This window comes from Megalops cyprinoides, chromosome 16 (assembly GCF_013368585.1).
Source record: "Megalops cyprinoides isolate fMegCyp1 chromosome 16, fMegCyp1.pri, whole genome shotgun sequence".
Lineage (NCBI taxonomy): Eukaryota > Metazoa > Chordata > Actinopteri > Elopiformes > Megalopidae > Megalops > Megalops cyprinoides.
In genome coordinates, this window is record NC_050598.1 from 5,243,543 (window position 1) to 5,364,897 (window position 121,355).

General features: G+C 46.1%; 5 protein-coding genes across 16 annotated transcripts; 4 read left to right on the forward strand and 1 right to left on the reverse strand.

Annotated features, from left to right (window-relative positions):
• Nucleotides 1-3,672: 3,672 nt before the first annotated feature.
• LOC118791208 (phospholipase D2-like) lies at nt 3,673-33,185 on the forward strand. 6 transcript variants are annotated; one of them, XM_036548502.1, is made up of 24 exons: nt 3,673-3,769; nt 10,546-10,699; nt 12,598-12,725; nt 14,094-14,236; nt 14,695-14,788; nt 15,067-15,132; nt 16,064-16,122; nt 16,618-16,863; nt 17,598-17,741; nt 18,062-18,145; nt 19,533-19,611; nt 19,840-19,950; nt 21,261-21,458; nt 21,848-22,013; nt 22,384-22,502; nt 23,586-23,699; nt 24,280-24,384; nt 25,023-25,111; nt 27,655-27,768; nt 28,064-28,113; nt 28,974-29,108; nt 30,060-30,213; nt 30,639-30,756; nt 31,142-33,185. In XM_036548502.1, the coding sequence occupies exons 2-24, from the start codon at nt 10,576-10,578 to the stop codon at nt 31,364-31,366; spliced, it is 2,865 nt and encodes a 954-aa protein (XP_036404395.1). In that variant the 5' UTR covers nt 3,673-3,769; nt 10,546-10,575; the 3' UTR covers nt 31,367-33,185. The 6 variants fall into 6 exon arrangements, with proteins under 6 accessions (XP_036404395.1, XP_036404394.1, XP_036404396.1 ...); XM_036548501.1 differs by lacking the exon at nt 3,673-3,769 and adding an exon at nt 3,805-4,007; XM_036548503.1 differs by lacking the exon at nt 3,673-3,769 and adding an exon at nt 4,352-4,493.
• Nucleotides 33,186-35,943: 2,758 nt separating this feature from the next.
• On the forward strand, nt 35,944-79,790 carry LOC118790835 (misshapen-like kinase 1). 5 transcript variants are annotated; one of them, XR_005005529.1, is made up of 33 exons: nt 35,944-37,462; nt 51,840-51,905; nt 53,045-53,227; nt 53,646-53,756; nt 54,084-54,174; nt 54,499-54,629; nt 55,373-55,427; nt 57,570-57,648; nt 58,183-58,358; nt 58,657-58,726; nt 59,044-59,254; nt 60,433-60,540; nt 61,053-61,139; nt 63,195-63,380; nt 63,819-63,989; nt 64,594-64,863; nt 65,146-65,225; nt 65,789-65,892; nt 66,121-66,215; nt 67,077-67,100; nt 67,848-67,999; nt 68,297-68,414; nt 68,798-68,914; nt 69,224-69,335; nt 70,023-70,178; nt 70,585-70,728; nt 71,246-71,380; nt 71,528-71,628; nt 71,779-71,928; nt 73,843-74,002; nt 74,114-74,253; nt 74,880-76,745; nt 76,796-79,790. XR_005005529.1 is itself a non-coding variant. In XM_036547912.1 (32 exons), the coding sequence occupies exons 1-32, from the start codon at nt 37,406-37,408 to the stop codon at nt 74,961-74,963; spliced, it is 3,924 nt and encodes a 1,307-aa protein (XP_036403805.1). In that variant the 5' UTR covers nt 35,944-37,405; the 3' UTR covers nt 74,964-79,790. The 5 variants fall into 5 exon arrangements, 4 of the variants coding, with proteins under 4 accessions (XP_036403805.1, XP_036403806.1, XP_036403808.1 ...); XM_036547912.1 differs by having other exon boundaries at nt 74,880-79,790; XM_036547913.1 differs by lacking the exon at nt 67,077-67,100 and having other exon boundaries at nt 74,880-79,790.
• Nucleotides 79,791-82,246: 2,456 nt separating this feature from the next.
• Nucleotides 82,247-103,450, reverse strand: LOC118790843 (guanine nucleotide-binding protein G(I)/G(S)/G(T) subunit beta-2). 3 transcript variants are annotated; one of them, XM_036547934.1, is made up of 10 exons: nt 103,300-103,450; nt 89,191-89,300; nt 89,020-89,058; nt 88,299-88,405; nt 87,911-87,974; nt 87,480-87,642; nt 85,914-85,980; nt 85,273-85,474; nt 84,117-84,333; nt 82,247-83,298 (listed from the first exon to the last, which is right to left on the reverse strand). In XM_036547934.1, exons 2-10 carry the CDS (start codon nt 89,245-89,247, stop codon nt 83,192-83,194), a joined length of 1,023 nt encoding a protein of 340 aa, XP_036403827.1. In that variant the 5' UTR covers nt 89,248-89,300; nt 103,300-103,450; the 3' UTR covers nt 82,247-83,191. The 3 variants fall into 3 exon arrangements, with proteins under 3 accessions (XP_036403827.1, XP_036403826.1, XP_036403828.1); XM_036547933.1 differs by lacking the exon at nt 103,300-103,450 and adding an exon at nt 99,800-100,703; XM_036547935.1 differs by lacking the exon at nt 103,300-103,450 and adding an exon at nt 98,900-98,991.
• A 1,015-nt stretch (nt 103,451-104,465) lies between these two features.
• actl6b (actin-like 6B) lies at nt 104,466-114,587 on the forward strand. Its single transcript, XM_036548307.1, has 14 exons — nt 104,466-104,741; nt 105,579-105,655; nt 106,226-106,391; nt 106,754-106,854; nt 107,338-107,435; nt 107,994-108,088; nt 108,345-108,451; nt 109,206-109,295; nt 110,040-110,101; nt 110,318-110,432; nt 110,741-110,821; nt 111,182-111,277; nt 111,971-112,057; nt 114,095-114,587. Exons 1-14 carry the CDS (start codon nt 104,717-104,719, stop codon nt 114,173-114,175), a joined length of 1,281 nt encoding a protein of 426 aa, XP_036404200.1. The 5' UTR covers nt 104,466-104,716; the 3' UTR covers nt 114,176-114,587.
• Nucleotides 114,588-117,031: 2,444 nt separating this feature from the next.
• LOC118791152 (SPRY domain-containing SOCS box protein 2) lies at nt 117,032-118,336 on the forward strand. Its single transcript, XM_036548430.1, has 2 exons — nt 117,032-117,746; nt 118,203-118,336. The coding sequence occupies exons 1-2, from the start codon at nt 117,032-117,034 to the stop codon at nt 118,334-118,336; spliced, it is 849 nt and encodes a 282-aa protein (XP_036404323.1).
• Nucleotides 118,337-121,355: the final 3,019 nt, after the last annotated feature.

Sequence of the window (121,355 nt, forward strand, 5' to 3'; positions counted from 1 at the left end):
AGGGTCTCCACCAGGCTGGTCATATGATCTTTTATTTTCTAAAGGTGATGTCACAAGGGTCACTTTTGTCAAAAGTGATCTGATTTGCAAACCTGACTGCAAATGTAACATTTCAGATGGATTTGAACTGTTTTTTTCCCCATAGACATGGATCATTACAGTGAATCCTTTGTGTCAGTGTGTGGTAAGCAAAGGACACTGTATCTTGGGATATGTACACACATGCTGGTAGTCATAAATATCAACCCCGATTTAAGCAGGTTTGAACGAGGCCACCATAAATCAAATATGAAACTACAAGAGAAGAGATTTCCACTGGCAAAAAAAATCAATTAGGAAAAAACAAAATAAATATTAAAATAATACATATTTTGACACAGCTGTAAATGTTTTTGTATTGGCTCAATGGTGATTGAATATGAATGTGGTCATGTGATACTCCCTTAACTTTAAAACTCTTCAGTGAGGCAGAGAAAAAATGAATATCAAAATATAAATTTATTTTTTAGGTTGATAGAAAGCCAGTTGTTGTCAGACAAATGTACCTGTGGTAAACACACTGTGTTTTTTTCACTCAGCTGGATTTAGCTGGTCTAATCAGTGTTGTCTCTCCCTGATGGGAAATCCATTCAGGTGAGCCCTTGACTGGGTCTGGCTGGCTTTCTGCTTCATAAAAACCATAAATGTACATAGCACACAAAAGCATTCAAAGGATAACAAATGAAAGCCAAACAGAACTGTAACCACACATATTCTGTTTATGACCAGATTTTCCACCCTGTGTGCTTCACATTGAAAGTCATGCCTCTGCCATTGTTTTTTAATGCTTCTTCCCTTTAATGCAGCTCTGTTTTGAATTGCCAATTGTACATTAGGCCCATCTCACCATGAAAATCTCTGCATTCGTGCAAGACTGCTGGGGCAAGACAAATGTAGTCCAACACTTGTGTTACACAATGTGTAACACTCACATGAGCCATTATTTAAGCAACTCACAGACACCTGACAAATTTCAGGGTGCCTGAGAGGAATGAGATGAACCCTGGCTGATCCAATCACTTCTTTCCTCAGCACTGGTAGGCAGTGAGGTGGACCTGGACTTGGAAGTGGAAACATTCTCACTGGTGGCGAATATGGGAGGGGCTGACCGCAGAGGGGGTGGGAATGCTGAGGTTTGTGACGACAAGGTGCAGCTTGGGTCCAGCCCTGGAGCCCATCCCTAAAGGCACACAGAGCAATGCTGCAAGGCTAAACTGCCACTGATATTCTGGGGGATGCAAAACTCCATAACTGCCACTGATTACATCTCAGAGAAACTTCCACAAAATGACTCAGCAATGTAGGCCCCACTGAAGTCCTTCCAGGACCAGGTTACCGTTGAAATATAAGTTAAAAACAGAGTTAAGGTCAAGCTGCCTCAGTCTCTGGTCTCAATAACATACACAACAGTTAGTGTGACACATCCACACATTTGAATCAAGGTCCAGTCCCACTCTTGTTTCATGGTCAATTACACTCACATTGAGGTTTCCTTAAACACACAAGAAGGGCAGTAAAATATACAAGGCTGCAGTGGCTTTTTAAAAGAAAATGAATTGACTGAATTCAGCATGAAAAATTCTGAGCTGGTAAGGGATACGTTTTCTGTTTTATATTCATTTTGTGTCCTGCTGTGTTAAATATTGTTTATAATGCTGCATATTCCTTTCCCTGTGGTTCCCTTCCCTTTAGTGACAAAACAGCAATTTTCTTTCATCTCTTTTCATTGCCGTGTGTAATTGTATGGTACATAAAGTATAATTGGCTCCTGTGAGAAGCTACTGCCATCTGCTGGACAAAAATCCACATTGCCGATGAAACAAGTAAAAAAAATGGTACGTGTACAAGCACGATTTCAGTCATTTCCACGGGTTTACATCGGTTAGGCATATACTAGTTGTTTGTAGGTTGATCTTTCATGAAGATATGGTTTAATGTTGTGATAATTTTATTTGCAGAAGCATGGACATCATGGCCAGTCCATGTGTTTTCTTTCAGTTATATTTATGGAATTTGGCACAGAGCTGTGGCATGTTGCTGCTGTATGGCAAGCTCCCCTTTTTCTCATCTCTCTCTTATTCTCTCTCCTCCTCTGTCCAACCTCTCCCTATGTCCCTCTCTCTCTGCCCCTGTTTCTCTCTGGCACCTCCACCCTTTTTAATCCCTAAACCCTCTTTGTTTTCAGGCCAGTCCTGAGCCCTTTCCTGCTTCCCTCCTGCCACACCCACACATAAATATTCATGCTTTTGAGAACAGGGCAAGCACGCTCTTGCTTTTCAGCACTTGAAGGTAATTGCGTGTTCTCAGCCAGAGGCTACTCTTACAGAGTCAGAGTGTTTCCTGGATTCTCTCTCTTGGTTAACAGACTCTCTGCCCTTCCACCATTAGAGACAGCATCTGAACAGCACTGGTGCAAACTCCTCAGTCGATGACACTTAAAGACCTTACCTCCCTGTCTGCAGCCACTACTGAACCAGGTTCTTTTCTGTTCCATGTCTCCTCAACAGTTCAGCCAATAGTAGTCCTTGGTCTGGGTGTAAGTAACCCTGACAGAACTCTAAACATCAACTGACAATTTCACTCAATTTTTATACTCCATTTAGCCTACCGCAGTATGCTACAATTCTTCGGCTCTGGCAGAGACACATTTGGTGCAGGGACAGTTTCTTTTAATGTTTTAGCCTATGCCATTTTATCTCTCTGATATGGTATACAATGTACAACTATTGAGTTATTTCACGTGGTATTTTGCTCCATTTTAATTTGAAAACAACAAGGAAACAATGTAGGAAAGACGGAAAATAAAAATAAAGACAAACCTATCTTATTATTAATGATGTTCTACTATAAATTCAGTCTGACAACAGTTTCACCTTGTTTGCAGTGATAACTGCGGTCTGCCTTGATAGCAAACCGCTGTCAAATGCGTGCTTGTAGTTATCACAACAATAACCACGATGAACACTGTTAGGGCAATGCTTTGTGGGACTTCGCCGCTTCAGACATTAGGTTGCTGTCTCTAATTATTGATTTTTTAATTCGACAAACCCGCTTCCATTCTCTGCACCGTAGTGAATCTGGAGGTTTTCCTGTGTCGCAAGATTTTTCGGACTTCCTGCGGAATTTTGTTTTTCAGCGGCCCATTCATTTTGGACAATACCAAAAGATACGAATGCAAGTCCAAGACTTTGTTATTTGTTTGTTATATAGACTTAGTGGAGCTCTAAAAAAAAAATCTCATTTTAGTTTCCCATCTGAATTCCTGCCGTACGTGGGCACTTGTTGCTTTATTATCTTTGCATATCTTTTCACACGATTCCTCTGTTTACTGACTTTTTCCTCTTAATATCGATTACATATAGTGCGATGGGGGGTGACCACATAGTTTTTTGTTTTGTTTTCCTTTGAAAGAATATTTGATAATTGCTTGCGTGTGGTGTGGTTTGTCCAGCGTTGTTACGAAATTGCAGTGATTGCGCGTTCATTGGATAAATTAATCTCAGGTCTATCACGTTAAAGGTTTCCTGAGCGCAAGCATTGTATGTCTACTTCTTTAAGCTTCGATGAAGGCGCTCCCCATGTCTTTGCGTGTTCACAGGCACCGCGCAGAAAGCTCTTGAGAACAAAACAGCGAAGTAGGCGAAGGGCGGAGTGTCTACTTCAATAGACTCACAAGCCCGGAGCAATCTGGCTCGAACGAAGGCAAGGCGAGCGCAGCTTGGAGAGGCGGGTATGTTGAACGCTTGTGGGCACCCAGGAGACGTGGCGTTTTATATAGTCGACAGTGCTAGATGTTTTTGGCTGAAAACATTCTCTTGCCCTTGTGGGAATAAAAACTCAAAGAAAGCTTAAAGGCTCCCGAAAGCAAGGTTATTTCTTTACTTTCAGAAATACCTCCGACTCCGCTCATACTTTCACAAGGCGGGGCGTCGAAAGGCATCCGTAAACTCTCGGTCGTCCGTCTGAAGGTAAAATGCGATACTTGGTACAAATGTAGACTGACACTGACACTTTAATCGTGGAAACAGCCATTGAGTCTGGTTTTACCAATAATACACTCAGTGTGAATTCCTTCAGATTATTGCAGGGTACCTGCAGGCGTCAGCCGTATTGTACAGGAGTGTAATTCTCGCACAGCTAATTCTCAACAAATATGTGTGTTCACAGTTGCACGTGTAATGGGGTGTGGGTTTGTGTGACATCATTCTTTAAGTGTGCAGGAAATTTGACTGTAGTCGTGCGAAACTAACATGCCTTCAATTGCATTTATTATGTAATGATACTACCTAACATACCGTAAGGGAGATTGCCGCAATGGTTGGTATGGGTCCTAATGCATCACTCGCGTTGGCAGACAACTTTTAACATTGCTGAACGTGCGGGAGCATGCAACACTGAAGCATTTAGCACATTTCAGGCTGGGACTGAGTTTGGATCGCGAGCTGTAATTTCATGTGAGTACCTTTTCGGAGAGGTACGGTAAACTGGGCTATTGCGGGATGCATTGCGATTTAAAGGTTTCCTCTTGAAACTTGTAGCTATGTGGAAGGAGGTTAAATAGGAAGAGAAGACAACAAGAAAGAACTTGCTGTGGCACGGATATCCATTACGCGAAAGGATTTCGATTTGTCTTCTTTATACGGATTTAGCTTTCATAACAATTACCTAAAGACGTCCAACAAAGTAAGTAGCTTAATTCAGTTGCAACTCTTTTCCCTCCACTCCAATTTACGTTGTCGTGCTTTCTCATGTAGAGGTAGTAAGCTCACCCACGAACAACTGTCGATGCGGACTTTGAAACTCCAAATCTTAACTTTTTAACCCCTTCCTCTAATATATCCCAGTCCATTCCTGTCTTTCTCCCAGCTTCACTGAGAATTCGCCATTAGGATAGTTGGTTGAGCTAGTATCATTACGTTCGGTGAGATGGAGATGGAGGAGCTAGATTAATGTACCTCTGTTAAATTTGCGAATGGAGGGAAGGTAGCCTTCATTTTCAACGCTGGCCATACTCTTCGTCATATTCGCTTTTGTCTGCTGTCAGGGGCTTTTCATCCTATTATTGGTCTGGCAAGAACAGCCCGATCAGGTTTCTCGTATGTTGGCGCAAAGGCAAACGCAGTGGCTAGAAAAAGTTGTAAATTAGCTCGCAAGATGGTATTTATCGTGGGGTAGGATGCTGACCATTTTAGCGCCGCTGTTGACACTGATCATATATGACCCACACGAACATAAAACAGTCAAAATCATGGTATCGGAGCAACTAAATTAATAGTTTGCTGTACCTCGCCTACACAATATGGTACAATGCACAGTATACAATACAAAAATTCTCTTCCAGAATTTAGACATGGCGAGTAATGCCTAGGTCGAATAATAGGGATTAGATTATAGCGTTGAGGTCAGTAGAAGAATTTGTGGTTTTTGGTCATGAGCTGTCTGACCTGTCAGAAGCCTAAGTGTTTGGCAGAACCCAATTTGACTCTGTGGAAAGTATACACATGTTTGTTGTTGTGGACAGCCGTAAATGGCGCGCCTCTCGTATCACTCGGAACAATCTAAACAAATAAATAAGCACTATCGCATGATGAATCTTCTGTAAAGGTACCGGAATTTTCCGTTTTTATCTGATAACTGGGCCCGTATGACTCAAGAAACCGTGGCGAATGAACGAGGAAGAAAGTTTTCAAACAGTACATTGTGTCACTACAAATAGGAGTATCGGTGTGTCTTTAAACGAGGGCGGTATAGCATTGGGTCTCTGTCGCTATAGTTAGGCGTCGAGATGATGCCAAGATGATTCAGAGAAGTGTACGGACTCACGGGCTGGAACGTGAATGGTTAATAAAACTTGAGCCTCTCTCTCTCTGGCCGTCGAGGTAATGTTACACCTGGAATCTGGAAGTCATGGTAACGGCAGACATAGCCAGTCAGCTTCCCGCCCCGTTTCACCCACACGCGGGCCTTGCTGTAGCCCGTCACCATCTCAACTACATTTACCTGCGCTTCACACCTAGCCGCAGTACCTGTGATGTTTCTAGGTTCCAGCGCGTCTGTCGCGTATCTGTCATATCTGTCACGATATTATGCTTTAGCATTTTAATCACAATTTAAGTGCCTGTGGGTTCCCACACCTTGTTTCTCATAATCTCGTCTTTGAATTCCCCTCCTTTTCCATTCCATACTGCATTGAGCTGGTTCCTTGTTTGTTTAACAGTCCAGTGCACTCCTGTTGGCATCTTTGCTTGTGCTTGTTTAAACTCACAACACCCAGAGGATTTGAGATGGGAAATCATGTCTGTGTGTATCAGTCCCTCACTGAGGAAGAGGCTGGCCTTATTAAAGTTTGGATGTGTTGTGCATTGTACTGGAGGTGTAGTCTTGGTAATGTGTGCTGTCCTGAATTGCAATGTGCATCAGGAAGTCATGAGGGACTAATAAAGGTCTGAGGCTGATTACAGATTAGGCGCCAAACACTACTTATCTTCTTCACAATGCAAGAGTTGACTCCTTCATCTGTGGGGGGGGGGGGGGGGGGGGGGGGGGGGGGGGATTACTCATTTGAGGCACAGTTAAATAAGTTAGGGAGCCTGGAGGAAATTGGATTTGCTGTTCAATTATTACCAGGCTCTTTACCAACATCTAGCAATTGTGCTGCTTGGTCACTTCCTCCCCCCTGCTCCCAAAATTCAAATTCAAATTCAAAGTGTGCTTAATTGGTATGACTTCACAAGATGTAGCTTTACCGAAGAAGGTTAGAAATGTGTCATGTGATACAATACAAACAGCAATAGAGGTGAAAACAGTGTGCAAATTTTAGTGGAAAAATAGTACGTTTGAGTGCGCTCTCTCTCTTTCTCATGTTTGTGCACACACACACTCTCTCTCTCCTTGTCTTCTGTGAAGCGTGTGAGTTGACGTATGACCCAGTTTGAATGTAGTTAACTGCCCTTTTCTGCTCCTCCTCCCACTCCCTCTCCCTCTCCCTCGTATTCCCCTGTTAAGGCACCCTGATGTTTTGGGAAACACACTGAAGTGGGTTGCAGGGTCAAACAGGAGCCAGTTGTGCGTTTATTGTCTGTTTGTGAGTCATTCCACAGCATTCTGTCATCCCACTTCTTGGATTGGGCCTCCCTTTGAGTAGGAAATTCATGCTTTCATTGTGGGGTTTTGTAAGGCACAAAAAGGAAGTTCCTGTTTGTTTTAAAATGTTTGCAAAGTTCTCAGATTTAAAAGTCAAAGCCAAAGCCCGGAGCAGGAGAACCTCATTCCGTCCAGGTTATGAGTGTGCATAACACTCATAACTCATTTTACACCTTACTTCACCAGCCCCTTTCCACACACTTAGAATGCTTCACAACAGTACACACAAGGCAAAAAAGAACTGGAAAAAAACCAAATGAAATGTAATACACAAAAACATTTTAGAATAGTAATATAGAGTATAGAATATAGAATAGTAAAACGTACTCTGCACAATGACAATAGAGTTGAATCTAAATTAATATAGTCTAATCTAAAACAATAACATCTGAAGTGAAAATCACAATAGTGGAGAGAGGGAGTGAAATGTGTCACAGGGGAAGGATGAAAGCAAATCTTCAAAAAATGAAGTATGAAGGGAAACTATTGCAGGTGGTGCTGGGAAACTCCTCAGAATCTCTGACAGCAGTAGGTAATGCCTTCCAGAGCCATGGGGGAGTGGGGGGGGGGGGGGGGGGGGGGGGGCTCTTTGGCCAGGGGGCTTCGGTTTTGCCGGTGGAGGCAGCAGACAGGTGAACTTAGAAGGACGCAGAATGCAGGCAGAGGTGTCAATATAGAGCAGGGGACCAAGTGTGTCAGAGCAGAGGGCCTGACAGGTGAAGGGATGCATCTTAACATCAACCCATTGCTGACATTAGTGGGTGCTCTCACCCAGGGCATAGTAGATAGCTGGATACTCACTCTGACAACTTGGATCACATAACTCGCTCAAGGGTACAACAGTAGTGCTTTGCCTGGTTCACGAGACCTGCTCTTTACTGCCATGCTCATACACCGCTTTGAGCATACACTGCTGCTCTTGTATGCTCAATGCAGCCTGTTTAACATTTTAGAAAGAGATAGCAGTTAAAAGCATGTTACAGTCATATAGTTTGCTAGTTATTAAAGTTTATAAAAGTGATAAAAATGCACACATTTTTCAGTATCTGATAGGAATAACATGGATCATATCACACAGTGTAGCATAGGTGGAAAAAGACCTACCACTTGGAACACCTTATGTAATCATTGTGTTGTAATATCTTATATGTAATGCGAAGTACTCTATGCATCAGTAGTGCTTTGTGTGAAACAAAATAATTCCTAGCGTCATTGTGAAAATTACATCACTTATGTAACTTATGTCGACATATGCTTGTTGGTAAACCTTGGTATGAAATAGGAGTAACACATTCACAGGGATGTATAAGAAGATTAAGTGGCTTAAGGGTCTCTTGATAACGTACATGTTTGAAACTCAGCACTACTTGTGTTTCCTTTCTCTGTACCTTTTTCAAGAACAACATCCTAATGTGGTCTGAACAATTTGTATTACAATGCCACTATTACTTCCTCCCCTTGATTTCTAAACAATTATTGTTTTTATATATCACAGCTTTCTTTCTGTTTTTTACTCCTTTCTGGTCTACATAACATCTAAGTATCATTCGCATTTTCACCCTCTAATTAAGCATCCCCATAAAATAATCCTGCCTTAAAGTGTTATTGCCCCTATGTAGAAATTTGCCTGAAGCAAATGTCATTTCCCACATCTTGCCCAGCTCTGGACTGTGTTTAAAGGTTCTTGAATTATTTTAGCAGCTTCCAAACTGTTCTCACCCTCTTGACACCCAGTCTGATAATCCCTTTTTGGAACTATGCGGTTATTAAACGATGATGTTTCCCTTTCACTTTTTTGCCAAGGCTTGGGAGAGCAGTCACGTTGTGGACCTTCTCAGAAAGGGGCCACATGAGAAGCATTGTGGAGAAAAGGAAGTGAGAGGCCGGTTTATGAAGTAAAACCTATGAGGGGGGAGAGAATGAAAACCCTCAAGTGCCGCATTTAGAGTTGATGGATGCTCTTGTCCAAAGGCCGCTTCCTGGGCCGCGGGGGCTTGCGGCCTTGTGGTTTTCGCGGATCGGCTGGTGGCGCAGAGGAGAGGGTTTAGCGGAGGATAGCGGGGCAAGGGTGGACGTTGCCACTGAGAGTTGGGGCAACTCGGAGAGCACCTGGAAAAGTACGCCAGTCTTCGCCAGAGCATTTTAGTGAACGCTTAGAGCTTGTCTGGGGATGGCATCGCAGAGCTGAAATTGAACAGAAACGGAAGAAATGCTAGAAAGGGAAATTGGGCACCTGAGTATTACAGCTTCGGCGGAAGAGCTAGACAACCTTGGCTTTTGAGACAGTGAGAGGAGACGAACCGATTACTCGGGGGAGGAGACTTTAAATGCCCAGGCACGCAGAGTTCTGCAAGTGTTTCGGAACTCTTTGACTGTGGAAGGAGTGTGAGAGGAGGTGGGGTCAGAATACTGACTTTTAGTCGTGCCGTGTTTGTGTGCATGTATGTGCATGTCCTCCGCTGCCTGCTGTATTAGAAATATCACTGATCTGGCACACTGATGGTAACTCTTTTAACTTCTTTATTGTGGTACCATAAACACAGCTTCACTGCCAACTGAAATGTTAACGCAGCCGTGTTCTTTGCCAGTGTTTTATGCAGAAAATCAAGTTGGAGAAAGGCAGGAATTCCGTTGAAATCTGTGCGTGACGATATTTACAGATTTTATCACGCTGAAATTTCTGCCAAGTTCAATTGTGAGAACATTCTGTCATGTTGTCAGCTGTAGTTTTGCTTTCACCCACCACAGTAGGATGTTTCTGGTTATGCGTAGGAACACGGAAGGTTCTGTCCCTGCCCTGATATGCCATGTCACACTCTGTGGTGTCAGATGAAGCGAGCGTGCAGTCACTTACCTCAGTGCTGGCTGGAGGAAGAGTACAAGGTTGAAACGCTTTGCGTAGCTCAGGGTCAAGGGATTCAGCCCATTTCTGGTCTAGTTTTGCTCTGTCATCACCTGCATTTGGGCAGTCATCTGCAGTGCAATTCAGTGCACCGTATTCATCGTAATGAACAATGCACTGTCCAATCGCCAGTCGCGATCCAGTTTTATGAAGCGCAAAAAAGTGCTGTGGGAGCACATCAAAGGATGAGAGAAACTCCAAAAGGAGCTCCTGAATACAGAGAGTCACAAACAGAAAACAAAAGGGATCAAAGATTGCAAAAGGAGTGATGTCACATATGGCACGAAAGATCCCAAAAAAAGACAATACCCATCACCGCCTCACCAGGCCCCAATTTTGATTTTTCAGGTCTGCTGTTAACTACTTTTGTCTCAGATTTCTGTGGTAACGCCAAGACCCCTATGTGCCTATGCCCCTGTGTGTGCTTACTGTATGTGTGTGTATGCATGTGTGTGTTTCAGCAGGGCGAGGCGGGCGGGGGCTGCAGTACCATGGCGTGTCCAGAGGAGGGTGAGGTGGAGGTGACCCGGGTCGCGGGGCTGATGCGGCGGCTCCATTCCCACGACGACGCCCCCCTGTCCCAGGATGAGCTGGACTCCCTCAAACAGAACAGCGGTGAGGCACCTGCTCTGCCGCTCTGCCTGAGCTCACTATTAAAAATGATAACCTGTGGCACCTATTGGGAGGAGAGAGTGCGGTGCAGTGGTAAGGAGCAGGGCTTGTAACACAGTGCTTGCTAGTTCGATTCCCAGGTGTAGTGCTGCTGTTGTGCCCTTGGGCAAGGTGAATTGTCTCAATAAATATCTCGCTGAATAAATAGATAACATGTAGAAGTTGTAAGCTACATAAGTAGCTCTGGATAAGAGTGTCTGATAAACTAATGTAATGTGTATATAATATGCACCAAGTACGTGCCCAGCATGGTCCATTATAGGGCTGAATGACACAAGCTTTGCACGTCCAGCCAAACATGTTCCCCTAGATGAATTTTGATTTGGTGAAACAACTGCTACTGTTCTATCAGTGTTATGACCACGCTGTTCCCCTTGAGGGAAACACTACACATCCCTTCCACGGGCGAAAGAACCAGCATCTGTGGAAAAAGAGGCAGGGTCGATTTCCTCTGCCTGTGGAGCTGGCGAGACGTGAGACATTGTTTGCCGGCGCCCAATGTGCCAATTCACAAACCCACGTGTACTAATGGCCGTGCAGCAGAGCGGTGAGGTCTGAGTGGGCGGTTCCCATGTTGCAGCCACCTTTCCCTTTGCTCCAATTAAATGCACCATGGAGTGTGGCCTTGTGCGGTTTACTGGGTATCACTTAGGTCAAATATATTCTATAAAGGTTTGGATAGTGGTGTCAAAGCAGAAGTATTGGCTCCTGATATTGAGGAGTTGGAGGCAGATTCTCCCATCATCTCTGTCTTTCCCAAAAGTTTCAGTTACTAACATATGGGAGTACTCCGGCTAATTTAAAGTTGGTTTTTCTTCTCTATCGACAATTAACAGTGGGTTATTTAAATGCAGAGGGAGACCATTGTTACGCGAGATTGGTGATAGAGCAGACAGCTCCACAGAGACTATACAATGTGACTACCTAAGCAGGGATACAAAGGCAGAAAAGTAATTAAATCACACACAATATTGACAAAAGAAGTCTGTAGTCAATAGATAGCATGTCAGACTTCATTTCAGCAGTTGGATTTCCTGGTGGTTTTTTGGGAAATGTTTATTTTGGGCTTTGAAGCTGTCTCATTGGGTTTCATCCAGTCTTCTGCTGTATTTCTGTGTGGTTTTATGGGCTAGTGAGGCAGACACTTCTACATTATGTTCCGTCACTGACCAGACCTTCATATATATGACCTGAGGTATTGCTCCCTTCCAGACACTTTTTGTCCCATTCAGCCTGGATACCCACTGGTCTCTGATCAGTTGTCAGAGATTATCTGGGGCAGAGAGATGAAGAAAAAAGGGTAGTATTGAATACAGTTTGTCTATTTTATACATCATTCTGGGTTTCTATCCCTGTAGCCTATGTTATTTGCTCTATATGGAATGTATCCTGTTAACCTAACAGTAGTCAGAGAAGTCAGAAGGAGGCCAGCTGATGATGTTGTACTCAGTGTTTTATAATGCCACAAAAGAAGATATGGGAGAATTTTGCCCTAAATCTGACCTTATTGTGGGTTTAGATACTGTTTTTGAATGCGGTGACGATGACTGCATATGCATGGACATGGGAAAGCACTGTATGGACAATAGTAAATGTTTTGGTGTTGTTATAGTGAACTCATTGCCAGCAGACTTCTTATTGGAGTACTTCTGCTTTAAATTACCGGTGTTAGCATATCTTAGCATGTAAGGCATTGGTCAGGTTTTCCATGAAGGAAATCTATCACAGCTTGAAGCAGGCAGGTGCCCTGCAGAGTCCAAGCATGAAAGGAGCCTGAACCTCTAGCCCGTGTTTTGACGGTCAGCGTCGGTGACCCGAATCTGTTTGCTTCCCCTTCCCAGAGGAGCGCCCCTTCCTGGTGATCCACCACCTGCACGCCGTGAGGGAGGGGGGCGTGCCGCTGCTCCTGCAGGGGGCGCCCATCACCTGCCGGGTGAACAGCACGGAGAGATACACCACGCGCTCCAAGGTGCGGTATGCATGGCTCCGGGGAAAGGGTGTGGGGTTGTGGAGGGTCAGGGTATCGGAGGTATTAAGGAGGTGTGGGGTAGGGGTTAAGGAGTTGGACTAATAACCTAAAAACTGAAGGTTCAGTTCCCAGGTGTGGAGTCATTGTTGTGCAAGGTACTTAAACCGAATTAGCGCAAGTGTCCGGGTGTGTAACTGGTTAACATGTAAAAAAATGTAATTTATGTGTGTTGCTTTGGAAGACAGTGTCTGCAATGCAAATAGGTAATGTAAAATATGTAATTTGACAGTGGGGTTTGAGGTTGTGGGGTCTGGGATCTGGGATTGCTGTGTGTGTGTGTGTGTGTGTATGTGTGTGTGGGGGGGAGTAATTGGTGTATGTAACTGGTGTAGAATTTAGTCAGCATATATTTACTGCAGTGTTGTGGATTCATCAATGAGCAGTTTGATGTAGTGTTAAGAAGCAGGGCTCATAACCTAAAGGTTGCCTGTTCAATTCCCCACGAGGGCACTGCAGCTGTACTCTTGGGCAAGGTACTTAACCCACAATTGCTTCAGTAAATATCCAGCTCTATAAATGGATAAAATTGTAACCTATTGTATGTAAGCCCCTCTGGATGAGAACATCTGCTAAATGACAATAATGTAATAATCATTGTTTGCCATAACACAGACAGGTCACATGAGAACTAAACAGAAAGATTCAAATATCAGGCTAACAGAGATCCACTAACTACGTCTACTCTACGTCATTCTAAGTCTGAGTTTAGTGGATCAGTCTGAAACAGCTGCAATTAGCAGCTAGAATTGAATATCAACAGTTAACCAAATTTCCAGTATACTATTCCTTCTGAATTATGTTGTTATTGTTGTGTGGGATGAAAAATTGGATACACAGTATGACTATTAAAAAGATGTCTTTGTGGTTTTCAGTGATATTTGGGCCTTCCATGATATCATGAGAGATATCTTGCTTTGTGATGCAGGCTGACCAATGTGAAACCAGTGATGCTATAAACCACCACATTACACGTAATGAGGCTAACCGATACCAAACCCACAATGCCAAATGACCCAGGCCTCACACAGGACAGAGCAGGGACTGTTGCTAATTTTGCAAGCTGGGATTGCACCCTGTGTAACAGGGTTATTGGAAATGAGTCCCGCTGTGTTGCAATCTAATTTCTGGAGTGCGCAACATCCTCCCCTCTACCTCATCCGCGCCACCTGTAACAAGCAAGCATGTGCTGGCGTGAGTGCATGTCTGTGTGTGTTTTTTTTTTCTCCACGTCTCTCTCTCTGTCTCTCACTTCCTTCCTCTTCATGTCTCTCTCTCTCACCCCTCTCCCTGTCTCTCCCTCTCTCCCAGGTGCGTGTCTGTACTCTCTACACGGTCCGTCTCGTACACGGCCAGTTCTGCTGGACGGTGAAGAGGAAGTACAAGCACTTCCAGGAGCTGCACCGTGACCTGTACAAGCACAAGATCCTGCTGAACTTCCTGCCCCTGGGGAGGTCAGACACACCCCCCCCCCGCCCCCCCCATCGGCCCAGGCCCTCGTCAGTCTCGCTGCCATTGCAAAAGCCACTTCTGCTATCGCTGCGGTTTCTGCTTGTATTAGCGCCTACGCGAGTTCACTTTCACTTCTGCTGTCGTAGCAGCGGACGATGGCAGCAGCTTAGGGCTTGTCTCACCAAGTAGCCTGCATTAAAAGGCATTTGCCCCCCCCCCCCCGCCCCCCGGCCCCTGCTGTCTGGTCCACTCCCTCCCCCTCCCTGCTTTACCTTCTCCCTCTGACTTCTCACCATTGTGTTCTGCATTCCTCCACCACCCCCCTCTCTCTCTCTCCTTCCCGCCCCTTCGCCTCCGTCTCTCTCCTCACTCCCTCTCCATTCCCCATCCTCTCCCCCTCTCTCTCTTTCTATATCCCCCTCTCTCCCTCTTTCATCCCTCTCTCTCTGCCTTGTTGCAGATATGCTCTCCAGAGGCAGCAGCTGGGTGCGATGACAGAGGAGATGCCCTCTCTGCACGGAGCTGAAAGAGTCAGAAGGGCATCCAGCAAGCCGGTACTATACATGAACACACACGCATGCACACACACGTGTAAACACACACACACACACACTTGCATATGCACGCTGACACACTCCCACATACTCACATGCCTACACATATAATTATCTCCTTGTGATTCTTTTTCATCAGACTGTCAGGGGTGTGTTTGATTGTTCTGTCTGTATGGATGTGTGTGTGTGTGTGTGTGTGTGTGTGTGTGTGTGTGTGTTTGTTTGTGTTCCTGAGGCTCAGATGCTGTGGTCTCATCTGCGTCTTTGATGTGCTGCAGAAATACCTGGAGGATTATCTTAATGGGCTGCTAGAAAACGACTTCTGCAGGAGCTACCATGGAATGGTGAGTGTGCCATCTTTTCCCGCTGCACTGCAGACTCAGAGCTACCCACATGTCCTCTGAAGCCTGCGGGAAAATCCACTAATAACCGCGTGAATGCTTTGATTAAGAGTGTTATTATTGGCACCTGAGATACATGAAATGCCATTACAGCACAGACACACTAGGGGTGGTCTTGAGTATAGGTTGTTTAGGTCATCCTTGTTTGTTTCATGCCTCAAGGCTAACAGAGGCATTAAACTGGTGGAACGGGAATGTGTGCTTGCCAAAGGGCCATTTCACCCTCTTCCTTTCATGTTAAGTTTAGAATAAACCAGATTTCACATACAGACAAATGCATGTATGTATCATAAGGTAAAGGACTTGCTCAGCTAAGGGAGGTAATCGGGAGCCTCAGAAACAGGGTAATCTTCCAAAAAGGCAGGTATTTATTAACATCAGGTGTAGTGGAACTGTAGAGGTGAGAAAATGGGTACAGTGACATAAACAACAACACATAAACAACAAAAGAAAACGCAAAATTAAGTTGCAAAATTAATACTCAGAATGCAGATAAAATCACTAGAGCAGTGTCAAAATACTAGCTAACATTACAAATACTCAGTTGTTCACAAGGGCAAATCTCGCAGCAAAACTGCTCTCAGTCACACTGTCAGGGTGCTGGTGCTAAGCTGCATCATCACTGGATGAATATTAAAATGCGACAGCTATAAGTGTAATATGTGAATTGGGTATTATAGTTTTACTTTGACTCTGAGAAATTTCGGCTCCTGATCACTCACTCTGGTTGTACCAATGTTGCCAGGTTCTCTTTTCCAGACTTTCACACACTCTCTCTCCCTCTGTCTTACACACACACACACACACACACACACACACACACACACACACACACACACTAGCACACTCACACACATCTGTGCTCTGATTGCAGCTGGAGTTTCTGGATGTCAGTCTGCTGTCCTTTGTCAAAGACCTGGGGCCCAAAGGCTTGTAAGTGGGCGTGTGTGTGTGTGTGTGTGTGTGTGTGTGTGTGTGTGTGTGTGCGTGTGTGTCTGTATGTATACTTATATGTATGTGTGTGTTTGTACGTGTGTGTGTTTACAGTGACTTATGCACAGGCATGTTGCTATGTGTGCTTGCTATGTGTGCTTGTGTGTGTGTCTAAAGTACCAGTGTGTATGTGTTTTTTTTTCCATGTTTTTGTGTGCGTGTATGCACATGTGAGACTGTGTGAGCGTGGGTCTGTGCATTTGTTTGTGTACTTGTGTATGTGCACATGCATGTGTGTACTTTTGTGTGTATGTGTGCATTGTGTGTATGTGTGTGTATGTATACATGCATGCATGTGTGTATGGGTGTGTACATGTGCCCATGTGTATGCTTTCATGCATGTGCGTGTATGTGCATGCGTGTGCTTGCATGCATATGTGTGCACGCCTGCATGCGTGTGTGTATGAGTGCAGTAGCAGTGTGTGCCTGTTTTAGGGAGGGCTACATTCTGAAGAGGTCAGGAGGGCATCGCATCCTGGGCCTGAACTGCATCGGTCACCACCAGTTCTGCTTCCGCTGGTCGCGCCGCTGGCTGGTGGTCAAAGACTCCTTCCTGCTCTACATGAAGAGGGAGGCGGGAGTCATCTCCTTTGTGCTGCTCTTCGACCCCGAGTTCAAGGTCCTGGTGGGCCGCTGCTACACCGACACCAAGTATGGAGTTTGTATCCAGAACTTCACAAGGTGGGCCCACCGACAGACACTGCACTGATGGACCTGTGCACAGAATGAATTATGCCTATACACTGCTATAAATGCTTTCTGTGCATGTTTGTGTCTGTTCCTGTGTGTGTGGGTGTGTGTATTCCTGCTTGTGCATGTGGGTATGTGTGCGCATGTGTCTCTGTACATGTACGTGTCTCTGTGTGTATGCGCATGTGTATGTGCGTATGCGTGTGTCTCTGTGTGTATGCGCACGTGTATGTGCGTATGCGCGTGTCTCTGTGTGTATGCGCATGTGTATGTGCGTATGCGTGTGTCTCTGTGTGCGTGCACATGTGTATGTGCGTATGCGTGTGTCTGTGTGTGTGTGCGCATGTGTATATGCGTATGCGTGTGTCTCTGTGTGTATGCGCGTATGTGTCTCTGTGTGTATGCGCATGTGTACGTGCGTATGCATGTGTCTCTGTGTGTATGCGCGTGTGTATGTGCGTATGCGTGTGTCTCTGTGTGCGTGCACATGTGTATGTGCGTATGCATGTGTCTGTGTGTGTGTGCGCATGTGTATGTGCGTATGCGTGTGTCTCTGTGTGTGTGCGCATGTCTCTGTGTGTATGCGCATGTGTACGTGCGTATGCATGTGTCTGTGTGTGTGTGTGCATGTCTCTGTGTGTATGCGCATGTGTACGTGCGTATGCATGTGTCTCTGTGTGTGTGCGCGTATGTATGTGCGTATGCGTGTGTCTCTCTGTCTGCAGGACCCTCATCATTAAGTGCAGCAGTTACAGACAGGCTCAGTGGTGGAGCCATGAGATCAACAGACTGGCAGAGCCATGTGACTTCCTCAAGACGCACCGGTTCGAGGGCTTTGCCCCGCCCCGGGAGGACACTCTCACCAAGTGGTGAGGATCGAGGGCGGGCATAAGGGGGGTTACGGAGGGAGACATCACTTCCTGTTTTCAGAGAGGAGGGGATATAGGGATGAAGAAAGGCTTAGAGGGAAAAGTGGAATTGGAAGATTTAAGAAATTCTGAGAAAAATGGACCTCCGATGTGTTTAGTGAGCATAAATACCATTCCATGTAACCACTAGCTCCATTGTGCCATTTTTTAAGTTTTGCCTGTTGAACTCACGCCAGGTATGGATCTGTTGGTTAGGTGATTTACAGGACTGTATGGGTTGACTTGCATGTTGATTGACAGATATTTGTGTTGACTGACAGGTATGTGAATGGCAGTGGCTACTTTGCAGACTTAGCTGATGCTCTGGAGCAGGCCAAGGAGGAGATCTTCATCACAGACTGGTGGTAAGTCCCATATTCTCACTGCCTGACAACAGAATCCACACCCGTAATGCACATATTGTACCTTGTGTGTTAAACACATTTTCCATTGTACTACATTGTTAAAGGCCATTAACTTAGAGGGACTAAGTTAGGGAAGACAAAGGGACATCCAAAAGTCTAAGAAGATATCTTAGCACAGTGTGCTTTAATCAAGGGAATATGGGGTTGCTGAGAATATTAACCCCAAGGAATGTCTGAGGTTGTACAGACATAAATCAGTCAGGGGCTGTCCACATGGTTTGGGTCAACACTGGAAGGTTAACCTTTCTGAAAATCTCAACGGCAATCTCAAATGTAATCTCTTGTTCTGTACCCAGCAGTAAGGTTAGTAGGTAGACGTGTGGAGGTGTAATTGAAGCTGTGTGCCTTTGCAAAGCACAAGTAAGAAAGAGTATGCCACAGGTCATGTTTTTTAGTCTTCACACAAGCTGTCACTGCATGCAGAGGTGTAAAGCCATTCACTTTTTAATTGAACTGTTGATGCTCCTTTGGTTTTTGGTGTTGAAATTGAGTGTACATCATTTCATTATTCTCCTTTTTCAGCCTCCAGTTCTCAGTATCCGTTGTGAGGCTGGTCACACACACGTGCGCACACACACACACACACACACACACACGCATAGGTATATGTATGTGTATACATGTATGTATTACATATAAGACATGGGCCAGAAAAGTAGTCTATAGCAAAGAATAGACTATATCTATAGCAAAGAATAGACTATATAGCTCTGTGTATAGCTGTTGTATAGCTGTATTTTGTTGTACAGCTTACTCTGTCATAAAGTGATCAAGATCATATTATGGAAAGAGTGATGATAATGTGATTTGCAAATGCAGTTTGCTGCAGTCTGCGGTAAGAAAGTGAGTCAGAGCAATGCATCCTGGGTTTTAGACAGTGAGCCTGGCACAGGTTACAAAACCACAAATTTGCTCATGCTCTCAAGTTAGCAAAAACTAATGAAGAATCTCTCAGTGAGACCTATTGTAAAAATGGTGAAGAACTGTTAAAATGTTAAAATATTATTTTTCTATGTTGAAATCTTTAGTTAATGAGTTATCCAGTTTGTTGATGAATTACCTCATTAGCTTATTACTATCTTACGAGAAGACAGTGTAACAAAATGTGGGCTGCTTTTCGGAGAAGCGGCCAAGGTGCATGTGTCCTTGGCAAGCCTCTTGTTTTTGGCTGATTATTAAAAGTCAATCTGACAGTTTTGTTTGTGAGGCCAGACAGGAGCACCGGACTCGAAATTTAGCACGTCACATGGTTCTGGTCTGGTATCACGTGGCTGCAGGTCTGTGTCAGCATGTTTCAGTGTCATGACCTGTTCTCTCTCCCCTAAAGGCTCAGTCCTGAGATTTTCCTGAAGAGGCCGGCCACAGACAGCTACTGGCGCCTGGACCAAATCCTCAAACGCAAAGCAGTAGGAACCATTTGCTTTGTCCTTGTCCTCCCTTCAGGTTTTTTAGCTTCCCTGTCTTCTCTTTTTTTAACTCTGAAATGATCTCTGCCTGGCCCTCTCTCTCTTTCATCCTCTTGCTTTCTGTCTCCACCTCTCTTTCCTTTGATATGTAAAGATATTAATCCTGTCCCCCTCCACACCTCCTCACTGCGTCCTCTGCCGTTCCCGCCCCTCTGCTGCCCCCTGCAGGAGCAGGGAGTGAAGGTCTGCGTGCTGCTGTACAAGGAGGTGGGGGTGGCCCTCGGCATCAACAGCGACTACAGCAAGAGGGCCCTCATGAACCTGCATCCCAACATCAAGGTCAGATATCCCACAATGCACTGCCAATCCACGTAACAAACAAAGGTTGCCCCTCACCAGGGGGTCGGGAGTCGTTCCCAAAAACCTCTTCTTAAAAACACATTCATGTGTCCTGCCAGTGGTGGTTATTTATTCAGTAAGAAACCTGCACCCACTCTGTCTGGAAGTACATTGCATAAGTATGGTCCTGAGGCAGCCAGGGCTTTGGTCAGCAAATCCCAAGACAGGTTTTTATCATTGTCAGCTGTGTGACGTACCTTCCTCTAAATGCATTCAAACAAAATATATACACAGCACATTGTGTCAAAATGTGTGTGACTCGGTCTGTCTTTTCATTAATAAATTCATGTTTGTCTACTACATTACTGAGCAGACTCCTTTATAATGCCCATGGAGAGGCTGGCTGACAGTTCTCACAAAAAAGAGCAAATGTTCAAAAAGCAATAATTTATTTTTTAAAAACCAGCAAAGAAAAAGAACCAGGCTGAGCGCACAACCAGCTGAAACAAAGTGAGCTTCCTGCATTCCAGCCATGCACCTGTATATAATATACCTTTAATTAGGCAGGTGTTGCTTATTAACCGATGGCTGGTTGTCTACATGCATAATAATGACAATTACAATTAAACAATTAACCTGTTTGGGATGAAGCTGATGGTATGAGATCTGGCTATTGCAAATGTAGTACACTGAAAAACAAAGCATCCTTAACATAAAATTCAGACTTTAAACAATAAGAAAACAAGATCAACACCTCATTAACAAATTTCAGCAGTTTTTGAGACAGCTGAAGGGTACTCCTTTACAATGCCTGGTGATTTATAATGCATTCAACTCAGCATATACTGTAACCCTTTTTTCACAACTGGATTTGAACAAATTAAAGGTAAAATACTTTATTCAGGGGAGACATAGCAGTGTGTCACCTGAGAGAAGGTCATGAGCGCAGTGCCCATATCAAGCACTGTTCTGCACTGTCCTTGGTTACACTGTATTTTTGTTCCAAGTGTTGCAAGTGAAATTCACTGTACACACACATGATTAGAGCAAAGGAGGGTCACCTGTGTTTTGGACAGCCTCACAAAGTTTGAAAATCATCTGTCAGTTGTTGAAATGGCTATGTTCTGTGAGATAGGAGTCAATGCAGAGTGAGAATTGGTCATGGTAAGCTTTCCCTTAAAACAAGCTATGATTGATTGTTTTAATCTCCCCCCCCCCCTTTCATTCATCTCTACACCATCTTGTTCCCCGCCTATCCTCTCTCCCTCCCTACTTTCCGCCATCCTTGCTCTCTGCTCTCCTTTTCCCAGGTGATGCGACACCCCGACCATGTAGCCTCCGTCGTCTTATTGTGGGCGCACCACGAGAAGATGGTGGCCATCGACCAATCGGTGGCCTTCGTGGGCGGGCTCGACCTGGCCTATGGGAGGTGGGACGACAGCCACTACAGGCTCACTGACCTGGGAGCCCCACAGACGCCCAATCATGATAAAGAGGCGGGGCCAGATGTAAGCGCTGATGAGTATCAAAGGGAACAAAATGATCGTGTGTTTCTTCCCGGTCAAGCTACAAAAATTCTCTAATTTAAATCATTTAAAGAGGAAACAAAATGCTCATACATGCTGTATTGATTTGTTAGATGATGTTCCGTTTTCTACAGCATTACAGGTCATTGATTGGAAGCTCCCTCAGACTATTATTTTCCTTTTCAGTTCCTCTTTAAAAAATCCTGTGTGCAGCCATTGCTGTGAACAGTGCGTGTGATTTGCTCAGTCATGCATTTCCCTGGGTATATGTACAGATATATAAAAATACAGTTATATATATGTACGTATATGTATGTACATGCATCGTGCAATAGTATAAGCAAACATTGTGTATTTTCGGTCTCCTCCAGGATGGTGGTGACACTGTAGACAGTGGAGCAGGCTATCAGCCTCTTGCAACAGAACCAGAGCCAATTGACCCGGAGGACCTGAAGGGCAACACTCGCTTTTGGCTGGGCAAAGACTACAGCAACTTCATCAATAAGGACTGGGTTCAGTTAGACCATCCTTTTGAAGGTACGCATTCACACATGCAGGCACTCTCATCTGTGAATGTTGACTCAATGTCAGAAATCACCTTGATGAAGACTTTCATATCACCACAGCAACCCAAGTTAGCCCCCCCCCCCCCCCCCCCCCCCTTGCCCTCTCCTTTACTGTGGCTTATGTGCTGTGGCCTATTTGGCAAAGACCAGCTTGGTTCATGTATAGTAGCATCATGCTTGGTAGCACCATGACCCACACCAATAGGCATAATAGTCTAATCAAAAGTATACCTAAGGTGAATTTTTTTGAGTGATTGTGATTGGTTTCTTTGTTAAGTTGTTTGATTAATAGTTGTATGACTGTTTACACAGTACATTTTGGGTTTTTTTGTCCCCCTCAGACTACATCGACCGCTCTCAGGTGCCCCGCATGCCCTGGCGGGACCTGTCCACAGCACTCCATGGGAAGGCAGCCAGAGATGTTGCCCGACACTTCGTCCAACGCTGGAACTTCACCAAGGTCAGGGGGTTAAAGTTTATCAGTCCAATGTACCTCGCCACAAATTCGTGGTTGAGGCACTTAAAGAGAGGATGACCAGGAAATAAGACACACAAACTCCACAGCCGGTCTCAGAGAGGGTTTTATCTCACCTTCAATGCTGTAGAAACAAAATATTACATTATTTATTTCCTTACTTTATCCTGAAGATGTAAATTATTAAAATAGTGTCGATTTTTAGGAGTTTAATATTTTACTGGGATACAACAGCCTTCCGCCTATTAGGATTCTATTCAGACACCTTTGAGTGAAAGCTCCAGCTCCCACCCTGGCCACCAGCATGAGAAGTTGTGTTCTATAAAGTAAGACTGAAATGCACCTTTATACATGAAGAGATACCCATTTTGTACATGGGTGTAGAGGGTCTAGAATATCATAAAACTGAAGTTTTTCCTGCTCGTGTGAAGTTCTGTATAACTGCAGCACAAACATTTGATTTCTTCCACAGTACTTGCATTGTTTAGAGTCTGGTACTTTTAAAAAGCTGGTGAGGAAGAAGGCTGCTTTTATTTGTCATATCCTGCAGGCAGATATATGAAGGTGTAAGATAGTGTGACCGTCCTTTAGCACCCCTCCCCACCCTCCAAACACAGAAACTCAGGTTCCAACCAACAGAAGTAATATACAAGATATAACATTTTACAACACTTGCACTGTGTAGCTGTAACACTTGCATACTTTATGTTTACTCTACAGGGTAATATGGCACTTTGACATTAAAATGTTCTGTTGTAACATGTAGTAATGTAATGTACTGTCTGTACTCTTGTTCATATGGCCTTATTGTAATTCTTATTCTGTAGTCACTGGTTATTATCGTACTTGCATGGGTTGACAAACTGTATGTTCAGATGTGGTCTGTCCTTGCATGTACTGTTGTTCATATGGCCTGCTTGTATGCACTATTGTACATGGCTCTGGATGCATATGAATGTACCGGTCCCTCTCTCTGCCTCTCGCTGCTCTTGCATTCTCTGTTGCACTTACTGACTTACTGACTCACTCACTCACTCACTCATTCTGTTACGCATGTCATTCTGGCAGATCTTTAAGAACAAGTACAAGGACGACTTCTACCCCTGCCTGCTTCCCAAATCCCACAGCACAGCAGACCAGTTGCCCTTCACCATCCCAGGGTCCCAGAAGGCCTCAGTACAGGTAAGGGAGCCCAGCAGACATACTGTAAATGATCATGAATAAATGAAATTTGTGTAAACTGTACAAAACTGGTACAACAGCAGTGTTAGACCTGAGAGTGGAGCACACTGCTCCAACCCGCTGGGAACATACACACTGCCCTGGACAAAACAGTAAATCTCTGTGCACCAAAGTGCGGTATTTGCACATACGGTGTTATGTGATATGCATTTGTGCATGTGGTGAGTTATGTAAAGATTTGTGAGCTGCGAGAAGATTTTTGTCATAGCACTCAAATCCTGTTACAGTGCATTTTAGCGTTGTGGTTCCACAAAGCAATTGACATTATCCGCTGTAGATGTTTCCCGCTGGTGTGTAAGAATGTAGCTGATGTTTCAACACCATATTCAAAACCATAGTCCTTGTAAAAAAGCCTCCTCAGCCACCCCTAACCCCTCCTTGATGCTGCTGTTGTACATTCTTACACTCGCATACCTGGCATTGCTGGCAGGGGCCCATCGGGGATCGCAACACACTGACACATTCTCTTCGCGTATGCCCCCCTACTCCCTCCCTCCTCCTCTCCCCCTCCCTCCCTCAGGTGCTGCGGTCCGTCGATCGCTGGTCGGCTGGGACGTGCGAGAGTTCCATCCACAATGCCTACATCCACACCATCGAGAACAGCGAGCACTACATCTACATAGAGGTGCGGACACAGCCACCACCGGGATGCTGTAACAAGCTAAAAAACTGACACACAGACACAGAATTACAGTATCTGACTGAAACGCTGACTCAGTGAGGGGCACACACTACAGAACCTGACTGAAACACTGACTCAGTGAGGCACAGACACAAAAGCACCAGATTGAGACGTGACTGTACTCTCCCTGACTCTCAACGTCTGTCAGTCTGTCCTACTAGGGTACAAAATCCAACTGACCATATGGACTAACCCACCAGCCCATGCTGAAATGACTTGCATTTACTGCTGTGGACATACGATGTGAAAATCTGTGTCAGAGGAACTGTTTTGAGCCCTGTTACACAGAGACATTACTGCACCAGAATGAAACCGTGGTACTTTGTCACTACAACACACTCAACACATACAGTACACTGGCTGGCCCTCACTGACACACGGCCACTGTGACCCAAACACAAACCGATTACTCTGCGATGCGCAAACTGGCGGGCGACTGTCATTGCGCTGTCTTGCCTTTGCCAGTATGCAGCACATTTCATTTTGGAAGTTATTATTTTGTCCAAAATTTGACAGTCATGGAGTTGGAAGGGGGTCACTGATAGTGGAGTGACCCCTGCTGTCTGTCGCTGTGCCTGCAGAACCAGTTCTTCATCAGCTGTGCAGACGGGAAGACTGTCCACAACAAGATCGGGGATGCCATTGTGAACAGGATTCTGCGGGCCCACAGGTCTGTCCGTCTGTCCGTCTGTCCGAATGACTGTCTCTGTCATCACCGCATTGTTTTCCTTACGCACTCACGCATTGCTTGTTCAGCTCGGCGCAGTGTACATTTAGATTAGAGAGGTGGCTGTCAGCAGGTTTACCCGTGTGGGTCACATGTGCATCCCTGAGTGCGTAATGTGGGAGGAGTCCACACGCTTCCATTCTGTAACAATGCTTAGTCGCTTTTGTTGTGATGCAGCACAGAATAGGTACAGAAGGTATAATGGCTAGTAGAATATACAGTACCAGCTCTCCTGTGGTAGGCCGCCATTGGCCTCTCTCTGCAGCATGCCGCATGGGTTGCAGCTTGCTGCAGAGTAGGGCTGGGCGATATGGACCCAAAATCATATCTCGGTATTTTTAGGCTGAATGACAATACACGATATATATCTCGGTATTTTCTATGAAGTGGCCTAAATGTTCAGTTGTAAGTAAAAGCCACATGTGAGATGTCACAAGCACTTTTATTAAAACAGACTGTGATCAAAATAAAATGCAAAGACAGGGTTTCCTTATACAGCTGCAAAACATATAAATGAAAAATCATGTAAAATAAATAGCCTATATTAAATAAAAATAGGCTTATCTCTGAGAATGCTCCTTCAGTTGTTTTCAACAACAATAACAGACTGATTAAAATAGAGTACAATTACAGAATAGTAAACAGAACAAAAATAACAGGCCTACCCTGTTTGAAAATATACAGCTGCTCAATATATCAACATGTACATGAAAAAATATATAATAAATAAATAAATAAATAAATAAATAAATAGCCTGTATTAAATAAAATAGTGTGTGTTGGTAGCACTTTCTGATAAGGTAATTCAGACTATCAGAACATTCTATAGTTACATCCTGGTAGTCTTTCCTGATAAGGTTTAGAATATCAAAATATGCTACTTAAAGTTTTACATTGGTATTGATTAGAGTGTGTTGATGGACAAACTAGACTACTGTGATGGATAAATTGTAAGTAGGGTATGCCTATTATTAAAATTTACTTGACAGCATTTTCAAAATTGCTGTTGGATGAATTAATGAAAACAATAATGTAATTAGCTTCGAACCACCAAGGTAAAAAAGAATTACTGACCTTGTTTGGCTTCTAAGGTAGCACAACCTACTTGCGGTAGTATTTTGTGATAGGGTAGCAAAGATCGATAGATATGATGTTCTGCCAATTTTTGCATCCTCATCAGATTTTGCTACCGGTCGCAGGAATTTATAGCGTAGTCTATAAACTATTCCTACCTTGTCAAAAAATGCTACCGAAAGGCAGTAACTTTCACATGATTTTGACGTGTTATAGAAACAGTGACATTAGTGATAGGAAGCACATGTTGATAAGTCACACGTTAGTAAAGTCAGTGTAAGATAACTAAATTGTGTAAATTGTGTCAAAGTAACTGTATTTGCCTATTTGTAAATCCACCCTCCCCAAAAAAAGAGAAGGCTTGGTAACGATCGGTAGGACCATTTCATAACTTTGGTTTGATTTTCATAAATAATTTTGGGTGTTCTGTCATTTTGTCCTACCTTGTTGAAATGTCCTATCTGCAGCCATCGATCTTTGCTACCCTAACTTGAAATACTACCACAGGTAGCCTACCCTAGGTTGCGTACCATTTTTAATAGGCAACAAATGGATCTTGTCAGAAAATGCTACCAACAAGATATTATACTTATCATATTTAAAATATCTAAAATGACAAAAATAGTCTAAAATGACCTTAGAAGAAAATTATACCATCATACAACGACTGGTAGTATATTTCGATAGTGTAGACACACTAGTGTAGAAAATGCAACCAGTGTGACCACACAGTCACATAAACGTAAATATTGCATAATATGTCAAAATGTGTAGACATATGACGGAGAAACATTAGATAGCTAGATAGATAGTAAAGTAGTAACTAGCTATCTAACAAACCATTGTTTAAAAATAGCAAATGAGTGAGTGGGCTACATTTCCAAAAACGTACCTACATTTCTAAAGACCATCTCTACCGTCAGAGGAAGCAAAAAATTATGGGCGGGCATTTGGTACTGTCAGCTGTACCGTATTTGCATGCCTACACATGCACACTACCTGCTGGTTGCACGTTCTGATGTGTTGCAAAAAGTGATAGGACACCTGGTTTGCGCGCAGAGGCAGAGGGAGAGTGGGGGCGGGGGTTGTGCGGAGAGTGTGAGAGAGGAGAGATGCAAACACTGGCACGGCTTTATGGGAGAAACGGGTTATGTAACGCAACATCAAACTATATTGATATAAACGGTATTGTCTCATCCTATATTGCGTTTGAAAATATATCGATATACCTTAAAAAGTCGATATACCGGCCAGCCCTACTGCAGAGTATCCAAGAACCAGAGATATGGGGCAGGGTTTAGACTGAAGCTCTTGGTCTCCCTGTTGTCTTGTCTCCCTCATCTGAGATTGCATCTCTCTTCCCCTCTCTCTTTCCCTGTCTTCTCTTCTCCCTCTCTCATACGTACACACAGTGAACAGAAGAAGTACCGCGTTTTTGTGGTGGTCCCCCTACTTCCTGGGTTTGAGGGTGACATCAACTCAGGGGGTGGAAATTCCATCCAGGCCATCCTCCACTTCACCTACAGGTGAGAGTCTGGCCAAAAATACCACAAAGAAATATTATATTAGAATGTATTGTCAAGAATAAAGTATTACATTTGTTTAAGGGAAGCAGATAAAAAAACGCTCCAACTTATAGTAAGGAGCAGGACTAGCAACCTAAAGGTTGACGGTTCGGTTCCCAAGTGAGGCACTGTTGTTGTACACTTGAGCAAGGCACATAACCCATATTGCTTTAGCAAATATACAGCTGTGTAAGTGGATGATACGTATTGTGTGTTGGGCTGGATGATGTTGTTACGGATCTTGTGTGTGTTTCAGAACCATGTGCCGAGGGGAGTTCTCCATACTTGCCAGACTAAAGGAGCAAAGTGAGTATATGCTTGTGCTCCTGCTGTTTCAGTCTTAGACTAACCTGCTGCCTGCCTGTTTGTCTGTCTGTGTCTGTGGGCTTCGCTCAACCTGAGGAGTTTCCATCTGTCTATGCCTGCCTCCGCTTTTCCCTCTTAGTGTTTTATTGTTGTGTATCTTCTCTGTGTGTGTTTCAATGGATGTCTCACATACAAAAGATTCTACACCAACTGGATCTCTAGACATGATGATTTTGTTCTCGGAGCCAAGGAATTTGCACAGATCTATATGCCAAAAAAGCATATAGAATGAAATTGCTTCACCTCTAATGAACGTGAAACTGATCTATCTGATGAGTAACTTGTAAACACACCTGATATGGTCACTGTGAATGAGAGCCAAGAGGAAGTGTATGTGAGTGAGAGTAGCTTTTTGTTTGATTTGTATGTGGAGCCAACATTTGTTTAAAAATTTGAAAAGTATCAGTCTTTGGGACACAATAGCAGGACGGTGAAGTTGCCAGTTATTCATTTTAATAATTGGTACTTTGGGCCATTTCCACAGGAAGCCTGACCACATGGAAGAGATGGTGCAATATGTACTACTTAGCACAGGATAAATAATAAATAATACATAAAGTGTCATTTACTTGCTAACAGACACAGGAAAACAGGATGTCAGCTTCTATGCATCCTATATTTGAGTCCATCTCCTGAACTTGTATGTTGTATGAATCCGAATCATTGTGGGCTCGGATAAAGCGCTCAAATGTACTGTCTCAGCTTGCATTGTTGGTGAAGTCCCCCCTCTGTGTTGTTCTCATTGGCTGTACCTGTCTGTCAGTCACTGTGTGATGCCAGGATGTCTGTCCCTCTCCCAGTACAGGACCAGTGGAGTGATTACATCTCCCTGTGCGGCCTGCGCACCCACTCCCAACTGTCCCGTTCCCTGGTCACCGAGCTCATCTACGTCCACAGCAAGACCCTCATAGCCGACGACCGCCGCTACATCATCGGTGAGGCGTGGCTATCATACTTTTAGTCACTGGTGAGGGGTGAAAACTGATCACAGCCATCAATTTAACATTATTATCCCACCCACAGTCATCAATCTGGGATGAACAATCACCAGTGAGGATAATGAATTGTTGAGTTTGCCTGTTGCTTGCTCATAAGCATCCATTACCCTGACTGAATCAATACAATTCACATTTTAAAAGCACACATTTATAGTACCTCTCTTGGATAGTACTTTTAATATTGAAAAAAACATTTAGGGTCTAATGATTATACGGGAGATGTTTAAAGTGCATCCCCCCTACAGTCTGTCTCTGGAACTGCACTTGTATTTTCCTTGAATGCTGTAAGATCGTTGCAATTTACAAGAATTTGGGGAGGTTCTGGGAAAACATCCATTTTTTCCTGCCTACATTGTATCACTTACCAACAGTTTTACACTGTTGCACAGGATTAGGTGGAGCATGCTCTGCAAAGGATTTATTCCATTGCCTTCTGTTAACCAGATGGTATTATCCAACAAGAAATCCTGCATATAATTTTTCATTTTTCACAGTCTGTAATCCATTCATATTATAATGGTGCACCTGAGGTGATGTTTTCTGCTTGGGGGAACAACAGGATTATTACTCTTCCATGTTTCTAACCAGCGGGTTTAGCGTCCTAAGAACCACTCCAGACTACTACATCTAACCCCTACTCTCTGCCCTTAGTCTGACCTTAATCCAATTACAGGCCCTTATCTGGAGTGTCTGCGTCCAGCGTTAGGATGAGGTCAAAAGTTTAACTCACCCTGTCCATGTCTCCTTTCCTTCCCGTCCAACCCTCACCTTTTTCCTGTTCTGCTCTGGCCATAATGCTGCGTACCCATATTTCCTGACTATTCGCCAAACCCGCCTATCCCCCCCCGGACTGCCTGCCCCTGTGCCCCCCGCCCCTCCCTCCCCCAGGCTCGGCGAACATCAACGACCGCAGCATGTTGGGGCAGAGGGACAGTGAGCTGGCGGTGTTGGTGGAGGACACGGAGAGGGTGGAGTCCCGCATGGGGGGTGAGGAGTACCAGGCGGGGCCTCTGACGCTCGCCCTGCGCAAGGAGTGCTTCAGGTCAGGGGTCATATGGACGCACGCTTGCACACGAAGCAGTCTCATGCCACCACACTTACACGCGTGCATACAGTTGCAGGCATGCACACACTTGCAGATGCACACACGCACACGGTATGCACACACGATCGCCTGCTATTCTGAAAGAATTAAAACATTCTGCCATTCTTAAAAGAGCTATCTTCCACTGTGGCAACTTGTACATCATATAATAGCAATACTTGCAATAATTCCATATATAATTTTTTATATATATTTTATCATATTTTCTGAATTTTTTGAAGTGTAATAATATATACAATGTTATGCTGAAACAACAATAATGATACTACGCTATACTAGTGTACAGTTGTTTCACTAGCCTGAGCAACTGGTGTGTTATAACTCCCATTAAGATTATGTACATGTTCTTTTTTTCCCCACAGAGTGCTCTTGGGGGCAGATTCTGAACCCTGCATCAACATCCAGGACCCAATCAGTGATGAGTTCTTCCAGGAGGTGTGGAACAAGACGGCAAAATCAAATGCCAATATTTATGACACGGTGAGAATGGAGCTCTCTTATGAGAGAGATGGGCGCACGCACACACACACACACACACACACACACACACACACAATAGTGTGTATTATTAACACATCCTAGCACCCCCTTCTACTCTAAAGCTTTTACCAACTCTTCCATCAACCCCTACCTTCTCCTCTACTCCTCCCTACTTCCCTGCCTCTCTGCTCTTCTATACTCATCTTTCCTCTCTCTCTTCCCTCTCTCTACTCCACCAGTTGAGTTTAATTCAAATGGCTTGTTATGGTGTGACAGACACGATGTCTGCAGTACCACAGCATTTCCGGTGCATTGATCGCCACTGGAGAAGCGAGGAAAAATGGCAAAGATTGTCACCATCCCCTTTTTTTGCGTGTGGCCCCAGGTGTTCCACTGCCTGCCCACGGACTCCGTGCACAGCCTGCGCGCTCTGAAGGAGCTCTCTGAGACGGCGCGCCTGTGTGAGACCGACCCTGAGCGCGCCCGAGAGGAGCTGCGCGCCGTCCGGGGCCTCCTGGTCCACTTCCCCCTCCACTTCCTGTCCGAGGAGAACCTGCTCCCGCCGCTCAACAGCAAGGAAGGGATGGTTCCCATAGAGACCTGGACCTAACCGGGAGGGGGGGAAGGAGCAACGAGGCTGAGCCGCTTCAGTGCCTGCTGGGAGGGGGCGGCGGTCCCAGCAGCTGCGGAGGATCGGTTGGCCTTACATAAGAGATATCAGGTTTACCTTGCCTTGTCCTGAGGGCCAGAAGTGACAGTCGAGTGTTGGAAGTTGTAGACATGACATTCAAATGTCCATGCCCATGGAGGCAGGCACGGCGGAACTGCACATGTTTCAGGCCAGCGCAAAGAAAGGGGCTTTTGTGCCGATTGACAAACCTATCCCTAAAGCCGCATTTGCATGGGGCCACGCCCCCAGTTACCCTTTTTTGTGCTAATTGGAAACCTGTTTCACAATGAACTGAAACCACATTTTGGCCTTATACAGCATTTGTACAGAGGGAAAAACTCCTCAAAGGATTGATCAATCAAAGATAAGACACTTGAACCCGATGGGAATTCTGAGGAATGTTCTTAATTCTCTTTCAGGAAAATTAATGTAGGCAACAAAGTATTTTCTGTGCACCATGGACTTGATTTGAAAATGTGGCTATATTACTTTTTCCTTATTGAAATTCAGTGGTACTTATTAGTTGGTAACTAATTCCAGGTTACAGCTTGATACAATACGGATTAACATGTCAACTAGTGGAGTAATCAGAGAGAGGACTACTAATAATGATATAAAATACAATATAGGTTAGAATAATTTTAATTTATCATTGTTTACAGTAGGCTAATTATTTTTGACAATGCATTAATGAACTGGAAAAAGCTTGTTATATTGCGATAGACACTATGGTTATTGATGCATCTCCAGCAATATTGTACATGGGGTGACCTCGCCTTTTCCGTACTGTACAGCTGTTCAAAACATTCGTGCGTGTGCTCTGAATGTCACACGATGCTCCAAACATTCAGATGAAATGCCCTACACACCCACACGCGTACACATGCAAGCGTGCACACTTAAGAATGGAATATTTGTTCGGGCAAGTTGGTCCAATAAGACCGTCGGTCTCATAATTCAGTTATTTACTCATGATTCAATTTACTGACGAGTCACAAGCAGGACCAACCAAGACCAGAGTACGTGGGGAGGGGAGGGGGCCGGGGCTGGGGCTGATCTTTGCTGCTGATTTAAAGCTGAATGGATCTCAAACCTGTGGCGCGTGTTCCCTGTTTCTGATACCTCCCTCTGTGCTATCTCATTCAGAGCAGTCCCGAAAAACCTGAGAATCTGCTAGCCCAAGATGACCCCGTCCACACCCTCTCTGAGAGCGACTGCCTATTTCAGAGGGGTCTGCAGCTCAAACATGTCACTTCTCTGTAACTACAGATGGGAGAGCATACCTTAAACTTGTAACAGCATTTTTCTTATTTTTGTTTTAATTTTTCTAACCTGGTGCAGTGCTTTGTATTACTAAAATGGCTGTATATGGTGTTTATTGGACTCATTCACAGAAAACAGAATGACATCCAAACATCTCTGAAAAATAATAGTGCAGAACAGTGTCCCCCATCACTCCAGCTCTCTGGCTAAATGGTGATGTGCTATGGCCGTCACTCAGGCAAAAGGCTACCATGTATGAGCTGGCTGTGGCACACACCGCCACGCCTATCCTCTGTATATTGCTAGGTAACTGTAGTTTCGGTGCCTTCACCCGTCGCTGTTTGCCAGCGTGTTTTCCATGCCAGCCCCTTCTCGAGACCGGAGTCTGCCATGGCTCATGCCAGATGGCAGCCATTGCACCACATGCTGGACTGGAATGAGAGAGAGGGAGCAGAGAATGAGTGAATCAGGAGAGAGAGAGAGAAAAAAGGGAGGAATGGAGCATATTACTGCTGTTGGGAGGGGGGTGGAGAGGTTTGGCTTTCTCTCTCCTTCTGTATCCTTCAATGCCTCTGCCAGTGTATCTGTCGGAACACTTGTAGTGGTTGTTATGGAGACGGATATAAAAAGCAGAGGAGGGGATAAGGAGGGAATGATGTTGGGATGGGTAGTGGCCAGGTGAGACCCCAGCAGATAATGTGGGGGGGGGGGGGGGGGGCAGGAGCAGGGAGAGAGGGGGGGAAAGGAAGGAAGGAAAGAGGGAGGGAGAATTGGTGTGGAAGGAGACAGAGGGGCTGGGGATGTGATAGGAAGTGTGGGGAGGAAATGGGGAAGAGGTGGGAGAGAGGGTGCGCGACAGAGATATCGGAAAATGGGGGGAAGGACACCGAAATTGGCAGCGGGGCAGGACCAGGGGAGCATCACCGGGCAGCCACTGTTGCCTTGTACGGGCTGTCACCATAGCAACAAAGTGTTTTACTATAAACGTAGCACTCTTCTTGGTCCAGAATTTTCATCGCTGTGTTCAGAGGGAGAGAGGGAAAGGGGTGTGTAAATATGTGTTGTTGCAGAAGGAGGTGAACATGGTGACAGTCACCACAGTTTTGAATGGGAGGGGGTTAGAAATATCTTAACGCCCTTGTGCTAAAAATTAGATTTTTTGGTGAGGATAATGGACAAGGCTTGTATATGTGTTTGTTACAGCTGACAGGGTAAAGGTTTGAGTCAGAGGTGTAAAAAACTGCATCTCACTGTAAATTCACTTCAGTTCAGTTGTATTCAATATGTTTTACTGGTCCATAAAGCAGGTGCCAGTACCAAGCACTTATAAAGTAACATCATACACATTCATTGAAACTTTATGCTACTTAATGTGGAGCAAAATGGGGCAAAGTATATCAGGCGGAGATATAGTAAGAGCACCACACCCATCATTCAGGCTCACAGATCCAGCCTGAAGTGACACGGCCTCTGCTGAACTCAGGCTGGAATCAATGCAAACACACTGCGTCTGACATATGAGCACAGCAGAAGACAGATGAATGAACAATGAGGGGAAAAAATTACCACAGCTGATCAGTGTTTGCTGCACATTTTTATCAACCCCGGCAACCGTTGCTTGGGTAGCACCCTCACCTAGGTATTCCTCTTTGTAGTTTAAAAGGGGAGTCTCCTGCACACCTGAGTCTCTTCTTTTCCCTGGTGGCGCCACTGTAGAAGGTGCCAGAGCAAACGTTGCCCGTCAGTAATCCTCATGGGCTTCAGTGGAGCTGTTTCCAGAGTGTGCGGAAATTCCAGGGGTGCAGGTCCATGTTAACCGAGTCGCTCAAAAACAGAACGCTTCAGAACCCTTCCCAGCATTCCATTTGCACGTGTATGGCGATTGTGCTGTGCAAACTGCCACAAGGATACAAAGGGAACATACACTGTGCATCACAGTGCCACAGTCCTGTAGACATTATGACGGGTTATGGTCCTGTTATGCAGGGAGAAGAGACGTCCATGTATTTCCCTGAGGACCATTGTAAGTGCATTCTAGAGTATCTGGATACGATTGCTGTAATGAATGGTGTGCTGTTTATTCACTCTGGCTTGATGTGTGAATTAATTCACCGCGGTTCACTAGATTGTGCTGACGTTTTTATGTCCCTGTTAAATTTTTTAAATATTGTTGTCAGTTTATACCCTCCTGAAACAGGTGATCACTGTTGTTTGATTCGTTGAGCAATTCACTCATTTTTGGATGGTCTGGTGCTTTTGAAATACAAGAACACTACAGAGGGGTTAACCCCTGACTGATGGGAATACGTGGCATGTTATCTCATAAACCAGTAATCCTGTTGGATTTCAAACTGTGGGGTAGGGCTTAAAAACTAATTACTCTCAATGTTGTATCTCATTCTCAATGCAGTGACTTCACACTAATTATAACAAACGGGTGTTTTAATAAACAGGCTCTCTTATTTATGTAATTAGATGAAAGTTATTGCCATGAACTGAGTAACATTACAATAACGTTATTTTAAATGAAGGATGTGCACACACTGTTGGACACCACTTTATTCAGATTGAAATATATACTGGGAGTGGGGTGGGGATGGGGGCTTTTGAATCATTCAGTAGGTGTCCTCAATTCAGTGTGTACACCATATGGAAAGATGGAGAGAACATATACTTGTCAGGGCCTTGCTGTTTTTAGGGGTTGAAACTGGAGAAATCGTATGCTTATCCATTTCTTATGACTTATTTCTGAGAAATTAGATTTTCAAAAGTGTAGATCAGTTCTTTTCATGCATAAAATGCAAGGATGCTATACAGAATAATGAGGGGTGAATTTTATTTTCCAAAAAATGGATGAACAAAATAAATTTTTAATAATTTTTTAAGTGTACGGAGTGATCATTTCAAACGTGTTGCCTGGCGTATGTTTCGCAATGCTCTACTATAAATATAAAGTGTAGGTCAGAACGGCTGTGCTGTTGCTATCAACTTTTCACCAGTATTTCTGTGCAGTTCAGGCAAACATTACTGGACCAATAATACTTATTAAGTTCTTAACATCAGATGTACTCGCAAAGTTTTGTCGTAGAACTGTATTTAGCCCTGACGTTTACACACAGAATAGCATGTCTGTGTCCATCCTGTTCTGGCAACTGAATGATGCATCTCAATTTGAATAACCTTTCTACCACTTCCGATGCGGTCCTCTTAGTAACCCGACAACGTACTTTAGCTGCACTTGGGCGACACCTGAATCGAGCAGAGAGAGGTGGAGAGCACCTCGGATACGGGCCCGTTAGCTCGCTAAGTAGCTGATTTGTCCCCGATGGATCACCGTAGTCTTCTCATTCCAGGAAGAACGGAGCAGAAAGAGTGAAGGCGAGAGTGGAGAGGAAGAAAAAATAACTTGTGTGCGCGCCTGCCTGCGGATGAGAAACGTCATAACGCGACCGCACACAAGAAGAAAGGAGTAACCAAAACAAGGCGAAATAAGTTAGATAGCTAGCTACAACAGACCCGTCGGGAATAATCTTAGAGTGGTCGCCAGTGCTGCATCTGATCACCAGACGAACCAATGTAAAGTCTAAGGAGCGTCGGGACGTTTTTAAGCTTGCCGACGTTTCTGCGTTTGTGGCTTGGTTTGCTTAATAGCGAGCTTGCCAGCAATATTTTGATTTTCCCTCGAAGGACTAAGGACCGTGCCTACACGCAGCAAATACTGGGGAGTGGAAATTAAGTACACCATACCTGAGCAATAGTAGATGTATAAAAAACTGAAATAATCTGACAGTAAGCTCGGGACGTAGCCGATTGACCTACCAAGCTATCTGGGAAAGCCATGTAGACAGCTAGCCAGCTACAAACGGCAAAAGTACACCCGATTGATTACAGTACGATATTTAATACATCGGGAATGACGAAAATATGCTAATCTAGCTAGTTTTCTGTTGTAATTGGTGCATTTTGTAGAAAAAACTGGCTAAATATTTTGTAACGTTAATACATGCGTGGGTAGGGTTCTGATTATGAACTAATAATAAACCTGTCTAACCACGATAATTCCTCGGAGTTATTTTTACCCACTCGTGTCTGTCTTCTCAAGGAGCAACGCACTGTAACGCTACAGCAGCGGCTAATCATTGGATTGACTGGGACCGTTTTCCATTTTTTCCTTGTCTGTTGGGTGTGATCTGTTCAGTTTAGCAAAGCGCACATACGCAGCGTTGCCGAAATGATCACGGAGTGGGAGCGCAGCGTCCGTGTTATGGCATCACCACCATCCCCGTCTCACTGTACCCGGTGGAGTGGCACTTACGCAGCCATGCAACTTTGAAGATTTAAATCCTTATTGATCGGCAAAGACGCCAGCGCTGGATCTAGCTAGTTTATTCGTTTTTTACGCAGTGAGACGAGAAAACACTAGTACACGTATAGCTGGCTAGCTAATAGTTTGTTATTGTTTTGCTTTCAGTCCGTATGCCCTCGCTATGTTTAGATTGGTATGTACTAGGTAGCTACTAGCTAGCTATGTGTTAGTTTGCCAACTTTACGCAGACGGTTTCTATTCGGGACCCAGACTAGCTAGCTAACTTTAGTTAGCCAGCTACATGAGTGCTGTCTCGGAATAATACATTCCCCCCAACCGAAGCGGACTGTGCGTTGTTTTTCGATACTTCTTTATTTTACGTTTAAGTTTAAACGACAGTTCGGAGGAAAATGTCTGAAAATGCACCAACGAGAAGCTTGGATGACATCGATCTGGCGGCACTGCGGGTAAGTGTAATTAGGAACTTACTTAACCAAGGTGTCTGGCTGTCTAGCTGGTTTAGTTAAAGTGAAACCCAGTTGTGGAGTCATATCACTGAAGCGAGTTAACTCTATTTAGCTCATATTTCACTAATCATATCTCATATTTCGGAGCTCGCTTTTCACAAATACTCCGTTAGTGCATAGCTACACCAGGAAGAACAGCTGCAAGTATCAAAGTTGGCTATTAAGCCAAACACGGCGTAGCTAAATTAGCAGGCTAGCTACAAGTGCAGTGTACTCTTTAAAACTCACTGCATATCATGTGTCTGCGTAGTAGCAAAATATTTAGCTGACGTTCGCTGTCTAGTAGCTAATACTTTCAAGGAACTGGCGAACTTGGAAGGAAGTGAAATTACCCCACTAGCTAAGTTAGGGAATGGCTATGTAAAGCATTTAACGCTGGCGCTTGGGCTAAACTTAATCTCATTTTGTTAGATGGCTGAGATAGCTCGCTGTTGATTATCCAGATCGCTACTGCCGGTCAGAGCTCGACTGGGACTAGTTAGCTAGCGAGCTACGTGTGTGGGGACATTTACAGCGCGACCGATTATCTAGCCAGCTACGTTTGTGATAAATACCTTTTAAAGTTTTCTCCTCGCTTAACGTTGAAAAAATGCTTGCCAGTCCGAGGATAGGTCACGTCTCGGCCTATATGCAACTTTCTGTTTGTGTAAATTGGTGTGGCCGGGCCTGTTATGTGCGCTCCATTTGACAGCAGGTAGCTGGCTAGCTGGGTAGCTACTGTATGCTGTCAGCTAAACTTAAAATTTACATTAATTTAAAGTGATTCATCATCAGCTAGCTAGGTATCTGAATATTCTGCTCGACAATCTGTGCGTATGTACAGTAGGTCATGTATATGAAGGAAGCAACTTTACAGAGTTGGTGACTAGCCAGCTAATTGAGAGTGCACAGCTAGCTGGCCATAGTACTCCATTTTGAAAGACAGGTGTCGGACCTGGGTTTCCTCGCGCCTAGCACGTTACACCTGGATATTTTTTTGTTTCTGATTTGGTAATAATCATAATAACGATGATAACCATAATGATAATTTCAGGAAGTTTTAAAGTTGTCCGCAAAAGTATTTGTTGCTTGAGTGAAATTTGTTTTGGATCAAATAGTCATTTGCATAGTCATAGTAAGCATGGCGGTGGACATGTCACAGGCGCATTGAAAAATTATCTGACACCGTCTTATTCAGTGAATGCCACCAAATATTACACGAAATATTTTTCTTTGCCACATAAAAGTTTGATGACCTAACCTTATCAAATCCGCAAATATTGTGATAGCAGGTGCGTCACTGGGCAAGTTACAGGTTGACGGGGCGTAGCCCATACCTGTGTAATACAGAGCAGTATAGAGTACGCTTTATGGGACATCCCACAGAAAGAATCACAGTGAGCCTAACATCATCTGAATGCAGAAATCAGAGACAACTGCATACCACTACACAATAAATGATCCTTTTTGTATTTTCCTTTTTGTCCTCTTTTGCATCTGCTTAATTTTTCTACCTCATTACATGATTAGACATTCTCCAGTACCTCCAGGAATACCATTGGTTGGTCTGGAGAGCATATTTCATCGTATTCAGCCTGTAGGCTACATCTATTCAATGCAGCCAGTTGCAAAGCATTATGGGTACTGCCAATTACAGGTGCATCAAATGGCTCCTAATAAATTAGAGGTTTCTTAATGCCTTGATGAGAAGTTATGTATAAATGAATGTAACACTGCTTACTATTTAACCTGTTTGAATAGCCAAGTCTACATTTCCCCATCTGCAGCTAATTGCAATTCTTTGTCCTTGCAAGGCATAAGCAGCATTTTTAGTGGGCTACTCACAGTTGGATACTCACAGACATAAACAATATGTCCTCTGTATGTCAAAAATGGCTCTCATTCAAAGTATTGACGACAATGTTATGCCAACTTTCAACTAACAATTTCCTGACATTACTTATACTAATAGACCTTATTTGGGTCCAATGCTACCAGATTTTTCCTCTGTTCATACATGTATGTGTGAATTGGCCCTGTATCTTTTTGCCTTCCCACATTGATAGAATGTGTCAACACTGTGGTGTGACAGGAAACTGAAACCTTGTGAAGTAAGCTGAAGGCAGTTTTGTTAGAGATAAAACATGCTGTAGATCCAGTAGGGAATTCACATAACGCAGACCTTCATATTTCCTGTCTAGGATGTTTAAAGGTCAGTATTTGTCACTGTTGTGTCTAAACCACTACAGAATGAATTTAAGTATGGAATGAGTATTGGAATGAGCTGAAAGCACAGCTGGTGCTACGTCTGTGTAATATTTTGCTTATTACCGACAGACCTCCTCTCCCAGGTCCTGAAATTGGCCCTCATTGAACTAAAACAGAAGTTGAAAATGAAGTAGCAGGCGTAATTAGTCATTCGTGTATTGGTCACTTGTCGTCATAACTCTAGAGATAAGACAGAGTGGTTTCAGTGATTGCTGTTTTAAAGAGGGGAATTCATGATTGGTACCGTAGGGAGTACACACAGAGCCACCCTTACATGTCACTTGTGTTAGTAATTTTAACGGGGATTTTAATACAGACGCAGTGCAAAACACATTAATGAGATTCGTTTCGATTTAGGTGACAGTGTGAACACTGCTGTGGAATAAACGTATGATCGCGATTGCAAAAAAAACTCCTGAAACCGGGAACTGGGAGTGTTTGAAATCGATGTGATTTATTAAGGTCGGTTGGATAACAGGTGGATCTGCTCCAGTCTTCACAAGCTTGTCTCTGCTGTGCCAAAGTGAACATTCTTGGAATGTTCATGTACTTCACGCAGTGGCTATCAATGAGGTTGAGAAATAGATCCTATCTTTTAGGTTCCCATAGTTCATTTATTCATGGCGGGGGTGTTATGCATATTTCTGTTTTTTTTCCACTGTTTAGTTTCCTCATTTTTCTTTTTGATCGGTAGTCTTCTGTTAACTTCCTCAATTCTAGGTGCCTTGGTTCAGTCAAATGCAAAGTGTAAAGAATCACTGTGACAGATCTTGCAACCACAGCTGTCCATGATTGCACCTGGCCAGGGTTTTCCCTGGTGATCTCCCTGCTTGGTAGCCTGCCTGTGAGTTCTCTCTGATCGGGCACCTGGAAGATGGCCAAAGATGCCACCAAGACGCCGTGTTCAGGTTGCTAAATGCATTTTCATGGTACCGTTTACATGTTTATTAACTTTTTTTGTGCAGTATATATGTCTGACCAGCAGGGGCTCATGGTGCGTGGGGTTCGTTTGAACTTCTGAGTGACATGCAGGTCTCCCATGTGTTTCCTTTGAAAACATGGCTCCTGTTTATGTACAGTGCCCTCAGTGTTGCCCTGATTAAATAGGAATAAAAACATGAGATAACAGAAAAAGTATGTGCATTAGGCAGTTTTCTTAAAAAGTTTGGTTCCCACTGCCACGAATTTTAATCTTGGCCAAAAATGGACATTCCAGCGTGACAGCAGTTCAAAGCGTACGTTCAAATATACAAAAAAAAAAATGTTAAAAAAGCATGAAATAACTTTTCTCAACTGGTCATCTCAGTCTCCTGACCTCAATCTAATCAAATATTTGAGGTTTGAATTCGAATTCAGGCAAGCACAAATGAAAAAGATCCAAAGAACTTAGAGCAATCTCACTGGGAGGAATGGTCAAAAATGGAATGGTCAAAAAGTGCCAGAACCTCATAAAAGACTACAGGGATAATCATGTCAGTGTAATCCACACCAGATGAGGATTTACAAAATACTAGCTACAGGGGTGTGAATAAATGGTGACCCTCCTTTTCTGCAAAGAAATTCATTATTTGTGAACCATATGACTGCTATGTGCAGCGCTAATAAGATTAAAGTCAAGCGTTTTTTAAGCGGATAAAGTGATCCAATCTGTGCAGTTTTTTTTTTTTTTCAGTTTGTGTCTTTTTGTTCATATTTAATCGAGGGTATGAATGAACGCTGAGGGCATTGTGTACGTGTGTAAGTCGGTCAGCGGAACAGAGGCACGGCTGAGAGCGCGAGGTCACGCTGTAAGCACGCCGGCCCCAGAAGCAGGGAGGCCCCCGCACCCACACCCGACCCCTTTGATTCCTCCCCACTTCCTGTGGAGTGTCCGCGCGGGATTGCTAATCGGTCGCTCCCCTTTTCGTCTGGAGCCGAGCCCCTAACGAAGAGACGAAGCAACTGTTCATTGCATTGCATTACATATTGCATTATTGGCAGTTAGCAGCCACTCTTATCCAGAGCGACTTGCATAGCTTACAGTTTTTTCATGTTATCTGTTTATATGGCTTGTTATGTACTGAGGAAATTGGGGGTTAGGTACCTTTCTCAAGGGTACAGCAGCAGTTTTCCCAGCAGGGGAATCGAACCAGCAACTGGCAACCTTATGAGCTGTTCTCCGTGGCATTGCGCTAAATTGCCCACCCATTCGTCACGTAAGCATCACTTGAAACGCCTGGTGAAACAATGTTCCACATGATGCGATGTGTCTGAGGCAGGGGTAAAGGAGTTGTGAAGCTAGCCCTCACAGGCGTGGTAGGGTATTTCAGCACTTGTGGGTTTTCCCTGTTTTGTGTTGTCCCAAAAGCAGTGAAAATGGTATCGTTAAGAAGTTAAAAGGATTTTTGAAACCAGTGTTAATTTTGCTACCACTTCTTGATTTAATCAACAAAATGTTGACAAAACATTTTCTTTAAGTCACTTTCAGTCAAATGATCACTTTAGTCATGAGATCACTTACATTTGTCAAGCTATTCAGCCAGGTTACATGAACATAAATTTTGATTTGATTGTAGTCTGATTCATGTCAGTGATTTCTGCAAGATCACATTATAGAGAGGTAGTGAACCACCTTAATCACACAGTTACTACCTTAGAGAACAGAACTGTGCATAGGATTTCCTCCACAGCTGTGGGTTTTACAGAGAGCAGAAAAACCTGGTGGTCTGTGTCCCTTCTGGGCCAATATTAGGAACCCCTTTGTTTTATATCAGTCTCAGTTTGTTAGCAGTTATAAATAACTGAAGTAGTAGGTTTTTCCTGGATGAGTCAGCTTGTTGGTTGAGGCAGAAATGTGGTCAGAAATGGGCTATTGCTTAATCTAAAGGCGACCAGTGTTTGTTGTAATGAAGATGTAGAACATGCTGTGTCCATGTCCATGTGAAGAACACTCATCTTCAGAGAGAGCATTCAAAGAAGAGCCATGACAAATGTATTTGACTATTTGTATTATGTTAACATACATTTACAAGGTTTCTAGACCCTAAAGAAGACTCATAAATTCCCTGAACACCCATTTATATGATACAATAACACAACCAGAGGAAGTGAGAAGCTTACAGCGCATATTTAAGCGTTTCCTGTGATAAAGGCAGTATCAAAAAAAACCTGAGTGTAAAAACACACTCAACTCTACCAGCTAAAACTGACTGCTAGTTTGCATTCAATCTTTCTGTACCAAACAGGTTGCTTGAGGTTTGTGGTCTTAGATTGTTAGGTTAGCGTGCTGCTTTTGTTAACCGAGTTGGTGCGGATGTTCAGCATCGTTCCTTAAGATTGACACAGAAAAAAATGGATTAAATAGATTACATTGCTCACCAGAAGGCGCATAATGCTGAGGCATTGGCTGTATTAGCTATAGGCTGTGCCATTGCTGACAGCTGGCTCATCCATTGCCTCTCCACAGTGTTACTGTTCAGGTGACGCACCTCACCAGGTGATCTGCAATTTTGTAAAATTCGGCAGGTACAGCTAATCTTGCAAACTTTCAGATCTAAAAACAGCTTCAGAAAAGAAAATTCAGCAGTGGCTCCTGCTGGTGCCAACCTACAGGTGGCACTGCTGTGGGCGAGAGCAAGATTCCAGCCGTACTTGCTTTTGTGCTTAATTTCAACAAACCTTTTTAATGTTTCAGTCTGCACTGATTAAGAATGAAGGTTGGTTTAAATAGCCCCTTGGGGCGGCCAAGTCACCTGGGGGAAGAAACCGACACGTATTCACGACAAGCTCAGCAGACATCACGAGGGTCGGCCACGGGGCACAGCAGCGTTGCGGGTTCAAATCCCGAGTGGGCTGTTGCCGCCGTCTCCCCCGGCCGGAGCGGATCGATCGGCGTCGGCTCTACTCACCGCGGCGCATCGATTGCGTTACCGCAGGCCGCTGCGCGAGGGTCAGGCTGTGGCGTGGAGCGCCGGGGACGTGACCGCATCGCCAGCCTCTCAAGTTCACATTGAGCCCGTCCGGCGCTCAGCGGAAGAACAGCAGAACCCAGCGGGCAAGAGTGGGCTCCTTAGAAAGTACGACAGTCTCTGGAGGGAGCAGATTTCAGGGCAGTGTGTCCCACTGCCTGCTGAAGCTCAGTTTCTGTCATCGTTTGTCCTCTGCAGCTTAACCCTCCAATGTGACGAAATCGGTAGGTTAACGTTTCTGAGAAGCGGCCACAGTCTTCAAAGTTGCAAGCAAATTGTACTGTCATTCCTCTGTGAGGACTCTGAATGGGGTGGCACTGATTGGCCTGAGAGTTTTGCCAGCACACGTAGACATTGTCTCACTAGCTTGCCAGCTAATCATTTGGACTGGATCCCATTGTATTGCAGGTGTGGAACCTTCTGTACATACCAGTTAGGCTTATTCTCTGTCTGTCAGCTGACATGATTGCCCGATGACCTCATTTGCCACTCAGCATACCTGAGTCAGTGGGGATTTCTGCAAATTGGCAGCCTTCCTTATCAGGACAGAACTCCTGCCTGGAAAGTAGCTGGCTAGTTTCTTATACGATTACCACCCTTACACGTGCTTTTACGTAAGCAAGCTAAATAAGGGTAGCTTCAGAAAGTTAACTTGTAAGTTAGTTAATGTCCCTTGTGCTTGCTTGATACATGACTTTACATGGAGAATAACTTGAATGTACTCGTCTTTGAGGTGCATCATTGACATGGAGTTGACTGGACAACTTTGAACAGCTGAGTTGTGTAATACCTTATAGAAAGCTAATGGAGATCCATTCTGTTAGCTAATAGGCCTTCTCCCAGTGAGCAGTTGGTGCGAGGTAGATACAGATCCTTGCTTTCTATCCCTTCTCCCACCGAGCACTTGGTGTGAGATAGATATAGATCTTCTCTTTCTATCTCATTTATTTATTGTCAGAGCAGATGGTCATATCCAGGGCAAGTTGTCTTATTATCCATTGATACAGCTGGATATTTACTGAAGCCATTCAGGTTAAGCACCTCACTAAGGATTACAACAGCAGTGGCTCACCTGGGGTTCTAGACTGCAGGCTGGGTTTTTTATCTCAGTTTCATAGCAGCTCCCTGCTTCGTAGCACTGTAATAGTGCATTAAAAAGATCCGCTATGCTGGCTTCGCTTGACACGCATGTTTACGATATGTGGGGGACAGTGCTCTAAGTACGTTTAAAGGGGGGAGAGGTGCAGGGGGAGTAAAGAATGTCCCGGTAAATGATAGCTTTTTCCTCTCATGGGTGGAGCTGCCTGTCACTGGGTGAAAGCGTGCGTGTGGCCGGCAGGAAGTTAGCTTTGCATGGCCTGTGTCCTGCTGGCCCCAAGGGCTGTATGCAGGTCATCCCCCTGTGTGTGTGTGTGTGTGTGTGTGTGTGTGTGTGTGCGCGTGCTTGCGTGTGCCTGTGTGTGTGCCTGTGTGTGTGCCTGTGTGTGTGTGTGTGTGTGTGTTTGGTTATATACATGTATGTGTGTGTGTGCGCGCGCGTGCGTGGGTGGGTGGTTGCGTGTGTGTGTTTGGGTATATATGTGTATGTGTGTGTGTGTGTGTGTGTGTGTGTGTGTGTGTGTGTGTGTGTATGGGGGTGTGCTAGTGATTGAGTGTGGCAGTGCTTTCATGTCATCAGGCAGGGATGTATGTTGCTACCTACTGGTCAGTGGGGTTATTGACCTCCCTCTTGTCCTCACTGTGTGTCTGGGTATGCTGGTGAGATGGTGCAGTGAAGCAGGCTCTGAAATCTCCTTCTCACTTCCTTAAGTTGTGTTGGGAGGGAGAAGGGGGGTGAGAGGAGAGATGATTCACATGGGTTCATTGTTTAATAGCCGTCCTGTCTTACACCCACTGCCTGCCACAGACACGTGCACACACAGAGGGTGACTAATGACCTGGCAGCCACACACACACACACACACACACACTCACACACTTACTGCCGGGGCCTACTGGCATACTCAGACACAAACCAGATCGCATGGCAGAAAGAGGGGGCTGGATTGGCTAGATCCTGGCTCCTGCTGTTGTTGATACACACATGCAGACAAAAGTAATCATTGTCATCATTTATAATGAATGCAGACACACGAGGTCACAGCAGCAGTACCTCCTGCCAGCGATGTTCACATGGAATGACAGGGAATATGAAGCATTTAGAGGTTCTAAAGATGTTAATGTGTATCAGGATGACCAAATCACGAAAAAAGAACGAGAAGTAATCACCGAATCACAAAAAGTAAAAGGCTCTTGCCCTTAAACTGGAACTTGCCCAAGTGCTTTACTGCGTATTAGGATAACCCTATTAGTTGTGACTGTAGTTCAGATGTGGTTTATTAGAGAATCTTTGTTCTGTGTTTGTTTAGTTTTACAGTAGGGCTTTAGTAGTTTTACAGTAGTTTTAAGTTGTTGTTTTACAGTAGCTTAAGTTGTAGTGTTATTGTGGGGTGTTCTCAGGGTTTACTGTAGGGTAAGGTATAGTTTTATGATAGGGTATGTTGTATTGCACTTACATATGGAATCTGGTAAATACTATGTACATGCTACCACGGCATGTTGGAGCATAGTCAGCTGTGTCCTGCACCATCTCCCGTGCAAGCATAACAAATGCACTGTGATCTTTTTGTAAGCCACTCTGGATAAGAGTGTCTGCTAAACGGCAGATTAATAGCTGCTATTATTAAATCTTATCCCCGCTTCAGTTTGCCTCTCAAACAGGAGCGCACTGATTCATTAATTGCGCAGCCTGTGTTTGCTAACAGGCTGCAGAGGAAAGGTGAGGATTGTTTGGCTTATTTGTCGAGGGAAAGTCTGGGACAGCGTCAGGCTGAGCGAGCCCTGAGGGCGTGGCGTCTCGCTGTAACGGGAGGCTGGCACGACCGCGGTGTGTGTGTGTGTGCGTGTGTGTCTGTGTGTGTGTAATCGCTGCCTTCGCACCGAACACTCGTTCTTCCACCTGCGGACCTGTCCCGACTTGTGGGCTTGTGTACGCGCAAGTGACAATCGCATGCACATCTCCCCTGGGAAATATTCACCCTTTGGTTTTGTTTTAGAGGGCTTGGTATGTGCGTTTGTGTGTGTGTGTGTGAGAGAGCGAGAGAGAGAGAGAGAGAGACCATGTATACTTGTGTGTTTGTTTTGTGTGTGTTTGTGGGTTTGTTTTGTGTTTGTGTGTATGTGCGTGTGTGTGTGTGTGTGTGTGTGTGTGTGTGTGTGTGTGTGTGTGTGTGTGAGTGAGGATGTATGTATGTGTGTGTTTGCTTTGTGTATGTCTTTGTGTGTGAGAATGTACATATGTCTGTATGTGTGTGTCTGTATTTGTATGCTTGTGTGTGTGTCTGTCTGTGTTTGTTCTGTGTATGTCTGTGTCTGTATTTGAGTGTATGTGTGTGTGAGTGTGTGTGTCTGTGTGTGAGCAATGACATGCATGTAGGTAGGGCAAAGAAGGCTCATGTTTGGAAAACTGCCCAAACAAAGTGAAAATGGTGAACAGCGATGGCACACAGCACAGTGCCAGGTGTGGTTTCTCATGTAGGCTCTGTCTGTCTCTCACTCTCCCCCTCTTCATCGTGTTTTCAAACACTTGGTTCGAGTCCCCACCACCAAACAGCACATTGAAAGCACCCCAGACACCAACCCCCCCCCCGTCGAACTGACAGGCCCGGGACTCTGCCCAGCGCAGACTGCGGTGTGGGGGAACATGGTGTCTGAGGTACCGGCGAGGGTTCCAGAAGAGGAGAAAGTGGCACACGCTCTCGATTCGGGCGAACTTCTCCAGAGCAGCTAATTAAAAATCAACACATCTCTTCCACTGTTCCAAACCTTTGTTCTCTGAGGGATCTGAGAGTGCTTTCTTTCAGACGCAGTCCCGCCTCTCCTCAGAGCGGCCGGCTGCTGTTTGCCAGATCACCAGCGCTCCTGCGTAGGTTGGATTGCCACTCTTCAGTCGGAGACAACGCACTGTGGGCCTTCCTCGCCAACAGGCCATCAGTTTCAAAGGGTTAAAAAACATCACCACAGCAGTTTTTTTTTTTTTTTTTTTTACTTCTGCTTGGTTGAGCAACATAGTCTGATTTCTGTCACACCACTTGCTAATTTGTGCCCTGTCAGGTCAGGGCCCACCCAACAATCATGTGAGGTGTGTGATTTATGTGTGTTGTGGAACAGTGTCGGCTATCGCAACTGAAATCATTAGAGGTGACCTCTGGTTTAGGAGTTGCGCGCCCAGCCGTACTGTAGTCGTGCTAACATCTGGCAAGGTTTTGGGAGCAGGCGGACAAACCTGTTTGTAAGTGTACCTTTGCCAGAATGTCCCCAGGAGCTTTAAGGACTTCTGGGTATGGTGTCTTGGCTTGTGTTCAGACCCCCAGTTCTAGACTCCTCTTTCCCCCTTGGGGCTCATCCATTGTCCCCATTCCTGATCTCTGAACGCGGGTGGATGTGGCCTAGCATAACCGCACCAGTCTTTCTGCCTCGCGTCTCGCTCTGTCTCTTCTCTCCATTCAGTGCCCGCGTTGGTCAGCATTCATCTTTCACTCCACTTCTCAGATCCCTCTCTTCTGCTTGCCTCCGCTGTGTTAGTCTCTCTCTCTCCCTTTCCTTCTCTCTCTCGCCCTCATGCACTTCTACTTCTGCAATCCCCGCTGCCCCCCACTTCTGTGTCGCCCCCGCGTCACACCCACCACCTTCCACCCCCAAACCAGCCCCCGCACCCCTCTGGTCCTCCCTCTCCCGCACACGCGAGCCTCCCGTCCAGGCGAGAGAAACCGGAGAGAAAGGAAATGTCAGGGGCAAAGGCAGTACTGGAACGAGATGACAGAAAAAACGATTACGCAGAACATCTCCAAGCCAAACACCTACCATCACCACCCACAGAGAGGGAGAGAGGGAGGGAGAGGAGACCCATATTGCATCACAGTGTGAGTGTGGGAGTAGATGTCTGTTTTTTTGGCGGAAACCAGGAGCAGGAGTGCAGGGGGGGGGGGGTGAGCTCTTTTTTATTTTTGGCATGAGTGCCCCTCGAGTGACGTCAGAGTCTCATTCCACGTGCGACTGGCAGGGAAAGGGCATTATCCGGTATTTAAATGAGACATTTCACTTCATTATGTCAAATGTAAGGATTTGATTGAAAAAAAAAACCCGGATTGGCTTAAGTCCTGGGCTGAGCGGCGCTACTGCTCTGGGCTGACGAGCACACATGCGCACGCTCTCGCACGCCGGTGTGTTTGCACTGCGGCGTTCACGAGAGCTTTCACATGTTCCGATTCATGTGTTCACTCTATTCCCCTGTGCAGTTCTGCCTCTTCACAACGCAGACAGTTTAACCCACGCTTAGGAGACTGCTGTATATCACAGAGCTTCTGTAATGGCGAGAGGAGTTTCTAATTGTCTGTAATTGAGAGAATGTCGGAGTGGGAGCTGTATACTCACCGTGTTAATGAACTACTGCATTATGAAGGTACAGCCGGAGAGGTGCTGTTCACACGGGGTCACGTCAGGCACACTCTACCCAAGCCCATGTCTGATTTTTTTGCAAAACGGTCCCTCATAAATGGCAGCCATTTTTAAGAGCAGCATGCTTTTGTTTTGGTATTTTAATGAACACAAAATGTGCCCTAACTTGTAAATAATTAAGACAAAATCCTGTTATTTAAAATATTACCATGAAATCGTCCAGGGACATGCTGATATAATACAATGGTAGGTTCAGACAACAGTCTGTCCGGATAGGGGTTACAGTACCCTGAGGGCTGTCTTCCAATGGTATTTCCTCAGATTTTTTGGTCTGGCTTCAACCTGGTTATGGTGCAAACTAAACTACAGTGTGACAGTGATGGGCGCTGAGTGTGGGGGACCCTCTAGGTCAACAGATTGAAGTGCACCGTGGCTGTGTGGAAGCGTGAGGCTTACTGCGTGTCCCGACGTCCACACACTGCCCTCCCAGCTGAATGATCGCACGTGATGCATGGATGTGCCTGTAAAGCCTTTTGGGAGACGTTAATCTGATTAACCTTCTGAAGGCACACCAGCACACTGAGCCCCCTGAACTCTTTAAAACGACCAAGGGGAAAAGGGTCCGGTGACTCGTCCACGCTGCCTTCTGTGAGGTGGTCGTTACAGCATTCATGGAAATTGGGCTGTGCCGATGCGGCGTCGGTCGGCACGGGATATTGTGGAGTTTATGGTTCTGCCTTATTATCCATGTCTGCCTGGAGCATGGCACGTCCCCTCGCCTTGCAGCGGGTGCTCTCTCTGAGAACACTGCAAAAAATAGCCCTTCAAAAATAAGAAATAAAATAATTAATACAAGGTGTTTTTTTGCTAGTAATAAGTGAAAAAATCTGCCAGTGGAACTAGTGGAAATACACTTGTTAAGATTTCTTGAAAGGGATCTTAAAATTAGGTGGAAAAAAACTAATTTTGATCCATTTTTAACTGGTATTAGGAAGTGTTTTTGTGTCATGCAGTTTAAAAACCTTCTGAGTTGTCAAAAAGGCTTGCTTAATTTGATATACCACTCAAAGTAAGATGTTTTCAAGACAGTTTCACCAAACAAGATATTCAAGATGCACCGTCTAAAAACAAGCCCTTGTAGCTCAAGGAAATTTTGCTTGTTTGGTGACTGTGTCTTATATTAAGTGTAAAGAGATATTTTGACTTGAAAAGAGACAAATATGCTTGGTGAGATTTGGATTTTTTGCAGTGAATGCGCTGCCCGAACAGTGCCCTGGCGCACCCATTGGCTCCTGGATAAAGCAGTGAGCTTTATGATACAGGTTTAGCGCTCAGGAGTGTCCTGTGTTTCCATGTTCAGCTGATTGATTGGGATTTTGGCTGAGTCACTGACCATCCTCTGCAATAAACTGAAAACTCAAGTGTTCAGGCCGCATCTGGGTTCAGCTAACCCCAAAGTCTCACCTGTATCCTCAGTGCAGTTACTGTATCCTCAATCTTCCTCTTGCATCTGCTGCACTTGACAGAATATGTGTTATGTAATGACTCCTACTGTCAGATTGTGAAGCTTATGATTTAGTACTGTCTCTGCTCTCGGCCTTTTGTTTGTACTTTTGCACGTTGCTCTGAATAAAAGCGTCTGTTGGATGACTAAATGTAGATGTAAATTTCGGGTGGTGGGCTTGCCAGGCCCTTGTTTAGTCGAGGGTGATGGACCCGCACCACGGCGCGGACGTAACTCAGCCCAGCAGACGCCTCACTGAGGAGCAAGCTCAATCTCTGAGCTGGCGAGAGGAAGTCCCAGAGCGAGCCAGTGGGATCCTGTGATACGGATCCACTGTGCGGTGCGCGCTAACGTCCCGCGCTGCGGCGCAGCGATAAGGAGCGGCCCTCGCGGGGTTCAGTCCCCAGGCGGGGCGCTGCTGTTGTACCTGTGGGCAAGGCACTTAACCTGAATTGCTTAGTAAATGCTCAGCTGTGTAAACGATCAATGAAAAAATTGTAAGCTGCGTAAGTCACTGCGGATGAGAGCGTCCGCTAAGCGAAACTATCTTAGCGTAGCGTCTACCTACCACTATACCTATACCTACACTACCATTCAGCCCATTTTGGTCTCTGCTCAGTCATTCTGTGCCTCCTGATCCATGTAAACGGAGACGTAGAAACACCATTTTCCCTTGAAGGGTGATGGCATGTTTTAGGCTACATGCTACGTTTCCTGTTTCTTGTATTCATTGTTTACCACCATCACGTTGGTGACCATGTTTATGGCATCTAACAGGGAATGTACATTTTCCCAGTGCTGGCATTCACAAGTTCCAAATAACAGTATCAACTGGCAATCGGCAGGCAGGCTTGGGCAAATGTCTTTGCCAGAAGAGTGTCTTATCTGCTGTCCCCTAAACCGTACTGTGTGTTGCTTTTAGTGTGCACCCTAGCTGAAAGCGTAGTCTTGATGACCTACAGTATGTTGCGTTTTTACCAAGGTTTTGTCTCTGCATTTTACCAGTGCCGGTAATGGCGGTATGCATAATGAAGGATGGGTTTGTCTTACTGGTGGGCCCTCTCGCGGCATCCCGGCGGCTTTCTGAAGCTCCGCCCTGATTACCTGTCCCTTTGCCTTTCAGGACCCAGCTGGGATCTTTGAGCTGGTGGAGGTTGTGGGCAACGGGACCTATGGGCAGGTGTACAAGGTGAGGCACCGAGACGGTGACGGGAGAGGGGCGCCTGCCGTGTCCCTCCGCCGCCGTGTCCCCCGCCTGCCGTTCCGGCTACCTGTCCCTGTTACTCTGCTGCTGTCCCCTCCCTCTCTCCCTCTCTCTCTCCCTCTCTCTCTCCCTCCCTCTCTCCTCCACAGTACTGCAGTAAGTCTGTGATTATGTCAGATTAGTTCCTGTCTACCTGTCAGCAGTGCCCCAGGAAGAGCGAGAGAGAAGGCACAGCGGTAATGAACTGAGAGAGAGAGAGGGAGGGAGAGAGGCGGAGAGAGAGAGAGGGAGGGAGAGAGGAGGAGAGACGGTACAGGAAACAAGGGACAGGGAGTGAGACAAAAGGGGAAAAAAGGCTGAATAAGTAAAAGGTGCAGTGTAGTGGTAAGCAGCAGAGCTGGTAAACGAAAGTGTTGGATTCACCGGTGGGACACTGCTGTTGTACCCTGTGCCAAAGTGCCTAACCCAAACCGCCGAACTGTAAATATCCATCTGTTTAAGTGGATAATGTGTAAAAGTGTGCACTTTTAGAACAGTGTAAGCTTGAAGAATAGTAATGGCAGGACAAACGGAAAGAGCTCACCTCCTCCCCCTGGTGGCCAGGTTGCGTCAGCACTGGAACAGACTATCCGGGGAGGTGTCCCAGAACAAAATCTGCCACTTTAACCTGCAATAACAGGGACAGAAATGGGTGTACCGAATTGTAAGTCTTACGCCATAAGTGATGCTATACAAAGTTTGCCATGCCTCCTGAATGCATAAAACTAAGACTGCAAGCATTTTCCTTTATCAAATTTCAGGTCCACTAATGTAGAAACTAATTTGAATGAGTTCAGAAAATTGTCATCATTTTCCTAATAATTGCTGTAGATGTGTGTCACAAAAAAAGCATTATTCCCATCCCTAAGTAACAATTTGTTAGTGTGGCATGAACTCCTGTGTTTAGGCTTTTATTTAACTTTTATTCCAGACTATCCCCCCTCTCGCTATCTTTCTCTCTCCCTCCCTCCTTTATAATGGTATCTTTGATAATCCGGTGCTCGTTTGGTAAGCGTGAAATGAGCGCGGTTTTGTGACCCCGCCGACTCGCTGACCCGCCTGTTCTCGTCCCCGCGTCCTCTCAGGGCCGCCATGTGAAGACGGGCCAGCTGGCGGCCATCAAGGTGATGGACGTGACGGAGGAGGAGGAGGAGGAGATCAAGGCCGAGATCAACATGCTGAAGAAGTACAGCCACCACCGCAACATTGCCACCTACTACGGCGCCTTCGTCAAGAAGAGCCCGCCGGGGCACGACGACCAGCTCTGGGTGCGCGCTGCCCGTCCGTCTGTCCATCTGTCTGTCCGTCCATCTGTCTGTGTGTGTGTCACTGTGCTCGTCTCCCCAGCCGTGTGTCACTGAATGCCAAAATAAACACTCTCTTCTTGTTCCTCCTCCTCCTCTTCCTCCCCATGTCTTGCTGTCTGCCTTGTCCTCTTTCCCTTTCTTTGGCCATATCTCCCGTGCCCTCACTCTCCACTCCCTCTCTCTGCTTTCTGCTTTTACGCCTGCTTTCTCTCTTGCGACCTGTCCTCCATTCCCAATCCCCCTCTTCCCAACCTGTGTTTCTCCCCTTCTCTTTGTTGCTCTCTCTGACTCCCTCTCTGACTGCTGCTCTCTCTCTGGCACCTGCTCTCCCTCCTTCCCCTCCTCTCCCTCCCTGCCCTCTCCCGTCCCCGTCTCGCAGCTGGTGATGGAGTTCTGTGGGGCGGGCTCCGTCACAGACCTGGTGAAGAACACCAAGGGGAGCTCTCTGAAGGAGGACTGGATCGCCTACATCTGCAGGGAGATCCTGAGGGTGAGAGTAGCCTCCACAGGGTGCCCACACAGGCTGTGCCTTTCATCACTCCTGATTAATTACCCGGGGCCCGACCAAACTCTACAATGTGGGCAGCAGTGTGGCATAGTGGTGAGGAGCAGGGCTTGTAATCGAAAGGTTGCTGGTTCGATTCCTCAGTGAGGCACTGCTGTTGTACCCTTGGGCAAGGTAGTTAACCCACACGTGCCTCGATAAAATATACAGCTCTATAAGTGCATAAAGGTGATACCTGTGTAAGTTGCTCTGGATGAGAGCCTGTCTGCTGTAACAGTTCTGGTTTCTTTCTGTCTCTGTCTGTGCGCACAGGGCCTGTCTCACCTGCACACCCACAAGGTCATCCACAGAGACATCAAAGGTCAGAACGTTCTGCTGACAGAAAATGCTGAGGTCAAACTGGGTGAGTGCCGACCCCCCTCCAGCCGCGACCCACACCAGAGTGTGCGTTTGCGTGCGTGCGTGCGTGTGTGTGTGCGTGTGCGTGTGTGTGTGCGTGTGCGTGTGTGTGTGTGTGTGCGTGCATCAGCTCGGTTACAGCGGTTATGGTGTTAAATCTGAATTTCACAGTGTCCTGTCAGTGGATCAGACCCGGGATACGAGTGTGATGTCCTCACTTTGACAACAGCGTCCTTTTAATGTGTGGGTGCTGGTTGCTGCTTCCCGCTTGTGTGAATTGCTTTTGTGGCGGTGAGGTCACAAAGCCCCCCACTCTTCCTCTCCGTAGTGGACTTTGGGGTGAGCGCCCAGCTGGACAGGACGGTGGGGAGGAGGAACACGTTCATCGGCACACCCTATTGGATGGCTCCAGAGGTCATAGCCTGCGATGAGAACCCTGACTCCACCTACGACTACAGGGTAATGCGCCTGTATTCTCTCTCCCTCTCTAGGATAGGGTTAGGGATATGGTTTAGGGCTGGGGTTTGGATTTGAGTTTATGATTAGGGTTAGGGTTGGGGTTTAGAATTCAGGTTAAGGTTTATGGGTTGGGGTTAGAGGTTAGGGTTAGAATTTATGGTTAGGATTTGCGTTACTGTTATGGTTTAGGCTTAAGGTCAGGGTTACAGTTATGGTTTAGGGTAACAGTATATGGTTAGGTATCAGGGTTAGGATTTATGGTTAGAATCATGGTTTAGGGTTAGGGGTTAGGTTTCAGGGTGGGGTTTGTGGTTAGGATTTAGAATTAGGGTTAGGATATTGTTAAAGTTCTGGCGTAGGGCTAGGATTAAGGTTATGGTTTAGTTTCATATTTGGTTTAGAGTTGGGGTGTAGGGTTGGGGTTTATAATTAGGAGTAGTGACTCTGACTGTGTGCTCTGCCTCTCTGTTTCTTGTCCTGTAATAATTCGCCCGTATCGCTAGCAACTCTCCCTGACCGCTTCCATTGTTTTTGTATGAATGTAGGCTTCTGTTGTTCCCCGACACTTGTGTGCCTCTTTTCCCTCCTCTCTCTCTTTCTCTCATCCATGTCTGTGTCTCTGTGTCCCTTCATCCACGCCTCTGTTCCCTCTCTTCCTCCTCTCCTCCTGATGCCCCTCACCGCTGCGTCCCACCTTCCCCTTTGTCTCTCTCACCTTCGTCTCCCCGGCTCTCCCCCTGCAGAGCGACATCTGGTCTCTGGGGATCACGGCGATAGAGATGGCAGAAGGAGCACCACGTGAGTACAGACACGCCCCCGCCGCTGAGCTGTCCCGCTGGGGTTTGCGTGCCTCGTGCGTCCCTGCCGGCCGGTTCCCCTCTGCACACGTCCGGACCCATCCGAAATGTTCAATCGGTTGTGTTAGAGGATCTGTTCAAGTCTGGGCATGGTATCTAGGCAAATTGATTTTCCCGAACAAACGCTGACAGAGTGTGGTCTGGCTTTCTGACCAGACCTTTGGCAACGCAATGCAAGCACTGAATCATGAGGGTGAGACGTAACGTTTAAAAAATACCTGTCTGAGTTTGTAATCATAAGTCATACGTGTTGTTTTAAGAGAAATGTAATGGAATGTTCATTTGGAAACATGTGACTTCAAAGGCAACAGAGGGCACTGCAGACATTTCTCTAGCTGAGCAAGTCTTGGATTCTACTGTCAGCAGATAACGTTTTATACCATTGCTTCACCTCCCACCATCCAGAGACATTCTGCCATTAAAGACCAGGTTTTAGACCAACAAGAGAGAGGAGAGGTAGGAAGGTTTGTTGGAGGGCGTAAGCTGTACGATAATGGCAAACAGTCACTCAGAACAAATTTGTGTTGTGTATTGTGTGGCTGACAAGTCCCCATTATGGTTTTCTTCATGCTAACGGATCTATTAGCCAGTTAGCATTAGCCCAAGAACTGCGAGTTTGCTTCGTGACACACTGTATGTTGCTGGCTGGAACGGAATAAGGGAAGAATGAGACAGTTTAACCGTAGTCTGTTCATCCTTTTAAAAGAGCCATTTCCGCTCCGGCATTAGATCACACACCTTCTTTATGCCCTCAGTGGAGCTTTTGCCTTTGTGTCGCCAGTGTTTTTGTTTGGGTGGTGCGCTCTCAGGAAAATGTGTCACAGTTTCCGTTCACAATAAGCCAGTGTCGCTGACATCTGCCCTGTTTGCGAACAGCTCAGGGCAAGGTCATTTTTATACAACAGCATTTTTATGAAACAAGTTTATGAAACATACCACTTTATATTTAACCTTCATTTTTTTTCCACAGATTTTTATCAAGTTTCATACAGTAGGTATTTCAGATTGAAGCACAAGCACGTCTTTGAATAAGTGTGCATACCTATCAGTTACAATTTTCTTGTACAAATTAAATCAAAATTCATAAAGTACCCAGTTTGTGTGTAATAAAAGCCAAGGGTCAGAGGAGTTTAATTCTTTTTCATCTGAAGAGGATGAGTTTTCAGTGTCTCAGTATAAAGCCACTTAGTTTTGTCCCTGTGCTCTCTGGCTCGTCTACAGCAGACCTCCGCTGTGCGTTAATAGAATGCCTTCAGCAGTCTCTCACCAAGCGTCCATGACATCACGGGAAACTGACAGCAAGCGGCCGTCAGCGCAGCGCCGGCTTCATTAACCTGTTAATCACAGGAACAGCTCGTCCGCGATCGAGGAAGTGAAATGCTGCGTTATTCACTGTGAGACTTACAAGCCCCCCCCTTTGTTTTGACCTGCGTAATGTAACTGTTGTCGTCTCATTTCGCGCTCCCGTTCTCCTGGCCGAGAACGTGCTTCCCTTACCGTTTCAGTGAAGTAATCGGACAACTTTCTGTGACGAATACTTTCCCCCCCCCCCCGTCCGGCGGTGCGAAGTAAAGATAAACGATCGACGCGAATCTGTCGATAAAACGGTATTTAACCGTGAAAATCGGGCTCTCTCACGGCTCGGGCGTCTTCTGAGTGACGCAGACGTGGGACCGCGTGCCCAACTACAATTTCACGCACGAGCAGCCCGGAATATTTATAGCCAGCAGCTCTCAATCACTCTGTTTTTGCGTTATGAGAGTCAGCGTAATCTCTCTGGCATCTCTCGGTGATGCAGCCTGATAAACCGGGAGCGGGATTCATTAATCTGCTAATTAAGTTCTTCGCCGTGAATTGGAGAGAGGCGCTCAGATGGGTTAAGGAAACTAAATTAAATGTTCATTTGTGCTTACATGTGGAGCTTAAATATAAGTGTGTGGGATGAGTAGAGTAATGTATGCAGTAACCTGTGCTGTGTCAGAGAGATTACGTTAGATGTGAAGCAGGGTTTATGTGGTGTTGGTTATGTTATTGTGTATGTATTTGTGGTTCTTTGTCTAATTTGCCCCCCCCCCTCTGCCAGCGCTGTGTGACATGCATCCAATGAGAGCTCTCTTCCTCATTCCTCGAAACCCGCCTCCCAAACTCAAGTCTAAGAAATGGTGAGTGGGGTATTTCCTGTCTTTTTCATCTTCCATCCAGCTCTTTCCCCCCCCCCAGCTGTGCCAGGATCCTACTCTTTTTGTCCCTCTCTCCGTATACAGTGTAAGCCTGCCCTGTTGCTTAGAGTCTGCAGTGTCCCACCTTTCTCTGTTTCCTTTGGTTCTCACGTGCTGTTCCTCCATCATGCTTCTCACCCCTTCCTGTCACTCCTGTCCTCCCACTCTGTCTCTTCATCTGACCTGTGACCCTGTCTTCCTCCTCCTCTGACCCGTGACCTTGTCCTCCTCTTTCTCTGACCTGTGACCCTCTCTTCCTCCTCCTCTCATCTGTCACCATCTCTTCCTCTTTCCTGTGACCCTATACTCCTCTTCTTTTGACCTGTTACCCTGTTTTCTTCCTTCTCTGACCCGGGACCCTCTCTTCCTCTTTCTCTCACCTGAGTCTCCCTCTTCCTCCTCCTCTGACCTGAGTTTCTCTCTTCCTCCTCCTCTCACCTGTGACCCTCTCTTCCACCACCCCCGCCTCTCTGACAGGTCGAAGAAGTTCATAGACTTCATTGAGGGGTGCCTGATAAAGACGTACCCCAGCCGGCCCTCCACAGAGCAGCTCCTCAAGCACCCCTTCATCCGGGACCAGCCCACCGAGAGGCAGGTCCGCATCCAGCTCAAGGACCACATCGACCGCACCCGCAAGAAGAGAGGGGAGAAGGGTGAGGAGTGGAGGGAGGGAGGGAGGGAGAGAAGGAGTGAGTGAGTGACTGAGAGAGAGAGGGAGGGAGGGTTTGGTGGTGATGGGTGCGTGAGTGTGATGGGGTTGTGCTTGTGCATAAGTGTTATTTGGTGAACAGGGTCCCAGCTCGTTTGAGTGTGTCTCTGCAGAAGGACATCTGGCAGGCTGTGTGTGTGTGTGTGTGTGTGTGTGTTTGCGTATGTGTGTGTGTGTGTGTGTGTGTGGGGCATGCAGGTTATCGCAGCATGCCGTAAACTGTGTGTGCTTCCTGCTTGCAGAGGAGACGGAGTACGAGTACAGCGGCAGCGAGGATGAGGACGAAAACCGCAACGACGAGAGAGAGTCCAGGTAAAGCACCCCCGGGTACTGTTCTGAGATCAGCCAGAATCTCACCCTGTGCTGTGGTACTGAACCACAGCACTGCCTGCTCTCACTGTACCCAGGACGCCTGCCTGAACCTAAACTGTCACCACACCCCCTACATGTATAAGCACATCATTAGTTTCTGTATGCTTGTTGATTAGCTCTCCACATTGTAGATAACAGTTCTCATAGTTTCAGGTAGGTGTTTTCTCCGTCTGAAACATAGCAGCTGGTGATGGTGTTAGGGCTCCTCTCGTGCCTGCGTGTGGTGTGACCCCCTCCCCCCTCTCTGCGTGTGTCAGCTCGATCCTGAACGTGCCGGGCGAGTCGACGCTGAGGCGGGACTTCCTGCGGCTGCAGCAGGAGAATAAGGAGCGCTCGGAGGCGCTGAAGAGGCAGCAGGCCCAGCAGGCGGCCCAGCGGCGCGACCCCGAGGAGCACAAGAGGCAGCTGCTGCACGACCGGCAGAAGCGCATCGAGGAGCAGAAGGAGCAGCGGCGCCGCCTGGAGGAGGTACCGCCAACCCCGCCACGACCACGCCCTTTCACTGCACTGCCCCATGATCATGCACTGTCACTGTACCACCCACACAGCCACGCCCTTTCACTGAACCCCCCCCCCATGGCCACGCCCTTTTACTGTTGCACTCCTATGACCGCACACTTTTACTGTGCCATGCCTACAGCCACACCCTTTCACTGTACTGCCCACACAGCCACGCCCTTTCACTCTACTGCCCACACAGCCACACCCTTTCACTGTACTGCCCACACAGCCACACCCTTTCACTGTACTGCCCCCATGGCCACACCCCTTTACAGTGCTGCCCCAGCGACTACGCGCCTTCACTGTAACACCCCCGAAACCACACCCTTTTGCTGTGCCATGCCCGTAGCCATGTCCTTTTACTGTACTGCCCCATGGCCACGCCTGTTCACTGTACCACCCCATGGCCATGGCTGTTCAATGGCCCTCCCCATGAGCACACCCATTACAAGATTTCACAGTCACTCTGCACTGCAGTTCCTTATGCTGGGGGTTAATACCCATCCCACACCACTTTTTCACCAGGCCTTACTCCTTTGCGCTGTGCATTAGTTTACTGGGTTTTAGTGCATCACACAGTCCACAGTTCTGCCATTTTTACTGTATTTTATTATTCATACATTACTGTGATTTGCTCCATTGCAGTGCACCTTGCTGGGGGCATGGCGGAGGTGTTACTGCTGTCTCTCCGTCACCCTGCCGCGCACAGTCAGCGTGTTTGTTTTGCAGTGCAGCTGTTCTCGGTGTGATGACAGGGCTGCCTGATAAATATAAACCACTCGACACTGCTCCGGTGTTACTGTAAGCGCGGCCGCTTACTCACCGCTCAGCTCCACCAGCCCTGGCGCCTCGAGCCTGGCAGATAACGGCTCGCTGGGTGAAGGAGACGCGTGCGACTGCGTGAATCAACAGAGCAGCCCTTTCCAATGACGGCTGAGCAGACTGAGCACAGCACAGTCCTGAAACCATGACTCCCTCGCGTTGCCTCAGCTGCTCTCTGTCTCTCCTGTCTGTTTCTTCCTCTCTTTCTATCCCTTCCTCTCTCCCTCCTTCCCTTTCACTCATTCTTTTTATAACTCCCTCACTCTCTTTCTCTCTCTGCCTCCTTCCTCCTCTCTCCTGCTCTCTCCCTCTCCCTCTTTCAGCAACAGAGAAAGGAGCGCGAGATGGTGAGGCAGCAGGAGAAGGGTCCGCACCGCAGGCTGGAGGAGCTGAGGAGGGAGGAGGACAGGAGGATGGCCGAGAGGGAGCAGGTAACCAACCGCGTGCGCCGCCCAAACCTACCTGTCCAATCGGAAGGAAGCAGGGGGGACACGGCTGGCCAATGTTGAGCTGGGTTATCTGGGGGAAGGCTTTTTTTTTCTACTTTTCCTGCTCTCTTTACCTTTCTCTGTTACCTGTATACCATGATGTCTGTCATACCATATTGAGAGTGTGGTAAAACATGGCCGAAGTACAGTAGATTACGTACTCTGTCCTCACGTGTTCAGTATGGTGGATACTAAAGATTACAGATATACATCTGTATATTTATAGGGTACAGGATGTGAGTTACTTGATGAATTTCGTTAACATAGGTATAATTCTCTACTATGCCCATGTTTCTGATAAACATGGCTCCCCAAACTTCAGAAAACAGTAAAAGCCCTTATCTCACCATGGTAGCAGTCTTTGAAGAGGTGTCTTCTGTGAGGCCTGTTTGCATCTGTCTTCTTCTTGTCTTTTTTCCTTCCTCCTGCTTCTCTCTCCCTCCTTCTCTCTTCAGGAGTTCATAAGGCATAAGTTAGAGGAGGAACAGCGACAGTTAGAAATTCTCCAGCAGCAGCTGCTTCAGGAGCAGGCCCTGCTCATGGTAACCTGCCCCCACACTTTCCCACTCCTCTCCCTCCCTGACCCCACCCCTTCCAGGGCTGCATGAGAAATATAGCCCCCTGTTCAGGATGTTTTGACAGGCCCAACAGGGTCAGCTTTTTGTGTGGCTTTTAATTCTTCCAGTGGAGTCATTTAGGCCGTGTTTGTTGTCTGTGTATCTGTTTTTGGAGTGAGGTCATGTTTGTTTGCACTATATTGGTTGATATATGTGTAAAAGCTAACTCTAGCAGTTAACACTTTTTCCCTTAGTCCCCATTTTGCCTTTTTAAACTGCTTGGATAACCCAACCCTAGCCCAGCCCAATACGGTTTTGTCTGTGGTAGTGTGTATGTCACACAAATTTGTGTTGAGTGAGCCTCATCTGTTCTGTTCGTATACGGATCTGTATCAGTCTGGGAGTAGCATGCTGGATTGCATTTCAAAATCTAAGCAACAGGGAAAGAAACGCTTACGTCACTGCACCAAGGTTTATTTATGTCTTGCACATTCACATTTTGACCATAGCCGGCTCTTGACCAGAGCCAGCCATCACGCACAATAATAGGAGCTTGCATTCCTCACAGTTTTTTTGTTCTACCAATTTCCCCTGAGTGTTCACCAGGTCTCATGATGAGATCTGAGAATACCGAGCATCATGGGAATACCATTCAGCGAGCCTGTCAAGTCTCGGGCGCCTGGGACTGCAGATAGACTCCAAAGTGTTTCAGGTTGTCTGTGCCCCTAATTAATTTCTTTGAGGAGGTGTCCTCTGCATTATAGGCTGAAGGGAACTGATTATGTAGCACATGGCAGCCTTAATAAGCCAGCAGCAGTGTACTGTAGCAGTAAGGAGCAAGGCAGCAGTGTGGTGTAGGAGTAAGGAGCAGCAGTGTGGAGTAGTGGTAAGGAGCAGCAGTGCAGAGTAGTGGTAAGGAGCAGCAGTGTGGTGTAGTGGTAAGGAGCAGCAGTGCGGAGTAGTACTAAGGAGCAGCAGTGCAGAGTAGTGGTAAGGAGCAGCAGTGTGGAGTAGTGGTAAGGAGCAGCAGTGTGGTGTAGTGGTAAGGAGCAGCAGTGTGGTGTAGTGGTAAGGAGCAGCAGTGTGGTGTAGTGGTAAGGAGCAGCAGTGCGGAGTAGTACTAAGGAGCAGCAGTGCAGAGTAGTGGTAAGGAGCAGCAGTGTGGTGTAGTGGTTAGGAGCAGCAGTGCGGAGTAGTACTAAGGAGAAGCAGTGCAGAGTAGTGGTAAGGAGCAGCAGTGTGGTGTAGTGGTAAGGAGCAGCAGTGTAGTGTAGCGGTAAGGAGCAGCAGTGTGGTGTAGTGGTAAGGAGCAGCAGTGCGGTGTAGCGGTAAGGAGCAGCAGTGTGGTGTAGCAGTAAGGAGCAGCAGTACAGTGTAGTGGGAAGGAGCAGGGCAGTAGTGAGGTGTACTGATAAAGAACAGAGCTTATAACCCTAGGGTCGTAGGGTGGATTCCCTGATAGGTCACCGCTGTTGCGCCCTTGAACAATGTTCTTTTGTACACTTTAAGTCCCTCTTGATAACAGTGACTGCTAAGCAGCTATAGCGTAACATAATAAAGTCGAAGGGTTGGGGGGTGCCTGGGTCCTGTGTGAGCGCATAACTCAGGAAGGCTGTACCCGGTTCAGTTCAAATGGGAGAAACATTGCTTTGCAACAGTGGGCTGCCACTGCCGCTGAATGGCAGAAGACCTGAAGTTACAGATTCAGCTCCCAAGCAGATTCTGTTTACATGAGAAAAGCTAATCACAGATTATGGATAAAATGATTGCTACGGACATGGGATATTGTTGGGAAAGTCATGTGATCAAAACTGAAAGCAACAGCACCCGTCCCCACGAGCGTTGAAAGAACGCTTTGAAAGAAAGCCCCGGCATTGTTTAGTGTGTGTGCCGTGTCGTGTTGCGCTGTGTTAGCGTTTGCGTCCGTGTGCCCTTGCGCGTATGCGTGAGTGACCGCGCGTCTGCGCAGTTCTGCGTCCAGCTGTCTGACTGCGCTCTCGCCCCCTGCCCCCCAACCCCCCCCCCCCCCCCGGCCCGCAGGAGTACAAGCGCAAGCAGCTGGAGGAGCAGCGGCAGTCGGAGCGGCTGCAGAGGCAGCTGCAGCAGGAGCACGCGTACCTGGTGTCCCTGCAGCAGCAACAGCAGCAGCAGCAGGACAAGAAGCCGCAGCTCTACCACTACAGCAAGAACCTGGAGCCCAACAACAAGCCGGCCTGGGCTCGCGAGGTACCGCCTCCGAACCCGCACCCGCACCCGCACCCCTCTGGTTCCCATGGTCATAACCCTCATCGGTTTCTGGATCTTCGGTTTGGAGCGGCCTCATAGGCCTGCCTGTTCCAGATAACTCACCGTATACGTACAGCGCAGGAGAGGCAAGGATGGTCAGACCGGCATATGACCGGACGACAGGATTGTTAATTTCTCAGTTACCTTTTAATATAGAGAATATTTATATTAAATACTAAATAGGACATGTACTTATATGCAGGGGTCTCTTTTTCCCCTCTGTTCAGAGGGTGCAGTCTCCTAGCCTCAGCCTGATGGATATTCACAAACATTCGAGTTGCAAACGTTATAGGTATCCAGCAGCATTTACGCTCCTTAGCTTTCTTTCCTCTCTTTTTCCTTTCCCTTTCTTCTCCTTCTCTCCACCCTCTCTGATAGGTGGAGGAGCGCAGTAAGCTGAACAGGCAGGGCTCCCCCAAGATCTGCACCACCGTGTCCGACACCGCCCTCCAGTCCCGCTCCGACTCCGTCAGCCAATCGGCCGCCGGGCAGGCTGCCCAGACCCCGCCCATGCAGCGGCCCGTCGAGCCACAGGGCGGCCAAAGCAAGGTGGGCGGGGCCTCATAGAGGACACATGGGGGAGGGGTCTGGGTGTGTGTGTGTATGTGTGACTGGACACAGCAATGTGGGACCAAAGTTGGGGGGAATCACAGGCAAAATACTAGTTTTCAGAAAGGGTTCGTACCCTCCTTTAAACAACATTGTCTGTTGACTGCTGATTAGGAGTCAGGCATCTAAGAAGTAGATGTATAGTGATACATAGTGAGAAATCCCACCAGTTAGTGAATAAATGGATGGTGCTGTTTGGTGTTTGTGTTAACCAGCGTACCTCCAGGACTCCCCTCCCCTCCCCTGCCCTGCACAGTTCTCTGTTGGCTTGGCTGTTGCTGCTCACCTGCTCTCTGTTACTGAATATGCTGGATCTTTGAAATCTGATCACTTTAAAATGAATCATTTCTCTTTTCTCCCCCGCCCCCCCATATGCACCCACCCCACCCTGCCCTCCTCTCTGACATGGCTCACACCCCTTCACCCCTCTGTCTTCTTCCTTCCCTTTTTCAATGCTAAATTTGCCCTGCTAATGCCCCCCCCCCCCCCCACACTCTCTCTCTTTTTTGGGCACTCTCCCTGAACCCCCCCACCCGACCCCCAGTTTCAGATGGCTCACCTGGTCCCTCTGAAGCCCTACGCAGCCCCGGTGCCCCGCTCCCAGTCCCTGTGCGACCAGCCCACTAAGACCATGTCTGCCTTCCCCACCCAGGACCCCTCCCCCACCCCCGCCCCCCGCTCCGTCCCCTCCAGGGAACTGGTGCGCCAGAACTCCGACCCCACCTCCGAGAGCCCCGCCCCCCAGCCGCGGCCAATCAGCAGGGACGACCGCGGGCCCTGGATCCGCATGCAGGACCCGGAGCAGCCACCCAAGGTGGGAGAGTCCCTGCCCCCTCACCACCCTCTCTGAGGCCTGCTGTTTGGATGTTATAAATTTGGCCATGTTTGTGGTGTTCTCCTCTTGTTTAATTGTCCTGTTTTTTGGGGGGACTTTGGGCAGGTTCTCATTCTGCTCATATCCAGCGCTCACTGTTTCAGGGGTGTTGTGGGACAGTTTGAGCCAGCGGTAGGCGAGTGTGAATTGTGTGCAAAGGGAAGAGCAGCTTGTCGCATGGCTTCCGTTGCTAACATGTTAAACGCACGATACGTGTCCCAGGTGCCCCAGAGGACGACCTCCATCGCTGCCGCCCTGAACTCCAACCTGTCCTCTGGCATCAGACACCCAGTGCGGGCCAGGTAGGCCACAGGGCGGGGCTGCTCCGTACCACGGGGGAGTTGGAGGGTCCTGACTCGAGTAGAATGCAGTTTTGTGTGTGTGTGTGTATGTGTGTGTGTGTGTGTGTGTATGCAGTATGCATGTGTGCAGAGGTGTTCGTGTCAGTGTGTGTATATACAACTAGTTATCTGTGTTTTGTGTAGCTGTGTGTATGTTTCTGTGTATGTGCACTCGGCTGGTTGTGTTTCTATAAGTATGTGTGTGCACAAGTAGGTAGTATGTGTATGCATCTGTGAGTGTATCTGTGCTCTCAGTTGTATGCGTGTATGTGTATATATAGGTGCTAGTATGTGTGTGTGTGTGTCTGTGTCTGTGTGCACGTGTGCCCATGTGCACAGTAGTAATTGGGACGCTGACGGGCTGTGGGCTCCAGTCCCAGGTTTGGCCTGCAGCACTCAGTCCACCCCAGAAAGAATGAGCCCTCAAAGTGGGTCAGATGTAAGCACCGTAACCCGCCCCCGGAGGGAGGCCGGGGCTAAGCGGCTGAGTGATAACCGTGCCTCCTCTCTCTCCCTCCTGTCAGTAACCCCGACCTCAGCCGCAATGACCGCTGGGAGCGCAGTGACAGCGTCAACGTGGTGGCCAACCTGCCCCAGACCGGCTCCCTGGAGAGGCACCGCGTCCTGGGTGAGCTGGAGCGCCGTGTCTGTGTCCGTCTGCACCGTAGGCTGTGTGTGTGTGTGCGTGCGTGCGCGGGCGCGTCTGTGTGTGTGTGCGCGTGTCTGTGTGTGTGCGCACGTGCCTGCGTGAGTGTGTGTGTGCATGCGCATATGTTTGTGTGTGTGTGTGTTTGACAGTGCTAACACTAAGTTAAATTTAGAAGGTAATATTTACATTGACACCTGTGTGTTTTAGCCTCCTCCAAAATGGAGTCGTCCCCTATCGTGCCCCCGGAGGGTCGCCCCAAGCTCGGGGAGTCCCGCACCTCCTCTCGGCCGGGACGCCCTGCTGTGAGTAGCTCTGAGCCCTTTTTCAAAATGACCGCCCATTGAAAACACAACACGAGCAAGAACACTAGCAGCTGACATGTTTGTGAAGAGTCAGGCCTTCGGTCTTCTGTCTGCTTCACAGTTAGTGCTTAATTTTGAGTGATAATTTTTAAGCAGCTGGTGTTTTCTCTCTTTCTCACATTATAAGGAAGAGTTTGTCAGTGAATTGACAAAAACTGCTGTGTAAGAACCCAAAAAAAGACTGCTTCCTTAAATTGTCTCAGAGGTAAAGATGAAGCGCATTGTGTTTAGATAGAACAGAGGCCTGAGTCCTTTCCCAGCAGAGTCCTGTTGTGGACTGCGAGGAACTGCTTAGCAGTTGTTCTCACTTAAAGTGAATTACAGGGCTTAAATTTTACAGTTGGACATTAGAGCTGGATATTCAGCAGTTTTTTAAGGGCACAGCAGAAGTGCCCTATTCGGGATTTGAACCTGAAGTTAGCTGATTCACACAGTTCACATTCACACACTACTTGTGCCATACCTTATTTTGACCTTTCGGCCTGTTGTTTCAGTGTTACGAAAGTACCAGAATCCTCTCGTGCCATGGTGTGAAAGGGGCTTGATTTTTTTTTTTCCCTGTAATGTAGCTCCTCCTCCTTAACTGACATTCCTGACACACCCCCTTTTCTCAGAGAACTGCCTCCAGCACTAACCTGTGTGCCCTCTCTCCTCCCCCCCCTGCCACCTGCTCTCCGTCCCTCACCCCAATCCTGCTCACTCTCACCCCGCCCCCTTCCCTCATGGCCCCTCCCCCCTCTCCTAACCCCTCCCTCTCCCCCAATCCCGCTCTTCTGCCTTTGCTTGCCCTCTCGAATGCAGAGTTATAAGAGAGCTATAGGAGAGGTCAGTACCTGTATGTGTCAGCGTGCGTGTATGTCTTTACATATCATGTGTGTGGAGTCAGATGTCACATTGTCTTTTCAAATCAGTTCATTTTAATGGCTAATAAAAAAATGACCATATCTAATGTTGCTGGATTTAACACAAGAGTGGGAAATAAGGATTTAACAGGACCAAATGCAGGGGTGTGTGTGTTGAACATCAGCCAAGTGATCAACCCATCTGCTCAAAAGGCCAGTTTCTTTCAGGGTTAAATTAGACTCCCAGGGCTTGGCATTCACTGTCATTGCGGGGAGGGATGATAACTGATTCTGAATATATAAATATTCCATGAGTATTTGTATGTTTGTGTGCGTGTCTATGCCTGTTTGCATGCAAGTAATGCAACTGCGTGTGCGTGTGCGCATGGGTGCATGTGCGTTTGCGTGTGCATGGGCGTGTGTGCGTTTGATTGTGTGTGTGCGTGTGTGTGCGTGTGTGTGTGAGTGCGTGTGAGTGCGTGTGAGTGCGTGTGAGTGCGTGTGAGAGTGTGTGAGCGTGTGAGCGTGTGAGCGTGTGTGCGTGTGTGCGTGTGAGCGTGTGAGCGTGTGTGTGTGTGTGTGTGTGTGTGTGTGTGTAGTCATGGGGTCAGTTTAGTGCAGATGGTTTACTGCTACAGTGCTACGGTCTGTTTAGTGTGTGTTTCTGTGCCCAAGGCTTCAGGAAATGCATGTCTGCTCTCAGCTCACTTCTCTATGCCTCTGCATGCAGGACCACGGGCTGTTTCCCAAAGAGCGCCAGGAGGAGCCCCCGAGACCCCCGGCGAAGGCCATGGACTACTCCTCCTCCTCAGAGAGCAGCGAGAGCAGCGAGGAGAGCGAGAGCGGAGAAGGGGTGGAGGAGGAGGAGAGCCCCACAGACCGGTGAGATGCGCCGACTCGCGCCGGCCTCCGATTGGACGAATGTAGAGTGACAGTTTAAGGGGAACAGAAGGGGGCGGGTTGTAAGGCGGTAGAGGAGGAAGGTGGAGCTTGGCAGGGTCATTCAGTGGCTTCTGTGTCCCTGTGTCCTGCACTATCCATGATAAATAATCTCAGATGTTAATCTCATTCTCTGTGTCCTTCACTCCCTCCCTCCACCCCCTGTTCTATCACACTCTTCTCCTCTCACACGCCTCCTTCCGTTGCCACCCTCTCCGTCTCCCATCACCCTCCTCTCAGGGTCCGTGACGCAGACTCGGACTCCGTCAACACCATGGTGGTCCATGAGGAGGAGGGCGAGGGTGGGGAGGAAGGCCAGGCTGGGGGCTACGGGGACCAGACCATGCTGGTGCAGAGGGTGAGTGGCCCGGGAAGGGGAGGGTATCCCAAAACTACCAGCCAACCAGTAAAATTACCACCAAGCTGTTACACCAAATAAACAGTCATTCAGTCAGATTTTATTTGTTACAACAAATTTTTGCAATTGAGTTTGTCACAAAGTGCTGTACATGTAGCATAGTGCATTTTCTAAAGGGACTCAGCCCAATTGGGGGAAGAAATGGAAAATTATTCCCTGACCCCAGTACATTGAGAGATGACCCATATGACCAATATGGCATCAGTTCATCTCAACCGTTGGCCAGAGTAGTTCCGTTCCGCAGCCAGTGAGGTGGGCAGAGGACTGAAGTACTGGGCTCATGTTACGAGCAGGCTGATAACTGCAGCGCTGTCCTTGTGCAGACCCCAGAGAAGCGCAGTCACAACGGCTACACCAACCTCCCGGACGTGGTGCAGCCCTCCCACTCCCCCACCGACCCCGCCTCTCACCCCTCCCCGGGGAAGGACGCCGTCTATGATGTGAGGACCGCTTCGCCCCTGTCTGTCTGTCTGTCCGCCCACAATGCTCTCCCTCTCTCCGTGTCCGTAACAGTCCATATACCTGTCAGTTACTCTGTGCACAATGTATCTCTCTCTGTCTTTTTTGTTATCCTATCCTTCTCTTCTTGGACTTGTAAATAATCCTTCTGTTCATTTACAGTCTCTCTCACTTTTGCATGAACCCATAAAACAAAAGCAAACACAGAGAAGGATTCTGGGGGGGACGGTGTCTAATGCAAAACTGATCCTATTGGCTGTGACAGCGATGCTCTCGTGTCCTGATTTCAGTATCAGTCGCGGGGATTGGTCAAGGCTGCTGGGAAGTCCTCCTTCACCACCTTTGTGGACCTGGGGATGTACCAGCCGCAGGGGGGTCCGGGAGAGTCCGTCTCGGTGGCGGGTGAGTCCCGCGGTGAGAGGAGGCTGTGTGTCCGGCAGTGAAGCCAGGCCCTCCCCCGCAGCTGACCGCTCAATCAGCTCTTTATGTTCCTGCAGCTGCCTGTGTGCCTGAGTGCTGAGTCTGCCTGCAAATCCAGCCGTGTCTTACTGTACCAGCATCTTACTGTGCTGGTGTCTTTCTGCAGCCCTCCATCACTTACCCTTTTCTCATGACGTCTCCTATCCCTCTCTCTCTCCCTCCCTTCCTCCCTCACTTACCCTTCCTTCATTGTCCCCTCTCCCCCTTTCTTCCTTCTCTCCTTCCAACTCTTTCCCCTGTCCTTCCATCCCCCCTCATTTACCCCTCTCTCCCTGTCTCACACCCCCTCTCCCTCCCCTCTTACCCCTCCCCCTCTTTCCCCCTCTCTCCTTCCTCCTCTCTTCCCCCTCTCCTTCCATCCCTCTCTCGCTCCCTCCGTTTTAATCTCATGGTTGTTGTGCTTTTGTTATTGCATGCTGTGATTTTAGCCAAACTGAGGGAAAAATGTTCATAGTAAAGCTGAGCACGACATTAACGGTATCGTAATACCAATGACAAGAAAACTGATAATGATATTGATAATCATTAAACAATAGTTCTAAAGATGATGCTGGTAATTCTTAATTTTGGTAATGCTGGTACTCTTTCTGATGCCCTGTGGCTCCTCAGGCTTTGTCTCCAGGTTCGATCAGCTGAAGCTGGAGGTGCGTAAGGGCTCTGTGGTGAACGTGAACCCAGCCAACACCCGCCCCCACAGCGACACCCCCGAGATCCGCAAGTACAAGAAGAGGTTCAACTCGGAGATCCTGTGCGCCGCCCTGTGGGGTGAGGAGGGAGGACGAGGGTGCCGAGGGCAAGGAATAGATGGAGGAAAGGGAAGGACAGAGGCAGGGAGAGTGGGGATAAGGGTGGGGGGCAGGGGGACATATAGATGAAAAGAGTAGATAGAGCAGATGGAGAGACAGGGGGAGAGGTTAGAAGGGGCTGTGGGGGGGGGGGGGGGTCAGGTGTATCATTTATGCTGCAGGAACAGCAGTGTCTTTGTCTCTGACGTACTGCTTACGTTACAGAGCATCTGTCTCTCTGTATGTACACTAGGCCTATGCAGTGTGTTGGAGCCATCGTTTGTGCTGACTCTGTCTGTGCTGTGTGTGTGCGCGTGTCTGTGCTCTGTGTGTGTGTCTGTGCTGTGTGTGTGTGTGTGTCTGTGTGCGTATGTGTGTGTCTGCAGGGGTGAACCTGCTGGTGGGCACAGAGAATGGGCTGAAGCTCCTGGACCGCAGTGGTCAGGGGAAGGTGTACCCCCTCATCAACTCCCGCAGGTTCCAGCAGATGGACGTCCTTGAGGGCCTCAACCTGCTCATCACCATATCAGGTCATCCACACTCTCCTTTAATGCTGCTACAAACTCTGATAATGCTACTACACACTCTTACAATACTGCTAATGCTGCGATACACAACTACTGTGGTTATACAGTCAACACAGATAGGCAGCCATTTACGTATACATATTCACTTCAAGTCAAACTTTACAGGAGTCCATCTTAGAATCACTAGGTCCATATTCTTAAGTCTTCAGTATAGGTGCTGCTATGAGGTGTGGTAATGCACTAACCCACTTTTACACGCTTATAATTTACTGGATAAACGCCTCTTTACTCTGTAGCATGGCATGGTATACACTCACTGAATACATACATATCAAAAGCATATCCAGGTCAGCGTCAGTTACTCCAGCTCGGGGCAAATATTTAAAATTGAGGTTAATATTGGTTACATTTTTAACTCAGCTTAGTTGCCAACGTGTAGATATAATGGTAGCAGTGTGGTTTGTGTGCATCTGCTACTCCTGCTCTAGTATCTGTACTGAGTGTAAATGTGTTCCCTCAGGTAAAAAGAACAAGGTGCGTGTGTACTACCTGTCCTGGCTGAGGAACAAGATCCTACACAACGACCCTGAGGTGGAGAAGAAGCAGGGCTGGACCACCGTGGGAGAGATGGAGGGATGTGTGCACTACAAAGTGGGTGAGTGAAGGGGAGAGGCAGACCGAGGGATGCGTGCGCTATAGAGTGGGTAAGTGGAGGGGAGAGAGAGGTGGAGAGGGTTGACTGTAGGTGTAACCGATTTTCTTTACTGCCTCTCAAACTCCTCTCCCTGATTTCTGCACGCAGTGAAATATGAGAGAATCAAGTTCCTTGTGATTGCTCTGAAGAACTCCGTGGAGGTGTACGCCTGGGCTCCCAAGCCTTATCACAAATTCATGGCTTTCAAGGTAGGGATACATTTGACTGGAACTCATTTATGGCCAAAGTTCATTGTTATTTCTTTCTACCCAAATGACTGATATTGTGCCAGCAGTCGCACACCGGTTAAACTCACACCGTAGTAAGTCTGCCTGTCCTTACCCCCGCCCCATCCGCAGTCCTTCGCTGACCTGCCCCACAAGCCTCTGCTGGTTGACCTCACGGTGGAGGAGGGTCAGAGGTTAAAGGTCATCTATGGATCCAGTGCTGGGTTTCACGCCATCGACGTTGACTCGGGAAACAACTACGACATCTACATCCCTGTGCATGTGAGTAGGTCGCTGAGAGACCTGGGCGCTGATCATCCTTGCCACAGACAGCACCGCTGAAGCCTGAAGGGCTCACAAGTAGCTCTGTGGTCAAGGCGTTTGCGTCTATCGCAGGCTGAGCTCTACAGCCAAGGCCCTGTTCTAGCATCCATTGACGACCGGGAGCCGGCAGCGGCGGAACAGACTGCCTTCGTTCCACCAGGAGTCAGGGGTGTGCTGGTCAGCCAGAGTTTGACTGTCTTGGTGCATACCGGTGACACCTGCTGGTCAGTCAGGGGCCTGCAGTCTGCAGCGTCTTCCTCAGACTCATGTCTGTGTAGACTTGGTATGGGGACTGTGGTGTGAAAAGAAGCAGCTCTCGGCATAACGTTTTTTGGAGGAGAGCACATGTTTATCTGCGCTCTTCCATATTGTTAGTGTGGGCTGTAGTGCTGAGAGGCATTTCAATGATTCAGTAAGGCATTCAAAACTTGGGAGGAAAAGGAGAAATTATTGCAAATATTCCAAATTTACATAAAAATGTGTTACCTGACTACCGGTACACCCCTGCCTCTACTGGGAAGATCATGTTCAAAGTGTATTCATGTGCATCACAAGGAGGAAAATCATATTCAATCAGAGGCAGAAATGTGACACAGCAAAAGGTGGTAGGCAAATGTAAGGAAAGGAGATCAGAGAGACAAGCTCATAAGTAAGTCAAACAATAGAGTACATCAGAAAACCAAATAATTATAACACCAACCAGCCCTACGGTTAACTGTCAGACTTCCCGTCATCCCCACATCAACCCAGCATTAGTTGCTGCAGACCGATTGCTATGTCAGTAAGCGCCGCCTTGCCAGTCATGCCACCTCGCCATTTTCCAGAGATGTCCCACAGTACTCTGCTGGATGGTGATAGAGGAGGAGAAATTATCATCCAGGAAAGTTGAATATATGAAAATATGGTCATACATGTGCTTTGTTCTCCTTGTGGAGTTATGGAAAATCTTTCAAGAAAAGAAATCTTTCAAAGTCTTTCAATCACTCAAGTGGCTCAGTCAGCAGGGCACTCATCTTGAGTGCAGGCTGAGTCCTGGAGCCTGGGTTCAAAAGTGGCCATGTTGTCTGCAGGCAAATACCGGAAGCCCACAGCAGCAGAACGAAGCGATTTTATTCATCAGGCGCAAGTTGCTCAGATTAGGACATGGAGTCACACCTATCCTCAGATGAGCGCCCAGTTCACTGTGGTGCACTGTGTCACATGTATTCAGATTTATATCGCTAAGCTAGTATATTTAGCATACTGCAGCAATTTTCATGCAGCTAATTGCAATATGCTGGCTGATTAGAGTTTGCTATCCCTGTTCTCGCTTGTTGGTTTGCTAGTTGCATCCCTGCATGTAAGGAATAAAAGATCAGGCTAATCTAGGCAGCTAGCTTCTACCCGCCATAGCAAATTAAGCAGATCCTGCCAAGGCTGTGACATCATCAACAGCAGCTGGTTAGCCAGTAAGGAAAAAAAAAAAAAAAAACCTTCAAGCTAGATGCATAAATAGTATTTGTTTGTAGAGAGTAATTGTAGTATAGTAGCTACCTCAACAAGATCTTATTTTGTTTAATGTTTGTGTTTTATTAATTTCTGTTCTGTTTTGTTTTATTTATGATTGTAAAGGGATTTTCAGGTAAATGGCAGGTAAGGTTATACCACATAAGGCTGGTGCTTAATATGTAGCCACAGGTTTAACACAGGGATAAGCATCCAGACTGGTACATCTGCTAATGCAGAATCTAGCCCCACTTTAGTTTGTAGAAGACTTCAGATGCTGATTTTTGGGAATAAAGCTCCACAACGTTTCTCTCAGTAGACACATGCAAGTTCAAGCTTGCCTCCTGAATTAACTCCGCCCTCACCCACTCCAAACCCTCCCCCCAGATCCAAAGCCAGGTGATGCCCCACGCCATCGTGTTCCTGCCCAACTCCGACGGCATGGAGATGCTGGTGTGTTACGAGGACGAGGGCGTGTACGTCAACACCTACGGCCGCATCATCAAAGATGTGGTGCTGCAGTGGGGGGAGATGCCCACCTCCGTGGGTGAGTCACAGCACGTCTCAGTGCGTTTATGACTGAGGAAAAGGTACTGTGCGTGGAAATTGTTGTTGCCCGCCCGTATGCGCGTGCTGATTGGCCCCTGTGCCCCCACAGCGTACATCTGCTCCAATCAGATCATGGGGTGGGGAGAGAAGGCCATCGAGATCCGCTCCGTGGAGACGGGGCACCTGGATGGGGTCTTCATGCACAAGAGAGCCCAGAGGCTCAAGTTCCTGTGTGAGAGGAATGACAAGGTGAGGCACACACACACAAACACACATATTATTGGCATTTAGCAGAGTGACTTACAGCTTTTTTCTTTTACAATGTTATCCATTTATACAGCTAGATATTTACTGAGGCAATTGTGGGTTAAGTAGCTTGCCCAAGGGTACAGCAGCAGTGCAGAATTGAACCAGCAGGTTATGAGTCCTGCTCCTTAACCACTACGCTACACTGCTTGGTCCTTTCACTCTGCTCTGAACTCGCACTCCCCTATCTGTACTCTTTCACTGCTCTTCACTGTAACACCAATCTGGCATATAAACATCAGATACTGCTCCTAGCATTCAGTGGCCCTTGGGTCTGTGAGGGTTTCAGGTTGATCTCTCTGTCTCATGTTCTCTCTGCCTCTTTTTTTCCTGTTTTGTCTCTCTCTCTCTCTCTCTCTCTCTCTCTCTCTTCACGCCCAATATCGTCCTCCCCCTCTCCCTTCCTCCTTCTCTTGGTTGCTCTTCCCCTCTCCGACCTCCTCTATTTCTCCCTCCTCTCTCATAACAGTTACTAATAAAGTAAACTGTGAGCCATTAAGGCTAGTACACGGACTAACGGAATTAGGGCAAACACAGCATAAGCCCCTTTTCTCTCCTCTCTCTCTCAGGTGTTCTTTGCGTCTGTGCGTTCCGGAGGCAGCAGCCAGGTCTACTTCATGACGCTGAACAGGAACTGCATCATGAACTGGTGAAGCAGGGGGTGGGGGCTGCCGTGTCCGTCTGTCCAATCATCTGTGCGTTTGTCCACCCGGCTCCTCCCTCACGCAACAAGCCCCCCTTCGCATGGGCAGCAGCCAGCAGAGTTCGGTGGGGCGAGGGGAATGGGGGGGGGGCTGCACCCCTAGTTTCCACAGCGCTGCCAAATAACGCTTCAGTCCTTCCCACTAATGCCCCCCCCCGAGCCCTTGTCGTGAATGAACCCACATGCTAACCACCTGACTTAAGTCAGCTGTCTTAATTGGCTGAAAGCCACACTTGACCCTCCCACTTGACTGCCTGACTGACACACTGTCCAACTGGACCGGAGATCACCTAAACCAACCGAAGGGACAGACGAGGTACCATCCACACTCGCAGCTGCCCCGTCACCCGGGGAACGCCCCTGGGCGGCCCCAGCGTAACTGTACATACTTTTCTAAGCGTTCCAAAGCTCGGAAGCCATTAACCATTGCCCCGTCCTCCTAGGAGAACCTCCTTTTTTCGGACCGGTCGGTTCCTAGTCGGGCGGCAGAGGGCTGCGTTCAGAATTCCTTCTATTTGTAAAACCTTAGCGAAGACACAAAATGTAAATAGTTACCGAAGTAACGAACAATGCCGTGACATAGTGGTGCCGCTGCTCCTCACCTACAAACGCCTGTCATTAGCGAGCTAACAGACCAGTGGCTTCAGTCCCCTAGACGAGCACTCCAGAGCTCTCAGGGCGGCAGAAGGTTACGGTATCGCTGTAGACTTTGCACTCCCTGTTAGGATGGGCCTCTCCTTCGCTCCCCGAGGGTCAAACACCCCATTTCTGACTTTTTTGATCAAAAACAAGAAAAAACACATTTAGAATGTACTGTCACTTAAATTGGAAATAGAGATGCTATTGTTAATATTCATATCACGCTACGTGACTCACAGCTTTGAAAAACAAACAACAAAAAAATCTACATGAATACTGAATGAATTGTTATGCAGAGGGAGGTGGTGGTCATTCTGTGGACTTTGGAGCCAGAGTGTCCTAGCAGACCAGTTAAGCCGTTTCATTCTCAGTGCAGCGTAATGATCAAAAGAAGTTGGGTTTTTGTTTTTGGGGGGTTTTTTGTATGAAGGGGTCTGCAGTGCAAAGCTACGCATGTGAGCAATGAAATGTGAAGAAATGGGATTGGCATGCCGTTTGTTTATTCAGCATTGAAAGGGTAACTGCGAGTCTGGCCAGTCGCCCACACCCACGCTGGAGGACTGTGATCGCGTGACTTTGTCACAAAGTGTCTTTTAACGTCGCAGCAGCGTCAGCGGAACGTTTGAGTCAGAAATGACCCGCTGTCCTCATCCCTGGTGGTGTGTGAGTTTCCCCCTCAGATTCTAGTGTGGAGAGAGAATGTTTTTTTTCCTCGCTCTTTTGGTTAATCTGGCATTTTTTAATTTTGTTTAATTCTTTCACAGTTTTGTGTGTGTGGGGTTTTTTTGAAAATGGCACATTTATTTTAGTTAAAATTGGAAAGTAGAAAAACTGAGGGTGTAGAATGTACAGTCCATGCTCCCTCCTTAATGTCCTTCTTTGTGCCCCTTCTCAAGATTCTGCCTGAGGGCCTACATCTTCTCTCACTTGCCCTCATACGTCATGAGTGTGGCAGTAATCCTGTAGTGGCCCCTTTATGCTCCCTGATCCACAATCTTAACCCCCCACCTAACCGTCGCCACAACTTTACCCCCTCGATTTATTGAGGAGGAGGAACTGGGCTCAGTCCATGGCTGGGAGTCTGAGATTGGAGGTGGGAGGAGGGTATGAGAGTGGAGGTGGGAGGATGGTACGAGAGTGGAGGTGGGAGGAGGGTATGAGAGTAGAGGATGTGACAGAGTTTGAGTAATTCAGCTGAGGAACCAACCAGCCTGTGAATACCGAAGTCAGTTAACACGCCTGAAACACGGCAGCGTTCTGATGAAAAGGGGGCCAGGATTTGGGGACATGAAGGACAGCTGTTTTCGGAGTAAATCCACTTCTTAGTGCTTTACAGGGATTAAATTTCTACTGTGTATTCAGTCAGGTACACAGACTGTCATATTTCTAAGGGGGGAGGGGGACTTTGCAGAGCAATAGTTAGTGTGATTCAGGTATCGGTGCTGAGCTGACTAGTCTATAACCTGGTACTGGTGAGAGGCTGTTTCTGTCCAGTTTTAAGGGGTTTGTCTCACCTGAGCATCCAGACCTCTGAAGGATGGTGTTTCGACTGGTTTGATCAGCGTATTGGAGGCAAAATTGCATACATGTAAAAAAATGACAACCAAAGGCTGAAATATCATATATACTTGTTTTAAAATCCAAAATGGATTGGCTTTTATATAGTATAGTATATAGATATATATACACAAAAGCACTAGAATGAAAGGTGCCTATATAGAGAGTCTAAAAAGCACAGAATAGATTGTAAACTGAAATTGATTGCACTTTTTTCCCCGTCTTTGCCATATACTTTTACTTGCATATCTCAGTAGTTTTGAACAAAGAGTATCGTGCAGATATCGTAGAGAGAGAGCTGCCTCAGCAGCTCCTTTTTCTGTGATCTCTACAGTGAATGAATAGCTAGAGCCACGTGGTGGGAAGTGTCAGCAGTCCATCACCATATCCAAGTTTATCGAGATTTTTGTGCCTCATCACACAGGACAAAATGGGATTGGGACCAATCGACTGGTGATTCTAACCTTGTGGAGCTAAATCAAAATATACATTGTTGACATTGGGCCAACCACTTGACTTATTCAGGCAGTGAGAGATAGAAGAAAATATCATAGTTACTGCAAGTTAGTAATATATGTATACCTATGGCTGGGTGCTATGCAATTAGAGTAGTATTTGCAAAAATAAGTTTACCTTTTTAAACTGTAAGTTCAGGGCAGTGGTTTGATGTTTTTTTTCTTGTCTTGCAAATTGTAAACTGAAGATGAACTATGATTTAAACTAACTCCAGTCCTACTAAATGCAGTTGACTGGACAGGACAAAACTGTAAAGTCAAACCACAGTAGGGTTTTGTTACTAGCTTGGTTATACTGTGAACAAAATCGCAACATCCCAAATGGTCGTTTCTTGTAGAATATTCAGCGGTATATTCCATAGTCATTGAGTTTGCGCGCACTGTGTGTTAGCAGTTAATTGACACCGTCTCGTGTGCTAATCAGTAAAGTAACCCATCAGTTTGTGGTCAGTATAGTGCCCCGGGGCAGGGGATTCTTGATACTTAATGACCAGAAGGGTAGGGGAAAGTGCACTTGTAGAAGTGGCCTTTGAACGTGGCATTGCTTCGCCGGGACAATGTTACCGGTAGGATCTCAAAGAATGTAAGGGGGCGTTTCGAAAGAGATCAGTCCGCCGCTGCGCATCTCGCCTTACGATTTCCCGTTTCTGAAGCGCATTCATTATCACGCCATACAAAAACCTGCGTTCGCCGATCACGTGTGTGCACCTTTACGTTTTCGTACCTTTTTTCCCCGTTTTGGCAAAATCAGACAACAGCCAGAGTGTGTTCCCATGGAGACGAGCTGGTGCCGGCAGAAATGCAGCGCGCCACCGTGTGCTGTTCCCAAAGCAGTGGTCACATTGGGTGTAATACACTTAAGCAGACAGCAGGGGGAGCCCTCCGTGTTAGAACACGTGTGAACACCACAAATGAAGATACACGTTTAAGCAGTGTAGGGGACTGGAGGCTCCTGACTGGAGACAGAAGTTTGAAAACTTTAACAGACCTAATAACGTCTAACAGTAAAGTGTGTTACTTTTAATCATACATTTAATGACACAGAAGCTACATTACAGGGGGTAGGCTTATGCCAGGAAAGATGAAGACCGATTGCATAGAGGATTTAGAAAGTGTTTGAAGAATAGGCTGGAACAATAAAAGGTAGCACAGACGTATTAGGCAGAGTATATATGAAATATGTTATCTATAATATAGAAAAATCTATATTGAGATTTGTACATTTTGAAATAAGATTATTATAGATGGAAGCACAAAGTATTTTATGTTGGAGAGAACAGATATATAAAGATATAAAGATATAAAACATTGTGGATATATAAAGATATATCTGAGGGATTCAAGCGGTCTTGTGAATGAGAGCCTCTCTGGATGTGCGTATGGGTGAGCGTGTGTGTCGTTTCGGATTGGAGCAAACAGAGGAACAAGCGACCCCCCCTTCTGTTTGGAGGTGAACGGACACCTGCCCGAGCCGGTGACATACGAGTAAGGGTGGGGTCCAGGGTCACCTTGGACATGCGGACGGACAGACAGACAGTCACCTGTATGGATGCGGCTCACTCCATCCCGTATCCTAACCACACCGCCAGCGCGTGAAGTGAGCCGCGGCTCTCATCTGGCCATCCTCACTATGGTGACGAGAAGCAGGGACACCCTGTGGACCTGTGTAACCTCCCGTGCAGTCCTTGATGCCGCAACACACTACACCGATAAAGTGATCGCTTTAATTACTGCAGCCACTCCACTACTCCTCAGCGAAGCGCTCGTGTGTGTATGGCTGACGTCTGGTCATTAGCCTTACTGCTGTGGGTTGTCCCTGCTTCAGAGCTACATCATTGCGTTGAAGTGTTCTGCTGGGTCAGGTGGTCAGCTGTCTGTCTGTCTGCCGCTCCCGGTGACCGGAGTGGGCGATATGAATGTAAGCCGGCGTGACTGTCTCCAGCCTGTCACTTTGAGAGCCCCGATCTGTACCTGTCACCTCAGTGGGAGTAGGCTTCAGGCTTCAACACACAACACTGCTGTTACCATTGTTGTTACCAGTCTGCAGTAGGGGAACCCCCCCCCCCCCCCCCCCCCCTCCATAAACCCTACCCCTACTCTCATGGTCCTCAGTTTGCTTTTTCTCACACACACACACACACACATTAAAATGGTACAGCCTAGATGGAAGACGGCAAGCCCCAAATGACCAAATTGCTCTTTTGAGATTAACAAACACATTAAGATGTACAAAACGATTCCTTTTAATACAGACTCTCTATTTGGTGACATGTGACAGTGTTGTGCATCTGCAAAAGGCAACTTAAACGAATGTATCGGTGTGACATCACAAGCATGTCTCGTCTCTGATACTTGAGGGGCTCTCCAGGAACAGGACTGCAGACTGCTGCTGTAACGTTTGGTCTTAATCTGCTCTAACTGCTGTAACGGAAACCACAAACTAATAAGGAACTATGATAGATACATATTAATACAAAATTAAGCTTGATCATTTTGTATATTTTACACTCTGTGAATGGATTTTTTTTTTCCTCTCTTGGTTTTTCCTCATTTTACTGTTCTATATAGTGAACCAGGAGTGGTTAAAGGTGGAAGTTCAAAGTTGAGAGTTGATATCCTCTGTGATGGGTTGATTTTAATTTCTTTTTGTTTTTCATTTCTTAATCCATAGCAAAACCTAGATGTTTTAATGTATATGTTCTGTTGGTTTTTTTGGAGGGGGACCTTCTTGAGATTGCGTTTAATAGACTAATGAGATTTCAAGTCTTAAGATTGTGTTGAATGAACTCATGAGTCTTTATGCAAAAGAAATGGAAAAACAAATAAAACTACATTGATCTCTGTTCCAAACGTGTGTAGTGATCATAAATAACCATCTTGACTTCTTTCTGCAAACACATTTACAGTTTTGCACATTTGTAAGTACTGTTCATCTAATCTGTTTGTAAAGGGAGGATTTTGAATGTGACACTTTACTGTAAACACCACTACTGCACCTTGCTTTTGTAGTGCTAAAACTGTTAACAGGCATTTCATAAAAGTTGTATAACAGTTAATCTACAGCATATAGGTATTTCACATACACTTTTTAGATGTAAGCATGGGACAATGAGACAGACACCTTTTATGCACACTTGTCACAGTAAGGAATGTTATTTCTTAGTTCGATATGAACTGTATTACTAGACATGAACTGTTACTATTGAACAACTCACTTCCACAAATAGCTGAAATTATCTGATTGTATGCAGTTATCTTCCAGTGTCTGTACATCTTCTTTGCACAAGAATCAGGTCTCTCTACAGTTGGTGTGGTTGTGGAAAACGCACATCTACCAGTGACCACATCTTAACCTGGTCAGCATGACCGATGGCAACCGTGGCTCTGCAAGGTTGCAAATGTCACCAGGGAAGCCAGCCGCTAAGGTCATGAATCGAATGTTCTTTCATTCAAACACTGAGCAGAAAAATAATCCAGAGAGTGCGAACAAGAACTGCAGACAACTTTCAGCTAATGAGTCATTAAAAATTCAGGCCAAAATTTCCTTTCAGTCATAGAAATAAATCCATCTGTCTAGCAATCTGCCATCCTGGTCTTCAGCAATGTTTCACATACACACGTGAGACATTAAACTGGCATATAGGGCATATGGTTAAAGCAACATAAAGAAATCTGGGTGGAACAGGATCAAGATAAACTTCAGGGTAAGAGTACCCTGAGTCAGCACCCATCATGTGACATGCTCTGCCTTCAATAGCCAGCAAAGCTCACACACTATGAAAAACGCTTGACCATACCTTCATCGTGTACAATACCAACAACCGACACAGATTTCCCTTTAATCAGACCAGTGCACCTGTGACGATACACTTACCACCTCCACTGGAGCAATCCACTGCTGCATTCATATCAGCAACACTCCTCAGCTCAGAACACTGGTGTGAGGTTAGCACATGATGATGTTGCTGGGAAAAAAAACATCACAAAACCGACCGGAGAGTCTCAGCATTGGCGCGGGAACGCGGTCACACATACCTCAGTTAGCAGTGACCGCACGTAGCTGACCCAGACTGGCAAGAGAGGCTACTGGTGTTTATTATCATTTATGTACAATGTATACCGTTATAATGAAGACGTAACACAATGGCAAAGTCGACAGCATCAATATCCTTCCTGCTTATTTTTGATTTTTTTTTCTAAAAACAATCAGTTTTTTTTTTTCTTCCACCTCAGAAATGCATTTTAACTGTATGCTGTATATTATTCATTTATTAATTTCCTTTAAAAGTGTATCTGAGGCACACAGGGAAACAATAAAATAGCATAAAAAATTGGAAAAGAACATTGAAACAAAACATATGTATATATATGTAGGTGTACATATATATAGATAAAAACCCTTTAACAACAGAAAATAGCGATTTATTTATCGTAAAAGCTGTGACCTTTAGCTTCGCCTTCTACGTGTCTCCTGTTTTGTCCTTTTAAATCTCGGTCCATCTCTTTTGCCCTCCTCTGTGACCCCCCTGTCCTTCCCTCTCTCGGTCACTGTTGCCATCAGTCACTCCCAGTCAAGGCTGCATTCTAAACTGCAGTGGTTTCTCCCTTGATTCTGCAGCAACGCTGATCTCTGATCAGTTGCGAAGCGGGTCAGGTAGGTGCTCACCCTTGGGACACTGGTCAGAGAGCAGCATCAAGGGGTGGAGCTTGAGGGAGCACCGGTCCCCAGAATGCCCCCCCACCTTCCTCCTTTATAGCTGACAGAGAGAGGGGCATGATGGGAAAGACAGGTCTGAAGGAGGGATTAAAAAAATAATAAAAAAAAAATTCCCAGAATTCTCCTCTTCTTTCTTTTGAGGTCCAGGTGTGTTTTTCCTCAAATTCCAATATTTTTTCCTTTTTTTAATGTTTTTTTTTTTTTTTTTTTGGAAAAAGAGAGCAAGTCTGTGACACAATGTGTAACGAGTGTGTCTTACTGTATGCAACTGGTCGACTGACTTCACATGATTTGTAGGCTCTTCTATGTGGAGAGTGTGTTTTGGTCGTCATGCGTAATTTTGTAGTCTACTGTATATGTGCACTTTGTATTGGCGTACACAGTGTGTACAATACAGTACGGTGTGTCTGTAATACATGTGTGCAATACACTGTGTGTGTGTGTGTGTGTGTGTAGCGTACAGTAGTTACTGTATCATGTCTGTGGTTTGTGGTATGTACATTGGTGGTTTAGTTATCCATTCATGTTGTAACTCAAACGCTTTATGTACAATGGCTGTGTGTTTACAGTGTATCAAGGTATAACATATTTTATGTACAGTGCTTATGTGGGTGTGTGTAAAATGTCTTCTGAAATTTGAATGCATTTCATTTTATAGTACAGATTTTGGAGCGGTCTGTGTATGGCTGCCTGTGTGTGTGTGCGTGTGTGTGTGTGTGTGTGTACGCTGAAGGACAGTATGACCGCTCCTCAGTTCCAGATCTTTAAGAAGCTGTCCCAGGAGCCCGTGGCGACCGCCATGCCGTCGTCCGTCACTCCCAGGCAGCTCACGCGGTTGTCATGGCCGGCCAGAACCCCTGAGAGCACGCCGGTGAGGAGAGAGAGACAGGTAGACAAATAGAGAGAGATGGGAAGAGAGAAATGGGCTTAGTCAGTTACACACACGTCAACCGACTTAAAACTACCTCACAGACCTACTGGCTGGTACGAGGAGAGACCGACAAATTCCTCACACACCTACTGTCTGGTACCAGAACAGATACAAGTCTGATACAAAACTGATATAAGTGTGAGGTAGTTTTGCATTAGCCAGCTGGTGTGGGCTGGATATTAGAATACTTAACAAAAGTGCTTTCACTTTAATAAAATGGCAGGTTACAACTAACAACTAACATTTGCCCAAATTTTCCCAAACACACTAGAGGCACTATTCCAAATGAATGGTATCCAGTCTTTCCTCTAGTCTTTCTAATAGCTTGGCCTTGTGCTTTCTCATCTGAAGTTGGCTGTATGGCCACAGTGTGCTGTGAGTGAAAGACTGCAGGGCAGAAGCAGAGAGCATGTTTCTGCATAGCTACAGTGTGTCAGACTGTCTGCATACAAGTGCAGCTGCTATACTACGCTAAATAATACTTCCTCTCCTGTCACACTGCCCTGTACAACTGTGTCACTTTTGAAGTAAAAAGTATTGTTCCATTTCTTCTTGACCAGAAAATAGTCCCAGATTTACATGAATTGCTGGAAAGTTGCTGAGACGATAACCCCCCCGACACAAAGGCACACACACGTACAAACACACAAGACATACACAGACACCGACAGATACACATACACACACATGCAAACACTCATAGATTAACACAGAGACAGAGACAGACCCACAGCCCTCCCTCACCAGCTCGGTCTCCCTTCATGGCGTCCCAGATGTTGCAGTTGAAGTCATCGTAGCCGGCCAGCAGCAGCCGGCCGGAGCGGGAGAAGGCCACCGAGGTGATGCCGCAGATGATGTTGTCGTGGGAGTACAGACCGAGCTCCTGGTCTGCACGCAGGTCAAACAGCCGGCATGTGGCGTCGTCCGAACCCGTGGCAAATGCACTGCCGTTGGGGAAGAACTGCAGGAGGGACAGACAGGGAGAGAGAGTTAGGGAGGGAGTGAAAAGAGAAAGAGGGAGAGGGAGAGGGAGAGAGAGAGAGAGAGAGGGAGAGAGGCTCAGAGAGGGAGAGGAGAGAGAAAGGGGGGGGAGAATTAGATTAGAGAGGGAGAAGAGAGAGAAAGAGAGATAGTGAGTCAGAGAGGGAGGAAGGGAGGAGAGAGAGGGAAGGAGAGAGTAAGAGAGGGAGACATAGGGAGGGGGAGAGACAGAGGGAGAGAAGTTAGGAAGGGAGGAGAGAAGGAGAGAGGGGAGAGAAGGTCAGAGAAGGAGGAAAAGAGATAAAGGAACAGAAAGGGTGGAAAGGTAGGAAGGGGAGAAAAAGAGGGAAACGGAGGGAGAGGGGGGAAGGGATTTATAAAAAAGGAGGAGTGGACAGAATGGAATGCCGAGGAATGGACAGATTGAGGCAGAAAGAAATGAGATTCCAATGAAATGAGGAGTCATGGGATGGATGGCACAAAGATACACCAGGCTCAGGGTCAAGAACAAGGTCAGATTCTGAACTGATGGAGCTGAAATTCTGCTGATCACCACATGCTGTTATGTGTCAGATTTAATCTTTTTATTCTGGCTGGCTGTTAACACAACAGAGACACAAGCTTATTATATATATATAATCTCTGAAGTTAGGTCTGGGGGTGATGTCATGACACTAAATGGAGAACCAAATTAACTCAAAGGTTATGTAATGGACACGTCAACAGGAAGAAACAAGAAGTTCCCATCTGATTCAAAACCAGGGAACAATCAAAAAAGAAGCGTGTACACACACACACACACACACACACACACTCAAACGCGCACACACACACACACACACACACACACACACACACACACACACACACACACACACACACACACACACAGTGCGTTCCCGGTCCCCCCGGCACTCACGCAGACAGCATTGATGTCGGACTCGTGGCCAGTGAAGGTCTGCCGGCACATGCTGTCCCTGATGTCCCAGAGCTTGATGGAGGCGTCACACGCCCCCGACACAAAGGTGCGGTAGTCGGGGGACAGCGACAGGCTCATGACGTCCCCGCTGTGGCCGGAGAACACCGTGGTCTGCTGGCCCGTCTCGATGTCCCACAATGCACTGGTGTCACGCCACCACACACACACACGCATAGTTAGTAAGTGCTTCTCGTTCAGGCTTCCCTCTCCTTTTATCATGAATTTCATTAGATTATTATTTACCCATTAACAGGGGCAACTTACACATCTTATAATTTTACATATTATGCATTTATACAGTTTGACATTTACTGCAGAGTTCAGAACAAATACCTTTTATTACAGCAACAGCTGTGCCCCTCTGTACAGTGGTACAAAGCTGTGTCACACGTAGTAAATGAACCTGTAACCATTAAATTACAGGCCCAGAATTACAGGCACCAGTGAGCTCCTTTAGCTGCTACACCACCACTATGTCAATCAGTGTAAATCAGGTCCATGATCCTGCAATGCTCCAAGGAGACTAAGGGGCTGGACAAGCAAGGGTACGGACAGACAGACGGACAGACGAGCGGACTGACCAGGTCGTGTCTCCTGAGCTCGTGATGATCTGATTGTCGTCAACGAAGCGGCAGCAGGACAGGTAACCTGGAGGACGGGGGGAACAGGTCAGAGAGCGGGCTCCTCCACCCCTCCCCCCTTCCCAACCTCTCTGCTTCCCTCTCCCCCCCCCTCTCTGTTCATTTCTCTATCCCGGTTCACTTTCCTTTGTTCTGGCCACTCCCATTTGCATGCCGTGCAAAGCGGGTGAGCCAGGAGCCGCCGGTCCATCAAAGCCCGTTTGAGCTCTGCTCATTTTAGCGGACAACGGCTAGCGGTAAAAATGCGAATACATTCGGCTTCCCGCCAGGGATCTCGGCGAACGTGCCAAGGGAGCCGGGAAAACTGCCTTCCGGCTGCTGTCCTACCTGCCTTGCTCCGGACACAGGGAGGGGCTCGCTGAGCGGAGGGGTTCTCGGCTCCTCTTTTCCAGCCGTGTAACCCGACCCCCCTCTTCAGAGGCAGCTCTGTGGGAGCGGTCACGTCGCGCTGGCCGCATGGGTGACACCCGACACCCGGCACGTCCGCCACACGCCCTGACCTTGTGCCTGAATAGCCTCGCCCTGCATGTCCCATCTCTCATGCATTATTCAGCGGCAATATTACCCCCTGTATCAATCCCATCATGCAGCTGGGCAGTCGCCGACGCTGCCGCGGCCTGGCGCCTTGCTCAGGGATGACAAAGGCACATGGCAGAGCAAGGACGCGTGACTACCCAGCTAAACCCCTCCTCCACACCACCACCCACCAATCAGTGGACTGGAGTTAGGGTTGGCCCCTCCCCCTTCCTTGGGCTGGGATACTGCTTGGCTGAGATGGTTTGAATAAATGATCTTTGTCTTTTTTTCCCTCTGGGGAGAGTAATTAGCCCTCGACTGAGTGTGTTTAATTAAATATTTCCCCATTGTAATGGCCAGAGACCCTGTCTCTGTGGAGCAGGAGTGTGGAGCTCTGCTGTCGGGACAGAACACCTGTTGGCACAGAGCCACCTGTGAGTCTCTGAGTAACAGAGCAGCACCAGCAGGGACCTCATCAAAATGCCCTGAGCGTATGCAGTTGTCTGTGCATGTAAATGAGCCTGTGTGCATGTGCATGAATGTCTGCCTGTGTGTGTATGTGTATGTACACATCTGTGTGTGTGTTTGTGAGAGAAAGACCAAAACATGATATGCAACTTAGGAGCTACCCATCACACAAGCACAAAGCTCCTTTAAACTGCTAAATGAGCAGCCACGGGTTATAAGGAGCTCTGCTCCAAAGCCTCTGATCATGGATCAGTTTCATGATTTCCCGATTAAAATTGGAGTCAAGTAAGCTGATCTGGCATCAGTTTCACTTTCTCGCAAATTATGGTTGGGGTTAAGCGGTCCTGGATCAGTTACAACTTTCCTTCCCTCATATTAGGTTTCAGGTTAGGTGAGCTGATCCTAGATCAGTTTCATCTTCTTGCACATTTTGGATGAGGTTAGACGAGCTGCACCTGGATGAAGGTCACCTCCTTCCACACAGTGTTTTGGAAGCCGGTTGGGCTGATCCGGGGTCAGTACCTGTGTGTCCCGGCAGTTCCCGGCTGACCCTCACGTTGCCCTCGCGGGTCTTCAGGCTGTAGATGGAGCAGATGTTATCCAGGCCTCCACAGGCCACGTAGTTCCCCGAGGGGGCGTAGGCGCACGTCATCACCCAGGAGGAGCGCAGGGGGATGGCGTGCATCTAAGGGGACAAAGGGGACACATGCACGCATGTGAGAACACAACTGTACTATCACCAGCCTGAGATCTGGAGCTGTGCTTTCATCCCCCACTTGCAGGACCGAACAGACACACATCCACGTTTGTGGAGGGCATCAGAATAAAACCACGCCCTTTCAGTGACGTGATTGGTCGCCGCGCGTCACGTGACGGGCTACAAACAAACAGCACACAGCCAGCACAGAGCAGCTACCTGAGTAGAAGTAAGTAATGGGGACGGAGGGTGTTACCTTGTTAGTGGTGTAACTGTCCCAGATGATCAGTTTGCCGTCTTGGGAGGCGCTGACCAGAAGCCTGAGCAGACAGGGAGGCAGAGACAGCTCTGAGAGAAGGCTTCAACCTTTACATCATCTTATACCATATTCTCTTCATTATTAACATTTCCAAACCTTAACGGCCAATCTACTGTTAGTTAGTTCCATTGTTTACCTGTAACTTTTATGTTTTCATCTAGTCTGGGTTTACCAGCAGGACTGCCATCATTTATAATGAATTCCTCACAGTGGGGCAGCAGTATTGGGCTATAATGGTGGACTGAAAGCGTGGAAGGACGTTCACACTTGTACACCTTCAGCACGGTGTGTAAGGATGTAGTGAGGGGCGTGCAGCTTTACACACCTGGAGTCTGAGCCCCAGTGCATGGCGTAGATCTTGGCCAGGTGCCCGCGGAGCGTGCGGCGTGTTCGCATCTGAATCCGCCCCACGGGGTCCAGGCCGGCGGTGATCTGAAACGGGCATCACGCACAAGCACAAGCACACAAACGCGTACACACACACACACACACACACACACACACACACAAACACACAAACACACACACACACATACACAGTGTCAGTGTTAGCCTCACAACAACACAAAGTCTTCATTTCAGTCACTGTCATGCTGACACTATGGATCTCCCAGCCTGCCCTGAAAGGCAGCGATCTGGCAGGTGACCCCACCCTCCCCAAACCACCAACACTCTCAGAACTGGAGGGAAGCTAAACTGGTACAGCCTGGCCAATAGATGGGTTTCCTGCCTCAACTGTATGTGAGCCACACCAGCTCAGCCCAAAATGGAGTCTGAGCTACGGCTAGAACATCAAAATCAGCTCTGCATTTGCCTGGTGGTAAATGAGCGACATGGCCTTCTGTGAGAGTGTGTTTGCTCCTCGGTTTATAATAGATGAATAAATCCCGAGGTACGTGTGCACTTGTCATTCCTGTGTTGGAGACACCATGACAAGAAATAATGGTGGTAAATGTCTTTTAATGAGTAATACTACAATCGTGGATGGGGAACCTTGTCTCAGATCAGTGGTTTCTGCCTGGAGCAGCGAAAACTGTGTTGCTCACCTGTGTCAGGGTGGAGTCGCCACAGGCTTTCCTGGCATCCTAGGAGACAGAGAGAGCAGGGGTGAGACCTCATCCTAAACACACATGCGCGCGCGCGCACACACACACACACACACACACACACACACGTCTTTTTCTCCCAAAAGCCCCACCCTGTGCCCTTGACCTTACTCTAATCTGGTTTCTCAGTTGCTCCGCCTCCTGGCGCAGCTGCTCCAGCTCACTCATTGTTGATTGGTTGCTAGCCTTTAAGGCCCACCGCAGCTCAGCCAATCAGCAATCTAAGGGGGAGAGGAGAAAAAAACGCAGTCAGCACACTTGCCAATAGCCACTTGCTGTACTTGTTTTGAAAAAAATAACAATACAGTCTCTGGGTGTGTGTACATACAGGGATCTCTGTATTTATTTGCACTGAGAATAAAACATGTTGTAACAAAAAGTTCATAGTTCACACCTTTTTTACACCAGATAATCTTGTGAGCATGTCCAAAATTTCAGTTTTCATCAGGTACCAATTTTCATTTAGATATAGTTTACAAAATTCAAGGCATCTCTCTTTATGTTTTCTTCCTCTCTACCCTGTTATGAATGTCTTCATTCAAGTACATTCAAATGATACTTTTTTGCACTTTCTTTAATTTGCCAGTTTGTTTTGAAGAGCTTCAACTGTCACCTTTGAATTTACAGTTTCCTTCTGAATCACTTGTCTAACAGCCAGTGATGGTAAGATACACTTGCATCCTGTTCCTGGCAGGGTTGCCACTGTAGCAAGAAACTGAAATGTCTTTATAAAGGACACTACAGTGAAAAATGGCATTCTGCTGTTTCTGTAAATTCTTTAATTGCCATCTCCAAACCTGTGTAGATTAATTACCTCATTAAATGATTAGATGTGAATAAATGTGATATTTGTGACCCATAAAAATTAACATTCAATATATACAGTCTAAATATACACACATACAATATACACTGATGAGCTAAAACATTGTGACCACTCACAGGTGAGCCAAATAACGCTGATCATCTCCAAACAAGGGCACGTGTAAAGGTCTGGGTAAATTAGATGGTAAGCGATCAGTTCTTGTAGTCAATGTGTTGGATGCTGGAGAAATTGGCAGGAGTAAAGATCTGAGCGACTTTGACAAGGGCCAAATCGTTATGGCCAGACAACTAGATCAGAGCATCTCTGAAGCACCAAGGCTTGTGGGGTGCTCCAGGTCAGCAGTGGTGAGTACCTATCAACAGTAGTCCAAGGAGGGACAAACCACAAACCAGCAACAGGGTGTTGGGCGCCTAAGGCTCAACGATGCACGGGGGCAACGAAGGCTATCCCGTCTGGTCTGAACTGACAGAAGGTCTACTGTGGCACAAGTCACAGAAAATTTTAATGATGGTTACGGGAGGAATGTGTCACAACACACAGTGCATTGCACTCTGCAATGAGTGCAGTGCCCATGATGACCCCTGTCCACCGTCGAAAGCGCCTACAATGGGCACACAAGCATCGGAACTGGACCTTGGAGCAATGGAAGAAGGTTGCCTGGTCCGATGCATCCCGTTTTCTTTTAGGTCATGTGGATGGCCGTGTACGTGTGCACCGTTTACCTGGGGAACTGATGGCACCATGATGCACTGTGGGAAGACCACAAGCTGGTGGAGGGAGTGTGATGATCTGGGAAATGTTCAACTGGGAAACCCTGGGTCCGGCCATTCATGTGGACGTCAATTTGACACGTGTCACCTAACTAAACATCGTTGCAGACCAGGTACACCCCTTCATGGCAATGGCATTCCCTGATGGCAGTGGCCTCTTTCAGCAGGATACTGTACCCTGCCACACTGCACACATTGTTCGGGAACAGTTTAAGGAACATGATGAAGTGTTGAAGGTGCTGCCCTGGCCTCCAAATTCTCCAGATCTCAATCCAATTGAGCATCTGTGGGATGTGCTGGACCAACAAGTCCGATCCACAACGGCTCCACCTCGCAAATTACAGGACTTGAAGGATCTGCTGCTAATGTTTTGGTGCCAGATACCACAGGACACCTTCAGGGGTCTTGTAGAGTCCATGCCTCAGCGGGTTGGTGCTGTTTTGGTGGCACACGGAGGACCAACAGCATATTAGGCAGGTGGTCATAATGTTTTGGCTCATCAGTGTATGTAGCACAGTTCAGGGGGTATAACCCATACCCATATAGCACCCTGACTTAGGCCCTTTTTTGGGATGACTCATTGCAATAACTACAATGATGCTTCAAGCCCTTTTTTGTTTACCAATGGCCCTGAGCACGCAGAATGCAGAATGCAGAATGCAGAATGCAGAATGCCATTTCTCCTGTCTAGTGCTGTCCCGAATACCATTTTTTGGACTCTGGAGCTTCGGTAGTAATCAACAGCGAATGTTCGAAGCTTTGGGTGGGGGTTGGGTGGGGGAGGTGTTGAGCATGACTCGGGAAGGACTCAGCCAGACATTTCTCCATTCTCGGCTAAGATGGACAGCATAGCCCTGCAACACGTGTCTTTCAGTTTTATTAAAGGCATTATTTTTTTAGGATTCTGTTATTCTACAGTATTGTTGTTTGTATTGTTATTTGTTAATAAAAAAAACATTTTTCAAAAATTTTGGTGTATTTTATGCATGTTTGTAATCTCAGGGGGTTTGGTTGAACGAGGTCCTATCTATGCACTTTTTGTGACATAATAACAGCTTGTGACAATTTTTCTTATCATGGATAAATTATAGACCTACATAAATGCTCATAATAATAGGCTCCGAGTCTGAGACGCCTGACAAAGCACTGTGAAATGTAAGTGCAGAAACAGCATACTAGCTCCAACAAATTTAAGATTTATATTTATAAGATTTATATTCATTTATAATTTCTTTATTGACATTTCTCAGTACTTGCATACATTGAAATGAAATTTGTCCTCTGCATTTAACCCATCCTATACACTCATTGCCGTCACTGCTTACGAGGCCACAGTATTTAAAAATGGTCTCGCGCCCCACTGGAAGCAGAGAGAAGCATGGAATCGCTGCAGCTAGCATCCTCCCAGGGTGACAAACTAGACCCTCCGTTCGAGTCCCAAAGCACGAGCTCGGCAATCGCTGGCTACTTTCCCATCACCGTGACGTTCACTGCCGTGAGTGAAAGGGATGTCAGGCGCCCAAGCTGAGGTGGTATATCTTTCCACATTATAACAGTGCAATTAAAAAGTATAAATATGGTACAAGAATGTGCTGACAAAATGTATTTTGCAATTCGCCTTTACTGATAGCCTACATTTAGCAAAAAAAAACAAATATCTGGACCCCAAAATCGAAAACCGAATACCTACCCAACGAGCGAATATCCGAATAGTCGAATATTTGGGTCCAGCCCTACTCCTGTCACATTATATAACCGCAAAATCCTCCAGCAGTCCCAGTAATACCACTCACCATTGGTCCGTCCTGATAACTCATTTCATCACATTCAGCCATATCTGTTCATTGTTTCCTCTAGCAAAGCACTGTGGGTAACACCAATTACAAACACAGGTGCCACAGAATGAGAAATCATTCCAAACAAATCCTCTTGGACTGATTATAAAAACTCCAGTCTGGTATCAATTATGCTAAACTTGGTTTCAAAACAGTGAAGGGTTTTTTTTTTTTTTGCTGTTTTACAGCGTTTTTTTGAAATGCACGATGCTGTTCACCACTGCTCTGTCCTGTTTAAACAGCTTAAAACTCAATATATTCTGCATGTCGACATCTCTTCGCTGTACCTTACTGCATTGCTGCTGTCCCCTTCAACTTGCACAGAGAGTAAGATTACACATGCATCCACCGTCAATGTGATGGTAAGGTCACAACATCCCATTGGAGGGTTTTGCCTTCAAACAGACCAATAAGAAATCACTTCACCTGAACAATGAACAACAGTTATGAGTGACACTGTTGTCTTACAGCCTTAAGTGTAGTAAGCAATACCTTTATCTGAAAAACTGATGTTTGCTGAACGATTTTCTGCTACTGGGGAAACTGTAGAGGATCTCTCTTAAAAATAAAATATGATACTGTGTGCCCCATTCTACACACCTGCAATCACCCATTTCATTCAGTCTGTGTATGCATGTGTGTGTACATGTTTGGATTGCATTTCAGAAGTTCATCTGCATATCATTTTAACATTATGAAATCACAATATCTGCTTAGTGTACAAGGCCAAGCTTCTCACCGGTTCAAAGCATATACACATTTACAGGAATAGGTCTGCAACTTTGATATCAGTGTAATGCTAACAAACAAATGAAATCATACTATTTTCAACACTCTATAGAAGCATTATTCCAAACATATTCTGCCCAGTTTCCTCTACATGGCAAAGTAAGAGTATCATGTCAAGTAACCTGGCAAAACTTACCACATAGTTACCAATTAAAAAGCCACAATCAGCTCAGCCAGCCATTATAAAATACTGGATGGCAAGGCAAGTAAAAATATAGTATTTTGGAAGGTCACAGTATTGCCTTGCCTGAAGTGACTGCCCATTTCTAAAGCAATCATAAGGCTGCATTTTTGTGCTGTGATTGATAAAATGTGGGGGTGAGTTTCAGTTTCAGGTCACACTTACTGTCTCCTGATTGGGCCTCCTTTAATGTGGTTATCTCAACTTCCTGTTTTGGGCTGGCGATAAAAAGCCCTCGCAAGCAAAGAGCACTTGCGCATCTAACGGCAATGTGCAGGCGTGGCTTACTTTTGATTTAACCCCACTACTGCCTTCTGAGAAAACAGTGGCTCCACCCCAGACGCACCCCGTACTGGACTACAACTCCCAGTCAACACTGAGGCTGGATCTGACTGGATGCTACTCCTGTCCATCACACACTTGACCTCCAAATACCAGCGTTCCCATTGGAAGCCACCCCTGTCAGTCATGCAGCTGGGCTCCGAATCTGCACACGCAGCACAGCACGTGTAAACAGCGGCCGCTGTCCTGCGGTAATCCGCCTGTTTCTGTTTATCTGCTGGAGCTGCCCCGCAACACTGGGCTTAGCCGCAGCGCCTCATCTGTAATCTGATGTAATCTGGGTAAGAGCATCATCCTCATGCCCTTGTAATGCAAAAGCCCGTAATATTCAGAATGAGATTAGATTAGCAGGCGCGGCAGGGCGGCGTCAGAGCTGCGAGGAGCGTGCACAGAAAGTGCCGACTTCCCTCTGCGCACCGCACCGGAGGAGATCCGTTATTAAAAGGCCGCGTCGCAGACGCCCCCTGGTATTACAGCTCTTGTAACCATCTCTGCAGGCGGGGAGACCCGGGTTTCGCAGGTTCACCGCCACGAGACACTGCGGGAGGTGGCGGTTGTAACACATGCATGTATACAATGAAGGTAAGCTTATCTTGGGGTTGTCTGCTGTCCCACTTTGCTGACAGTACAGCAACACCTCCCACAGACTCTTCACAGTCTGTGACCCAGCGTGGACAGAATTACAGCAAGATAACTAAACGCGGTTTATTACGATAATACAGCACTGTTCCTGGAATTGTAGAAACATCTACACTGCAGCTTGTAATGCGTCTGTAAGTTCTTGTCAGGGAATGAGGGCAGTTAAGCTGTCTTGACTTTCAAGACAATCAGGATGTCGATTCCTGACACCTTAAAAGATCGTACAATTTCAAAAAGGTGCTTTCTCTGCTCAATGCTTAGGTCTACATTTTGAAATATAGTCAAATGAATCACACACAAGAGTTGTAATTATTAACTCAAGTACAATCGTACAACACGATGAACAATATGATACAATATGATGTATAAAGGCACCTTCAACTACCTGTGTGGGCCCAAGCCCTGCCAGAAGCTGGGTAGAATAGCCGTAAAGCTAGCCATTCCGGAACATCTCATGCTTCAATGTCAATGGCTCCCGTGTAAAGCAAGCTCGAAATGCCCACCGATTCCGGAACGATCGGAAGGGCCTGGGCGGTATTTTTAGACTGATAAAGGGCCGAAAGCAATGCGACCCTTCCGAGAGCTAAAACAAGATGCTCAGGATGAACTGATACCTTCTAATTAGAACTTGAGGTTTAAAGAGTCCACCTGCATGCCACACGTAGCAATGCAGATATTCAGATGCATCCAGAGGGCTTTTGCTCAACAATACAGATGGATGTGCAATAGAAAGGTAATTGTGTATATGTATGTGAGCGTATTTGTTGAGGTAAGGACTGGTGGGGGTCAGAGTTATGCAAAGCAATTTCTGGGGTAACCTACTTATTACAGTGACACTGCAAGGCTAATTTCACTACCCGAATGAAAGTAAATGAGCTGACAGCACTGTTCCCCAGACTACCCTTTCAGAGTGCTGTATTGATAAATACTTAATTCCACACGACTGTTTAATGACTCCAAACTTTGTTTCCGTTTCTGGCTTAGGAGCATGTTGGGAAGCGACCATGGAAGGCCATGTGGAAGCACAAGGCTCACTGCATCAAGGTCAGGTTTTGCCTCCCCTGTGGTCAGTGTGACCCCTGACCCAGACAGAGGCTGACACCCAGAAAGTGGAACTGCATTGATGATCATGGCAGGAAAAATACGGCAGGTTTAGGCCCAAAAGAAGGCCTCACGGAACACACTGAATGACATGTAACCCAGCAGCTTTTGGATTTCATTGCGTGACCAGTAATGCATATGCGTTTGTAATGCAACCACTGAACATGCACATTTCAGTAAATATTACATGAAAATGGAGTTTTGAGGTTTTTAAAGTTCTGACTTATTACACTCTTCTCAAGGTAGCGTGACTTCAATGGTGAGACAGATTTATTTAGCATGTTGTCTCTAGTTATGTGGAAAGTGCGCATATTTTTTAATGTTATCTGACTGGGCCTAACTGTACCAACACTGAAATAAAGGAAACTAGGTCATGTTTGAAGGTGTATTTCTTGTTCCTAGTATAATCTCATTTTTCTACTGTAGTGTCACTTTCTGTTCAATTCTCCATTTTCCCCCACACCATAGGGGAAGAGTAAAACAAGCAGAAGAATGAGATGACAAAAGAAGCAATGAAGAGAGGAGCTGTTAGTGGCTTTGATGAATTTAGGAGTAAAATAAATTGAGTCCTTTTAAAGAGAACTCTAACGATAAGCCTTACTCACCACTAAGAACAACTGTCTCCTCTATGGCTCCAAACATGGGCATGGAAAGCAGTTGCCAACGGAAACAATCTGTGCGTAGAATGTCCCGGAATGACCAACATTCCATAAGATAATTCCTGTTCAATGAAACTGGCAGGAGCAAAAGGTGCATGTACTTGTTCACAGAGAAAACACACTGAGGAAAATCGCTGACTGTACCATGCGGCCACATTCCTTTCAGTGAAACCTCTTGAAACAGCGACAAGAAAGACTACGTATTTTCTATCGTTCTACCATCTACGCTGCCTTAAACTGTAAAATCAGAGGTTAATGAGGGCTATAACAGCCTGAGTGACAGACGGGTCAACTGTAACACGGAGCGGCCCATCAGCAAGCTGGTCCAACTTAACGGTCCGAGGGACACCCGCACCTCACTCGCTGCTGATAACAGGGTGATTGACGAGGAGACAGCCTAAAGCGGAGCGCAGGGACTTAAGGTTCCCATTGCCTGAGCAGTCTGGTCTTTCTGCACGAATCTGTAAATCAACCACGAACTACGACTTAGGAGGAAAAAAAAAAAAACATGTGATCTGAATTGTGACCAGAACAACGGAGTTAAGGGCATTAAAGCTGACAGATTAGGATCTGGCGTCACACCAGGAATAGGTCACCCAACCCCTAATCCTAACAAGGCATTATTTAACTATATCCATCCCCCCATATGTCTATTTCACATCCAGAATATAGACTTGGGATGCAATCTCCCTATCCTGCCTATATCCTAAGCCAATATGTTTGTCTGAACATCCAGTGTGGTCTCCTCATTAAGCCACTTCAGATATTGTTCACCTCGAATTTGTGACCAGGCACCGGTAAAATCCTGCCAAACTGTCGCTCACCTCTCCCACTATTCATCAGTGCTAATTAATCTCATCCACCTGCCCACTGATCTCCTGCAAGACTACTATGGAGTGACAACTGTCATCTTATGTTAAACACCTAATGTGAAATGTGCCTGCCTAGCAAACAGTTAACACCTCAACGGGACGCTCCAAAATAAACTGATACATGACCGACGAGGGCACATAGCGCTGTTTACGGTATCACAAGAGATATGTCCCATTCAAATCAGGGGTGGTTTCACAACAAACAGCAGGGCTTTTTGCATGGGCGTGCGAGTCCATTCAAATCCTGCCCACTCCCAGCCTGTCAATCTCTCCCACTCTCCCTGCAAACGCAGCCGGCTTGCCGTACATTTGCATTATAGCTGCTCCAGGTAACGAAACATATTTCCTTACTGGTTGGTTTTTTTTACGTGCGCCAGCCCGCGGGCCTTTTCCCGGTCTCCTAACGTTCGCAAAACCAGCATGCTCAAAAATAGGTGTTTAAAGCAAACGCCTTGCGTGATCGGAGACCAAAACTGCACCGTTTGCATCGCACTGTCGCGTGCAGGTGTCCAATTTTTAAAGAGTCCCACTGCACCATCATCATTACCACTACCAAGTGCAGCAGGAAGCAATTAGCCGGATCCAGGTGCCCCAAGGGCGTCTAGGAGCAGACGCACCACGCTACTAATGGAGGGCAACTAGGGGAAATTAGTGTGCACCGCCCTCTCTCCCCGCAGCTGCTCACTTGGGCAAAAACCCGCAAACATGCGACTTCCTCTCAGCAGCCTAGTTATACCACAACGGTACCCGAACGTTGAAAGACGCGTATTAGCTTGAGAAGCGCAAACGGTCCTTAGGGTGACAGCAGCCGGAGACACAGGCGGAGAGAACGTCAGACCTCATCACTCCATCCACAAAACTCCGCGGCTGCTGTCTGCCAAACGTCTATGTCAGTGTGATGTGATGATGAAACAGCTACAGACACAGAGATGCCCCTTGCATATAAAAGTAGATATGCAAAAAAATATGCAACAGATATAAAAACATCTGACAGATTTTGAACACCAACATCCAAGAGGCGTGCAACGGCATGAGCAACTTTCGATCGCATCCATACGCAGCTGTTGAATGATGTTATAGCACGCAAGGATTGGTGTTAGTTTTGTTAGCGTTGTCACGGCAGCTGGCTGAGGCCAAAGCGATGATTTTAAAAAGGGGGAAACTAGGCCGAAGGATGCGTTTTTAGTGTTTTCTAACTCGCTCTCGACACTTAACGCTCTCACATAACCTGGATTTTTGACAGCCGGCTGTAAAAATGAAGAACGTGATAGTTTGCGTCTTTAATCAAACTGATGAGTGCTCTGGCGCCTCTACGATTCTTAGTTAGAATTCAGAGGACGTTTATCAAATCGATAACGAAATGGCGCTTCGATAGCTACTGCCGAGTGTTGTAAACAGGATGTACAGTGCGCGCCCATTTAAGTACCTTGCAAGCTAGCTAACTAGGCTACTCCCATTTCTGCGCTTTGCGTTGCCATCAAAGCGTCATTCAGATACACTGGATATTTCTCGACCTGCTGTACCATAAACGTTCGTTTTAGCGACGTAGGCAGGTTGTTACGGCCCGGTCTAGGGTCAGACCGTAACAGGTTATGCGTGAAATTAAGATCTTGGAGCAATTTCAATGATGAATCCGGGTAATGTAGCTTGCTAACTAGCTGGGTTAGTTCACTTTCAGTTAGCTAAAGCATGAGGGCCCACTTTTCGCTACAGTAAATTACCAGTACAATTGTTACTTTGTTCCAAAGTAGCACGCTTCTCATCCATTGCCCCACCCGCTACACAAAAATAACTAAACGCACCTACCCATGCCGTAGGCTACTCCTCATAGGTATCTACGGACCATAGGTTATCACAGCCTATAGCTCGGTCAGTAGGATACCGAGTACTCTTGCTACAACTATGAAGGCATACATCATAGTGCATTGGAGCTAACAGTCTCGACCGAAAAAGCCTACTTCATCACTCAGTTTGCGTTGACGTTTTTAGCATCAAGGCCTATGGCAACTAGGTGGTGGTCATGGTTTGAAAACACACAGCAAAGTGCTGTAGGCTACGGGAAAGCTACCCATAAAGACACTGCATTGGATGATCGGTCATCCTTATGATCACCCACGGTTACACGTACAGCGTTGTTAGGCGGTTTTGTGTCAGTCTGATTCTTCGTGATCCTACACAATAACACCGACTAACAACATTCAGCCTATTTAGACTGTCATCAATAAGATTCCACTTGTTTAAATAAAATTACAGATCAGTCCCCTCCATCCATTTTACTGTCCCCAGTCTTCACCCAATGCAAGTAGCGCAGACAAATTCGCAGAAATATTCAACAAGCAATACGTTCATTTTCTCTATAAGCTGTGCTTTATAATTCATAATAGGCTACTTAATGAATAACTTAAGCAATGCACAGTATAACTAACACCAAACAGCCATGAGTAACAATACAGGAGGTTACATCCTGGATGTCAAATAAACAGCCAGCATAAGATCCCACAGACCAGTCTTCATTCCTAATATTCTAAAATAGACATTCATATACTTACACCCACCTATGTACACCCACTATGACAATTCTCGAATTCCATTTAAACAGACGCTGTATTCTCATTGAGACAAACCGCATGTTAAATAACCAATGAGTAATTCGTCCAGATAGGCATATTGAGTATGTATTACAGAATTCTTTAGATAGCAAACTACCTGATTGTTTCTTCAGTATCCCGATGACGTGGTTGATCTGGTTGTTTAAGAACAGGAGCTGCAGCAGTTATTATTCTTAAAGCAGAGATGGCTTATTCTTCTTTCGCTTCTGTCTTCTTTAGATAAGGCAATATTTTTATGTCCAGTGATTGCTTTCAGCCTCCTATCCTTCCTCTCAAAGCCTCGATATTGTCTTTTTCATAAAACAAAATTCAAGAATACAAGCAATTCTGAAATAGCAATGCTGCGAGTCCAACATTAAGTCTTTTTATGGGCCTCTTCAAAAGATGCAATAGGCTATCTGGCGTTGTTGTGTTCGGTTTTCCTCTTCAGTTTTTTTTTACACTCCAACGACTCTTCAGTGTAGGATGCAATGATAAAAGCTTATTAAACGCCCGGTATGCTGCCACAAATTAGTCGCCGTTATGACAAGCACCAAGAAGTTATCTAAAACCTTTTGAGGGTGAGCTATATGTTAGGTATCTGTCGTTTTCTTTCTGTTTGTGTTTTCGTGATCCCTCGCTTCCTTCCTCCCTCGGCTTGATCTGTCCTCCTTCCTCTCTTGTCACTCCGCTATGTTCGTCGCCTGATCGTCCAAAAATGAATTATTAAATAAATAGCGAAGCACATGAAAAGGATGAAACTGGGGTTTTTAATGGATAAATAAAAAAATGAAAAATAAAACCAAAAGCGACTTATCTTGCCGGTGAAACGCGCCCATTGATGCAAAGGGAAAACAGCCCATTCAAATGATACTTAGCTTGTTATGTTTAATTAGGCTACATATAGTATATGTATATATACACATACATACATATGTACAAGCAAGTGGATCTTAATTGTGCCTTATATGTAATCATCCGTCCAGGGTTAACGTTAGACGGCAAGCTCTCGTAAGCGCAATTCAACCACACCCATTTAGAGGGAGACTGTACCATTCTTCAACATTGCTGCTAGTCTGCAGCATGTAGGAGGGGGTGAAAGGAAGACCGACAGCTACATTCAGACTCTGTCTTGGTCCTCAGTCACGTCTCTGCTAAATCCTCATGACTAAACACAGCATTTAAATGACGGGACACTCTTTGCATTATTATAACAGAAGAATATGATGCTTATTTACTCAGCAAACGCTTTACATCATTCTCTCTTTCCTCGTTCTTTTTTAGCCTTCCTTTTTCGCAGTACAGTGGGCGCGCCCAGATTGTCTGCAGCCCGAGACTGACTTGTCACGTGACTCGCACACTTTTTCGCAGCTTGTCGCTACTACACGATGTTTTAATGTTCTGTAATGGTAGAAGCAGTATGTAATACCCACAGCGACATAATGTAAGCGTAGCCGAACAATTATTTGTTTTAATTAGTAGCCAGTTTGACTGTGGGGAGAATGACACTACTGCACAGCGATGCTATGAACGTTTTAATACACTGAGGTTGCTCGGTTTGGCAAAGACAATTGTGCCCACATATACTCATTACCCACACTTGCAAACCGAATGAACTCAACTAGAACAATGCAATATTACTATCTTTCAAAACTGTACTGGAAATAATTCTTTTTTTTCCTGTCGGTATTCAAGCATCTTCCAGCATTTATTAATATATCACAATTTTCAGCAGATTAACCACGACTGCGACGAAATCATCTCTGTTCGTGAAGTAATTAATATTCCACAGTAATTACTTTGCTCCGTGTCCCCAAAGACATGCAGACCCACAGGGCATTATAATATAATTACATCGTAAGCTTTTTCTTGATGGGCCTGCACTAACCTCTGGGGAACACTGGCAAACTAACTAAGACTCATGCATACTGACACGTCCAGACAGCAAGATTTGGCACAAATTTAAAACATATACTGATGAGACCATATTGGGGCTGTTTGGGGGGTGGGGGGGGGAACTGTACACATGAATTGGCATTTTTGTTCATTTACAACTTTACCCAGTGGAGGAATAGTTACAGTCAGTCATCCCCACAGTCTTTGTCTCGTAAATGTTATGTACTGACAGTAAGACAGACAGTTCCTGTCACTATAAGGCATATCTGTGGATGTGAGGTCACAAACCCCTCCCTCATTCACCTCAGCTCTTGTTATCACCTGAGACTGTACCCAAAAGCACACTACTCCAGAGGCTCCAAATAACATTAACATTAGATGAATTAAAGCCCCACTTGCTCACAAGGGCATATCATGTCCTTATTTCAGTCACACAAATTAGCTTGATAGACACCCACACTGTCACCCAGGATCATCATGTTGCTCTGTCTCAGGGTTATTACTCCAATCTGTATAACACACTGAGTGCCAGGCAGAGACAATGTATGCCATTACTATAGTCTTTGGGTCTCCCACAGCTGGGAGATTGACTCTACAACCTTCAGGTGGCACTGCAGACTTTAACCTCAAGGCCGTCACTGGAGGTGGCAAAACAGTGTTGTGAGCACAAAGCTTATTTCATGGCCTCAGTGGTTCTTCAGACCAGCAGCACTACATCCTACTGTGTCTGTCACCCTAACCCTGTGTTAAAGTGCATGGTCCTTGAGATGACCTCACTGGGGTTCTGTGGTTTTTTTCCACATTGATCTGTCCATGTTAATGATCATCTAATAAGTTTGCTTTACTCTTACTATGTCTATCCTTTTTAGTAGAGAGTCCCATATGCCCAAGCCCATGCTAGAATTTGACTTTTATACTGTAAACCCATACACTCTGCATTCCACTTTTTTATGCATGGCCTAACATTAAAACTATATGTGAGCACAGGTGGCAAGGCCTATATCTACCATGTGTCGAGTCCTTTCTATGCTGCACTGCATAGGGAAGTGACACCCTCTCCACCCCTGTGAAAAGTCCAACAATGGTACGTCCCACCTGCCCTGTTCTTCACCAGGCCTCATTAGGGAGTGTAGTAACGGAGGATGGGTTGCCAGGCAACAGCCTTAGCAAAGGTTCTATGAGTAAAGAGATGGACTCACACTCTAACTCTGACACACGATTACATGTGTATACACATGCACAAACTCACAAGCAGGCGTATACCCACAAAGGTTCAAACATCGTCTAAGCAGACACGTATAGTAGGCTGACAACGCAGACTAATACATGCGTGGATCCGTACATATGTACACATAGTCAACGTACACATACTAATATCTGCGAGATTGGACACAGAAACGGAAACATGTTCATGCAGTTTACATGGCCACATCTACGCCTTGAGAATGACAAATTCGTACTCATGGTTAAGGGTGTTAGGAAACCAAGTGTAAGCGTGTGAACAAATCAGCTTTACACAGTGTGGCAACATCAGTTCGTTATGATAAATACTTGCGCCAGGCTATTTGAACCATAACGCTTTTGCATTACGGTCAGCCACGGCGTGAACCGTGGGTACTTAACGCAGGCGTCTAATCGAACCCACCTAAAATATCAAGCCATTTGTTTACCACAGCATGAGACAGACGCTAATGCCGACTTTTCTCTCGCGCCCCTCTTTACCTTTTACTCGCTTTCTCCTCTTCCCAGAATTTCACTCGTTCCCAGTCGCTCCCCACACCTCTCCTCTACCTCTGATAAAGACCGCACTTGACTTGCTTTCCGTGTTCCGGATTTTTCAGCTTTCAAGCCCGTAGCCTATTTGACAATTAAATAAAATCATAGGATATAATAACCTTATTGTACATTGATAATCTTACAACACAGACCTACGACTAGCTGGAGGTGGATGCACCTAAAGGGTTAACCTGTTCCACCAAACTTGCTGCAGTTACGCCCCGCCCCTAATAATTTCATATACTTGTTCGTTTAGAAAAAAATGTCTTTTTGTAGGGTTGTGTGATTTAATAATGGTTAAATCTCTTTGGGTGAGTTACGACAATGTTAGTAAATGTAATAGTATAATTGTAATTTTGAGTGTGTTGTGTAGGCTATGTTTTATTAAAACATTTTATTAAAATGTTATGCAGGCCTATTTACCATAGATTAAGTGCCGGGTGTCAGTATTTTTGCTTTCAGATTCTTACATTCTATCGTGAAACACGTTAATTTGTCATTTTTAGTGGTCACGAATATATGATGGCACGAGAGGTGAGATGAATATTGCAATGGGTGTAAATTCATGCTACCTGTGTAGGCCCTACGTTGAAAACTTTGACATGGAACACAACAGACGTACCCCGTGTTCACCGTGTAACCAACTGGCGTCCGTCTATTGCGGATTTACTGTATACATTAAATTGTTTCAAAGCCATTGCCAACAAAAGAGAGAAGCCACTACAGTCTCTTTTGCAAAAAAAAAAAAACATCAGTTGGTGATGCAACATTGAAATAAACACCACTCTAGTCTAAATATTACCGTTTTGTGGTATAAGTCGCCATCTGACTATAAGAACATGTTTGTTCTTCGCTGTGATCTCAAAAAAAAAAATGCCAGATCACTACCCAAAAATAAATCACGCCTTACCACTCGGCACAACTAGGTTTCATCACCAGTCTTTGTCGGCCGACAGTAGCTGGCCAAGTTACCTGCGGGTACCACAACCTTTAAGAAGCTCCCGTTCTACCTCCCCAGCCAATAGCGGTGCTCTCTTGCAGTCGTCGTGTCCTCCTATTGGTCCAGCGCAAGTGCGAGGAAGAGATAGAGAAAGGGAATGGGAAGGGGGTGCGAGAGCGTGAGGGGGATTTTTCGGCTATCCGCCTTCGATTAATTCCATACATGCATCACCTCCTGCAGACCCAAAATCTTATATCTTCCACCTCCCTTTTGAGACTCACTTGACCCGAAGACCACAATCATACTCCATTTTATTTCGTTTATTTTATTCCAAGATATTTGCTCAGCTGCTTTTTGGTTCGCAGGCTAGAGTAGCTATATCTTTATTTTTTGGTGATATCAGAATATTATTTAGATGACAATATGAGTGGCGGGGTCTATGGCGGAGGTAAGATCACTGTCGTTCTTGTTTGTATTTTATATACAATGCAAACTAGAACATAATGATGATTCCTATTTTTTTTTTAACACAGCAAGGTAGATACCAGCAGAAAAGGATGCAGTGAACGGTTAACTAGCATGGATGGTATTACTTAACGACCAGGATCTATGATTCCTGTGAGAAACGCACACTGGAGGAGAAGGACAGACAGAGACGGGCTCAGAAGCGAATCTCTCTGGGCGACATATTTAGGGTTGCGTACACGAATTTCTGCAAATGTACCTTAGGTGTGGGTGCGCGCGAGCTTATTGCTCTCATTGTTTCTCACGTGCGTGCAAGTTTTTAGATTGGTCTGCGACTCTGCGTCATTGAATGTGGGGGGTGCTGTAAAATTGATGAATAGCCCTGTCATTTTTAAACAAAACAGATCCAACTAAAGACGTGCTTTGCGTTCACACATCAACCTTTAAGCATAATATTTGTATCTATAAGTGAAAATCAGCTACACCAGAGCCCCTCGCCCCCGAGTATTTCTCTTAAAGAATTAAAGTAGCCTACTAGCCTAAGAGGAACATTTCTGAGAAGAGCACAGACAACAGGCAAATGACCATGGCAGCAAAGCAAATTATTGCCAGTTTCCAGTTGGCTAATCCCCCCACCAGGACCCGGGCATCCCAGTGTTCTTTGCCACCAGCTTAGGCAGCCGGAGGTAGCATTTTGAAGGCGTGTGTAAAGCAGTTTCTTTCTTTTGTTCCCACTCTCTCTCTCTCTCTCTCTCTCTCTCTCTCTCTCTCTCTCTCTCTCTCTCTCTCTCGCTCTCTCTCTCTCTCCCGCCCTTGTCAGATGAGGTAGGGGCCCTTGTATTTGACATTGGCTCCTTCTCTACTCGAGCGGGATATGCTGGCGAGGACTGCCCCAAGGTGAGTTCTAAACAGAGGGAGGGGGAGGGCCCAGCTATTCCTCAGGTTCACCCACAGCATTGAGAAAGGCCATTCCATAGCAACTTTGAACATGACCATATGGGTAGCATGATGTCACAGTTAGAGTCCTGCATGTCAGTGTTATTACAGCATATCAGACACCTCTGTTCAAACCTGCCTTCATAGTTTGCATGTCATTTATACAGCTGGATACTTACCAGAGCAAGACAGGCTATGGTACCTTTCTCAAAGGTTCAACAGCTGGTTCAACAGCCATTCTCCAACCACCAAGGTTGTATTGCCACAGTGATTTTTACCACATCATGACAATGGTTAGCATGCTGTAGTGTAGCATCGCTCTATGTTTGCCTCTTTTTCCATAATACCCTTGTTTATCTTTATCCACTTCATGGATGTTTACTACCTCCTCTCTTTCTCTCTCTTCTTTCTTTCCCCTCTTGTCTGTCTCCCTTCATTTCCTAACCCCTCCTTGCTCCATCTTCCTCCTCCTCCTCCTCCTCCCACATGCAATCCTGACCCATGTCCTCTCCTTCCCCCTGCTCCTTCCAGGCAGATTTCCCCACCTCCCTGGGGGTGTTGGTGGAGGAAGAAGGTGGTGGAGAGATGGGGGCAGAGCAGGAAAAGGCAACAGGGAGGACCTTCTACCTGGACACCAACGCCTTGCACGTCCCCCGGGCGGGCGTGGAGCTCTTCTCGCCCCTGAAGAATGGCATGAGTTGAGTGACAACCTCCCCGTCTCTCTCCCTCTCTATCACTGTACCTTCTGCTCCTCCAGAAGTCACCATGTATGGTCTTCATATATGTGGCTAATGTGTTAGCTTAGACGAAAAGGTCATTGGCACTGTGCCTGCTTATTATATACTTATAGTAACTTACTTTTAGAACTTACTTTTTAATACTTTTAGAACACAGTTAAGAGTACTTCGCCTTATGAATGTGTGACTTGATGGCCTATGGATTATTCAGTTAGTGTTTTGTGTCTGGAGCTTGACTCCCCTGGTCTGCAAATATCTGCTCTCTCACTTCATTCAGTTGTCTGAAGATTGCATGTGTTTGTGTGTTTGTGCATGTTTGCAGTTGAAGATTGGGAGGCCTTCCAGGCCATTCTGGACCACACCTACTGCAAGCACATCAAGTCCGAGCCCAGCCTGCACCCGGTGCTCATGTCTGAAGCTCCCGTAAGTAGGGAGGTCACAGTACCTCAGTCTGCTTCATCACAGAGACAGACATGTGTGTGAGCATGAGAAGCAGCTGTCTGTGTAACGGGTGTGTGTATATGTGTGAGTGTGAGTGTGAGAAGCAGCTGTCTGTGTGTGTGTCTGTGTAACAGGTGTCTGTATGTGTGTGTGTGTGTGAGAAGCAGCTGTCTGTGTGTATGTGTGCAACAGGTGTGTGTGTATGTGTGTGTGTGTGTGCATTTGTTTGTGTGTGTGTGACACTGTTATCTGACGCTGTTGTCTGTGTGTGTGTGTCTGTGTAAGGGGTGTGTGTGTGTGCATTTGAATGTATGTGTGTGTGAGATGGTGTGTGTGTGAGATGGTGTGTGTGTGAGTATGTGTGTGTGTGTGTGTGTGTCTGTGAGACGTTGCTGTATGTGTGTGCGTGTGTGAGACACTGCTGTCTGTGTGTGTGAGAGAGATGCTGTTGTCTCTGTGTGACAGTGGAACACACGGGCGAAGAGGGAGAAGCTGACAGAGCTGATGTTCGAGCACTACAACATCCCAGCCTTCTTCCTGTGCAAGACAGCCGTGCTCACAGCGTATCCTTTACCCGAACCCCCGCGATGGGGGTGTTCCCCAAACCTGCCATCCGGAAAGAGCATCACCCAGGCACTGTCAGACACACTGCTCACAGTTCTAGCATTCAGTTAGCGTGTTCTGAAAGTTGCCCAGTGAGGCCATTGGTCAGTCAAAGTGTTAGTCAACTAGCCAATCAGAGAAGGGCTCAGTTTCATTTCAATTCAGTCAGTTCAGGAAATTAATTGAAATATAGTTCATGAATTAAAAGATACTCATAGAAAATGTTCACTGATTTTCAATTCATGAATTGAATTGTAGTTAAATTTCTTAATTTATTCAAATTCAAATTCAAATTTATAGCTGCTTATGTGGCTTGATCAGCTCCATTCTTGAAAGCATGAAGGCTTACATGTTTTTGTCCCCTAAGTCACTAATTGTCATTGCCAGTGGTCTCAGTGTGCTTGAAGCTGGAGGGTTTCAGTAAGTCAGCCACATTAGGTTACCCCAAGTTACCCAGAACAGCTGTCTGTCTGTCGGCTGGTCATCGCACTCTGAGCGTGTCCTTGACATCCTCTCAGCTTCGCCAATGGGAGAGCAACCGGCCTCGTCCTGGACAGCGGTGCCACGCACACCACCGCCATCCCAGTGCATGATGGGTATGTCCTTCAGCAAGGTATGTATAAATTGCCCCACTGCAATGTTCCTCAGCTGGAATACGTGCATGGACACCATTTTAGCTTTTTCTAAAGATCTGATTTGTACTGTATATTCTCAGTATGTATATAGTGCAAATGCACTACAGGGCTTTGTCTGTAATGGTTATGCTCTGTTGGGCTAAACTGCAGGGTGTGTATTGGAGTTGCAGATGTGAAACGGTGGGGGACGGGGGTTGCAGGGTGAGAGACTCACGCAGGTGTGCTTGGCTGCAGGCATCGTGAAATCGCCTCTGGCAGGTGATTTCATCACCATGCAGTGCAGGGAGCTGTTCCAGGAGATGAACATCGACATCACCCCGCCCTACATGATCGCCGCCAAGGTGCCTATCTCAGCTCCGGCCTGCCTGTCTGTGACCCTGACTGGCTGTCTATCTGTCTGTCCTGTCTCTGTCATGTGACCCTGATTGTCTGCCTATATGTCTCTCTGTGACCCTGACTGTCTGTTTGATCTGTGACCTTGTCTGTGTGTCTGTCTGTGACTCTCTTTTTGTCTTACTCTCATCTTCTCTCTCACCTTCTCTCTGTCTCTCTCTCTCTCTCTCTCTGTCTTTCTTTCATTCTTTCTCTCTCCTTCTCTGTCTCTCTCTCACTGTCATTCTTCCTGTCTCTCTCTCACTGTCCATCTCTCTGTCTGTTCCTCTCACACACTGTTATCTGTCTCAGGGTCTGTCTCCTGTGCCTTATATGCATCTGTCTACCTCTCTGTCCACTTGTTCTGTCTTACTCCTTCTGTCTTTTTCTCTGTGTCTATATTTAGCTGATGGTCTGTCTCACTCATTGTCTCGTTCGCTGGGTGTCTGCCATATTCTCTCTCTCTGTACATTTCTGTCTGTCACTCTGCCTCTCTGTTTCTCTCTGTCTCTCCTTCAAACACCTTACCTCTTGCCTGTCATCTCCCATCCATCGTTGCCTCTGTCTGGCTCCTTCTAGCTGTTGCCCTCTTTTTTCATTTGTTTGATCTGTGATGGTTTACACTCTTTTTAATGGGTTGTTTGCTGATTAGTTTTACCTGCTGTCCCACTGAGAGCAGCTGACTCTCCACCCCCTCTCTGTCTCACCCTCTCCTTTCTGTAGGAGCCAGTGAGAGAGGGAGCACCCCCAAACTGGACCAAGAAAGACAAACTTCCTCCAGTCACCAAGTCCTGGCATACCTACATGTGCAATGTATGGGGCCTCTACCCTGTTATTCACATATTTCATTGAGTTAAAAATATGTATTCTCTAAAATATATTCTCAGTGTATATCTATATCTATATGTTTTTGTAAAGGATGTCAGTCTAACTTAATACATTTACATTTACATTTATTCATTTGGCAGACGCTTTTATCCAAAGAGACTTACATAGGTTACAGTTCTTTACAATGTTATCCATTTATACAGCTGGATATTTACTGAGGCAATTATGGGTTAAGTACCTTGCCCAAGGGTACAGCAGCAATGTCCCAGCTGCCGCCCACATTATAGGTAACACCAGTGACAATGAAACAGCACATGAATTCTTTAATGAAATGTGTGAAAATACATTAAGCGCTACTTATTCTGGATTCATCAAGCTTGGAAGTTAGTTATTGCTATTAATACCATGCTGGCTTGATGTTTACCGAATTAATGTATGAGGAGGCTCATACATTAAGCCTTCTACCAAAAGTTTGACAGCAAATCATTGTAGAGGACATCTGAGACTGTGTGGCCACACAGACAAAAACGTTTTGAAAATAGCGAGCCTAAAAATACTTTCCCCCAAAATTCGATCTTCAAGGCATCATTGAAAATCTTACATTTGTCCTTCAAAAAATCATTAAAGAGTGGTGTTGAAATGTGAGTGGGATCTGAGTGGGAACACTGCTTAGTGCTGTGTCTCCCGCTGAGCCCAGCTCTGGTCCTCTTTTCTCTGTTCTGTTCTCAGGAGGTGATCCAGGATTTTCAGGCGTCTGTGCTGCAGGTATCTGACTCCCCCTACGATGAACAGTAAGTGGCACAGTCCTGTGCACCATTTCCCCCCCTGCCGGTCTCAGGAATAATGGGCTGGGCCTTGCAGTAACTTCCAACAGAAATTACAAATGTACCAACTCACATATGTATGCAGTAAGACATGATAATAGTCATCTCAGTTTCTTCTTCTGGTCTGTTCCCCCCCTTTCCTGGTCGTGCCCCTGTCCTTCTCCACCCCCCACCTGTTTTCAGAGTGGCTGCGCAGATGCCCACAGTTCACTACGAGATGCCCAGCGGGTACACAACCGACTATGGCGCTGAAAGACTACGTATCCCAGAGGGCCTTTTTGACCCCTCTAACGTCAAGGTAGCTGTATTGTCTCTGTCATGCTGATCTTTAGTGAAATTAATAGGATTGCAGTGATATTGCTGGTTTGTTTTCTGATTAGAGTGCATATACAATTCCATGCTTTGCTGTATGCAAGGTTATCCCATGGCCTGGCAGGACAGGAACACACTATCCCTGTCTCCCCTCAGCCTATCTTATCTCTCTTCCCCATCTCCTCTTCCTCTGCCTCTCTTCTCACCTCCTGCCCTCCTCCCTGTCCCTCCATCTCCTCAGACTGCTCTCTCATTCCCTTACTGCCTCCTTCTCTCTCTCCCTCTCCCTCTCAGGGCCTCTCTGGAAACACTATGCTAGGTGTGGGGCATGTGGTTACCACCAGCATCGGCATGTGTGACATCGACATCCGGCCTGTAAGTGTCTGCTCTGAGGTGTGTGTGTGTGTGTGTGTGCGAGTGTGTGTGAGAGAGTGTTCATGTGTATGACTGTTTGAGTGAGTGTATGTGTTGTAACACCTGCGCCTGTGTTTAGGGTCTGTATGGCAGTGTCTATGTGTGTGTGTGTGCGAGTGTGAGTGTGAGTTCGTGTGTATGACTGTTTGAGTAAGTGTGTGTGTCATAAATCCTGCGCTTCTATGTTTAGGGTCTGTATGGCTGTGTGTGTGTGTGTGTGTGTGTGTGTGTGTGTGTGTGAGTGTGAGTGTGAGTGTGAGTTCGTGTGTATGACTGTTTGAGTAAGTGTGTGTGTCATAAATCCTGTGCTTCTATGTTTAGGGTCTCTATGGCAGTGTCATTGTCACTGGGGGAAACACCTTGCTGCAGGGTTTCACCGAGAGGCTGAATAGGGAGCTGTCCCAGAAGGCCCCACCGGTAGGACTGCCACACACACTCTCTCACACACTCTCGCACACTTACACACACACACACATACACACACACTTAAACATTCACCATCTATTTTATCTGTATTTTATCTGATTTCCACTTTTTATCTGTTCTTATTTAATCTCATGTGTGTCTCACACTCTTCTCCTCTAACCCCCTAAATTCCTCCATCTTTCTCTTTCTTCCTTCTGCCCTCCCTCACAAATATTACACATGGACTGATTTTAAACATTGTATTGTCAGTATTTAAACATTATTACTGATGCTCAAAAAAGCCATCAAAAGTCAAGCCTCTCTATCCCTCCCTTTCCCTCTCCCTCTCCCTCTCCCTCTCCCTCTCCCTCTCTCTATCCCTCCTGCACTCTCCCTCTCTCTCTCTCCATCCCTTCTGCTCTCTCCCTCTCTCTCCTTCCCTCTTTCCCCCCCTCCCCCTCTTTATACCTGTCTCTCTATCCCTCTCTATCCCTCCTGCTCTGTCTCCCCCTCTCTATCCCTCCATATCTTTCTCCCCCTCTCTCCCTCTCCCCCCGTTCTCTATCCCTCCCTCTCCCCACCCTCTCTCTCTCCCTCGCTCTCTATCCCTCCCTCTCCTCACCCTTTCTCTCTCCTTCTCCCTCTCTGCCTCCCTCTCCTGCCCCTCTCTCCCTCTCTACCCCTCTCTCCCTCTCCCTCTCTCAGAGTATGCGGCTGAAGCTGATAGCCAGTAACAGTTCAATGGAGCGCCGCTTCAGCCCCTGGATCGGAGGCTCTATCCTGGCCTCCCTGGTGAGACTGGCAGGGAGGAAGAGGATGAGGAAGAGTCCAATTCCTCCACACAGCTCTGTGCTTTATTACCATCTTTGGCGCGCGTAGTATTGACAGGGGACGCAACCCCAGCATAGCGTGAAGTTCCGTTCGCCCCGGGAGAGTGTCAGAAACCAACGCCCGAGCTGTGACAACAGGCAGACGTGAATGGAAACTGGTGACACCTTGTTTTGCCAATATATTTTATTCAAATAGTGACATTTGGATTTGAGGGGAGGCGGGGAGGAGAGCAAGGCTGAACAAAGTGGGGATTTAAACAGGAAGAGAAAAAAATGAGACAGAGAGTGAGGAAGAGAGAGAGGGAGGAGGGAGAGAGGGAGAGGGAGGGAAAGAGAGAAAGGGAGGGAGAGAGAAGGGAGAGACACACTCCTGATGTCACAGTTGGCAAAGCCGAATGAGGAAGTGCAGGTAAATGGAAAACCAACTCATGGGGAAACACCGTGCTGCACTGTGCCCGTTGTACGTGCCTCTGTGTCCATTCCAAGCACTGGGAAAGCAATGCAAATAGCTGATAGCTAAATTCCCAGCAACCATTCTGTCTCTCAATTCAATCAAATGAGTTTTACTGGCATGAGCAATGCACATCCGTGTTGCCAACGCAAAATAAATGTTCACATGCACAATGCAAACTCTAGACAGAAACGTTAGAACTTATATCTGCAGAAAGTGTAGTATTGCGCTAATATACTTCCCCATTAAATATATACCCCTCTCCTATTACCCATTAAAACAGAACCTGATCTTCTCATTCTCTCTCACCTCCTCTTTCTCCTTCTAACCCCCCTTCATGGGTAATAACAATACAAGAATACCACAAAAGTAAAGGCAAAAATAAACAGTGGTGGCAAACTGCTTCTTTGCACAGTGCTCCCTGCTGGACCCTCAAGGCTATAAAAGGCATTACATTATTGTAATTTAGCAGACACTCTTACCCAGAGCGGCTTACATAGATTACAATTTTCCCCTGTTATCCATTTATACAGCTGGATATTTACTGCGACTGTATGCTTGGTATTTACCCAAGCATACAGTCACAGGGCCCCAGCAAACCAGCAACCTTTCAGTTATGAACCCTACTCGTTACCACTATTCTACACCACCACCCCATGTATACACATGCTGGGGTATAAACCTGCTGGGCTGTTAGTGGGGCCTGTGTGTCCCTGTCATAGCATGGCTGATGTCTTTTCTGTTTGTGCAAAGAGAGGGACAGGAATATTCATTTGATTAAAGGTTACCTTCTTCTTTTGGGTATATTTCTAAGAGGAGAAGGAGTTGCATCTCTCTCTCAACTGCCTCCACCCTGTAGTGGCCACAGAGCCTGTCACTGAGGTGGTGTTTGGGCCAGGACCTGCCTCTGCTTTGGGTTTCTGATCATTTTCTCTCTCTCTCTCTCTCTCTCTCTCTCTCCTTCTCTCTCCTCCTCTCTCTGTCTCAATTCAGTTCAATTCAGTGGTGCTTTATTGGCGGGACAAGCAAACTGTTGCCAAAGCAACAATGTGAACAATCAATTAAACAATCAGATACAACTATTCAAAGTCTAAGAAGACAGGTATACATACAGGTTAAACTGATTAGTAACAAATAATGATTAACCAATGGATTATATTTCACAGTAGGTTATAAATTAATACATTACATTACAAGCATTTAGCCTACACTCTTATCCAGAGCGACTTCCATCACAATAGAACATAATAATGTATTATTGTCATTAATATACATATATACATTACAAAAGTCGATACTGCTGCAGCAGAAGGTACTCTGTCTCCCTCAGCCTGTGGCTACAGAGCTACCAATGGGGCTGTAGGCCACTCTTCTAACATGGCTGGCATTTTCTGTGTTAGCTTTTTTTTAATTGGGTAGGGAAAAAGTGACATTTTAATGTATATTTTCCTTGCTTGGGAATATTTATTGCATTTTAGAAGGTGGTGGATCTCTGTCTCATCCTCTCTCGTATGGCAGTGATCACAAGGCTCACTCTCTCTGTTGCAGGGCACCTTCCAGCAGATGTGGATCTCCAAGCAGGAGTATGAGGAAGGAGGAAAACAGAGTGTGGAGAGAAAATGCCCCTGAACGATGCTGCCCCCTACTGACACATGTGCAAAACAACAGGGGGCAGCTGCCAGCCAACTCACAGAGAACAAAGCCAATCATTCCCATGTCCATGACTCTCTGATGTTCCCTGTAGTGACTGCCGTACTACTTTTTATCTGTCCCTTTCTAGACCGCCCTTTTCTTTCTTTCTCTCTCTCTCCGTGGTCTGTTCCTCTGTCCCCTTCCCCTCTCTCTCCCTTTATCTGCTCTTTCCTCTCTCCGCTAAGAGCTCAGTCGCTCCGTGTCCGTCCGCCCGTCTGTCCCTCCATCTGTCACATGAGCATCCAGGCGCGGCTTTCCCCGCATCCGCGCCTTGTGACTCGCATAATCGCAGCTCTTTTGAGTGTGACCTTTGAAACGACATCCATGCAAATAAAGGTGAACAAACGGAACGTGTACCGACAGTCCCTTCTTCACGTTGTTCGCTCATTGTTCTGCCGCATGTGACCCTGGGTCCGGCAGAGCACTCCCACGAAAATACCATGCAGGAGACGTCATTGTGTTGTTGGGATAGGTCAGTCATAGAATCCTGTTGGATTTCCCCAAACATTTTCACGAGGCAAATCTAGTCCTCAAAGGTTCTTGGGTTCAATTAAAAAATATATTTTTACCGAATTTCAGCGAGTTGCAAACCAGGGCTTACGGATGGACCCCAATGTACAAGTACACCACGTAGACTATACGGCTCTGGTGGTTCGACATTTCAGTCGATCTTTTTTAATGCATAAATGAATATCGACATGCTGTGTCTGTTCTAACTCTGAGGTAAGGTTGTTTGAGCTGATACTAAAAGGTACTTAATTCATATTAAAGTTCTGTTCACCGTATTAATTGAAATAATCCCCACCCTCAAAAGAACTCCACACAGATGATGTGTTTGGTAAAGATTTTACCGTGGTTTAAATTTACTAATCTGAGGACTTGGAAGGTAGTTCATTGTGTCACCTTGCACAACAGTGCCTTTGGTCCCTGTACAAGTGCTAGACCTTATCATAGTTTTGAGGAAACAAGCATTAGTAAGACAATCAGTTCTGGCGAATGTTTTGCTTTTAAAATTCCAATTTTATTGATTCATTTTCAAGTTCACTTTAAATCTCTCATCAACAGTCGAGTATTTGGCTCCACCTACCGGTGAGAAGCCTACAGTCTGTTTAAAAAAGTTCTTATGGTTTTACATCTTCTGAAATAATCGGGGAAATTATCTATTGCCTGTCCCCAATATGACCTCAACAGTCGCTGAAATAAACAAAACATGTTTTCGTAAGTGACAAAATAGTCGGCTACTTGCTTCAATTTTTATGTTACATTTATTCAGATACCCACCCTTTAAAAACAAAAGTTAGATCGCATATCTAGTTAAATCAAAGAAGTTTATAGATATATAAAAAAGTTAAACGTGGGTAATGTCAGAAAATTGGTGCACAGCTGCCTTTATATCAAATCTTGGGCTAAAAACGACGAATATCATTCCTTCGTTCCCAAATCTACTTCCGCGGCTTCGGTTTCATAAAAAATGTTGTTAAACATATTTTATTTTCTATTTGTGTCCCTGAAACCATCAAACCTTTAAAATATTTTAACCTACAACTCACTTTACAGAAACATTATCGGTGTATCGTAAATTATCTTACTCTCACGTCTGCAACACTACTGTAGATAAAGTCTGAACCGACACATGCCGGCATGACGCTTGATGAAGGGCATGACTTTACCGTCGCCTTCAAGCACTTGGGGCCGTCTGTGTTCCAAGGAGTGCGCGCAACATTCCTCTCCTACAAAACACAGACACTCCATCATCTTAGCTAGAAACAGACGTCACTGACTTAACTGTCCTTGACTCTATGGACACACATGACGTTACGGCGATGCTGGAGTGTGCTGTTCCGAACTCGGAGGTCGCCAGGCAAAGAATGGGATCACCAGTCACTGAACGTCTACGCACGCACACGAGGAGATAAGTACTACTTAAATACGCAGAAACCCAAACAGAGCGGGACTCCAGCGTAAGGGGCAGAGAGAGAGAGAGAGCGAAAAGAGTGTCTGGAAGGAGGTAAGAGGCATTACGCGATATAACTGTTTGTTTGGCAGGAACTGTGTTTGTCATCTCCGTGGACGACTAAATGCCAGGTTCGTTGAGATGTAGAAATGTAATCTCCTCCATCTCTCTACATGAAATTGGGAATGAATTTATTGTAGTACACCAGTCAGCAGATTGTGTGTCTGTACGGCAATGCTCTGGGTTCTGAAAAAAAAAACAGTTATTTTTATTGAGAAGTATACATTTTTCATAACTGTGATTCATAGCATGGGAGCCTCACCAGGGCTGTCCATTGTAATACAGGGCCATAGATACCACTCGGGCAATGGGTTTGATTCCTTGGTTAACTGCTGCTGTGAAGACCTTCAGCAAAGTGAAGGTTATCATTAACCTTTGCATTAGAGTCATTATCATAAGCTCAGTGCATCCAGTTATTATTATGATGTCATAATATGTGGAATCGTGGTAAAACACGCGTTACCTATCACTCTTTCACAGTAAGAATGCTGGCAAAAAAGTATACCTAAAAGGTGCTGGACCCTTTCACCATGGAACAAATGTACCACCACATTGATGCAGTGGTACCTTTCACAGTGAAGTGATGAAGGATGAAAGTGCTGGTAAATTGGTAGGATATACAGCTCTGTGAAAGGGGCTATACTTGTTAGTATTGAGTGCTGTCTTACTGGAGTTGTCTTGTGTGTTTGCAGTGGTTTAGAGGACTCCAGCCTCCATCCCGGTGAGAGAAACGGAGAGGGTCTTCGTGTGGCCCAGGCTATAAAGTGTGTTGGTGTGGAATGGGCCTAACCCTGTGTCGATGGCTGAGTCGTGACTGCCCCAGGAGAAACAGCACCCCCTCTGGCTGGTCCTCCTCACCCTTCATGCCCTTTGCTGTAACCCCACCGTCCCGATTGGCTGTTCTGCTGGATGCCTCTCCTGCGCCCCCCACTGATCCCAGGTCCTCCTGGAGCCCCGCACACCACTCTCCCAACTTCACCCTGTCCCGGGACGGGACCGTGGCTGAGCGCGCCCCCGCCGAGCAGAGCACAGACGGGGCGCGGGGCGCGGAGGGGGAGCGCGCGGGGCTGCACGTGTGGGAGGTGCGCTGGGACCCGGCGGAGAGGGGGAGCCATGCTGTTGTGGGCGTGTCCACCCACCGCTGCCCACGCCAGGCATCTGGGTACACGGTGCTGGTGGGCGGGGACAGTGAGTCCTGGGGCTGGGAGCTGGGCTCCAATCAGCTGTGGCACAGCGCCGCCTCACACGGGCAGTACCCCAGGAAGGGGGCATGGAAAGACGGGGCGGGACCGGAAGAGCGCCCGCCGCTGGCTGTGCCGGCCCGTGTGCTAATGGTGCTGGATGGAGACGCCGGAACCCTGGGCTTCGTGGTAGACGGCTGCTTCCTGGGCGTGGCCGTGCAGGACCTCCCCCAGGGAGCGTGTCTGTTCCCTGCAGTCAGCAGTGTCTGGGGAGGGTGTCGGATTACCCTGCGCTACCTCAATGGGGCACCCAGTGAGTACAAAACACCACTGCGATCATGCAGCATAAACGACAATCTGTTCACCCTGAGCAAGAAGCTGCACAGGATGTAGATATGTCATGCACCACACACCCTAACATCTCAGGTTAGGTCAGAAAAGTAGCTTTATACTGTGACTGAAAACAACATAACATATCTAATGCTAGACAGTGATTCTTGTCTTTTCCATTCTGGTCCCATGTAACCTGCGTGCCTTGCTAACCTTGCTAAGTAGAGTCAGGTGTGTGAAGGGGACACAGTATCCAGCTGATCTGAAAGCCAACTTATGTAGCAATGACATAACTAAATCCCTCAGCCTAGTTCAGAATGCAAGCATCACTGCAGCATGGTTAGAGATGCTAGGGTCAAGGTCCCATAGTGTCACAGTTCGGAAGTAATGTTATGCTGGTGTTTCGGTTCGAATGGTAACCCCCCCCCCCCCCCTCCAGGAGAGCCTCCATCCCTCACGTCCTTGTGCCGCCTCTCCGTCCGTCAGTCCATGGGGAAGGACAGGGAGACGCAGACAGACAGACTGCCCTTGCCTCCCGGCCTGAGGAGACTCCTCTGGGACGCTGTGTGCTAACACTGATTGTACAGTTCCTCCCTCTGCGACCTTACCACCTGAGCCTCTCTGTTATTACATGATGGACACAAGATGTCAACTCCAGTTAGCTCAGGTGTGTCACATTGACTGGGTATGAGAGTGTACCATATTGTTGCAAAATGCAGAAGTGTTTATATCATTTTTAAGTCTACTTTATTTATTGGCTGTTGCATTGTCTGATAGGAATGAACAATGAGTACTGTAGATGTTAAGCAATGTTTTTAATTTATAAAAAGGTTAATAACAGACTATATTCTTCGAATGCTATTCTTATTTATCTCTGTAAGTATCTGTTATCTTTTTGTAAAGGACACCACCAGAATATCCTGACATCAGAAGCAAATTATTAGATGTACTTGAACACATTTTTGTGAATGACATACAGTGAGTCTATGTTTCAGGTTCATTTCAATAGAACCCTTCTGACATTCTGAAATTTTGACATTCTGAGATTTGAGCAGATGTATTTTAAAGATTGTTAGGATGAGCTGGTCAAACAAAGGGTCAGAAATAGACAATCTGATTTTCGATGTTAATTATGAAAGGGGACATATAAAGGTAATGATTTATTTTTGTTAAAAAAAATAACAGAGCAAATAAATTCAAGGCACTAAGTTCCTACTTTAAAAACAACAACTATACATATATAATAACTCCAGGGTCTATGGCTAATTTGTAATTCCTATAGAATAGGAATTCTATAGGAATTCCTATAGAATGAAAACTGTTAAAAAAAACCTTTGCAAGAAATGCAAGTCTCACAGAATCTTAATGCCTGAAACATTTACGCAGTAGTTTTGCACAAATAAACCTGTGAACTGTTTTAATTCAAACTACAAGTGCTTTTTATACCCAGTGTTGCTGGACGCTTCTGTAAAGTTCTAGAATCATCCATGAATTCTCATGCATCTGAAGCTTGATGACGTGTCTGGGAATATATTTTTGCATAATTTTGTCAAATATTTAATTTAATTTATCTGAATGTCTTCTGAAAATGTGCCTTCATGTCCTACGACCCTGCTATGGGTCCCAACCCACAGGTTGGTAACAACTGAAATGCGCAGTTGTTTTAGCCAGGTAACAAGGGTGAGGTTTTTTTATTCAGCACTAACGCATTTCATTCTGATTAGAGTGTACACATATCGGGGAGACATGGGATCAATGGGAATTGGTTACACTGAGTGTTTGCAGCATGAAAAAGACCCTTGCTTAAGGTGTTTGATTGAAGAAGCATTATTTCAAAGAGTGTGAGGTTATGAATCAGTGAGTAGACATGAACTGCATTGACCCGCTAACTAGAGGTGCCACGTAGTTCAGTGGTCCTCAGTGGTCTGTATGCCTGTGGACATTTTCATTCCTGAGATGTAAGTGTTAACAAACCTCTACTTTTTACCTATGTTAATCCACTAATCTTTACAAATCCATGAATGAAATTTTTGGTATTAGTAACATGCCTGACTAATAATTGCTTCCCAGAACTTATTCAGCAGTTTCATAATGTTTAACATCTCTTTAGTGATGTGTAAAAATGTGCATTTGCTATAGTTAGCTAGATCACTTAGCCATCTGAAACTTAATGGTTGTGCTCTGTTGACATCAGATTTCTTCCCTCAGACAAATTATGTTGGGGACCACTGATCTAGCTGTATTCTACAAGAAGTTAGCTGGCTATCTTGCAGTTGGAAACCTGTAATAATGCTCTGTAGCTCGCTATAGAAGCACAAATGTTTCCACCAACTGCACAAACACACATCTGCACATTGCAGGTACTAATCATTATGCTGGACAGTCCTACGAACACTGGACACCAGGTTAATATTTATGAAGAATTGTGTGCAAGACCACTCTCATCTGTGACTGGCAAAATGGCAGGTTGCACTTTGAAGTAGGTCTCATTGCCTGTATTTTAGGAAACTGAGAGGTAAAATTACTTTTAACAGTCACTTCACACAGACCATATCATATTTCACAATGACCACTTATAAAATGCCTGCTTAGCACATTCAAAGTTAAAGGAAGTAGAGCCAGTCAACACTATAACCATAATTTATTTACACCAACACAAATAAGGACAAAAGAAAAATGCCTACACATTTACAGTCAACTGAATCAAATAAAATGACATTTTGATCTTTTTTTTCTTTAATATATAAAACTCTATCATCTTTGGGATGGAGTAACTTATGTTGTTATACATTTGATTCCAGAATATCTTATTTTATTAATGCACCATTTTTCCTCATTTCAGAAAATAATACTTTAGTTTCAAGGGTAAATAAACATCCAGAAAAAATACATACTGTAATAAATTCACACATAAATGCATTTATGGAACTGTTACAATTCTGGACGTAGAAGAAATACAATTGAATTAACTTACAGTAAGATATATCATTCACTCCTTCATTCAAACTCACATACCCTACAGTATACATAACTGTACATAGCATTTGGTTTTGTCTATTTGGTCAAAAGACAGCCATTATTTCTGGGAGATTTGCTGCCTTGGCCTGACTCTGACATGCTGGATTCATTGTAGTCCCAAAGGAGTTTATGGCCAGTTAATGTGAATCTAAATATGATGGCCTCTCGTTTTAAGTCAATACACAGGTTAAGGTCTCCGCTCAGACTTGAGGATCTGTTACCCAAAACGGCAATTGACTTTTCCACTCTTTGGTGGGTCATGTTAACTCACCACTTTTTGAGATGTTCGACATCTACCAATCTAAAATGACCTAATGCACATTCTTCATTACTTTTACATTTCTGTGACTTGTTACAGCTATTCCTGATGCAACCCCAGATGCTTCAGACGCAGTCGTTTTCACTCAGCTCAGGTCTCGGTTGTCTGCTCATTTTTACAGTGCGCTTCTGGGAGTGAACCCACCTACACTGAATTCACTCATTTTTCAACTGCAGTTCAAGTTTAGTGATAAGCTTTGAACGCAGTGATCAGCAGCTGACAGAAAATCAGATAAATAAAAAAAGGGGGTTGGGG

Coding starts and splice junctions, on each gene's coding strand:
- LOC118791208 (XM_036548502.1), top strand. CDS start 10,576: ATGGCGTGTCCAGAGGAGGGTGAGGTGGAGGTGACCCGGGTCGCGGGG. Junction 14,237..14,694: donor AACTTCCTGCCCCTGGGGAG/GTCAGACACACC, acceptor GCCTTGTTGCAG/ATATGCTCTCCAGAGGCAGC. Junction 25,112..27,654: donor AGGATTCTGCGGGCCCACAG/GTCTGTCCGTCT, acceptor ACGTACACACAG/TGAACAGAAGAAGTACCGCG.
- LOC118790835 (XM_036547912.1), top strand. CDS start 37,406: ATGTCTGAAAATGCACCAACGAGAAGCTTGGATGACATCGATCTGGCG. Junction 61,140..63,194: donor AGGAGCAGGCCCTGCTCATG/GTAACCTGCCCC, acceptor CCCGGCCCGCAG/GAGTACAAGCGCAAGCAGCT. Junction 68,415..68,797: donor AGACCATGCTGGTGCAGAGG/GTGAGTGGCCCG, acceptor GTCCTTGTGCAG/ACCCCAGAGAAGCGCAGTCA.
- LOC118790843 (XM_036547934.1), bottom strand. CDS start 89,247: ATGAGTGAGCTGGAGCAGCTGCGCCAGGAGGCGGAGCAACTGAGAAAC. Junction 88,406..89,019: donor GCGACTCCACCCTGACACAG/GTGAGCAACACA, acceptor TGCCCGTTTCAG/ATCACCGCCGGCCTGGACCC. Junction 83,299..84,116: donor CATGAAGGGAGACCGAGCTG/GTGAGGGAGGGC, acceptor GCGTGCTCTCAG/GGGTTCTGGCCGGCCATGAC.
- actl6b (XM_036548307.1), top strand. CDS start 104,717: ATGAGTGGCGGGGTCTATGGCGGAG. Junction 109,296..110,039: donor GGCATACCTACATGTGCAAT/GTATGGGGCCTC, acceptor TTCTGTTCTCAG/GAGGTGATCCAGGATTTTCA. Junction 110,102..110,317: donor GACTCCCCCTACGATGAACA/GTAAGTGGCACA, acceptor ACCTGTTTTCAG/AGTGGCTGCGCAGATGCCCA.
- LOC118791152 (XM_036548430.1), top strand. CDS start 117,032: ATGGGCCTAACCCTGTGTCGATGGCTGAGTCGTGACTGCCCCAGGAGA. Junction 117,747..118,202: donor CTACCTCAATGGGGCACCCA/GTGAGTACAAAA, acceptor CCCCCCCTCCAG/GAGAGCCTCCATCCCTCACG.